Here is a 127,203-nt window from a genome sequence, read left to right as displayed (position 1 = left end):
AAATTGTGAACAATATTAGGGAGGTTTCTAAGATATGATTTAGTAGGGTTAAAACACATGGAATGTCTTCTCTAAGGTCTAATACTAATTTTAAATCAAGTAGGTAAGAAATATATATATATAATCTTTATAAAGTATTTTAATAAGGTGAATTTTATCCACTACACTTTGAGGAATTGGATGATTTCCATTTAGCATCCTCTTATACTGAGGGAGTTAGGTTGGAATACTGTCCCATAGGAAAAGTAAAGGGTTGTAAATTCTGTGTTAAAAATATATCTTGAAGGCTTTATAATACACAAAATTAAGATCTAGTCAATCTACACTGACTAAATACATTAGGTAGATTAATTATAGATAGTGTAAGGAGAAATGGAGTAAACTCCACCATGGATTGTTCCATTTGTTTCTGACCGTGGTAATTGTAGGTGTTACGGCCCGATCCTTTTCATTTACACCTATATACATGATAAAATCACTAAATCACTGATCACTAACATTTGCAACATTTGTCAGCCCCACTCTGATCCAGGAGTGTCCACAGAACTACCAGAAATGCCTTTTTCTCATGGATTTCATCCCCTGCAATGAGGAGACTTGGTTGACATCCAGTGACTCCATCCTCTTGTCCTGAGGGAGTTAATCTGAAATCATCTACTTGGAAAATTATGGATTTTAATTAAAAATCTGCACAAACTCTTCCAAGTATGTTGCCAAGTATGTACTGCCTTCTATTTCCATATATATATATTCAAATATATCCTCCCATTGTACCTTCACTTTCAACTGCAACTCCCTTTATAACGGCGAACGGTATAAATGATCACAAGACCATCCCTCCACATATTTAAGTTGCTGCAAAATGAGGAATTTTAGGGTTCTTGTTAGATCTCGGTGGGGCTTAAAGGGGTACTCCGCTGCTCAGCGTTTGGAAAAAAATGTTCCGAATGCTTACAGCCGGGAGCTTGTGACGTTATAGCCCCGCCCCCATGATGTCATAGCCCTGCCCGTCAATGCAAGTCTATGGGAGGGGGCGTGACGGCTGTCACGCCCCCTCCCATAGACTTGCATTGAGGGGCAGGGCTATGACGTCACAAGTTTCCGGCGCCGGCTCTAAGCGTTCGGAACATTTTGATCCAAATGTACCCCTTTAAAACGACCCCGATCTTGGTAAATATGCCCGTTATTCTCCCTCACATGAAATGAGGGGCTCAATATATGGAGGGAATCGAGTGACCAGGTGAAAGGAAGTCAAAGTGTAGACTGGACCCCACGGGGGAGAAAAAAAGCAAAAAACATTCTTTGGTGATGAGAAGTAGGGAGAAGGGACACGTGGTAGTATGTCATGTATTACAGTGGGATAAGGGGTGGGAATATTTTGTAGACATGGGGCTCAGAATGCATATCTCATTGCCCTTGGTCCCAGATGTTCTTCTTTCCATCCCTGTCAATCCCTAATTCCAGGGGCGTAGCTATAGAGGTAGCAGTCGTACTGGTGCCTAAGGGGGGCCCAAAGTACATCTGCCCCATAAGAGACCAGTATTATAATTGGCAGATTTTGCATCGGGGCCCAGAAGCTACAAGCTACGCCTCTGCCTAATGCCCCTTAATAAACAAATTTTTACTATTACACTCCTTATGAAAAATAAAAAAATCTTTCCAATGAACTTTGTTAAAAAAAAATATGAAGTTTTTAATGTTTTATTTGTATATAAAAAGCTGCCACTAGGTGTCTCCCTACTTGTCCACAGCACATTTCCCCCCATCTCTTGCACAGACTTTGGACTCCTGCCAGTCTGGCAGAAGCCCAAAATCATGAAATTTTGAGGAGGGTGTGTGCAGCCTTAGCCAATCATAGCTCATCTCACACTGAACTGCTCTGGGCTGTGTGTAGCAGAGTGAGGGAGGAAGTTCTCCCCTGTATGGCTTCAGATGATGTCACGCCTGCTCGGGAACGCCCCTTCCCAGTCTGTGAATCTGACTGAGACTGAGCAGAAAATACAGAACAATATCAAGGTAGAAAACTAAAAAATAATAAAAAAAAAATAAAGGCCGGGGGTGGTTTATCATGATGGGGGCAGTGATCTGGGAGAATTATAGAATTAAAAAAGATCAGGAGAGGGGGCGGTTGTTGATTTTTTAGTTGGAACAGTTGAGGGGTTATCCAGGAAAAATTTTTTTTTATATATGAACTGGCTCCAGAAAGTTAAACAGATTTGTAAATTACTTCTTAATCCTTTCAGTTCTTATGAGCTGCTGAAGTTGAGTTGTTCTTTTCTATCTAAGTGCTCTCTGATGACACCTGTCACGGGAACTGTTCAGAGTAGAAGCAAATCCCCACAGCAAACCTCTTCTACTCTGTGCAGTTCCCGAGACAGACAGAGGTGTCAGCAGAGAGCACTGTTGTTAGACAGAAAAGAACAACTCAACTTCAGCAGCTGATACGCACTGGAAGGATAAATTTTTTTTTTAAAAGAAGTAATTTACAAATCTGTTTAACTTTCTGGAGCCAATAGATGTATAATTTTTTTTTCATGGAATACCCCTTTAAGGAACAACTATAAACTATATATATAATTTTATCCAATTAAAACCAAAGTTTGCATCAAAAAGTTGCATAAAAAGCCATAAACAAAAATTCTAAACCCTCAGCAGGTGACACATTGACTCAGAGACCGTAGGGGAAACTTTTACTTATGTGTACAAATTGCTCGACCACACAGAAAACCTCACCGTATCCTGTTTACTTACAGGAATGATGACCGAAAAAACTGCGAGATTCCCCGCCATACTGAGAAATAGACGTGTGGGCCGCAACATAAAAAAGTCCCCCGACCTGACCAGTCGTGAACTTTTCTCCTGAACTTTCGGTCAAATAAAAAGGAAATAACAAATGTCACCTTTTGCCCCCTTTACAATCCTTTTTAGGGCGCATAGTAATAAGTAAATGACTAATACTGTAGGAGGAACATCCTTGCGTTATATACTAGCTGAGTACCTGGTGTTGCCTGATCCCTGTATATATTTAAAGGGGTACTCCACTAGAAAACATTTTTTTAATCAACTGGTGCCAGAAAGTCAAACAGATTTGTAAATGACTTCTATTAAAAAAATCTTAATCCTTCCAGTACTTATCAGCTGCTGTATGTTCCAGAGGAAGTTCTTTTCTTTTTGAATTTCCATTCTGTCTGACCACAGTGCTCTCTGCCGACACCTCTGTCCATTTTAGGAACTGTCCAGAGTAGGAGAAGATCCCCATAGCAAACCTATCCTGGTCTGGACAGTTCCTAAAATGGACAGAGGTGTCAGCAGAGAGCATTGTGGTCAGACAAATAAGGAAATTCAAATAGAAAAGAACTTCCTGTGGAGCATACAGCAGCTGATAAGTACTGGAAGGATTAAGATTTTTAAATAGAAGTCATTTACAAATCTCTTTAACTTTCTGGCACCAGTTGATTTAAAAAAAGAAAAATTGTTTTCCAGGGGAGTACCCCTTTAAAAGTGTACTCCGGCCATAGACATCTTATTCTTTATCTTATCCCTGTATATATTTAAAGGGATATTCCGGCCATAGACATCTTATTCCTTATCTTATTCCTGGAGACGTGTCGTCACGCCACACCCCCTCCATTAATGTCTAAGGGAGGGGGCGGGACGCCCCCTCCCATAGACATTAATAGAGTGGGCGTGTCATGAGGTCACGAGGGGGCATGGCGTGACATCACGTCAACAGTCACGACACACAGTCACGTCACCAGTCCCGGCAGAGAATGCCAGGTGCTGCACGGAGATCGCAGGGGGTCCCCAGTGGCAGGACCTGTGTTTCATGGCTGGTTTGACAATTTTTATGTGATATTTGCCCCAATGTTTATATTTTAGCAGCATGCAAAATGACTCTGGCTTTTCCCAGGTTGCACTGTGGCCCGAAACATTACATCACTAGTCAGGTGTTGAAAGGGAACATGTCTGTGCTCCGCTCGTGACATCACGGTCACGCCCCCCGAATGCAAGTCTATGGGAGGGGGCATTGAGGGGGCATGGCCGTGTCGTCACGAGCCTCCTGCGCGGCAACCGACGCTTTAAACGAACGCTGTGTGCAGCAGAGAGATCGCAGGGGTCCCCAGTGGCGATCAGACATCCTATCTCCTATTGCAGTGGTCTCCAACCTGCGGACCTCCAGATGTTGCAAAACTACAACTCCCAGCATGCCCGGACAGCCAACGGCTGTCCGGGCATGCTGGGATTTGTAGTTTTGCAACATCTGGAGGTCCGCAGGTTGGAGACCACTGCCCTATTGTTTGGATAGGGGATAAGATGTCTAGGGGCGGAGTACTCCTTTAAGTTATTTTGCCCTTTAACCAAAACAGTCCCAAGCCCAATGGGGGAGATTTATCAAAACCTGTGCAGCGGAAAACTTGCCCAGTTGCCCATAGCAACCAATCAGCTTGCTGCTTTCATTTTCATGAAGGCCTGTGAAAAATGAAAGAAGCGATCTGATTGGTTGCTATGGGCAACTGGGCAAGTTTTCCTCTGCACAGGTTTTGATAAATCTCCCCCATTAATGTTTTTTAAAACCATGAAATTCGGGAAAATAAAAAATATGATAAAGTCGGCATTTCTAAAGCAGATTTTTACAGATTTGCAGATCAGGGCCAGTAAATAAATATATATATATATATATATATATATACACACACACACACATTACCCCCCCCCCCCCCCCCGCTCATCAGGTATGGGACAACAGGCACCCCGCTGCTTTTTTACATTATAAAATGGAGACCACAACCTGCTGCAGGCCTTATGGGTAATGTAAACCAGATGTGCCGCACTCCTGCCCCACATACCACAGGGAGAAGACGTTCGGCCTGCTGATCTGCTGGAAGCATGGAAAAGATTTCGGGTGCTGGACTGGATGCCGATGACATGAAAACATAGAAGTACATGGATTCTGAAGTAAACCACATGTTTTATAACCGGTTGCGGCCGAGTGTTTTGTCTATGAGATACGTCCAATGTGAGCGCGGCGATGGTCTGACGACTGATAGGCCTGGAAGTTGTCTTGGGCCCGTAGTGTCCTTCAGAAACAGGCTTGGGGTTTAGTTTTTTTGGCCTGTCGTGATGCTAGCCCATGTGTATAGCCAAAATCAGGAGATGATGAGGGAAGGGTCTCATATTAGGTGGGCCCCTGGTCTAGGGCACCATTGAGGAAGGGCGGAAATCAATAATAGGTCACCTGACAAATGTCATGCTAAGCTTTAGGACCTGACAGGGGGTGAGTTTTATTCTGAAACCAGTGTTTTTGGCACCAACAGAGCTTGTCCCGCCCCTGCTTAAAGGAGTTATCCAACATAAGGTGGCTTTAGTACATACCTGTCAGACAGGGATGGACATGCTTACCAAGGATATAGGGAGGAACTGTGTGATGTCATCATGTCCATAAGGAGGAACTGTGTGATGTCATCATGTCCATATGGAGGAACTGTATGATGTCATCATGTCTATATGGAGGAACTGTGTGATGTCATCATGTCCATATGGAGGAACTGTGTGATGTCATCATGTCTATATGGAGGAACTGTGTGATGTCGTCATGTCCATATGGGGGAACTGTGTGATGTCATCATGTCCATATGGAGGAACTGTGTGATGTCATCATGTCCATATGGAGGAACTGTGTGATGTCATCATGTCTATATGGGGGAACTGTGTGATGACATCATGTCCATATGGGGGAACTGTGTGATGACATCATGTCTACATGGGGGAACTGTGTGATGACATCATGTCCATATGGGGGAACTGTGTGATGACATCATGTCCATATGGGGGAACTGTGTGATGTCATCATGTCCATATGGAGGAACTGTGTGATGTCATCATGTCTATATGGGGGAACTGTGTGATGTCATCATGTCCATATGGAGGAACTGTGTGATGTCATCATGTCCATATGGAGGAACTGTGTGATGTCCTCATGTCCATATGGAGGAACTGTGTGATGTCATCATGTCCATATGGAGGAACTGTGTGATGTCATCATGTCCATATGGATGAACTGTGTGATGTCATCATGTCCATATGGAGGAACTGTGTGATGTCATCATGTCCATATGGAGGAACTGTGTGATGTCATCATGTCCATATGGAGGAACTGTGTGATGTCATCATGTCCATATGGAGGAACTGTGTGATGTCATCATGTCCATATGGAGGAACTGTGTGATGTCATCATGTCCATACGGGGGAACTGTGTGATGTCATCATGTTCATATGGAGGAACTGTGTGATGTCATCGTGTCCATATGGAAGAACTGTATGATGTCACCATGTTTATATGGAGGAACTCTGTGATGTCATCATGTCCGTATGGAGGAACTGTGTGATGTCATCATGTCTATATGGAGGAACTGTGTGATGTCATCATGTCCATATGGAGGAACTGTGTGATGTCATCATGTCTATATGAGTGTTATCTGTACTAAGCAGAGAAGTCTGGATACTACATATAATTCTCTTATTTATTGTCTTCCTCATGACAGCGGTTTAGTCAGAAGATTTTAATATCGCTCCTCAAACAAGCCAACAAGAGCAGACAGATAATACACATCAAAGAAACCATTAAACTAATTAAATCTCAAGACCAAACGAGAAAATTGTATAAGGGACATGTGACCATGACCGTCTTCAGGATGACGTCTTCAGTTTATGGAGCTCAGATTTGGCCAAATGTCCATGTTTGATGGGGTTTGCAGGACCTCATTGATCTTTTTTTGATAGTAGTTTTCTTATGTGTGATACTATTTGAGTTTTTTTAGGCTTTTCTCATCCTACATTGAGGACGATAAGACTGCCATGTATCTAACCGTACACACTAGATAGCTGTCAGCGGGCAGCCATCTATCCCAGCTCCACATACACATGGATGCTTAGCTCGGCCAATCATGAAGAAGATAGGAGGGGTAAACTGCTGCCAGAAGCGTCAGACATTGACATATCTCCTCTGAGAACAAAAGGGCATGGTAAAACCCCACTACTGATCCTCCACTCCATCCAAGTCTTCATATGAAGGAAGAGATGGGCCATGTTAAATGGTGGACCTGTTGGGTTTGCCAACTGTACCATCGACTGATGTTCAAACTGTAGGTCAGTGGTCTCAATGTGTGACCCGCTAGATGTTGCAAAACTTCAATGCCCAGAATGCCCGGACGGCCGTTGGCTGTCCGGGCATGCGGGGAGTTGGAGTTTTGCAATGTCTAGAGGGCCACAGTTTGAGACCACTGGCGTAGGACCTCAATGGGGACCTCACTGGAGACCTCCTTGCAGACTTTTGGTTCAGGCACCACGAAAGGGCAGCCTGAATTTCCCCAGCCCACCTTCAGACAAATGTCTGGAGAGCCGCACTTTGAGACCACTGCTGTAGGTCACGTGACTCACGTTGATACTGGTGGTTGTGTCAGATGAGCTCAATATCCAGGGCTGGTTTGAGGACAATAGTCCGGGGCCCCCATTCTTAAAGGGGTACTCTGCCGGAAAAATCTTATCCCTTATCCAAAGGATAGGGGATAAGATGTCTGATCACAGGGGTCCTACCCGTGGGTCCCCCACGATCTCTGGGCCAGTAGCAGGGTCGGGAGCACACAAGCTTGGAGCTTCCGTGTACATGACGTAATGCCATGCCCGTCACATCTCCTCCTATAGACATTAATGAAAGGGGCGTGGCTGCTGTAGTCACCAGTCATCAAGCATGGAGCAGAGTTCGTGGGGGTCCCCAGTGGCAGGACCCCCGTGATTAGACATCTTATTGCCTATATTTTGGATAGGAGATAAGATGCTTTCTGGCACAGTAGCCATTTATGGGACCCACAGGCATAGGATGCCAAAGAGAAACTAAAATCGCCCAGTATTGTTTTGGAACAAATGAGGGGTGGACCTCCTGCGTGTTCACAAATAAATACCCTAAATGTTCAAAACAATCAAGGCGTAGTTAGTACAACCATGGACTGTATGCTACTAGTGATCTTACATCAGAGCTTTATATAACTTCTCATGGCCATTTTATATTAAGAGGGACCACCATTTTTGAGTCTCCCGGTGACTACTGGTTCCCCATTTATGACTTGACACCACCCCTATGATTAGTGTAAAAGTTGGTCGGCACTAACGTCGGGGGTGGTTTCTTAGAAATGTCCTAGATTATTTCTGGAAACCTATTGTCAACCTCGAACACATGGATGCTTGGCTCGGCCAACCATGAAGAAGGTAGGAGGTAAACTGCTGCCAGAAGCGTCTGACATTGGCATATCTCCTCTTAGAACAAAAGGGCATGGTAAAACCCCACTACCGAGCCTCCACTCCATCCAAGTCTTCATATAAAGGAAGAGATGGGCCATGTTACATGGTGGACCTGTTGGGTTTGCCAACTGTACCATTGACTAATGTTCAAACTGTGGGTCAGTGTCTCATTGTGTGACCCGCTAGATATTGCAAAACTTCGACTCCCAGCATGCCCCCGACAGCCGTTGGCTGTCTGGGCATGCTGGGAGTTGAAGTTTTGCAACATCTAGAGGGCCACAGTTTGAGACCACTGGGGTAGGGAGAAATCTATCAATCAAGGCCTACAATGTAGGCTGGGGACCTCAATGGGGACCTCACTGGAGACCTCCCTGCAGAATTTTGGTTCAGGCACCATGAAGGGGTACGGGGGTGGTGCACGTGATAGATCAAGTCCACAACCCCTATGATGACTGGATATTCATCTTATATTATTTATATGACTTCTCTCCGGCCTCCTCGCTCGTGTGGCTGAACCATTGCCCCATTGTAGTCAGAGCAGAGTATCCCATCAGAACGCAGAACGGGAAACTTCTGAATATTTTGTGAAAACTTTGGCCGCCAGGTCAAGAAATAGAAACCTGTAAGGTGTCATTATGGTTTCTTAGAAATGTCCTAGATTATTTCTGGAAACCTATGGTCAACCTCGAAAGGAAATGACTTCTTCTACTTAGACCTGTCTGTCTCTTTTTACTTTTATACCCAATAATCTCCATTTAATAGGGCAGTAGAAATGATTGCTGGATGATAAGGACCGTCCAATGTGAATGGCTGGACACAAAATCGGCTCCCACTAAAGACCCCACCAAATTTTAAGCTATTTTTATTTTGAGTCCTGCTGAATATTATTGAAGCCTTAATTGAAATTAATTACAAATCCAAGAATATTGCTTTGCATTACGATCCCTCAAGGTACATTTTGGTCATATCACACCAAGAGTCCTTCCTTTTCTTTCCTATATAACCTCTTAAATTCTTCTTATCCCTTTGTCTCAAATTAAATTTGTTAGACATATGGAGTTTGTCTCAGGTCAAGAGTGACAATAAATGACAATTCTACAAAATGGCCGACTAGTGTGACAACTTCCTGTTCCTCCCTGTGCACCCTTCCTATTTTCCTTCCACAGCACTCCTGCTGGTTTCCCACCCAGAGCTTCACAGAACATCTCATTTTACAGAAGACTATTGTACAATCAGTGAGATTGCAGCACCTGCTGCATATGATTCCTGTCTGCTCCTCTGCCTGTGGCATTGTTCAGCATAAGGCAGCACACATCATTCTCCCCAAATTCACAAATTTCCCAACAAAGATATATATATATATATATATATATATATATATATATATATATATATATCACACATATGTGTGTGTATATCACAGGGAGAAGGTGATGTAGCTGTAGGGGGCATGTCAGAGGAGATGACATTACTCAGGAAATGGTGCTAGAGCTCAAGGACAAGATCCAGCAATGCCTCCTGAGACAGTAGAGGATGATGCTCGTTTTGGAAGAGTGGGAGGAGACAGTAATCCGCCGAGACAACACCACATTGACAATGAAAGGACTACACAACTTCCTGTCAGGGATGAATAACACAAAAGCGTGCTAAAGCCATAAGTTTTATATCTTGAGGTGATATTTTTTATTTAAAAAAAAATTCTGATATTGGAATATCCATTAACAAATGCAGAATTTGAAAACAAAATCTGCAGTGGAAAACAATGCCACATGGGAAGTTACCATGAGGAAACATGGGTGTCCATGTATATAGTTTTGGGTGGAGTTTTCCATTACCAGAATCTGAAAATATTTCAGGTCATGGAAATGAGGTGAAAGGTCATTTACCAATATAGAAGGGTTTACAATTAATAATATCAGTCCTGGCCATATAGTCGTATATAGTTTCTCGTAGTCTGAATAGATATTACTTCTATATTACATGAAGATAAGATGCACACAGCCCCTTACAAGTTAGAGGTGACCCCATTTATAAAAGTGTCCAACTCATTTCTCTTCCCTTCACCCAGTCGTCAGGGAACAGCGGGTACAATCTATCCCTGAGGTTTCGTGCTTCTTACGCTTCGATCTTGCACTTTGTTCTTCTTTGTGATAGAAATTATGTATTTTAGTCACATTAAGCTTCTCTTATACTTTGAAGTCTCGGATACAAGGGGCATATTGTGCCTGATGAGTTTTTGGGTCCCTGACACAGAGATGGCGCCCACTGACCATGGTCATGAGGGTTTTCAGTTATATAAATTTACTTTGTGCATTGTCTAATATTACTATCATTATCCAACTCCTAGTATTACAATCATTACCCCCCCCTCCCCCCCCCCCCACAGGACCCACATTAAAAACCTGAGAGAACAGCTGATAAAACCAGGGAAAGTTGTGACTCGGCACAAACATGTAGTAATGGCCTGTCTGCTGGTCCCTGTGTCCCGAAAGATCTTTTTGGGACACAAGGATGTCACGGTTACCTTTAAAAACGCAGGGGCCGTCGGGAGGTAGCGCACACAGGGACATTATTGACGTGCACCCAGAGGAACAGCACATCAAGGAGGAGGACGCAGGCCGGCTGGCATGGTAAGTCACCAGCACCAGCTGGCAGCACATCATCTTCAGTGCGCCAACCATCGCTCCTCCAGTCCTGGGACCTACTGCTATGGCCTATAGGCCATAGCAGTAGATCATGACCCCTGACCGGAGGAGCGGTGGACGGAGCACTGAAGTGGGGCAGTACACAGGCATACAGCCTCCAGCCATACACTGTATATGGCTGAAGGCTGTATGTCTGTGGGTGAACTATACTGCACCTACTGTGGGGGAACTATACTACACCTAATGTGGAGGAACTATACTGCACCTAATGTGGGGAACTGTACTGCACCCAATGTGGGGAACTGTACTGCACCTAATGTGGGGGAATATACTGCACCAAATGTGGGGGACTATGTACTGCACCTAATGTGGGGGACTATACTGCACCTAATGTGGGGGACTATACTGCACCTAATGTTGGGGAACTATACTGCACCTAATGTGGGGGAACTATACTGCACCTAATGTGGGGGAACTGTATTGCACCTAATGTAGGGGAACTATACTGCACCTAATGTGGGGAACTATAATGCACCTAATGTGGGGGAACTATACTGCACCTAATGTGGGGGAACTGTACTACACCTAATGTGGGGGAACTGTACTGCACCTAATGTGGGGGAACTGTACTGCACCTAATGTGGGGGAACTGTACTGCACCTAATGTGGGGGAACTGTACTGCACCTGTGGGGAACTATACTGCACCTAATGTGGGGGAACTGTACTGCACCTAATGTGGGGGAACTGTACAGTTCAGATGTGCTTCAGATGTTGGTGGTTAGTAACTTTCTTGCAGCGGGCAGAGCGGCGCCCCCATCAAGAAGGCGCTCTAGGCGGCTGCCTATTTTGCCTATAGGCAGAACCGGCCCTGATCTAGGGGCTGGACCATTGGCTTGATCCTGGTCCTCAGACCCAAACAGAGGCTGAAACATTGACATTATTCCAAGGCCCTCAAGACTATGGATCTATGGCGTCATTCTTGGCTCATACAACAGCTAGAGGGACAGTGGTTGGGGAACGATGATTTCTCGTATCAAAAACCCAATTGTGGTGACTTGTCAGGAAGTTCCCCCCGCCTCTAGTGAATGCACTCCAACTCTCATCATCTATACCGACTTATTAGGAAATGCGAGCACCAAATACAATTCAAGTCTAAACTAAGTAACGTAAAAAAACATTGCTTTATTTTCAGCGCTTTCACCTGAAATTGCAGAAACTAAGCTACCCAGTGACATGACAGAAAATCCGCCATAACCAGTAGATTTACATATCGCACACACATAATACCCGTCATCTTCCCGGCCCTGTGGAGATGTGCAAATCGGAGGAATTCGTTTTTTCCCCGCTAATTATACCTTTGTGTTATAAGAGATAAATAGCTAAACATGCAGCATTAAAGGGGAACTCTACTGCCCCAGTGTTCAGAACATTTAGTTCTAAATGCTGGGTGCGGGGGTCGTGATGTCACTGCCACGCCCCCTCATCATGTTAAACCACACACCCTCAATACATGTCTATGGGAGGGGGCGTGACTTCCATCACGCCCCCTCCCATAGACTTGCATTGAGGGGGCGTGGTGTGACATCACCACCCCCGCAGCGAACACCCAGCGTTCGGAACTAATTGTTCCAAACGCTGGGGCAGTGGAGTACCCCTTTAACATTAATACCATACAGCAAATGTAGCTCCTATCCTGAATGGAAGGCGACACAGGTTATGTATACAGTCAGAGGAAAACTACAACTCCCAACATCACCCTGGTCGGATCTCACTGCCAGGAGAACCAAAGGTTACCATACATTGCCTTCCATTGTTGTAAGCATAGCCTTAAAAAACATGTGTTATAACGTTTAGTGTATTTGAATTATGTACAACATGTTAATAAATAAAAATAAATGGATTGTCCTTTTTTGGAAAAAAAGGGAATGCTATTCCACTCCCATCCTGTAGGCGGAGCATCAGATTTGGTAACATCCTCATTGCATCAATGACCATGAATGGGACCTTTACCCAGTACATGAAGATAGTATAGGTTGGTGATGAAGAGTGAAAAATTAATAAAAAAATGTTATCTATTTTTAGTTTTTTGTTTCCGAGAAGAAAGGAAGACTCTCACATCAAGATATCTCCATAGATTATGATTTATATGGATCATCATCATGAATCACGACCTACCATGGAGGAAAAGCATTGCAAGGTGGCTATAGGTCTTGGAAACCTTAAATAATTTAATGCCATTTCTGACCATTGTCCAATGACTTCAATGAATTCTCTTGAGCCCCCACGTTATTTTTTAGGAAGACCAAGTCCACCAGTGACAAACATCCTTGTACAATCTACTGTGTCCTTGAAGAACATTTCCATATCACCCTCCTTTAGGCCAGACCTAATCTCTTTCTTTGTACCTACAAATTGGCATTCATGTCCAAAAACAAGAAGCTAAAGATTGATTATTGACGTTGAAAACGTTTTTTCAGACTTGAAGATCTTCATAGGCCAATGTCGTAAAATGTATTTAACAAGATTTTGAGTATATATATATATATATATATATATACGCAACATAACCCAGTATTAGAAACTCAAGACAACACTGCCTTTGCAGTAGGACAGGATACTTCAAAGGATAGACCATTGGTGTTCTCCTCTGTCCACTCTGGAGTATGGACCATGGGCAAGATCCGTAGACCATTTCTGAGGAAGGACTCCAAAGAGTGGATTATTGGTGTGATATTCAGGCAACTCGAAAAGATAGAACACTGTCATTACCTTGAGACCCCACCCCAGAAAATATACCATTGGCAACATCTTCAGACCCATCTAGATGATGGACCATTGGTGGAATCCTTAGGGCCATACAGAGGAAGGACCATTGGCTTGATAATGGTCCTCAGAACCATATAGAAGATGGACCATTGGCATAATTCTTGGGCCATTTAAGAGTATGGATCTTTGGCATCATTCTTAGCTCATACAAAGGACATACCGTTGGTATAGTCCTCAGATTCATCCAGAGTATGGACCCTTTCAGAGAATGGACCATTATAACAATTCTCAGACCTATCCAGATGATGGACTATTGGCATCATTGTCAGAATCATCCAGAAGATGGACCATAGGTGTAATTCTCAAACCCATCTAGAGAATTGACTATTAATGTGATCCTCTGGCCCATCTAGAGAAATGCCCATTGGTGTGATCCTCAGGCCCATCTAGAGAATGGACCATTGGCGTGTTGATTAGACCCATCCATTCTTAGACCCCTCTAGCAGGTGGACCATTGGAATGATCCTTAGTGCTCCTTTACATTCAAGCCAACATTTTCCTTGGGGAAGATCTACTACATATACACATCTTTCTACTATAAATATGGCAAATTCTGTCCTATTTACATTGTAGCTTAGACCTAACTATATCATGGCAGTAGCCGTGATTTGTGGAAACCTATAGACTATCTAACCTAAATCCAGTGAACAATCCTTATCAGCTTCACTGTGTTTGCTATCTAAGCGTTTTAGTTTACATATTTTTGGGTCCCAATTTTTTAGCACATCTCAGGCCTTCATTTACCTGCCCGTCACCCCCCATTTCATCATCAAAATTTTAGAACCACATCAATACGAGCCATGGAGAATGAAAAGGGCTTGTCTTCATATAAACACTGGGAAGCCAACTATATATGGCTTGATTTGCAAATTGGCAAAGTAGCAACACAGGGCCCTATGAGTGGCTCTTAATATTTTATAAGTTCAGTCCCAGTTCATTTTATTTGTTGTTGCCCCTAAAAGTCGCCTAGACTCCAATTTTCATGTCCACGTCCCTCGCGTTCCTTATGTCCTCTTGCGTCAAGGAATCGCCGTCCACGAAGTCACCGGTCTGGTCTCGAGACACCAGCTGCACCATCTCCTGAGACTTTACCGTGTCTCCGTTCTGTTCCATGATAACGCCATCTTCTGGAGAAGCTTTGTTACCATTGATCACCAACTTCTTCTTTTGGCCACACCTGCGAAGAAGACGAATGCGGTCAAATGTTATGAACTGGACGGGACAAGAAATATTCATGATAAATATATAATGTATGAACAGGGATTATTACTATCACATGAAATAGGAAATAACTCTGCCCCTGGCATTCTGACCATCAAGGCAGTTGTCGGAGTTAAAGGGGCATTCTTGTAATGTGAACCTCCACAGGATAGGGGATAAGTGTCTGATTGTGGGGGTTTAATCATTTGAACCCAACATGATCACCTGTACAGGGCCCAGCAACTAAAACATCTTTGGAGCGCTCCGGACCCCACCTTCTGAGACCAGCGGGAGTGATGGTCCACTCAGCCAATCACTGTCTCAGCCGGAGATTGGCTGAGCAGGTCATCACTCCCGCTCATCTCCGAGGGTGGGGGCCAGAGCACTCCAAGGACATGAGAGTTGATGGGTCCTGTAGTGGAGATCGTGGGGGTCCCATTAGGCTCCCATAAACAAAAAAACATTGACTGCTGACAAAATGTGCAGGTTTGGCAAAGTGTACTCTACTGTATATAAAGACCTTATCATTACATCCTAGTCTGGTGGACACAGTTTGGATTTTTTCCTTACAAAGCCCAACTATTAAATTCCATGGGTTAGCTTAGGGCTCATGGCAATGGACCCTGTACAACAACACATAGACTGCTTTTGGGATCTGTATTATGGACCTGAAGGCAGCGTTGGAGAAGGGTTTCTCGCCATGGGAAATGATACTGGGCACCATCTTTATCATCTTGTAGTCTCCTTAGGAAGGCCTTATACTCCGATTCCTGCTTGTCAAGTAGAAGAGTCTTCCTCCAAAGCCGACTTACATCAGTGTTGATCTCAGGATATTTGACCAAACTATGGGTCTGCTTCTTTGCTCCTTCCTCAAAAAGCGGAGGACTCTCGTACTATGTGATTGGTTCATGGCTTTCTAAGCCTGGGGAGCTTCCAATCTCCCTGTAGACCAATGTTCTCCCCACATGAGTGGATCAGTATTGAGTTCTGAATATTGGGAGCGGGATCACAGAGAAATGATATGAAGCGGCGCTTCTTTTACTGTTATTGAAAAAACTAATTAGAACATTCCATGGATTTAATGTGGGAGCACGGGAATCTGTGTGGTTTTCCATTTCATTTCGGAAAAGCTTTTCTCAGGGTCTGGTCTCAGTGAAATGAGAGACATGTGTTCGGCCTAATAGAAAACACAGGTCCCGGCATACCAGGGATACCAGCACTTCTCGCTTTTTACGACATAGATCTACATGCCCAACCTAAGGACGGAGCCATGGAATGTTCTATCTAGATCTAGAACACTTTGATTCTTCACCATTTTTATGGTATCTCTTTGCTGGCGATGAAGAAGAACATTCTTATATACATTCAGAGGCGCAAAATCTGTAGAGCCCTAATATGTCTGACAGCAGATCCCCAGTCACATTACGCCTCCTCATTGATCGTGGACTCGTGTGACAGTGTGAAAGTTTACAATGTAGACACTAAATGTGTAGCCAGAGGTCGGGTTTAAATTGATATGCAAATTAGATTTTGGAAGCCACTGGGCGTTCCCCTCGGCTGCTGGAGCCCAGTACAGTCCCTCCCCTCTATGCACTGGTCACCTCCTCCTGATTGACACCCACTCGTCTGTACTGTAAGCTCCGCCTCTCCCTTGTAATATATGAGTTAAAGGAAACGCCCAGTCGGCTTCAATCCCTCATTTGCATATCTCTTTAAACTGTGATATGTCAGCACTGGAGGGGTCAATTAACTAATGAGAGGTCTGTATGGATTTAGGGTCAAAAGCCCCATACAGCCATGTCCTTACTTTATACCCTAAATATCTGCTGATACCCTTGGTATTATACAGGCATTCTATTTGTATAGATAGATAGATAGATGACATATATATATATATATATATATATATATGAGATAGATAGATATTTGCTAGATATGAGATGGATAGATAAGATATATATATGAGATGATTGATTTTGCATTATTTATTACTCCAGCTGTACACCCAGAAGCTTCTCTGTAGGTTGCTGTGCACACTGGTGATATAAAGCTGTGGATTCCTCAGACCCTCCATAATCTCAGACAGGAGCGACTCCGCGTCCTCCGCCATCTATAATAGGAAACATCTTTCCCGTCTCACCAGACTTGGAGCTCCTACAGTTCTGATGCAGAGAATGGTTCTAATCAAAAGCGTGATGAGCGCCTTGTACATATTCCAGATACCGCGCGCCAGGATGTTTAGTCACTGACTAGGGTCCAAAGGGACATTACATACAGGAGCCATAAGAAAAGCTGATTCATGCTTCATGTGGAATCGGACATATTCTGCAGATTGTAGATTATAGCAGAGTCATGACCTGAAGCTTGTGCGCGCCAATGCTAAATCTTAGGCTCCAAGGTCTGGATGCAAACTGCTCTCTCTGGGGCCAAGCTGTAATACTGAGCACAGCCTATAGGCAAGAACGGCGCTGTTTCTGGAAGAGAGCAGCTATGTTTAACTATAAGAGAGATAATACTTACAATCTACGGGCATTGAGGGCGATGCAGACCGAGAAGATCAGCCCCAGGCACACCAGGGAGACACAGACGATCAGCCATTCTGTAAAGTGTAAAAAAAAAAGAGTACGTTTTTAAAGTTTTTGATGAAATCTACATGTGATTTTTCCGTCATTCATTTTTCACATTCCTTATATCAGTAATTCCCACAGGAGTCCTAATGCCTCCTAGCTCTGAGATCAAGGCCACTAGAGGCCGGAAACATCACTCCTTCTGGGGAGAGGCATCCTGCGGCCTCTAGTGACTGCAGAGAGAAGCTGAAAAAGACACCAATAAGTGCAAGGGAGACAAATTGAGTACGGTAGGTGTTTTTTTTTTTTTCTCTTCAGGGTGGTGGGGATTCCTTCGTACAGGGGGCAAGCTAACTACAGGGGGTACATATTTGCTGGGGAAAAGCCACCTACAGGGGGGAAGCTAACTACAGGGGGGCCTAAATACTTTATTTTATTTTATTTAATTTATTTACATAGCGCCTACAGATTTCTCAGCACTATATACGGGGGAAAGCTACCAACAGGGGGCAAGCTAGCCACATGGGGGTCCTATTTAAAGGGGAAATTGCATATGTGGGGGGGGGGGAGGTGTCAGTATGCCCGTCAGTAAAAATGTTACCACAAGGTGTTGTCCAAGCGGAAAAGGGCCTTATATCCTAAGAAAATTTGCAGGACTGCCCACTGGGGGGTCTGGATAGATAGGGGGACCTCTGGCCAACAGGGGGCATGACCACATGGATCGCCACTGTTCCCCTATGGTTATTTAAGCAGAACCTGGCCAAGAAGATTATTAATTTTAACTTGTCCCATTTTTCAAACAGTAGGCAGAAGAATCCATCAACAGTGGATGGGGCACAGTGCTCTAAAACAGTATTTAACTTAGTGTTTAACAACCAGGGTGCCTCCAGCCTCCAGTTGTAAAACTACAACTCCCAGCATGCCCGGACAGCCAAAGACTGGACAATAAAAGGCGGACAATATACTCCTGGAAATCTTTTGGTCACTTTGGTTGACTTCAATCTCATTTGACCATGGACATCGCTATTTAATTCTATCAGCAGACATTTCCACATGTTTCTAATATCTATGCAAATCTACCCTTTAACTTGGGAATATATAAGAAGGGAATATATTATTATGTATGAGGGTTCCTATATCCTGATGGACCCACAGGCCATTCTAAAGGTCGTACAGCGAATCCACATGAGGCCACGTTTACTCAGAAATTTCTGTGTATTGTGATCTGACTTTATGCAGTGGCTTCCGGAAACCATGCCATAGTAGAGAGTTACATAACCAGTCATCTGAAGTGCGGGGGCCCGCTGCTCATGAGCAGAGGAGTAACTTTCCATTGCCCCCCCCCCCAACCTATCATGTTCCATTGTAATACTGGTTTATTTGGTGCTAGCTTTAGGCACTCCTTATAGCTAGGGTCTTTGTCATGGGGGTCTATATGCTTAAAAAATATAGTATATAAGTCTCCTCTATGGTTGTTCAGTACTTGAAGCCACAAAGAACATGGCCCTTCCCTTTAACAATGGTTTAGGTTCCGTAGAAGACTTTCCCCCATTCGTTTAGCCTATTTTATTGGTCCAAAAAAGGCACCATGAAGCCCCTTTTAACTGGGGTTTAAAAAAACAAAAACAAAGGGTCTTCTTTTTCTTTTCCAGAAACAGCGCCACTGTTGTCAATGGGCTGTGTCGGGTATTACAGTCCCACTGACCTGATACCATTTATGCTTACCATTGCCCATATGTTCTTTTAGAAACATTTTAATAACTAGAGTGGACAACTAATGCAAACTTGACCTAAGCATTACAGGGTGTTACAATGGTCACCATGTGACACCACATTTCACGATGTGCGTCTATCCTCTGCTTCCCTCCTCTACAAATTCTTCACATCAATGGGTTATGAGCAGGATATCTTCTCTAACATGGTAGCCATTTCAGCTTCCATAAACTTCCTACTTGCTTATCTAAGATGAACAATAATCCTCGTAGATTTGGCGCGTCTTACCTGGAACTGCTGCTCTTCTTTTAGTCTTGTTTTTTCCGGAGCCTGAAGATCCTTCTGTAGATCCTGACGGATCCTTCCCAATTTCATCATCACTAGCTTCAGGGTTGTTTCTGATCACCTCGTTGTCCCGATCCTGTAAGTGTATCCCTTCTGTGGAGGAAGGACACAGAACGTCATCATGGGTAAGAAGAACACGTGATCAGTACCCATTCATGTGCCCGAAACTGTAAGATTCTAACTTGTGCTACTCTGTGATGGAGCACCAATGTCCATAGATGATTAGAATGGACCTTTATTGGTATAAGTCCAATTGCATCATATTTCTAGGCCAGATTTAAATAGCAGGTCTTTCATCTGAGGTCTGTATTAGATGATGTGTATGGAATTAGATGTGATGGTATTGCGTAGATAGGAGACCAACAAATCAGAAAAGGGAGCATGGCTGCCAAATTGGATGGAAACCCCTATATCAACAGCATTGTAGTGTAACTTTACAATATATCTGTTTAAAAGTTTTTGGGTTTTTTTTGCGATAATTTTCTAGACAGATGCAAGAAATTGTACATTCTGGTGGCCTCAGTCCAGTAATGCTTTACTTTAGAAAGAAGATTGGTTACTTATGAAACAAGAGCAAAATATACATGTATAGTTGAAGAAAACAAGTTAAATCCGGTGATATGTATACAAAGCAAGGTCAAAACTGCTGACCAGTGCACAAAGCAGGGCCCAAACGGATGACTCTTATACAAAGCAGGGTCTAAACTCATGACCAGTACACAAAGCTGAGCCCAGACTTAAGGCTAGTATACAAAGCAAAGCCTAAACTGAAGACTAGTATACAAAGCAGAGCCTAAACTGATGACTAGTATACAAAGCAGAGCCTAAACTGATGACTAGTATACAAAGCAGGGTCCAAACCGCTGACTAGTATACAAAGAAGAGCCTAAACTGATGACCAGTATACAAAGCAGGGCCTAAACTGATGACTAGTATACAAAGCAGAGCCTAAACTAATGACTAGTATACAAAGCAGGGCCTAAACTGATGACTAGTATACAAAGCAGGGTCCAAACCGCTGACTAGTATACAAAGAAGAGCCTAAACTGATGACCAGTATACAAAGCAAAGCCTAAACTGATGACTAGTATACAAAGCAGGGCCTAAACTGATAACTAGTATACAAAGCAAAGCCTAAACTGATGACTAGTATACAAAGCAGGGCCTAAACTGATGACTAGTATACAAAGCAGAGCCTAAACTGATGACTAGTATACAAAGCAGAGCATAAACTGATGACTGATATACAAAGCAGGGCCTAAACTGATGACTAGTATACAAAGCAGGGCCTAAACTGATGACTGATATGCAAAGAAGGGCCTAAACTGATGACTGGTATACAAAGAAGGGCCCAAACTGATGACGGTTATACAAAGCAGGGCCTAAACTGATAACTAGTATACAAAGCAGGGCACAAAATAATGACTGGTATACAAAGCAGGGTTCAAACAGATGACTAGTTTACAAATCAGCGCTCAAACTGATGACCGGCACACAAAGCAGCGCGTAAACTGATGACTAGTATACAAAGTAGGGCGCAAACTGATGACTAGTATACAAAGCAGGGCCCAAATTGATGACTAGTAAACAAAGCAGGGCCCAAACTTATGACTAGTATACAAAGTAGGGCGCAAACTGATGACTAGTATACAAAGCAGGGCCCAAATTGATGACTAGTATACAAAGCAGGGTCCAAACGGCTGACTAGTATACAAAGCAGGGCCTAAACTGATGACTATTATATAAAGCAGGGCCTAAACTGATGACTATTATGCAAAGCAGGGCCTAAACTGATGACTGATATACAAAGCAGGGCCTAAACTGATGACTATTATATAAAGCAGGGCCCAAACTGATGACTGGTATACAAAGCAGGGCTCAAACAGATGACTAGTTTACAAAGCAGGGCCCAAACTGATGACTAGTATACAAAGCAGGGCCTAAACTAATGACTCATATGCAAAGCAGGGCCTAAACTGATGACTAGTATACATAGAAGAGCCCAAACTGATGACAAGTATATAAAGCAGGGCCTAAACTGTGTACAAAGCAGTGCTAAAACTAATGACTAATATACAAAGCGGGGCCCAAACTGATACCTAGTGTGCAAAGCAGAGCCCAAACTGATGACTAGTATACAAAGCAAGGCCCAAACTGATTACTAGTATACATAGAAGGTCCCAAACTGATGGCTAGTGTACAAAGCAAAGCCCAAACTAATAGCTAGTGGGCAAAGCAGGGCCCAAACTGATGACTTTTATACATAACAGGGCCCAAACTGATGACTAGTATACAAAGCAGAGCCCAAACCGACGGCTAACATAAATAGCAAGGTCCAAACTGATGACTAGTACACAAAGCAGAGCCCAAACCGACAGCTAACATAAATAGCAAGGTCCAAACTGATGACTAGTACACAAAGCAGAGCCCAAACCGACGACTAACATAAATAGCAAGGTCCAAACTGATGACTAGTATATAAAGCAGAGCCCAAAACTGTTGTGTGTCAGTATTGGAAGCCACAAGTGATGGTCAAGCTTACAAGGCAAACCTCTACGGTGGCAAGTGCAAAGCAGATCCAAGCCTGGTGCAAGTACTTACTAACCCTTTACTCAATGGATGTGTTCTTCATCTGATGATGCTAAACCAAGACAGAATTCAATTCTGCAGAGAACTGGCATTTTAATACCCTTCACGTTTCTTTGGTCTGTTCTTTACTAAAATTCCATAACCAACTTTGACTATGTAGATGACATTATATTTTCTGGAGTTTTTTTTTTTTTCCATCCAAACGTAACCAATATCAAGTGTATGAATACTCACCTTTTGTTAACTCATCCTGTATAAAGAACAAAGAGAGATTTTCCCACCACCAATTATGACAGAGGGTCACCACCAGATGATCACCACCACCATTGAAAGATCTACCATCTACAAACTACTGGTACTACAAATCATGTTAATAATGCAAAGTGTTTGACCTTTGCATTGTCGCTGATTCACACACTATGTTAAACTACGGAAGGGCAGCTTCCTACCATTGATAGATTCTGTCTCCTTCTGAATAGATGGATCTGTAACTGGTCCATGGTCTTCATGGTGGTCAGCTCCTTCATCTGAGGGCTTTACTTCGATGAAACCGTTATCAAAATCGTCTCCTGGTCCCTGGTTAGGACTCTTCGTATCTCCCTCCTCTGCGTTGATTTCAGGGTGGTCGCCTGAATGTTCTGGTGGCTCCGTAGTCATCAGGGGGTCGAATGTAATGTCCTCAGACACACCTACTTGCTCAGAGAATGATGAACTTAGGTCAAGTCCAGGGTGAGTTGGACTCACTTTACTGGACGAAGAATCACTGATGTCTCCTATCAGGCGGGAAGAGAGCAAGGAGATACTTACAAAGGAATAGTATTCCCTTTCGGCATTCAGGGATTACTTTACCTTAATGGGCAATTGTCATCTACACACATTGGGCAAAGCCATCTAATAGAATCACCTATTCATGACAATAGAGTCTTCCAGCCCACCAGTACTAATACAGGAGGAATCTACTGGTGCTACTGATAATAGTTACTAGCCACCTGCTCCAAAGTACATGCAAGACACAAATATTAAATGGCTTTATTATATCCCTATTGGTCTATGGTTAATATGTTGACTTCCTCCCGGCAATCAGAAAGTTGCCAACATACATGTAGACTGGAGTAAGAGTTTGACTACACCGACCATGTAGTACTTTTACCTGTTCTATAACATACTACTTGCTTTATGGCTATGAACCGATTGGTTGTACATGATCTTTTACAAAATATATGATCTGCATTGACAATAAAATTATAGATGCCTGAGGTCACCACTAGGGGGAGCTTGATATCTTACTGCAGACTGCTTTAGTATTGAGATCAATGTGTGACGTGTATGCAGTAAGCCAATGTTTTATTATTTATCTCAATGTCGAGGCATGTTATGTGGCCTCTGGACGGATCGATGGGGGCCTATGACTATGTTCTGTGCATGCGCAGAACGTGTTCAGGATGTTGGAATTTTTTGTTAAAATAAAGACTGACCTTCTTCAGTCGGGTCGTAGGAGACCACACTCTTATTCTGATAGTCATAATGCTCACAGTTCTTCTCGCTTGTTTCTACAGAAGGATTAAAAAAGAAGAGTTAAAAAGTTAACTTCATCAACATTTCAATATATACTGTATAGCTATATATATATTGTGAGCTTCTTCCTCTGCCCCAAAAGCCCAAAATATGCAAGAACTGGAAGACATCAACCAGTTAGGGAAACTAAATATTAGGTTCATCTGGTCTCCAAAAAGCATGGAAAGTCTCCAAGAAACCTCCTCTAGTTTATATATATATATATATATATATATATATATATATATATATATATCTGTAATCAGATTCATATAACAACCCCCCCCCCCCCTCCATAAATGTGATGAAAGGCGCCTGGTTGGTAAGAAGAAGTAGGGGGTAAGAAGTTGCAGATGTTCAGATATCGAAAGATTAGGCAAATGTGAAGACAGGGCAAGAAGAAATTAAATAAAGTTGTGCGTCCTCCTGCAACTTTATCACCATATAGTTTAGGTCTTAAAGGGGTACACCGGAGAATAAATATTGTTTTCAAATCAACTACTGGCAGAAAGTTAAACAGATTTGTAAATTACTTCTAATCCTTCCTGCACTTATCAGCTGCTGTATGCTCCAGAAGAAGTTGTGTAGTTCTTTCCAGTCTGACCACAGTGCTCTCTGCTGCCACCTCTGTCTGTGTCAGGAATTGTTCAGAGTAGAAGCACATCCCCGTAGCAAACCTCTCATGCTCAGGACAGTTCCTGACTAAGACAGAGGTGTCAGCAGAGAACACTGTGGTCAGACTGGAAAGAACTACACAACTTCTTCTGGAGGATACAGCAGCTGATAAGTGCAGGAAGGATTAGAAGTAATTTACAAATCTGTCTCACTTTCTGGCACCAGTTCATTAAAAAAATGTTTTCCACCGGAGTACCCCTTTAACCCTATACTTATGCACGGGATCAGAAAAATGGAACTCCGACCCCTATTACAATGTATTTAGAAAGTTATTGGCATGGGACATTGCATGTAAATAGTGGATATTCTCTTTAAAGGGGTTCTGCAGCGAAAAGTAACTTATCCCCTATTTACAGGATAGGGGATTAGTGTCAGATCCCGGGGGGTCCGACCGCTGGTCGGACCCCCGGGATCTGACACTTATCCCCTATCCTGTGAGTAGGGGATAAGTTACTTTTCGCTGCAGTACCCTTTAAATTGAACATTCAGTACAGAAACAAATGCAACTAAGAAGTAACCTGCAAGGTTGAATACGAGCATGTTACCGCTATATAGGTTTCATGGACGCACATATGTGACACGTGATGGGCGCTTTCATCCATTATCTGGAATAGAGCTGACAAGTTAGTTAAATATGTCAATGTCTTGGACGTTCAGCTCGAATATTTCGTGAAAAAAAAGTGCCCCCGTGATGGGGGGGAGGGGGGAGGGAGGAGTAAAGACTGATCCGGTCTACAATGGTGACATAATAGGCATCATGACTGACCTGTGACGTTGTAGCAGTAGACATCGTAAGGGGTTGTCATATTGGTATGAAGGACAAAGACACCGATGTGACCGGCGGCGCATATGGGATTACTAGTGGTACGAGGGATGACGACTGTGGCGTTATCTACCCAGCCATACCTGCAAAGAGAAGGAGGAGAACAATATAATAATTCATCAATCATCAGAAATAATTGTTACTTACTGATCCCGTACTGATCCTGAGTTATATCCTGTATTATACTCCAGAGCTGTACTCACTATTCTGCTGGTGAGGTCACTGTGTACATACATTACATTACTTATCCTGTACTGACCCTGAGTTATATCCTGTATTATACCCTAGAGCTGTACTCACTATTCTGCTGGTGAGGTCACTGTGTACATACATTACATTACTTATCCTGTACTGATCCTGAGTCATATCCTGTATTATACTCCAGAGCTGTACTCACAATTCTGCTGGTGAGGCCACTGTGTATATACATTACATTACTTATCCTGTACTGATCCTGCGTTATATCCTGTATTATACTCCAGAGCTGTACTCACTATTCTGCTGGTGGGGTCACTGTGTACATACATTACATTACTTATCCTGTACTGATCCTGAGTTATATCCTGTATTATACTCCAGAGCTGTACTCACTATTCTGCTGGTGAGGTCACTGTGTACATACATTACATTACTTATCCTGTACTGATCCTGAGTTATATCCTGTATTATACTCCAGAGCTGTACTCACTATTCTGCTGGTGAGGTCACTGTGTACATACATTACATTACTTATCCTGTACTGATCCTGAGTTATAACCTGTATTATACCCCAGAGCTGTACTCACTATTCTGCTGGTGAGGTCACTGTGTACATACATTACATTACTTATCCTGTACTGATCCTGAGTTGTATCCTGTATTATACTCCAGGGCTGTACTCACTATTCTGCTGGTGAGGTCACTGTGTACATACATTACATTACTTATCCTGTACTGATCCTGAGTTATATCCTGTATTATATTCCAGAGCTGTACTCGCTATTCTGCTGGTGAGGTCACTGTGTACATACATTACATTACTTATCCTGTACTGATCCTGAGTTGTATCCTGTATTATACTCCAGGGCTGTACTCACTATTCTGCTGGTGTGGTCACTGTGTACATACATTACATTACTTATCCTGTACTGATCCTGAGTTATATCCTGTATTATACTGCAGAGCTGTACTCACTATTCTGCTGGTGAGGTCACTGTGTACATACATTACATTACTTATCCTGTACTGATCCTGAGTTATATCCTGTATTATACTCCAGAGCTGTACTCACTATTCTGCTGGTGAGGTCACTGTGTACATACATTACATTACTTATCCTGTACTGATCCTGAGTTATATCCTGTATTATACTGCAGAGTATACTATGACTTTACCTGCAGGTCTCAAAGCCACCTGTATGTGCTATTTCCACTTGCTCCTTTGTTGCAACGATGGCATCAATTTCGGCGCAGGCCTTTCTGGCTTCCTCATAGTTTAGACTGTACCTGGCCACCTTCTCTACATGGAACACCCCCCGGAACCGACAGCTGATAACTGGAACCAGATGGAAAAAAAAGGTTTTTGTTAGTAAATGGAATCATTGGAATTTACCAGCCATTTCACCGTCATCACAAGGAACATTAAAACCTCTGTTATAAATATTACAGGATCCGCACTTTGGTTATAAAGAGAAGACGATTAGAAAACTGCTCCCCCCCCCCTCTTTACACACGTCACAGAGCATGCCCAGTACATTCTCCTACAAGAGGCTAGAGGTCCATTCCTTGTCATGTTTCTTCTGAAAATAAAACCTGGAAAATCTATGGCGGTATTTTGTTGGAAAGAGATAACAATATATATATATATAGTCTAAAATTTCTAGTTTGGAACAACGTGTGAGTTTGCCTAGTGTATTAGTGTGAGGAAGGCAGATATAGGTGAGGGTGTTGAGTATACAGTATGTGTGTCTAGTGTATTACTATGAGGAGGGGGAGGTATATAGGTGTCTAGTGTATTACTATGAGGAGGGGGAGGTGTATATGTATATAGTGTATTACTATGAGGAGGGGGAGGTGTATATGTATATAGGGTATTACTGTAAGGAGGGTGAGGTGAATGTGAGGGGGGTATATGTGTATAGTATATTACTGTGAGATATATAGGTGTCTAGTGTATTACTATGAGGAGGGGGAGGTATATATGTATATAGTGTATTACTATGAGGAGGGGGAGGTATATAGGTGTCTAGTGTATTACTATGAGGAGGGGGAGGTGTATATGTATATAGTGTATTACTATGAGGAGGGGGAGGTGTATATGTATATAGTGTATTACTGTAAGGAGGGGGAGGTGAATGTGAGGGGGGTATATGTGTATAGTATATTACTGTGAGATATATAAGTGTCTAGTGTATTACTATGAGGAGGGGGAGGTATATATGTATATAGTGTATTACTATGAGGAGGGGGAGGTATAGAGGTGTCTAGTGTATTACTACGAGGAAGGTGAGGTATATATGTATATAGTGTATTACTATGAGGAGGGGGAGGTATATAGGTGCCTAGTGTATTACTATGAGGAGGGTGAGGTATATATGTATCTAGTGTATTACTATGAGGAGGGGGAGGTATATAGGTGCCTAGTGTATTACTATGAGGAGGGGGAGGTGTATGTAGGGGGTATATGTGTATGGTTAGGTATATAGGTGCCTAGTGTATTACTATGAGGAGGGCGAGCTGTACGTAGGGGGGTATATGTGTATGGTTAGGTATATAGGTGCCTAGTGTATTACTATGAGGAGGGGGAGGTGTATGTAGGGGGGTATATGTGTATGGTTAGGTATATAGGTGCCTAGTGTATTACTATGAGGAGGGTGAGGTATATATGTATATAGTGTATTACTGTGAGTAGGGGGAGGTATATAGGTGCCTAGTGTATTACTGTGAGGAGGGGGAGGTGTATGTAGGGGGGTATATGTGTATGGATAGGTATATAGGTGCCTAGTGTATTACTATGAGGAGGGGGGTGTATGTAGGGGGGTATATGTGTATGGATAGGTATATAGGTGCCTAGTGTATTACTATGAGGAGGGTGAAGTATATATGTATATAGTGTATTACTATGAGGAGGGGGAGGTATATATGTATATAGTGTATTACTGTGAGGAGGGGGAGGTATATAGGTGCCTAGTGTATTACTATGAGGAGGGGGAGGTATATATGTATATAGTGTATTACTGTGAGGAGGGGGGAGGTATATAGGTGCCTAGTGTATTACTGTGAGGAGGGGGAGGTGTATGTAGGGGGTATATGTGTATGGATAGGTATATAGGTGCCTAGTGTATTACTATGAGGAGGGTGAGGTATATATGTATATAGTGTATTACTATGAGGAGGGGGAGGTGTATGTAGGGGGGTATATGTGTATGGATAGGTATATAGGTGCCTAGTGTATTACTATGAGGAGGGGGAGGTATATAGGTGTCTAGTGTATTACTATGAGGAGGGTGAAGCATATATGTATATAGTGTATTACTATGAGGAGGGTGAAGTATATATGTATATAGTGTATTACTATGAGGAGGGTGAAGTATATATGTATATAGTGTATTACTATGAGGAGGGTGAAGTATATAGGTGGCTATACATTGCTTTTGTATGCACACTGCAGGCTTCTCCACCATGAAATTCTCCTGTACAAGTCATCACAACAGCCGTATAAGATCGTGTTCCAGATGAGTCACCTTCGCCCGGCGTGGTAAGGAGGGGGTTACCCACGGATGGCAAACAATGCGTTCTGTGCCAATGAATTATTAGATCGGTCTCGGGTAACTGTGATAATCGGCTCCCAGGGACTGCAGTATGAAATCTGGACAGGACAAATGCAACAAGAAAAACCCCTTTGGGAACCACAGCTTTGGGTCTGTCGGGCTCCGGGACTTAATACTGATGGGATTTCCTTACTTCAGAGCAGAGTTTAGTAGGACTTAGGTGATGGTTCTAAAGAAGAGTCCATTGGTGCGTGAGGTCTGGGGCAAATTAGGTATTGAAAGTGGAAAGGGCACAAGGGTTTTCTCCTAATCATCTCCGAATAAAAGATTTTGAAATGAAACCAACATGTCAGGAATAGACAGAGGCCACAATTTACTATTGAATGGGAACTGGAAGAATTAAAAACCTTTTACATGTTGTTCATGAAATCTAATCTTCATTTTATAGAAATCACAGCTTATAAAAAAAGACCACTAGGGGTCCCCATACCATCCAGAACATAATCCTGTCCAGCCACATGTCCCATCTTTGTCCCAGCTGAAGGCATGTAAAAAGACCAGGAAGTGAGGGTGGGACTAACACTTCTCTGTGCTCACTCCTGTCCTATCAGACTGCAGCATGAAAACAGAGAGGAGGGGGTTACAGAGCAGCCTGCAGTGATTGGATAAAAAGACAGTACAGCAGACTCAGGGAGAAAGTAAATGTAAGGTGAGAGAGGGCGGGCTCAGGTCTTGCCTCAGACACGCCCCTTCCCGAGCAGTGGATGTCAGAATGAATGAGCAGCAGAACAGAGGGATTTGTGAGCCAAATACAGAAGCTTGACAATAAAAAAAGACATGTAAAGCATCTGCATGACCTAGTGAGGAACATATAGAATTATTTTTTTCCTATGAAAAGACATGTACGTTATAAAGCTTCAGCATAAACTTCCCTTTGTGTTTACATGAGGAGCAGCTCTATTTCTACCCATTATATAACTTGTATATGGTATATCTCAGAAGATTTCTGCTCTGCAGGCTTCATCTATAATTTTCAATTCTCCCAGAGCTGGTTGACAGAGCTTCATCCTCCCCTTTCTATACACTTGTATTGCCTGACTTGCAGACACAGGACAAATCTGAGATGAATTTCAGAGATGATTTTAGAAAAGGAAGCAGCTTGATAACACAAAAAGAAAGCATTTTTCTCTAATAAGATATATTGCACAGTTTCTTATATTCTCTTGTACTGTGTATCTGTGCAAAGTTTGTTCACATGACAAATGCCTGTTTAATTATAGTTGGATATCATTCATGTTTTATATATGTATATGTATATGGTATATCTCAGCAGATTTCTGCTCTGTAGGCTTCATCTATAATTTGCAGTTCTCCCAGAATTGGTTGACAGAGCTCCATCCTCCCCTTTCTATACACTTGTATTGCCTGACTTGCAGACACAGGACAAATCTGAGATGAATTTCAGAAATGATTTTAGAGAAGGAAGATGCTTGATAACAGAAGAAGAAAGCATTTTTCTCTGATAAGATATATTACAAAGTTTCTTACATTCACTTGTACTATGTATCTGTGCAAAGTTTGTTCATATGACAAGTGCCTGTTTAATTATAGTCGGATAGCATTCATGTTTTATGTATGTATGTATGTATGTATGTATATATATATATATATATATATATATATATATATACATATATATATATGGTATATCTCAGCAGATTTCTGCTCTGCAGGCTTCATCTATAATTTGCAGTTTTCCCAGAATTGGTTGACAGAGCTCCATCCTCCCCTTTCTATACACTTGTATTGCCTGTCTTGCAGACACAGGACAAATCTGAGGTGAATTTCAGAGATGATTTTAGAAAAGGAAGAAGCTTGATAACAGAAGAAGAAAGCATTTTTCTCTAATAAGATATATTACAAAGTGTCTTATATTCACTTGTTCTATGTATCTGTGCAAAGTTTGTTCACATGACAAGTGCCTGTGTATTTATAGTCGGATATCATTCATGTTTTATGTCTGTAAATTTTATGTGTGTATTCAGATTGTATCAGACAGGGTTGGGATTAGGTATTAAACTTTAATGATGCGGCTCAGCAATAACAATAGATGACTATTAGTATAGCGGACAGAGCAGCGTTTACCCAACCAGGGTGCCTCCAGCTGTTGCAAAACTACAACTCCCAACATGCTCGGACAGCCAAAAGCTTTGTACAGGAGACCCAGTGCTGTAGTTTTGCAACAGCTGGAGGCACCCTGGTTGGGAAACACTGCTTTAGATTCTGCAGTGTGACTTTATCCTAGGCCAAAAAGGTCCTAGGGTAACTAGGACCTTTTTTGCCTAGGATAAAGTCAAACTGCAGAATCTAAAGCAGTGTTTCCCAACCAGGGTGCCTCCAGCTGTTGCAAAACTATAACTCCCAGCATACCCGGACAGCCAAAGGCTTTGTAAAGGAGACCAATTGCTTTACCCAAGGACCTTATTGGGTTTCCGGCCAGGCCTAGGATACAGTCAAACTGCAGAATGTAAAGCAGTGTTTCCCAACCAGTGTGCCTCCAGCTGTTGCAAAACTACAACTCCCAGCATGCCTGGCTAGCTATGCTGACTGAATTGGCTTGGATCCTGTTCACATGTATCTACAAATTTTGCCAAAATCTAAGCAGGAAGTATGGTATCTACCAATGCAAATAGATCAGTCAGAGCGGATATAGACATCAATGGTTAGTGATAACACAAGTGACACAAGTTGTTGCACTTTTTACATTTGCAGGAGAGTACATATCTTTAAACCAGTGTTTCCCGACCAGGGTGCCTCCAGCTGTTGCAAAACTACAACTCCCAGCATGCCCGGACAGCCAACGGCTGTCCGGGCATGCTGGGAGTTGTAGTTTTGCAACAGCTGAAGGCACCCTGGTAGGCAGACAGTCTGTGGCTCACCAGCTGCAGGCTGTTGGGAGTTGCGGTTTTGCAACAGCTGAATAGATAGATGCGGCGTATAGACTGTCCTTCCTCTGTACATTTATCGCTTCCTATATACTTGATAGAGAAGTGATAATTAGAATGTATTTATGATTTGACACTTTTCCGGTAAGTCTAGCTTTAGGCCTGCCCACTGACACCAACAAGCATATTGCGTGGGAGGGTGGACAGGGCTTAGATCAGTGCTTTCTAAACAGTGTGCCTCCAGCTGTTGCAAAACTACTACTCCCAGCATACCCAAACAGGGCACACTCAGAGTTGCAGGTATTAGGTAGAAAGGACCTTTGAGTTAGTCACATGATGTTGCTGTCACATGGTTGTTACCCAGGGAGCACCAACTAACCAGGTGACCTGCAGTTGACCTATGGGCTCCTTGCTCAGCCCCCCTTTATAAGAGGGGGAGGTATTACAATCTCTCTCTCTCTTGTTATTCATTCTCCTGCTGAGGGACAGTAAAGTCCAGACGTCTCAGAGCCAGTGTCCAGCACATCTGGAGGCCTCAAGCCACCTACAGCCACATGTCAGTAAGTGAAGTCATCTATGTCTACTGTCACTACCTACAGTCAAGTCATCTATGTCTACTGTCACTACCTACAGTCAAGTCATCTATGTCTACTGTCACTACCTACAGTCAAGTCATCTATGTCTGCTGTCACTACCTACAGTCAAGTCATCTATGTCTACTGTCACTACCTACAGTCAAGTCATCTATGTCTACTGTCACTACCTACAGTCAAGTCATCTATGTCTACTGTCACTACCTACAGTCAAGTCATCTATGTCTACTGTCACTACCTACAGTCAAGTCATCTATGTCTACTGTCACTACCTACAGTCAAGTCATCTATGTCTACTGTCACTACCTACAGTCAAGTCATCTATGTCTGCTGTCACTACCTACAGTCAGGTCATCTATGTCTGCTGTCACTACCTACAGTCAGGTCATCTATGTCTACTGTCACTACCTACAGTCAAGTCATCTATGTCTGCTGTCACTACCTACAGTCAAGTCATCTATGTCTGCTGTCACTACCTACAGTCAGGTCATCTATGTCTGCTGTCACTACCTACAGTCAGGTCATCTATGTCTACTGTCACTACCTACAGTCAGGTCAAGTCTATAGTCAAGTCTATTATAGTCAGGATGGCTGAGTTGAAGTCTGTCCAAAAACTGGAAGTCCCAGCAAGCGGCGAGGTCCTTCTGGGTTACTGGTCACCTCTCTGGGATCCTGGCCTATCTGTAAAGACTATTTCCATCTGTCTACTTCAGTAAAGCTACCGTTAACCCTAACCTGGTCTTGGACTATTATTACCCTGCCTAACCTAGGGATAGTTGTGCTACTGTTCGCGTGGTTACAGGGAAAACCATGCCCTGGCGTCACGAACATTTGGGGGTTAATAACATCTGCCCCTGGGCTATAACATCTGTCCCATACACCTCACTTTCACATCCTGTGGCCCACCACATGTTGTCCAAAATGGACTCCCATAGTTCGATGTTAGTTCTGACATCTGTGGGCTGGGAAAATGCAGGCTGCCCTTTCATGGTGCCTAAAGCAAGAGTCATCAGGAAGGTCGCCATTGAGGTCCCCAGCCTACCCTTGATTGATAGATCTCTTCCTATACCAGTGGTCTTAAACTGTGGCCCTCCAGATGTTGCAAAACTTCAACTCTCCCAGCATGCCTGGGCAGACGCCTTGAAACATGACTGGGGTTGTAAACTAGAGTCGCGCATTTCTCATGACATAGGCCATTGGAAAAGTACGGATGAAACAAGGACACATCCTTGTCTCCTCCAACCCCATAAAACTCTGTGTTACAAAGAACCTCTGTTCTGTTTATTTAAACAGACTCGCCGTCCTTAAACAAAGGATAAAACCGGATCATATAAACCCGCCAGATACTCCAAAACAAGAACGTTTAACAAGTGTCGCATTGACGGTGTGTTTGTCACAGGAATAATACTTGGACTGATGTCTCCTAGAAACTATTCGTATTATTTAATATAAGGTTCAGAGTGACCCCTAATAAATGTACAAAGGGCTCTATTTAGCATATATCACATAAGGCAGGGGCCACTTGGTAACATTTGGTCCAACGGGACAGGATTATGCAACCCCTGTCGGAAATGCTTGCAGGCCCCTATACTATCCCCATTTATACTGCCCCCATTTATAGTTGTAGGCCCCTATACTGTGCCATATATGGTTGTAGGCCCCTATACTGTCTGATATATAGTTATAGGCCCCTATACTGTGCCATATATGGTTGTAGGCCCCTATACTGTGCCATATATGGTTGTAGGCCCATATACTGTCCGATATATAAAGTTATAGGCCCCTATACTGTGCCATATATGGTTGTAGGCCCATATACTGTCCGATATATAAAGTTATAGGCCCCTATACTGTGCCATATATGGCTGTTGCCCCATATAATGTGCCATATATAGTTTTAGGCCCCCATTTATAATTGTAGGCCCCTATACTTCCCCATATATAGATTTAGGCCCTTATACAGGCACCATAGATAGATGTAGGCCCCTATACTTCCCCATATATAGATGTAGGCCCCTATCCTGACCCCATATATAGTTTTAGGCCCCTATACTGTCCCATATATAGTTTTAGGCCCCTATACTGTCCCATATATAGTTGTAGGCCCCTATACAGCCCCCACATATAGCTGTAGGTCCTTAAACTGCCCCCCCACCCCATATATAGTTATATGCCCCCTTTGTGCCCCCATATAGCCATAAACCCCTTCTCCTCTTTGCCCCCCATATATAGTAGTCAGAAGATGGCCCCCCACAGACATACTGCCCCCATTGCTTCTCTGGTCTGGGGTTGGGCTGGACCATGGCATTAGGTCCCTAGACTGGAGGAGCAGTGGAGCACTGAGGGTGACATGGGCAGTTGTTTAGTTATGTCCCGGTGCCCGCTTCAGGGTCCATCCAAGGGTCTAGTCTCGCTTTCCCCTTACGTCTTCCTGCTCCACCCCTCAAGGTACAATGTCAGGGGTGTCACTTGTCACAGGTACCGGCAGCCACTGCTTACTGACCTAAAGTGGCCACAATGTTTCTATAGTCATGGAACTACTGACTAAGAGGCCATTTCTTCTTTATTGCCCACGTACACACCAGTCTTCTAGTTCTTTCATGAAAGCCTCAGACGTCTTTAATCTACAGTATAATCATTGTATTAAGTCACTTCTGAGCGACTATTCCCATAAACCAGGACAGGTTGGATTATAATGTATTCTGGTGCCGTCTGGAAACGTGTTTATCGGCCTTTATAGGGCAAGAAACATTTCATCGTAACTCTACGTGAATCATTTCTGGGATCAGTAAAACTTTCCATTAGAAGGTCGGACACCAATAATATGATCAAAGGGGGCGGATGAGATTAGATAATTGGGTTTACTTTTTTGATTTTTATAAACAGCACCACCCTTGACTGTGTCTGAAATTGCAGTTAAGACCCTTTAAAGTAAAAGGGGTACTCCGGAGAACTGAAGTTATCAAACAGTTATTCCCTATCTACAGGATCGGGGATAATTGTCTGATCGCTTTGACCGCTGGGGCCCCTTGTACGGGAACCGTCCTAGTTACCAATCCTTGGCGCCCTCCGGTGCCCACCTTCCTAGAGCCAATTCCCGGCTGAGCCAGGACATCACTGCCCACGTCCACAAAGGTGGGTGCCAGAACGCACCAAGGAAAGGTTAGTAGGGCAGTCCCCATACAGGGGATTGTGGGAGCCCCAGCGGTCGAACCCCCTGGAAATCGGAAACTTATCCCCTAACCGGTGAATAGAAGATATGTGTCTCATATGTTCAATTCCTCAGAGCACCTTTTTAAAGGGGTACTCCGCTGCTCAGCGTTTGGAACAAACTGTTCCGAATGCTGGAGTCGGCCTGGGAGCTTGTGATGTCATAACCCCTCCCCCTCATGACATTACGCCCCGCCCCCTCAATGCAAGTCTATGGGAGGGGGCGTGACTGCCGTCACGCCCCCTCCCATAGACTTGCATTGAGGGGGTGGGGAGTGACGTCACGAGGGGGCGGTGATGTCATGAGCTCCCAGTGCCGGCTTCAGCGTTCGGAACAGTTTGTTCCAAACGCTGAGCAGCGGAGTACCCCTTTAATGCCAGTAATGCAGTCCTTTTTTAGAGTGGTGGACTTGATAAGAGGGTCCATGTGACTATGTTAGCCCCACAGAACAGAGAAGAGGTTTATTTTCTAAACTCCTCCTGTTTATTGGGTGCGATTGTGCTCACTGCTTTAGAGGAAGATCATGCGGCTTCTATGGGGCCCTTAGAGAAAGGGAGAGTTGAGGAACCTGATGGCCAAGTAGACCTCCCTTAGACCTCCAGGAGGAACACCCAGAAGGGCACCACATCCTCAAAAATCATCGTGAACAAAACAACAAGCAAAAGTGGACAGAGTGACCAAAAGGAAATGAAATGAGTGGTGTGCAATGCAGCCCGGTCATCCAACCGGATCAATGGAAATTCCTCTGTGACCATCAGCCAGAAGGCCGAAACACTAGGGGTGTTATGCTGTGTGTTTTCACTCAGTGGGTTGACCATTCCATGAGTTACGGCACCCTTGGGTAACCATTTCCAGGGCACTTTTGCAGCTTGGCCCCTACCCTACTAAGACCCTAAAATCCAGATCCAGAGGTCCAAGTTACCAAGTTGCATCCCTCCGTGTGGTTCTTCATTTTGCCTTGGTGGTCTACCACACCACCAACTAATAGACTAGATGCTACATTTGATCTTTGCCAAAAGGCCGAGAAGCAACACCCGGTTTTCTATGGTCAACTTTAAAGGGGGTACTCCGCCCCTAGACATCTTATTCCCCTTTTAAAGGATAGGGGATAAGATGTCTTATTGTGGGGGTCCTGCCGCTGGGGACCCCCGTGATCTCAACTGCGGCACCCCAGACATCCGGTGCACGGAGCAAACTTCGCTCTGTGCCGGATGACTGGTGATGAGGGGGCTCGTGAGGTCCCCTCAATGCAAGTCTATGGGAGGGGGTGTGACGGCCATCCCACCCCCTCCCATAGACTTGCGTTGAGGGGGCATGGACGTGACGTCACGAGCGGGATGCGGACGTGATGTTACGAGCCTCGGGCTCTCCGGCGCTGCACCCGATGCTCTAAACGAACACCGGGTGCAGCAAGGGGAATCGCGGGTGTCCCCAGCGACGAGACCCACGCGATCAGACATTTTATCCTCTATCCAAAGGATAGGGGATAAGATGTATAGGGGCCACTTTGGACAAAATTAAGGGTCATCTGTTGTCTCTGAAAAAAACAAAACCTCTAAGCAACTCATGATTTAACCTACATTAATATATTAGAAAAATGAACCATTACAGACATTGAACTCAATAGGCAATTCACATCAATGTGGCGGGCCCCCCCATATAGTTATCATAGGGTGGTCTTCACCGAGCTCACCATCTACCACTTATACCTTTGTTAAGCCTCATATGGAATATACTGAAGCCATCTTTGTGGCTGGAATAAACAACCCATGAGTGCCGTGACAGGACAGGGTGTTTTGGCACCTCAGACAAAGATATGGAGCCGCTCCCATCACTTGGCAGATAAATACAGATTAATCACACCGCTCGCATTCAAGCCTCTTTGTGCGTTGATGGCTCTAAATCCTTTTAGCAAGTCCTTGAAAGTAAAAGAATACTCCTAATTGATGGTTAGTCGCTGACTAAATCCCATTAAGGATGAATTTGCACTAAAGATGTATTCAGCACCAGCTATACTCTCTTAGGCCAAGTTGTACCCTAGGCAGCAGCCTTGACTGCCAAATCCCCCGTCTGGCCCTCTATGATCAACCCTGTGGGTAGAAGGTTATTATAATGTAGGTCCAGGCCTTTTCATCAGTTAAAGCTCTTTTAGGTTAGGGCATCTTAAATATCACTGGACTTTAGGGTGTCATTGTGTCCTCACGGGGCGTATAAAAGGACATCACAACTTTTTGAGCCCACTAAGACCTAATGTCTTTGCTATAAGGTGTCTCACTTCCCTTTAAACTGCTGTCCATTGCCTGTTAGTTGGGGAATTCCATCTCCAAACAGTGTATCTTCAGCTGTTGCAAAACTACAACTCCCAGCATGCCCAAACAGGGCATGCTGGGAGATAAAGTTAGGATGCTCTAAGGCAGTGGTTCTCAACCTTTTTTGCCTGAGTACCCCTTGACAGCCAAATCATAATTCATATGCTTTACTTTCCTCTATAACAGGCCCCCTATCTCCCCAGTCCCCCGATTTACAGGTGACGTCTTCTCTAACCGGAGTTGTTTACTTTTCTTTTCTTCTCTATCTGGCCTAGACCGCCATTCAGATTTCTCCCATACAAGACGTCTCCAGAGAAGCAGCCAAACAAACATTTTAGGCTCCTTTCTGCAGTACAGTACCCACCTATTTACAAACTCCCCATGTTTATTGTCACATACAGTAATAGTACCCGCTTTGCGTCCCCATAAAGTTGTTAGGCCCCCTCTGTACCCCCAAATATAGCTGTAGGCCCCCAAACTGCCACCATATATAGTTGTAGGCCCCATACTGTCCCGCTTCGGTGCTCCACTGCTCCTCTGGTCTGGGGACCTATTGTTATGGCTCATAGCAGTAGGTCCCCGGTCTGCAGGGGCAGTGGAGCAACAAAGCTGATGGTAGTTACTGCCCACAGCCGCCCAGTGCCCGCGCTTCCCCTTTGCTGTCCTCCTGCTCCGCTCCTCGGTGCAGTCACATCAGCCGACCATTTATTTTAAAGTGGTCCAGACCAGTAACCAGTGGCTGTGGCTGTCATTACCGATTATTTTTCAAGTACCCCCTGGAGAACTGCTTGTACCCCTGGGGGTACTTGTACCCCAGGTTGAGAACCACTGCTCTAAGTTGTCTCACTTTTCTGCAAACTGCTGTTCATTGCCTGTTGTTAGGGGAATTCTGTCTCAAGCAGCAGAAAAGCCAAGTACACAGGGAGGGTGGACAGGGCTTATACCAGTGTTTTCCAAACAGTGTGCCTCCTGCTGTTGCAAAACTACAACTCCCAGCATACCCAAACAGGGCACACTCGGAGTTGCAGTTAGGTTGCTCTAAGGTGTCTCACTTTCCTGCAAACTGCCTGTTGCCCGTTGTTAGGGGAATTCCGTCTTTAGTTTGGACTATAATAAAGTGTGAACAGGGCCTAGAGCAGTGTTTTTCAAGCAAAATGCCTTGAGCTGTGGCAAAACTACAACTCCCAGCATGCCCGGATAACATAGTTTGGGAAAACATTGACTTTATGTTATGTGCATGCAAGCCGAGTCTATTTGCTCCCTCCAGAAAGGTAAATCAAGACTTTTCTTATATCTTCTACAACCCATAAAGCCTTGTGTAAATATGTGTTCTTATCGCCCCCTAGTGTAATTTTCCTGTGATCTAATCCTCATTATCAGCAGTTTACTGCTTAGACCGTGGCTGCTTTTGTGATCTAACCCCTTTCTTGTCATGATACTGTTGCTGTTTTCCTTTCTGCTCACAAAGCACCTTGAGAACCTAGTGCATCGATAGCCCCCTTCTCTGCCACCACCTGTATTATCCTCCCAGCACAGTGTAAACCTGTTCAGTCCAGGGCACTTTCTCCAGCACTATGTCTTTGTATAGCAAAGAGAAGTAGGTGCTGCCCTGTGATTGGCCAGGGGAGGAAAAGGAGGAAATCTAGGTGCGTGTAATGTTGGCAAAACTATTTCCAATATATATATATATATATATATATATATATATATATATTTGCAATTGTAATTGTATCACTGTTCCTTTAAACTGTAGCTGCCTGGGCATTGGCTTACACAGTACGTACAGTTATGGAAAGCAATAATTAACGCTGAGTTTCGATGGCCGGCGCTGTTGCGTTTCGGGAACTGAGAAGCTTCTGGGAAAATGTTGCACCTCAGAGTCTTATGAGACTCGGCTGGTTCTAAACAAGTGCTTGCCAACCAGGGTGCCTCCAGCTGTTGCAAAACTACAACTCCCAGCATGCCCGGACAGCCTTCGGCTGTCCGGGCATGCTGGGATTTGTAGTTTTGCAACAGCTGGAGGCAGCCTGGTTGGAAAACACTGTTTTAGACTATAACTTGGCTTTGTTATTTGCTGAGAACATTCATCTTCCTTGCTTATACATCTGCTCGGAGACTGTTGCTACGCTGCGTATCCCGAGATGGAACGCGCCGTCAGGTCATTAATTGTGGGTTACTTCAGCTTTTGTATATCACGGGTTATTTTTATCCTCGCAAGTCTCTAAAGAATACATTCTGGTCAGCGTACAGATGTCATAGTCATCCCTATGATGGTGGGGGCGAGGAGTACGGTCCGAAGACTTAACTCCATCCTGGCCATATACAGAAATATAGGCAAACTAGAGAGGTGGGGGGATTTGTATTTTATATCTACAACATTTTTATTATGATGGAAGGCTAATGCATGCTTGGCCGAGATGAGTGTGCATGTCTATGGAGGGATAAGGCATGCTTGGCCGAGATGAGTGTGCATGTCTATGGAGGGATAATGCATGCTTGGCCGAGATGAGTGTGCATGTCTATGGAGGGATAATGCATGCTTGGCCGAGATGAGTGTGCATGTCTATGGAGTATACTGCATGCTTGACCAAGCTGAGTGTGCACGTCTATGGATGACAATGCATGCTTGGCCGAGTTGAGTGTGCAAGTCTATAGAGGATAATGCATCCTTGGCCGAGATGAGTGTGCACATGTATGGAGGATAATGCATGCTTGGCAAAGGTGAACATGTATGTGTATGGAGGATAATTAATGCATGCTTGGCCAAGATGAGTGTGCATGTCTATGGAGGGATAATGTATGCTTGACCAAGCTGAGTGTGCACTATTTGGAGGACAATGCATGCTTGGCCGAGATGAGGATGCATGTGTATGGAGCGATTACAGGCATGCTGGGAGTTGTAGTTTCGCAACATCTGGAGATCCGCAGTTTGGGGGCCACTTATCTAATGGGAATCTCTTCTGTTGTCCATGAACATGTTTGTAGATAGATAGATAGATAGATAAATATGAGATAGATGGATAAGAGATAGATAGATATGAGATAGATAGATGGATATGAGATAGATAGATATGAGATAGATAGATAGATATGAGATAGATAGATAGATAGATAGATAGATATGAGATAGATAGATATGAGATAGATAGATAGATATGAGATAGATAGATATGAGATAGATATGAGATAGATAGGTATGAGATAGATAGATAGATATGAGATAGATAGATATGAGATAGATAGATATGAGATAGATAGATAGATATGAGATAAATAGATAGATATGAGATAGATAGATAGATAGATATGAGATAGATAGATATGAGATATATAGATATGCGATAGATAGATATGAGATAGATAGATATGAGATAGATAGATAGATATGAGATAGATAGATAGATAGATATGAGATAGATAGATAGATATGAGATAGATAGATATGAGATAGATAATAGATAGATATGAGATAGATATGAGATAGATAGATATGAGATATATAGATATGAGATAGATAGATAGATAATAGATAGATAGATATGAGATAGATAGGTATGAGATAGATAGATATGAGATAGATAGATAGATAGATAGATATGAGATAGATAGATAGGTATGAGATAAATAGATATGGGATATGAGATAGATAGATATGAGATAGATAGATATGAGATAGATAGATATGAGATAGATAGATAAATAGATATGTGTGTGTATATCTTTAAATAGTTCATATACATAAAAACCAGTATAACAATACCTTCTTTTCTTGCCAAAATAGAAGTAAAACACAGTGAAAGCCCATAATGAGGCCTCCTACTCTCCCTGCCAAGTCTTATATGGTAAAAATACAAATCTATCAGTGCGGTGGAATTCCACATCTATAGCTCGCTGGTGACCCCGTCCTAAGAAAAAATATATAAAGATCCGCCAATAATAATTTCATTACAATCAGAGGACACCCTGAAGAATAACAGGCCCCAGTCACGAGAGATATGCGTCGGACTCCTGTTATCCCCCCTGGAGCTGCCCGTCATCTCCGAGGAACGTCCTGTAAAATTCCACCGCCTGGTTAATTCGGATTCCACCGGATGCCCCAGAGGACAATTACATTGATGCAGAAAAACAGGTGTGCAGCGTTTCTCTGGCAGCCAGTCAGGGTTTCGCCATACCTGCCGAGAACTTGCCAAATACCGCAGCGTGACGCCCATGTGTGAGAATAAAGTTACGTTTGGCAGAATTAACGTTGTTTTTTTTCTCTTTTACCCATCACATTAATACGTTCAGTATCTGAAAGCCGCGGGGCGCCATTATCTATAGTTTTAGTGGTGAGACGGAATCTTATTAAAGGGGTACAAACTGTTCCGAACACTGGAGCCGGGAGCTTGTGATGTCATAGACCCGCCCCCTCATTACATCATGCCCCACCCCCTCAATGCAAGTCTATGGGAAGTGGCGTGACAGGAGGAGGTTTGTTGCAGTGTGTCACCCCAGTAGTAAGGAGATTACATGAGGAGGAGGTTTGTTACAGTGTGTCACCTCAGTAGTAAAGAGATTACATGAGGAGGAGGTTTGTTACAGTGTGTCACCCCAGTAGTAAGGAGATTACATGAGGAGGAGGTTTGTTACAGTGTGTCACCCCAGTAGTAAGGTGATTACATGAGGAGGAGGATTGTTACAGTGTGTCACCCCAGTAGTAAGGTGATTACATGAGGAGGAGGTTTGTTACAGTGTGTCACCCCAGTAGTAAGGAGATTACATGAGGAGGAGGTTTGTTACAGTGTGTCACCCCAGTAGTAAGGAGATTACATGAGGAGGAGGTTTGTTACAGTGTGTTACACCAGTAGTAAGGAGATTACATGAGGAGGTTTGTTACAGTGTGTCACCCCAGTAGTAAGGTGATTACACGAGGAGGGGGTTTGTTACAGTGTGTCACCCCAGTAGTAAGGTGATTACACGAGGAGGGGGTTTGTTACAGTGTGTCACCCCAGTAGTAAGGAGATTACATGAGGAGGAGGTTTGTTACAGTGTGTCACCCCAGTAGTGAGGAGATTACGTGAGGAGGTTTGTTACAGTGTGTCACCCCAGTAGTAAGGAGATTATATGAGGAGGAGGTTTGTTACAGTGTGTCACCCCAGTAGTAAGGAGATTACATGAGGAGGAGGTTTGTTACAGTGTGTTACACCAGTAGTAAGGAGATTACATGAGGAGGTTTGCTACAGTGTGTCACCCCAGTAGTAAGGTGATTACACGAGGAGGGGGTTTGTTACAGTGTGTCACCCCAGTAGTAAGGAGATTACATGAGGAGAAGGTTTGTTACAGTGTGTCACCCCAGTAGTAAGGAGATTACATGAGAAGGAGGTTTGTTACAGTGTGTCACCCCAGTAGTAAGGAGATTACATGAGGAGGAGGTTTGTTACAGTGTCTCACCCCAGTAGTAAGGTGATTACATGAGAAGGAGGTTTGTTACAGTGTGTCACCCCAGTAGTAAGGTGATTACATGAGGAGGAGGTTTGTTACAGTGTGTTACACCAGTAATAAGGAGATTACATGAGGAGGTTCGTTACAGTGTGTCACCCCAGTAGTAAGGTGATTACACGAGGAGGGGGTTTGTTACAGTGTGTCACCCCAGTATTAAGGAGATTACATAAGGAGGAGGTTTGTTACAGTGTGTCACCCCAGTAGTAAGGAGATTACATGAGGAGGAGGTTTGTTACAGTGTCTCACCCCAGTAGTGAGGAGATTACGTGAGGAGGAGGTTTGTTACAGTGTGTCACCCCAGTAGTAAGGTGATTACATGAGAAGGAGGTTTGTTACAGTGTGTCACCCCAGTAGTAAGGAGATTACGTGAGGAGGAGATTTGTTACAGTGTGTCACCCCTGTAGTAAGGTGATTACATGAGGAGGAGGTTTGTTACAGTGTGTTACACCAGTAATAAGGAGATTACATGAGGAGGTTTGTTACAGTGTGTCACCCCAGTAGTAAGGTGATTACACGAGGAGGGGGTTTGTTACAGTGTGTCACCCCAGTATTAAGGAGATTACATAAGGAGGAGGTTTGTTACAGTGTGTCACCCCAGTAGTAAGGAGATTACATGAGGAGGAGGTTTGTTACAGTGTCTCACCCCAGTAGTGAGGAGATTACGTGAGGAGGAGGTTTGTTACAGTGTGTCACCCCAGTAGTAAGGTGATTACATGAGAAGGAGGTTTGTTACAGTGTGTCACCCCAGTAGTAAGGAGATTACGTGAGGAGGAGATTTGTTACAGTGTGTCACCCCTGTAGTAAGGTGGGGCATGTCAAAGGGAGTCAAAATTATCTTTCGCCTATGGTGGCAAAAATCCTTGCACCAGGCATTATGGATAAGGAGAGGGGAGAAAGTTGTTACTAGAAACCTCAGGTGCAGCAACAAGGAGCCCATGGAAGGGGGTGATACATGACTGATATCTGACCTGCTGGTGCCTTTTCCTTCTCATTTATTTTATATATATATATTGCAGTTCGTTAAGAACTATGTTATACAAAAAAAATTAAATAAATAAATAAAAAACCTCTGGAGCATTGCAAACTAAATATTTAATTTGGGAATGATATAACCCATAGTGTGAAACAATGGTAATTATGGGATTAGAAAAGATAATGCCGGGGTTGTCATTATTACCCTAAAAACGAATGACCTAATTAAACCTAATCTGAGGATTCTCCGTCACTTCTGCAGGGGCGCTTCCAGGCTTTTTGTTGCCTGTGGTAAAAAGCACAATGGTGGCCCCATCCCCCAATCCATCCGAATTTGGGATGGGAAAGTGCACTCCATTGCCAAAATAAATAAACGAATAATGCACCCAGAAATGTCAGATTGCTGCAGTTATGTCAATGATTACAGGTGACGTCTGATCAGACACCGGGTCCTGCCAGAAGAGGGCTTTCCTATAACAACAACAAAAAAAGCTCTCAGAGCTTACTTATGGGTAGCGTACCTCCTGGTGAGAAATCAGTGACTGCTAGACATAAATCTACAATGCACCCAAAAACCTTTTGGGAAGCGAGATGGTGGTTTTGATGTATTGTCTGCAATCTAGACCAGTGTTTCCCAACCAGGGAGCCTCCAGCTGTTGCAAAACTACAACTCCCAGCATGCCCGGATAGCCAATGGCTGTCCAGGCTTGCTGGGAGTTGTAGTTATGCAACAGCTGTAGGCACACTGGTTGGAAAACACTGGGTTACCCAAAACATTGCTAATGGCAAGCAAATAGGAGGGGGAGCTTATATTAAGGAGGCAGCACTGTTTACATACAGTTGTAAAAACACAAGGGACAGCTGCTGGGAGTTGTTGTTCAGGAATGCTGGCTGTTGTTGTTTTGCAACAGCTGGGGGCACACTGATTTGAAAGCACTGGGTTACACTTAGTATTGGACTGCTGCAAATGGCAAGGTAATAGGAGCAGGAGCTTATATTCAGGAGGCAGCACTGTGCACATACAGTAGTAAAAACACAAGGAACAGCTGCTGGGAGTTGTTGTTTTGCAACAGCTGGAGGCTCCCTGGTTGGGAAACACTAATCTAGACTGTATCTCCAGCAAAACTGCTGCCACCTACAGTCAAGTATATCTGTCAAAAGTTTTTCACAGTTTTTCACCATCAGTAAAGGAGAATACCCTGGTGAAAAAGCAGAAGTGGCTTTTAATTTTTTTTTTATTTTTTAAGCGGTCAGCGACTAACAGCAAAGCAAAAGGGAAGCAAGAGATTTAGAAACATAAAGATATGTGTCACCCTGCGTACAATGGACTCTACATACAGCCAGAGCTCACATCTTCTGGCCTTAAAACTATATGTAAAAATCTGCTGTGTGGAACAGGATGCTTCTTTCCTGCGCCAAAATTATCAGTTCTAACCACACGACCGGGCTGGAAAGTTAACCCTGTCGGGGTCCGCACCCGTATCTACAGCCGCTGCTCCGGTACAGATTGGATGCCGTGTATACACACGAAACTGCCAGGATGTAGAAGCATAAAAAGCTAAAACTGCAAGCGACTAATAATACTGATAAGGCCTCAATAATGTGAGAAGGCGGTAAAAAAAAAAAAAGGAGGCAATATTGGCATTATTGAGGCCTAAAACTATATATGGTGGCAGAATAAGGGCCTTCAATTATATCTGGGGCAGTATAGGGGCCTACAACTATATATGGGGGCAGTATAGGGATCTACAACTCTATATGGGGGCTGTATAGGGGCCTACAACTATATATGGGGGCAGTTTAGGGATCTACAACTCTATATGAGGGCTGTATAGGGTCCTACAACTATATATGGGGGCAGTATAGGGGCCTACAACTATATATGGGGCAGTATAGGGGCCTACAACTATATATGGGGGCAGTATAGGGGCCTACAACTATATATGGGGCAGTATAGGGGCGTACAACTATATATGGGGCAGTATAGGGGCCTACAACTATATTTGGGGGCAGTATAGGGGCCTACAACTATATATGGGGGCAGTATAGGGGCCTATAACTATATATATGGGGGCAGTATAGGGGCCTACAACTATATATGGGGGCAGTATAGGGGCCTACAGCTATATATGGGGCAGTATAGGGGCCTATAACTATATACATATGGGGGCAGTATAGGGTCCTACAATTATATATATATGGGGCAGTATAGGGGCCTACAACTATATATGGGGGCAGTATAGGGGCCTACAACTATATATGGGGGCAGTATAGGGGCCTACAGCTATATATGGGGCAGTATAGGGGCCTATAACTATATACATATGGGGGCAGTATAGGGGCCTACAGCTATATATGGGGCAGTATAGGGGCCTACAACTATATATGGGGGCAGTATAGGGGCCTACAACTATATATGGGGCAGTATAGGGGCCTACAGCTATATATGGGGCAGTATAGGGGCCTATAACTATATACATATGGGGGCAGTATAGGGTCCTACAATTATATATACATGGGGCAGTATAGGGGCCTACAACTATATATGGGGGCAGTATATGGGCCTACAACTATATATGGGGGCAGTATAGGGGCCTACACCTATATATGGGGCAGTATAGGGGCCTATAACTATATACATATGGGGGCAGTATAGGGTCCTACAATTATATATATATGGGGCAGTATAGGGGCCTACAACTATATATGGGGGCAGTATGGGGGCCTACAACTATATATGGGGGCCTGTACTACATTGATCCGCTGATGTAATTCAGCGAAGAAATTCCTCTGCCAAATTTCCGTAGTGTGTAGGGGCCCTAATATTGAAGTATCTCAACCATAAAATGCCCCCGTGTACACGGACAATACAAATAGTGCCCCACTCCTCCATGTACAGTCTACCAAATAGGCCCATGCACAGCTCCTGCCAGATAACGCCCCCTATTCACAGACAATGCCAAATAGTTCTTCCGTACGGAGCCTCAGAGTTTGCCAAATAGTGCACCCACACACTGCAAGCGAGAGAGCGCCTCAGTGTACACAGAATCTACCGCCACACAGTGAAAAAAGTATTTGACCCCTTTGCAAAACAATGGGGGGGGAGATTTATCAAAACTCGTGCAGAGGAAAACCTGCCCAGTTGCCCATAGCAACCAATCAGATCGCTTCTTTCATTTCTCACAGGCCTTCTTAAGAAATGAAAGCAGCGATCTGATTGGTTGCTATGGGCAACTGGGCAAGTTTTCCTCTCCCCCCAATGACTTAGTATTTGGCAAAACCCTTGTTGGTGATCACAGAGGTTCTTGTAGGTGTCCACCACATGACGGCCATGCCCCTCAATGCAAGTCTATGGGAGGGGGCGTGGCGGCTGCCACGCCCCCTCCCATAGACTTGCATTGAGGGGGCGTGGTGTAACATCACGACCCCCTCACCCAGAATTCAGAACTAAATATTCCAAATGCTGGGGCAGTGGCGTACCCCTTTAAGGTCCGGAGACCTGATAGACCACTCCAGGACCTTTATGTTCTTCTTCATCAGCCACTCCTTGGCCTTGGCCGTGTGTTTTGGGCCATTATCATGCTGGAGTACCCATCTGTGACCCATGTTCAATGCCCTGACTGAGAGTAGGAGATTCTCACCCATGATTTGACAGTACATGGCCCCATCCATCGTCACCCACCCGAGGCAATGAAGTTGTCTTGTCCTCTTCGCAGAAAAACACCCCAAAGCATAATGTTTCCACCGCCATGATGGTGTTCTTGGGTTCACAGGCAGTATTCCTCCTCCTGCATCCACACGGAGTTGAGTTGATGCCATAGAGATCAATTTTGGACTCATCCTTGAGCAGGGGGACCTTGCGGACACTGCAAGATTTCAGTCCGTAGTTTGTTACCAATTGTTTTCTTGGGGACTATGGTCCCAGCTGCCTTGAGATCATTGATGAGATCCCCCCGTGTAGTTCTGAGCCCCCGACTGAGGGAGTTGGACAGATATTTTACGTTTCTTCCATTTGTGAATAATGGCGCCATCTATTGTAAACTTCTCCCCAAGCTCCTTGGCGATGGTCTTGTAGCCCATTCCCCCTTGTGTAGGTTTATAATCTTCTCCCTGACATCCTTGGGCAGCTCTTTAGTCTCGGTCGGAATCGGATTTATTATTTCTGTGGACAGGTGTCTTTTATACAGGTAACAAGCTGATATAAGAAGTATTCCCTTTAAAGGGGTACTCCGGTGGAAAACAATTTATTTTAAATCAACTGGCTCCGGAAAGTTAAACAGATTTGTAAATTACTTCAATAAAAAAAAAATCTTTACCCTTCCAGTACGTATTAGCAGCTGTATGCTATAGAGGAAATTCTTTTCTTTTTGAATTTCTTTTTTGTCTTGTCCACAGTGCTCTCTGCTGACACCTGATGCCCGTATCAGGAACTGTCCAGAGCAGGAGAAAATCCCCACAGCAAACCTATGCTGCTCTGGACAGTTCCTGACACGGACAGAGGTGTCAGCAGAGAGCACTGTGGACAAGACAAAAAAGAAGTTCAAAAGGAAAAGAATTTCCTCTGTAGCATACAGCTGATAATAAGTCCTGAAATGATTAAGATTTTTTAATAGAAGTAATTTACAAGTCTGTTTAACTTTCTGGCACCAGTTCATTTAAAAAAAAAAAAAAATAGTTTTCTACCAGAGTACCCCTTTAATCCTTCCAGTACTTATCAGCTGCGGTATGCTCCACAGGAAGTTGTGTAGTTCTTTCAAGTCTGACCACAGTGCTCTCTTTTGACACCTCTGTCCATGTCAGGAACTGTCCAGAGTACAAGCAAATCCCCATAGCAAACCTCTCATGCTCTGGACAGTTACTGACACGGACAGAGGTGTCAGCAGAGAGCACTGTGGTCAGGGAGAAAGGAGAAATTCAAAAAATAAATGAACTTCCTCTGTAGTATACAGCAGCTGATAAGTACTGGAAGGATTAAGATTTTTAATAGAAGTCATTTACAAATCTGTTTAACTTTTTGGCACCAGTTGATTTAAAATAAATTATTTCCCATCGGAGTATCCCTTTAAGAGAGTGCTCCTAATCTCAACCCTTTACTTGTATAAAAGAGCCAGAAATCCTCCTGATCGATGGGGGGGGGGGTCAAATTTATAACTTATTCGAAATGCGTTTTTCTGGATCTTTTTGTTGTTATTCTGTCTCTCACTGTTCAAATGAACCGATCATTATAATTATAGAGCGACCATAATGCCGCCATACACAGGCGTACAGTGCAGCGCCATTTAGCTAGGCACCCCTCCCTGATTCCTTCCTCTGCCAAAATGTCTTAGACCGGTATGGATGGCACTCTAAATATTTGGCGTCGATGTTAGCCTCCAAGGTGGATCCCGCCTGGTCGCACGAATCAGACATAGTCAGGTCAATGGCGAAGCCTCCGAACCCCCCCATCCCCCACCCCTTCACGCCCCATATATCACTCGGCAAGGCCATTAATGCAAGTGTTTCCCGTTGCGATCCTACCACTGCCTTTGTGTTGAGGGAAGTAATCCTGTTTTTTTTACATCACTGAGTGAACGTGTCATTGGAAAAGCCAATTGGAAAAAAAACAAAAAAAATATATAAAACACAAAAGGAAAAAAAAAAAAATCCACCTACTTAGGACGTGGGATGTACCGCGTTATGTTATTCTAAGTTAAAGAAATGTCACTTTCAAGTGCTGGGCGTAGGCCGCCGATGAGAGACACGACACGGCACGTGGAAATCTGTCAAGAGCTGATGTAAAGAAGAAGTGGTCTCCAGACTGTGGACCTCCAGCTGTTGCAAAACTACAAATCCCAGCATACCCGGACAGTCAAAGGCTTCTGACAGGAGCCCCATAGCTTCAACCTAAGACCTTATAGTCTTCCGGCCAGGCCTATGTCAAACTGCAGAATCTGAAGCAATGTTTCCAAACCTGTGTGCCTCCAGCTGTTGCAAAACTACAACCCCCAGCATGCCCAGACAGCCGAAGGCTGTCTGGGCATGCTGGGAGTTGTAGTTTTGCAACAGCTGGAGGCACCCTGGTTGGGAAACACTGCCCAATGAGATGGGCAAGAATGCAACTGATGTAGCATGCTGGGAGGTGTAGTTTTGCAACAGCTGGAGGCACACTGTTTGGGAAACGCTGCTTTTAGATTTCGCTGTTTGACTTTGTCCTAGGCCTGGCTGTAAACCCCAATAAAGTCCCAGGGTGACGCTATGGGGCTCCTGTATGAAGCCGTTGGCTGTCCGGGCATGCTGGGAATTGTAGTTTTGAAACAGCTGGAGGCACCCGGGTTGGGAAACACTGTTTTTAGATTCTGCAGTTTGATATCGTCCTAGGCCTGGTCGGAAGCCCAATAAGGTCCAAGGGTGAAGCTATGGGGCTCCTCTACAAAGCCTTCAGCAGGGGCATGCTGGGAGTTGTAGTTTTGCAACAGCTGGAGGCACCCTGGTTGGGAAACACTTCTTTAGATTCTTCAGTTTGACTTTGTCCTAGGCCTGGCCGGAAGCCCAATAAGGTCCTAGGAGGTGTAATAGGGTAATATACATCTTGGATCCCTTTTACCTTTATTCTTGTCTATGTTATTTACACCAAATTCTGACCCATCTGAATGTCGCAGCTGGAATGGAGACTCCTCAGACCAGACAACGCTCTTCCATCTTTCATTGTCCAGTTTTTGTGACCTGTGTGAATTGTAGCCTTGGTTTCCTGTCCTTAGCTGACAGGAGTGGCTTCCGGTGTGGTCTTCTGCTGCTGTAGCCCATCTGTTTCAAGGTTGGACCGGTTGCGCTGTCATAGATGGTATTGTGCACACCTTGGTTGTAACCAGTGGTTGTTTGAGTTACTGTTGCCTTTCTGTCATCTCTAACCAGCCTACCTATTCTCATCTGACCTCTGATTTTCATCCACACAGCGGCCGGCCGCTGAACATAAAGGGTTACTCTGCTGCTCAGCATTTGGAACAAACTGTTCCGAACGCTGGAGCCGGCGCCGGGAGCTTGTGATGTCATAGCCCCACCCCCTCATGACGTCACACCCCGCATCCCTCAATGCAAGTCTATGGGAAGGGGTTGAAAGCATTGATTTTAATGATAGACTTGCAATACTTCTTTTCCCCTGTGGGTGTGCTGTTGAGTTATGAGAACTGAGGGAATAGGGTAAATCTTAAAGGAATATCCCGATTACTGGGACATGCCACCTATCAGGAATGTAGATGTGGTCAAGACAACTTGCTTAAAGGGGTATTCCGCTGCTCAGCGTTTGGAACAAACTGTTCCGAACGCTGGAGGTGGCGCTGGGAGCTTGTGACGCTAGGGGGCGACGCTATGACGTCACGAGTTCCCGACACCAGCTCCAGCGTTCGGAACAGTTTGTTCAAGACGCTGAGCAAGTTGTCTTGACCACATCTACATTCCTGATAGGTGGCATGTCCCAGTAATCAGGATATTCCTTTAAGATTTACCCCATTCCCTCAGTTCTCGTAACTCAACAGCACACCCGCAGGGGAAAAGAAGTATTGCAAGTCTATCATAAAAATCATTGCTTGTCCGGGTAATTGGGTCCTCCAGAGGGAGCAATGCTCTTTGGAGAGGGTCCCAACTGGGACTAATAACGTGGTCTTCAATAGAGGATGTCCCTTTAGTACATCCATTATGCTCTCAATCAATCCCCTTTTATATAGTGTTTCATGGTATACAGGGCCTGGCTTGGGTTCGTACTGTTTGTCACCGAGGGCCTCCCAGAAACTAGTATTATGTAAGGGCTTAGATTTAATGTACGCCATCCTGTTATCTAATGCGGCATGTATATAGCCGTATTACTCATCTGTTGTGTAACATATAATTATTATGGAAGATTATACATGCAGCATTTCATTGACTTTTTGTTCTTATGTGACACTCTAGGCCAGTGTTTCCCAACAAAGGTGCAAAACTACAACTCCCAGCATGCCTCTGCTGAAGGCTTTATACAGGAGCCCCATAGCTTCACCCTAGGACCTTATTGGGCTTCCGGCCCGGCCTAGGACAAAGTCAAACTGCACAATCTAAAGCAGTATTTTCCAATCAGTGTGCCTCCAGCTGTTGCAAAACTACAACTCCCAGCATGACCGGACAGCCAAAGGCTTTGTACAGGAGCCCCATAGCTTCACCCTAGGACTTCATTGGGCTTCTGGCCAGGCCTAGCACAAACTGCAGAATCCAGAGCAATGTTTCCTAACCAGTGTGCCTCCAGCTGTTGCAAAACTACAACTCCCAGCATGCCCAGACAGCCTTCGGCTGTCTGGGTATGCTGGGAGTTGTAGTTTTGCAACAGCTGGAGGCACACTGGTTGGGAAACACTGCTTTAGATTCTGCAGAGTGACTTTGTCCTGGTCTGGCCGGAAGCCCAATAAGGTCCTAGGGTGAAGCTATGGGGCTCCTGTACAAAGCCTTCAGCAGAGGCATGCTGGGAGTTGTAGTTTTGCAACAGCTGAAGGCACACTGGTTGGGAAACACTGCTTTAGATTCAGCAGTTTGACTTTGTCCTAGGCCTGGCTGGAAGCCCAATAAGGTCCTAAGGTGAGGCTATGGGGCTCCTGTACAAAACCTTCAGCAGAGGAATGCTGGGAGTTGTCGTTTTGCAACAGCTGGAGGCACACTGATTGGAAAATACTGCTTTAGATTTTGCTGTTTGACTTTGTCCTAGGACTGTCTGGAAGCCCAATAAGTTTCTAAGGTGAAGCTATGGGGCTCCTGTACAAAGCCTTCGGCTGTCCGGGCATGCTGGGAGTTGTAGTTTTGCAACAGCTGGAGGCACCCTGGTTGGGAAACACTTCTGTATCTTCGGCAGTTTGACTTTGTCCTAGGTCTGGCCAGAAGCCCAATAAAGTCCAAGGGTGAAGCTAAGGGGCTCCTGTACAAAGCCTTTGGCTGTCCAGGCATGCTGGGAGTTGTAGTTTTGGAACAGCTGGAGGCACCCTGATTGGGAAACACTTCTTTATATTCTGCAGTCTGACTTTGTCCTAGGCCTGGCCAGAAGCCCAATAAGGTCCTAGGGTGAAGCTATGGGGCTCCTGTACAAAGCCTTTGGCTCTCCAGGCATGCTGGGAGTTGTAATTTTGGAACAGCTGGAGGCACCCTGGTTGGGAAATCCTGCTGTATGTTCTCCTACAACACATACTTGCTCTCCTCTGTACCCCTTTTTCGCGCCAATCTTCTCTATTCATGAATAGAATGACAAAAACGGCGTTGTGGACCGACCCACTTACGCCAGAAGAGCAGTAAGAAAGAGACTTAGTCCCAGTAATGGCTTCGGCGACTTCTCGTATTGGTAAACTGAAAAAGAATATTTGGGGTTCCCGAAAGTCGAGGTCCTTACTTTTCGACTTTCCATGTGACTATCCGGTCAGGATCACTCGCTATGTAGGTCAGATGTTATACGTGATAACTCACTCTCTCTATTATTTCAAGTTTCGGCAGCGTATTCGGGATAGTATGAATAATGCATCGAGTGGCGGTTTTATTTAGGTGTAATAGATATGGCGGTAGTCGTTGAACCTGCAGTCAGCTGAGCACATGTGGTAAACCCCAGGAACAGGCCACAGCGACCAAAATGTTACTCTAGAAGCCATAAAGAATGAGTGAGTAATGGGGCGAAATGGTATTAAAATAGGAGATGTAAATAATGCCGCCCTAGAGTGCACAATATTTATAAATTATACCTCCATTCATATTCCAATGAACAGACAGTCCAAATAAGGCTGTTCTGGAAATACTGTTATGCAATGGCGAAATAATGGCGCCATATAGTGCTGTATATCATGAACAGTTAAATAATTGCAATAATCACAGTGGCCATATAATACCGCCATTTAGGGCTCAAACTATAATGTTCCTAAATAATACCTTTATACAGTGCACACATTAAAGTGTAGTCCAGCAGTATATGCCATACGCCATACCAGCACAATAAAGTGCAATAAGAAGATACAGTGTCATGCATAATATGTGACATGTATTTAAAAAAAAAAATAAAAATACCGCCATATGGTGCCCACATAACGATTTGGTTAACAGGTTAAAAAAAGAAATTTAATAAAAAGATAAGGATAAAAGATAGGATCAGTTATAACAAATCACGGACAGTGATAGGAAATGCGGTTGTAAATAATACCGTACTATAGTGCACAATATTTAGAAATTATACAGATTCTATGGATGTCCCGGATCTGCCTCATCGATGTTTTTTCTTTGTCCTTTATTACTATATGTTAATGGCCAAAAAAAAAAATTTCATAAATAAAACTGTTTAAAAAATAAACAGTTATAAATATAAAAAAAAATAAAAAATTATACCGCCATTCATATTCCATTGAACACAAAGTTTAAATAATGCAATGGCAAAAAAATGGCTCATATAGTGGTTTGCGGCTGCCGGTGGCAGTCAGGGCATGCTGGGAGTTGTAGTTTTGTAAGCGTGCTGAATTATATAGCAGAGGGGGGGTTAGTAGTTGCCCAGCATGCTCTCCAGGTACATAAACCGAACGAACGTGTTTGAAGCGTGCATGACAAAGTCGAATGACAAATTCAGCTCTGCTACATCAGTTGCATTCTTGCCCATCTCTTGGGGCACTGTTTCCCAACCAGGGTGCCTCCAGCTGTTGCAAAACTACAACTCCCAGCATGCCCAGACAGCCTTCGGCTGTCTGGGCATGCTGGGAGTTGTAGTTTTGCAACAGCTGGAGGCACCCTGGTTGGGAAACAATGTCTTAGGGTCTGTCCCTTCTCCTTTTATGTCTTTATAGGACTCAGTAAACACTCTGCCAAGTTAAGGGGCGGCCCCGGCCATGTGCTTCATCTCTGGAGGAGCCAGCTGTGGGGGATAAGGGCCGAGTAATTGATTCCTGAAATACACCTCAATGCAGGACAATAGGCGTCTGTTCCAGCCAGGCAGCCCCCATACCCCGGCCCCCCATCAGCACCGCACTACACCGCACTACACGTGTGCAGAAACAGCCACTGCTATAACACTGCTACATCTGTACTAGAAAAACATGGCCGCTTATCCCCCCACAGCAGCGCCATTCCTGTGCATGGTCTGCATGTAGCCTTATAGCCCATCTCTTAGTAGAAGGAGTTTGAGCTGCAATACCAGACCTTGCCATGGACAAAAAGGGGGCGCTGTTTCAATAAAAAAGGGTGCGTTCACACGGCCGTCTGTCCCCGTTTTTTTTTTTTAATCCCCGTTTCGGTTTCGTTCTTGCAGGCTGTAAACGGAATAAACATTTTTTTTTTTTAAATCCCATTCATGTCAACGAGATTTTATTTTTTTTTTACAATCCGTTTACATCCGTTTGTATCCGTCTGCGCTCATTTCCGTTTTTTTATGGCAGAAAAAAACGGCACATGCAGTATTTTTTCTTCCGTCAAAAAATGAAACGGAAGAAAAAACGGATACCGTAAATTTAAGGGTGCGTTCACACGGCCGTCTGTCCCTGTTTTTTTTTTTTATCCCCCGTTTCGGGTCCGTTCTTGCAGGCTGTAAACGGATGAAAAACGGTTAAAAAAAATCCAATTCATGTCAACGGGATTTTTTTTTTACAATCCGTTTACATCCGTTTGTATCCGTCTGCGCTCATTTACGGTTTTTTTTTACCCCAGAAAAAACGGCACATGCAGTATTTTTTTCTTCCGTCAAAAGAACCGAAGAAAAAATGGATACAGTATATAAGGGTGCGTCCACACGACCGTCTGTCCCCGTTTTTTTATTTTTATTTTTTCATCCCTGTTTCGCTTCCGTTCTCGCAGGCTGTAAACGGATAAAAAAAAATGTTTTTAACAAAAATCCCATTCATGACAATGGGATTTTTTTTGCAATCCGTTTACATCCATTTGTACCCGTCTGCGCTTATTTCCGTTTTTTAGATGGCAGAAAAAACGGCACATGCAGTATTTTTTTCTCTCGTCAAAAAAACGGAAGAAAAGACGAATACTGTAAATTTAACATTGAAGTCTATGGAAAACAGAGGAACCTTTAATGTCATCTGTTTGGATCCGTTTTTTGATCCGTTTTTACTTCTGAGCATGCTCAGAACAAAAAAAAATGTTTTTTGTTTTTTTTTGGTTATTAACTGAACAATAACGGATCCAAATGGATACAAACGCACAACATCCGTTTGCATCTCTTATTGTCCTTTTTTTTTAAAAGTCCGTTTTTATTTTTGACAGGAGAAGAAGGGGAGGGGTCTAGACGGCCGTGTGAACGCAGCCTAATCCAGTGTTTCTCAACCAGTGTGCCTCCAGCTGTTGTAATGTGGAGGACGGCTTCGGCAGGAGTGCTGGCTTTCAAATGGCGCAGGACACAGGGAAACGAATGGTGAGTAAAAGAAATTGTGGTTTATACTCCCAACATGCAACGCGTTTCACTGCCACAGCAGCTTCATCAGGCATGATCAGCCAGCTGTTGTAAAACTACAACCCCCAGCATGCCCGGACAGCCGGAGGCACCCTGGTCTATCTCATGCAACCTCTCAATGATACAATGTAACAAAACCTTACAGACCAGTCATTAGTTGTGTTTTTAATGAAGGTCTAAAACCTCTGATCTCTGAAGGGTTAAAGGGGTACTCCGGTGGAAAACATTATTATTATTTTTTTTTTTAAATCAACTGGTGCCAGAAAGTTAAATAGATTTGTAAATTACTTCTATTAAAAAATATTAATCCTTCCAGTACTTATTAGCTGCTGAATACTACAGAGGAAATTCTTTTCTTTTTGGAACACAGAGCTCTATGCTGACATCATAACCACTGTGCTCTCTGCTGACACCTCTGTCCATTTTAGGAACTGTCCAGAGCAGCATATGTTTGCTATGGGGATTTTCTCCTTCTCTGGACAGTTCTTAAAATGGACAGAGATGTCAGCAGAGAGCACTGTGGTCATGATGAGAGTTCTGTGTTCCAAAAAGAAAATAATTTCCTCTGTAGTATTCAGCAGCTAATAAGTACTGGAAGGATTAAGCTTTTTTTAATAGAAGTCATTTACAAATCTGTTTAACTTTCTGCCACCAGTTGATTTAAAAGAAAATGTTTTCCCGTGGAGTACCCCTTTAACACAGGGGCTTTCTTACCTACCTACTGGGGGCTTCTTCCTAATGGGGGGGGGGCTCCCTACTACTGGGGAATATCTTAAATCTAAGTGTCAGAGAGGTAATTGGTATCGGTGAGTATAAAGTATCGGTACTCGTTCTTGGTCACAAATATCATGGTATGGGGCATCCCTGTGTGGGGGGGGGGGGGGGGCATCCCTGTGTGTGGGGGGGGGGGCATCATGTGATCTGTTTCTGTGCTGTAGAAGACGTGGGCCCCTCCTTAGTGATTCACAGATGGTTAATATGTCATTAATGGCCACAGGAAGCCGAGATGTGGAGGAGATGACAGATAGGACCCACATGGTCGGCCCCTCATGTTGCCCTCCATGCCCCCCCCCCCCCCCTTTGTTACTTGATCTGTCCCCTCACAAGTCCCTGAACAGGACCCTTCATTCATTCTTCACATTCCCATACAATACATTCCTCCAGGACAGTTTTAGAATAGCAGGAATGGGCATTTTCTGGGGTCTCCATGGGGCACCCTGGGCCGGTGATGGTTCAGCACGTGGGTATTTACTATTTGGAGTTCCCTCTGGGGTCTTCTCAGACCTCCAGCCCTCAGTAAATGGACGTACAGGACAGTGCCCTATTGGCTGCACCAGTGAAGATCGGGAAGGAGATAAAGTGATGGGTGGGGGCACGGAGGGGTTAAATAGGGCTACGGACCCCAAGGAGAGATTTGTAATGGGGCCCCGCCATGCCCCATAGATAATACTGGTGTCTTCTTATGTGGCAGAGGGAACTTTAGGGCACAAATACAACTGCTACCTCTACACCCCCTATAGCAAGGGTGTCCAACCTGTGGCCCTCCAGCTGTTGCAAAACTACAACGCCCAGCATGCCCGGACAACCTCTGGCCTCCTGTGAACATGTTGCACCCTATTATTAGTAATGTCTCAATATCAATACCGGACATTTGCACTTATTGGTGAAAACGCCTTAAAGATGGCATCTAGGTAGGTAGTCAGATACCTACCTAACAGACTGCCTATCTACTTGGGTCTTCTACCTTAAAGGGGGATTTCCTACTTACTGGGGGCTATCTTATAGGTAAGATTATGTACCTATCTTCTGTGGACTTCTACCTATTAGAGGGCTTCCCTATCTACCAACTGTGGGATCTACCTAATAGGGGGGGAATCCCTACCTAAATACTGAGGGCTTCTACCTAAAAGGGGGAATTCTCTACCTAAACACTTGGGGGCTTCTACCTAATAGGGAGGATTCTACCTGTTGGGGGCTTCTGCCTAATAGGGGAGATTACCTGCCTGCTGGGGGCTTCTACCTAATGTGAGGGGGGAGGCATACCCTACTTACTGGGGGCTTCTACCAAGTAGGGAGGTTCCCTACCTACTGGAGGGTTATACGTAATGCGAGGGGGGGGGGGGGGGATGCACTGTATAACAGTGTTCCCCAACCAGGGTGCCTCCAGCTGTTGTAACAGCTGAAAGCATACTGGTTTAGAAACACTGGGTTATACTTAGTATTGAACTGATGCTAATGGCAAGCTAATATGAGAGTGAGCTTATATTCAGGAGGCAGCACTGTGTACACACAGAAGTAAGAGCAAAAGGAACAGCTGCTGGGAGTTGTCTGGGCATGCTGAGAGTTGTCGTTTTGCAGCAGCTGGAGGCACACTGGTTGGGAAACACTGCTTTAGAATGTCCCCTTTAATATCCCCGATTTCTTTCCAGATGTAGCAGAGCCGAGTTTGTCAGATGTAGTAGAGCTGCTGCAAGGAATGTATAGGTTTACTGCACTGTTTTAGCAATGCACTAACAAAGCCGTTCATATCTGCTACATCTGTACTTTAACTACAGCTGAAGATATCATCTCCCGGATATATATATATATATATATATATATATATATAGTATATACACAAATGTGCTCGGCACTGCTGTACATTGTTGGTGCAGCGCTCAGAGGGTAGGAGCACGTGTCTGCGGCTGCGATGCTCTGCAGGCTGCGGATACACCCACTTCTTAGAGCGAGAAGTTTTCCCTCTAAGTCACTGGACACAAGATATTCAGATTCATTCGCCATTAGATCGTCAGCTCTTGGGACACAGTTCTGATGCTCTAAGCAATATTTGTGGTTGTATATCATATAGTATACATACTAGGTTACAAGTCAAAGCAGATCTTAAGAGTAGTTGGTGCCCAACCTTTTCAAACTACAACACCCAGCATGCCCGGACAGCTGTAGACTCTCCAACTCAGTGTTTCCCAGCCAGCTGTCTCCAGCTGTTACAAAACTACAACTTCCAGCATGCCTGGACAGCGTGTTTCTCACCAGCTGCTTGCACAACTACAGCTCCCAGCATCCCGAAACAACTTGTTGCTCTTCAGCAGTTGCACAACTACTAGTCCCAGCATGCCCTGATATATTGTTACTTTCCATCTATTGCACAACTATAACTCACAGCATGCTCTGATAGGTTGTTACTTTCCATCTATTGCACAACTATAACTCCCAGCATGCTCTGATGGCTAATTGCACTCCATCTAGTGCACAACTACAACTCCCAGCATGCCCTGACAGAGTGTTTCTTTGCAGCTATTGCACAACTACAACTCCCAGCATCCCCTAAAAAGATTGTTATTTTCCATCTAGTGCACAACTGTGACCACCAGCATTCCCTGACAGCTAACTGCCCTCTGTCTACTGCACAACTACAACTCCCAGCATGCCCTGACAGCTTGGTTATCTGCAGCTATTGCATAACTGTAATAGCTTGCTCTGATAGATTGTTATGCCCCATCTATTGCACAACTACAACTCCCAGCATGCCCTGACAGCATGTTTCTCTTCATCTATTGCATTGGTCTTCAACCTGCGGACCTCCAGATGCCAACGGCTGTCCGGGCATGCTGGGAGTTGTAGTTTTGCAACATCTGGAGGCCCGCAGGTTGAAGACCACTGATCTATTGTGTAACTATAACTCCCAGCATGCCCTGACGTGTTTCTTATTAGCTATTGTGCAACTACAATTCCCAGCATGCACTGATAGTGTCTTTCTCTGCAGCTTTTGCATAACTTCAACTCCCAGCATGCCCTGACAGCCGCAGGCTGTCAGGGCATGCTGGGAGTTGTAGTTATGCACATGCTGGGAGTTGTAGTTGTACAAAAGCTGTTGTTACGCACATGCTGGGAGTTGTAGTTGTACAAAAGCTGTACAACCATCTATGAGGATGTCTTGGCATGCTGGGACTTGTGGTTCTACCCCAGAAACACCCCTGCAACAAACTGAGAATCCACAACAGACGTGCCAGTATGCAGCCCCAAAAAAAATCCCAAAAATGGAATGGTATTAGGCAGCGCTCTGCGTTCTCCTCTCTAACTTCGCCTGCCATCTGACTTTTGCGCCCATCACTAAGGCCACAGATAAGGACATAAAGCCGCCATTGTCCCGGCCGGCGACATATTTATTCTGTCAGGGAAATCCTAAACCAAGACGCACTTTACATACACTTTACACAAAAGAGCCATTCTCCTCGGGGGACGCTCAAGGCTCCATGTAAAACCATAGGTAACCACACATGTAGCAGAGCTGGATTTGTAATAAAACTTTCTATCATTTGTGCCAAATGCCCGCTCAGCACTGCTACTTCTACCTCTATGCTATACTAATAAACTAAGTTGTATCCCATTTAACAAAGACAGGTTTGCCAGATTTAACCAATCCAGCTCTGCTACATCTGAGAGAACCAGGTAAAATAAGTCTAACATACTCAGCTCTGCTTTATCTAGGGGTTAAAGGGGTATTCCAGGCCAAAACTTTTTTTTAATATATCAACCGGCTCCGGAAATGTAAACAGATTTGTAAATTACTTCTATTAAAAAATTTGTAATCCTTCCAATAGTTATTAGCTTCTGAAGTTGAGTTGTTGTTTTCTGTCTAACTGCTCTCTGATGACTCACGTCCCGGGAGCTGTGCAGTTCCTATGGGGATATTCTCCCATCATGCACAGCTCCCGGGACGTGACATCATCATTGAGCAGTTAGACAGAAAACTTCAGAAGCTAATAACTATTGGAAGGATTAAGATTTTTTAATAGAAGTAATTTACAAATCTGTTTATCTTTCTGGAGCCAGTTGATATATATTAAAAAAGGTTTTTCCTGGAATACCCCTTTAAATAGGTCTAGAAATGCCAGTTCTCCTTAGGCTGACAAAGCCAGGTCTATTATGTCAAGCAAACTCAGCTCTGCTATGTTCACTAAAGCCAGGTTTCCCATGTTTAACAAATTCAACTTTACTTTATCGAAGCACCCACCTCCAAGGATCCAACAAACTCAGCTCTACTGTATTTAAGTGGCCCACCTCCATGTATAGTATCTAATAAACTCAGCTCTACTACATCTAACCAGCCCACCTTTACGGATCTAACAATCTTAACACTACTACATTTAATCAGCCCACCCCCAAGGATCTAACAAACTCAACTCTATTACATGTAACCAACCCACCCCCAAGGATCTAACAAACTCAACTCTATTACATGTAACAAACCCACCCCCAAGGATCTAACAAACTCAACTCTATTACATGTAACAAACCCACCCCCAAGGATCTAACAAACTCAACTCTATTACATGTAACCAACCCACCCCCAAGGATCTAACAAACTCAACTCTATTACATGTAACCAACCCACCCCCAAGGATCTAACAAACTCAACTCTATTACATGTAACCAACCCACCCCCCAAGGATCTAACAAAATTAGCTCTACTACATCTGACAATCCCACTTCCAAGGATCTAACAAGTTTGGTCTGAGCCAATAAATACAGCTCTGCTACACCTGCAGTAACAATACCAGGTCTAATACACCAAACAAACTCAGCTCTGCTACAACTAACCAGCCCATCTCCAAGGATCTAACAAACTCAGATCCAATAAATCCAGCCATTAGCAAAGCCAAATCTGTCAGACATGTTTATCAAACTCAACTCTACTACATCTAACAAAACCAAGTCTCCTATGGCAAAACAACTCAAAGTCAAATCTAATATGATAAACAAACTCGGCCCTACTACATAAGACCAATTCAGATCCAATTCCAACACACTCATCTCTACTACACATAACAAACAGAACCAGGCCTAGTATGACTTATTGAGCTCAACTACATCTAACAAACTCAGCTTTACCAGATCCATCTAACAAACTCAGCTTTACCAGATCCAGTAGACTCAGCTCTAGCAAATCCAGGTCTCAACTGTACCTTGTAAAATAGCACAAAGCTCTGCTACATCTTACAAGGTATAACATGTGGATACTATGTTCAACAAGCTCAGCGTCACTACATGAAAGAAGAGAGAGAGAGAGAGAGAGAGAGAGAGAGAGAGAGAGAGAGAGAGAGAGAGCGAAAGGGAGAGAAAGAGAGAGAGAGAGAGAGAGAGAGAGAGAGAGCGAAAGGGAGAGAAAGAGAGAGAGAGAGAGAGAGAGAGAGAGAGAGAGAGAGAGAGAGAGAGAGAGAGAAAGGGAGAGAAAGGGAGAGAAAGGGAGAGAAAGAGAGAGAGAGAGAGAGAGAGAAAGACAGAAGAGAAAGAGAAAGAAAGAGAGAATAAGAGAGAGAGAGAGAAAATAAGAGAGCAAAAGAGAGAGAAAAAAAATAAGAGAGACAGAGAGAGAAAGAAAGAGGGAGAGAGAGAATAAGAGAGAAAGAGAGAGAAGAAATGAGAGATAAAGAGAGAGATATAAAGAGAGAGAGATAAAGAGAGACAGAGAATATGAGAGAGAGAATAAGAGGGAAAGAGATGAAGAGAGAGAGAGAGAGAGAGAGAGAGAGAGAGAGGGAGATAGAGAGAGAGAGAGAGAGAGAGAGAGAGAGAGGGGAGAGAGAAGAGAGACAGAGGGAGGGGGAGAGACGATACTTAAACAAAATTAATTTAAAAAAAATAAAACAATACATGAATAAGTAACTGAACAAAGAAAGAAAGGAATAAACAAATATATACCTAAATAAATAAATAAATAGATAAATAAATAAACATTGATACATAGATAAATAAACATTATATAGATAACTAAATGAATGAACAGATAAATAAATAAATAAATAAAAACTCTTTCAAATTTCTTAAATTCAACTCTACCAATAAACCAAATTCAGCTCTGCTACATCTCTCCAGCTTCCCCGCCGTGCAGCACACCTTGCACTGGAAAGTCGGCAAAATTCTCGGTAGCCTCTTACCTATCTGCGCCTGGGACATGCCGATCCAGAAGAATAATCCGAAACAGAAGATCCACAGCAGTTTGGCCATTTTTTCTTTTCTTTTTTTTTTTGGATTCCGAAAAAAATTAAATAAACCTAAGCGATCCCACAAGAAACACAAAATTCAGCCACTGTGCAGTAAAAGGAGCTTGTAACTTTTGAAGGGCTTTATTATTTCTGATTCAAAGGAACTCAAAGTTGTGTCATAACTGGGAGGGAATGAAAGTCACACCCAGAAAGGAGAAGAAGAAGAAGTCATAGATCCAGGCGTCTTATGGCACAGCAGGGATGTGCTAGTGTCCCAACTGGAGCAGCACGAGGCTGGTCTGCTAGGGGGAAAAGGGGTGTCCCCCGCCCCACACACTTGTAGGAGTTTCCATAAGTAATCTGATACAGGAAGCAAGTGTCCGCAGGCCCCCTAAACCTTTAACCCCTTGAAGGGTTAATGGCATGCATTCTTCGTTTAGTGCCCAGAAGAAAGCAGAACCAGATGGGCACCGGATCGGTACAGTCCGGCATATGGATCTCTCATCATCCCAAGACTTTTGTAAGGATGTAGGTCAGTGTTTTCCAAACAGTGTATCTCCAACTGTTGCAAAACTACAACTCCCAGCATGCCCAAACAAGGCTCACTTAGGTTGCTCTAAGGTGTCTTACTGCAAACTGCTATCATTTGCCTGTTGTTAGGGGAATTCCGTCTTTAGTTCGGACTATAATAAAGTGTGAACAGGGCTTAGAGCAGTATTTTTCAAGCAAAATGCCTCCAGCTGGGGCAAAACTACAACTCCCAGGATGCCCGGATAGCACAGTTTGTGAAAACATTGACTTTGTGTTATGTGTATGCAAGCCGAGTCTATTTGCTCCCTCCAGAAAGGTAAATCAAGACTTTTCTTATATGGCATGCTGGGAGTTGTAGTTTTGCAACAGCTGTTCGGAAAACTTTCCATTTAGGCAGCACCTTTTCCTGCCTGTAGGGGGCAGAATTATGGAAATACAAACCCATCCCTGCCTTTTACCATGCCACCAGGCCTGGCATCATCTTTTCAACTATATAGTATATATAGGAACTAAATACCACAGGATGGGACCCTGTCATTTCAACAAACTTTGCATAGATCAATAATACAAGCAAAAAAATAAAAATAAAGTGTATACATACATATCTTAGTAAGCAAAAATTCAGCTGAGTGTGTACAATGTATAGAGATATAGAAGTGCAGGATCTCCTCCTCTGTGTACAGTGTATAGAGACATAGAAGTGCAGGATCTCCTCTTTGTACAGTGTATAGAGATATAGAAGTGCAGGATCTCCTCCTCTGTGTACAGTGTATAGAGATATAGAAGTGCAGGATCTCCTCCTCTGTGTACAGTGTATAGAGATATAGAAGTACAGGATCTCCTCCTCTGTGTACAGTGTATAGAGACATAAAAGTACAGGATCTCCTCCTCTGTGTACAGTGTATAGAGATATAGAAGTGCAGGATCTCCTCCTCTGTGTGTACAGTGTATAGAGATATAGAAGTGCAGGATCTCCTCCTCTGTGTACAGTGTATAGAGATATAGAAGTACAGGATCTCATCCTCTGTGTACAGTGTATAGAGACATAGAAGTGCAGGATATCCTCCTCTGTGTACAGTGTATAGAGACATAGAAGCGCAGGATCTCCTCCTCTGTGTACAGTGTATAGAGATATAGAAGTGAAGGATCTCCTCCTCTGTGTACAGTATATAGAGACATAGAAGTGCAGGATCTCCTCCTCTGTGTACAGTGTATAGAGACATAGAAGTGCAGGATCTCCTCTGTGTACAGTGTATAGAGATATAGAAGTGCAGGATCTCCTCCTCTGTGTACAGTGTATAGAGATATAGAAGTGCAGGATCTCCTCCTCTGTGTACAGTGCATAGAGATATAGAAGTACAGGATCTCCTCCTCTGTGTACAGTGTATAGAGACATAAAAGTACAGGATCTCCTCCTCTGTGTATAGTGTATAGAGATATAGAAGTACAGGATCTCCTCCTCTGTGTACAGTGTATAGAGATATAGAAGTACAGGATCTCCTCCTCTGTGTAAAGTGTATAGAGATATAGAAGTGCAGGATCTCCTCCTCTGTGTACAGTGTATAGAGATATAGAAGTACAGGATCTCCTCCTCTGTGTGTACAGTGTATAGTGATATAGAAGTACAGGATCTCCTCCTCTGTGTACAGTGTATAGAGACATAAAAGTACAGGATCTCCTCCTCTGTGTACAGTGTATAGAGATATAGAAGTGCAGGATCTCCTCCTCTGTGTGTACAGTGTATAGAGATATAGAAGTGCAGGATCTCCTTCTCTGTGTGTACAGTGTATAGAGATATAGAAGTACAGGATCTCCTCCTCTGTGTGTACAGTGTATAGAGATATAGAAGTACAGGATCTCCTCCTCTGTGTGCAGTGTATAGAGATATAGAAGTGCAGGATCTCCTCCTATGTGCACAGTGTATAGAGACATAAAAGTACAGGATCTCCTCCTCTGTGTACAGTGTATAGAGACATAGAAGTACAGGATCTCCTCCTCTGTGTACAGAGACATAGAAGTACAGGATCTCCTCCTGTGTGTGTACAGTGTATAGAGACATAGAAGTACGGGATCTCCTCCTCTCTGTGTACAGTGTATAGAGATATAGAAGTACAGGATCTCCTCCTCTGTGTGTACAGTGTATAGAGACATAGAAGTGAAGGATATCCTTCTCTGTGTACAGTGTATAGAGATATAGAAGTACAGGATCTCCTCCTCTGTGTACAGTGTATAGAGACATAGAAGTACATGATCTCCTCCTCTGTGTACAGTGTATAGAGATATAGAAGTGCAGGATCTCCTCCTCTGTGTACAGTGTATAGAGACATAGGAGTACAGGATATCCTCCTCTGTGTACAGTGTATAGAGATATAGAAGTACAGGTTCTCCTCCTCTGTGTACAGTGCATAGAGATATAGAAGTGCAGGATCTGCTCCTTTGTGTACAGTGTATAGAGACATAGAAGTGCAGGATCTCCTCCTCTGTTTACAGTGTATAGAGACATAGAAGGGCAGCATCTCCTCCTCTGTGTACAGTGTATAGAGATATAGAAGTGCAGGATCTCCTCCTCTGTGTACAGTGTATAGACAAAAAAGTACAGGATCTCCTCCTCTGTGTACAGAGACATAGAAGTACAGGATCTCCTCCTCTGTGTGTACAGTGTATAGAGACATAGAAGTACGGGATCTCCTCCTCTCTGTGTACAGTGTATATGTTACGCCGAGCGCTCCGGGTCCCCGCTCCTCCCCGGAGCGCTCGCTACACTCTCTCCGCTGCAGCGCTCCGGTCAGATCCACTGACCCGGGGCGCTGCGATTCTGCTGCCAGCCGGGATGCGATTCGCGATGCGGGTAGCGCCCGCTCGCGATGCGCACCCCGGCTCCCGTACCTGACTCGCTCTCCCTCGGTCCTGTCCCGGCGCGCGCGGCCCCGCTCCCTAGGGCGCGCGCGCGCCGGGTCTTTGCGATTTAAAGGGCCACTGCGCCGCTGATTGGCGCAGTGATTCCAATTAGTGTCTTCACCTGTGCACTTCCCTATATCACCTCACTTCCCCTGCACTTCCCTGCCGGATCTTGTTGCCATTGTGCCAGTGAAAGCGTTCCTTGTATGTTCCTAGCCTGTGTTCCAGACCTCCTGCCGTTGCCCCTGACTACGATCCTTGCTGCCTGCCCCGACCTTCTGCTACGTCCGACCTTGCTTCTGTCTACTCCCTTGTACCGCGCCTATCTTCAGCAGCCAGAGAGGTTGAGCCGTTGCTAGTGGATACGACCTGGTCACTACCGCCGCAGCAAGACCATCCCGCTTTGCGGCGGGCTCTGGTGAAAACCAGTAGTGACTTAGAACCGATCCACTAGCACGGTCCACGCCAATCCCTCTCTGGCACAGAGGATCCACTACCTGCCAGCCGGCATCGTGACAGTATAGAGATATAGAAGTACAGGATCTCCTCCTCTGTGTGTACAGTGTATAGAGACATAGAAGTACAGGATATCCTCCTCTGTGTACAGTGTATAGAGACATAGAAGTACGGGATCTCCTCCTCTCTGTGTACAGTGTATAGAGATATAGAAGTACATGATCTCCTCCTCTGTGTGTACAGTGTATAGAGATATAGAAGTACATGATCTCCTCCTCTGTGTGTACAGTGTATAGAGACATAGAAGTACAGGATATCCTCCTCTGTGTACAGTGTATAGAGATATAGAAGTACAGGATCTCCTCCTCTGTGTACAGTGTATAGAGACATAGAAGTACATGATCTCCTCCTCTGTGTACAGTGTATAGAGACATAGAAGTGCAGGATCTCCTCTTCTGTGTGTACAGTGTATAGAGATATAGAAGTGCAGGATCTCCTCCTCTGTGTACAGTGTATAGAGATATAGAAGTGCAGGATCTCCTCCTCTGTGTACAGTGTATAGAGACATAGAAGTACAGGATATCCTCCTCTGTGTACAGTGTATAGAGATATAGAAGTACAGGTTCTCCTCCTCTGTGTACAGTGTATAGAGATATAGAAGTACAGGATCTCCTCCTTTGTGTGTACAGTTTATATAGACATAGAAGTGCAGGATCTCCTCCTCTGTTTACAGTGTATAGAGACATAGAAGGGCAGCATCTCCTCCTCTGTGTACAGTGTATAGACATATAGAAGTGCAGGATCTCCTCCTCTGTGTACAGTGTATAGAGATATAGAAGTGCAGGATCTCCTCCTCTGTGTGTACAGTGTATAGAGACATAGAAGTGCAGGATCACCTCCTCTGTGTACAGTGTATAGAGACATAGAAGTGCAGGATCTCCTCCTCTTTGTGTGTACAGTGTATAGAGATATAGAAGTGCAGGATCTCCTCCTCTGTGTGTACAGTGTATAGAGATATAGAAGTTCAGGATCTCCTCCTCTGTATACAGTGTATAGAGACATAGAAGTACAGGATCTCCTCCTCTGTGTACAGTGTATAGAGATATAGAAGTAAAGGATCTCCTCCTCTGTGTACAGTGTATAGAGACATAGAAGTGCAGGATCTCCTCCTCTGTATATACAGTGCATAGAGATATAGAAGTACAGGATTCCCTCCTCTGTGTACAGTGTATAGAGATATAGAAGAGCAGGATCTCCTCCTCTGTGTGTACAATGTATAGATATAGAAGTGCAGGATCTCATCCTCTGTGTACAGTGTATAGAGATATAGAAGTACAGGATCTCCTCCTCTGTATATACAGTGCATAGAGATATAGAAGTACAGGATTCCCTCCTCTGTGTACAGTGTATAGAGATATAGAAGAGCAGGATCTCCTCCTCTGTGTGTACAATGTATAGATATAGAAGTGCAGGATCTCCTCCTCTGTGTGTACACTGTATAGAGACATAGAAGTACAGGATATCCTCCTCTGTGTACAGCGTATAGAGATATAGAAGTGCAGGATCTCCTCCTCTGTGTGTACAGTGTATAGAGACATAGAAGTACAGGATCTCCTCCTCTGTGTACAGTGTATAGAGATATAGAAGTATAGGATTCCCTCCTCTGTGTACAGTGTATAGAGATATAGAAGTGCAGGATCTCCTCCTCTGTGTGTACAGTGTATAGAGACATAGAAGTGCAGGATCTCCTCCTCTGTGTACAGTGTATAGAGATATAGAAGTGCAGGATCTCCTCCTCTTTGTGTGTACAGTGTATAGAGACATAGAAGTACAGGATCTCCTCCTCTGTGTGTACAGTGTATAGAGACATAGAAGTACATGATCTCCTCCTCTGTGTACAGTGTATAGAGATATAGAAGTGCAGGATCTTCTCCTCTGTGTACAGTGTATAGAGATATAGAAGTGCAGGATCTCCTCTTCTGTGTACAATGTATAGAGCTATAGAAGTGCAGGATCTCCTCCTCTGTGTGTACAGTGTATAGAGATATAGAAGTACAGGACCCCTCTTTCCCATTTTTTAAATAAAATTATGTTAATAAAAATGTAAAAAAGAAAATTTGTGGTATCGCTGAGTGCAGAAATATCCGAACTATTAAAATATAACATTCATGAAACAATGCGCTGAATGAAGTAAATGTTAAAAAAAAACTTATTCTAGAATTGCTAATTTTTAGTCACTTCAAATGCCTGAAAAAAACTGAATAAAAAGCGATTGAAAGTCCCATTAATATAAAAATGATACCGATAAAAACAACAGATCACGGCGCAAAAAAAATTATCCTCATACCCCGTATACAGAAAAAAATAATTTTAGGCATTTTTATTTTGTCAACATAAGTACAATAATAGAAAAACTATGTAAGTCTTGATATTGTTTTAGTCGTACGGACCCACAAAATACATTTTACATGTTCGTTTTACCGTAAAAAAAAAAATTCTACTTTCCCAGAATTTGCTAAATTGAATTTCTTTCTTCAATCTCCCTCACCCTCACCCAAAAATAAATATAAATTTTGCCTTGTCATACATTTAATAGTAAAATGAAAGATGTGATTGTGAGGAACAATTGGTCCTGCAAAAAACAAGCCTTCATATGGGTCTGTAGATAGAAAAATAAGAGTTTGTGGCTTATCATGGCGGGCCCGGCGTCATAGTGAAGCCGGGACCCGCCTCTAATAGCGCGCAGCACCGATCGCGCGGCTAAAAGTGAAAGTGAAAGTTCCCGACTAGCTCAGTCGGGCTGTTCGGGATAGCCGCGGCTAATCGCGGCATCCCGAACAGCTGACAGGACAGCGGGAGGGCCCCTTCCTGCCTCCTCGCTGTCCGATCGCCGAATGACTGCTCAGTGCCTGAGATCCAGGCATGAGCAGTCATGCGGCAGAATCGTTGATCACTGGTTTCTTATGAGAAACCAGTGATCAACATAGAAGATCAGTGTGTGCAGTGTTATAGGTCCCTATGGGATAACAATGATCAGTGTGTGCAGTGTTATGGGTCCCTATGGGATAACAATGATCAGTGTGTGCAGTGTTATAGGTCCCTATGGGACCTATAACACTGCAAAAAAAAAGTGAAAAAAAAAAGTGAATAAATATCATTTAACCCCTCCCCTATTAAAAGTTTGAATCACCCCCCTTTTCCAATAAAAAAAAAAACACAGTGTAAATAAAAATAAACATATGTGGTATCAACGCGTGCGGAAATGTCCGAATTATAAAAATATATCATTAATTAAACCGCTCGGTCAATGGCGTGCGCGCAAAAAAATTCCAAAGTCCAAAATAGTGCATTTTTGGTCACTTTTTATATCATTTAAAAATGAATAAAAAGTGATCAATAAGTCCTATCAATACAAAAATGGTACCGTTAAAAACTTCAGATCACGCCGCAAAAAATGAGCCCTCATACCGCCCCATACACGGAAAAATAAAAAAGTTATAGGGGTCAGAAGATGACAATTTTAAACGTATTAATTTTCCTGCATGTAGTTATGATTTTTTCCAAGTCCGACAAAATCAAACCTATATAAGTAGGGGATCATTTTAATCGTATGGACCTACAAAATACATATCAGGTGTCATTTTTACCGAAAAATGTACTACGTAGAAACGGAAGCCCCCAAAAGTTACAAAACAGCGTTTTTTTTTTCAATTTTGTCGCACAATTATTTTTTTTCCCGCTTCACCATAGATTTTTGGGCAAAATGACTGACGTCATTACAAAGTAGAATTGGTGGCGCAAAAAATAAGCCATCATATGGATTTTTAGGTGTAAATTTGAAAGAGTTATGATTTTTTAAAGGCAAGGAGCAAAAAACGAAAATGCAAAAACGGAAAAACCTCCGGTCCTTAAGGGGTTAAAGGGGTACTCCACTGGCCAGAGTTTGGAACTAAATGTTCCGAATGGTGTCTTTGCGCTGCGGGGGTCGGCCACGCCCCTCATTATGTTATGGCCACACATCCTCAATGAAAGTCACGCCCCCTCCCTTAGGCATCTCAGTTGAGGATATAGATGGGCACACATACTGTTCTTTCAGCGTCCCCCTCTGTGTCTGCCCCCCTATCGGAATCATCATAAACAACACCGTCCTTTGGTTTCTTTTCGGAGATTTCGCCACATTTGATACCATTACAATCAGTTATGGCCGACTATGAATAAGACCTTGTTGACCAGGGACTCATGGCGCCTTCTAAAGTGACCTACTTAGACCAGTTACACGATGTTCTGTCCTACTTATTACCTTGTTACAGTGATTCACGCTGAAGCCATTACTTTTTTTAAGAACATATTTGAGATACTGAATTCGAGTAGAATACAGACATAGCGCACATCTACAATCTTGCATAATGATCTGATTGCTTCTCAGCATAATATCAAAAACTAACAGGTTGTTAGTATACATTTTTGATCAAAAAGTACAAGCCCACTCGCCACGTCAAGGCCACCTATTCAGAGTGGGTCCCTAACGTCCCTAGCATAAAATGGCGCAGCACCAGGCGGCGACCACCACCGCCGCGACACAGGTGCCCACGGGGGGGGGAGCGACCCACTGGCAGAGCGGCCCCAATGCCTCTCAAACCAGTCTATAGGCCGCACCCGCCCGCAGACACAGCACCACGGCAGCAACGGACGCCGCCCCGCACCACACCAGTGTGAACAAGGTGTAATGGCTCACTTACCCTGCTCTCCCAGTCAGACTGGGAGGCTGCTAGGAGTGAAATGGCCCTATTGTGGTTAATTACCACCTATATAGGTTTTGGCTGTGGGGGGTGGGGAAGAGTGCAGCACATGTTCAAAAAAACAAAAAAAAGGGGGAAGAAAGAAATCACAATATGAATTCGAGTAGAATACAGACATAGCGCACATCTACAATCTTGCATAATGATCTGATTGCTTCTCAGCATAATATCAAAAACTAACAGGTTGTTAGTATACATTTTTGATCAAAAAGTACAAGCCCACTCGCCACGTCAAGGCCACCTATTCAGAGTGGGTCCCTAACGTCCCTAGCATAAAATGGCGCAGCACCAGGCGGCGACCACCACCGCCGCGACACAGGTGCCCACGGGGGGGGGAGCGACCCACTGGCAGAGCGGCCCCGAATTCACACTGTGATTTCTATCCCCTCTTTTTTTTTGTTTGAACATGTTGTCTGCACTCTTCCCCACCCCCTCAGCCCAACCCTATATAAGTAGTAGTTAGCTACACATGGGTCATTTCTTTCCTAGCAGCCTCCCAGTCTGACTGGGAGAGCATGGTAAGTGAGCCATTACACCTTGTTCACACTGGTGTGGTGCTGTGCGGTGTCCGTTACTGCCGTGGCGCCGTGTCTGCGGGGGGGTGCGGCCCATAGACTGGTTTGAGTGGCATTGGGGCCGCTCTGCCGGTGGGTCGTTCCCCCCTGTGGGCATTGGTGTCGCGGCGGTGGTGGTCGCCGCTCGGTGCTGCGCCATTTTATGCTAGGGACGTTAGGGACCCACTCTCAATAGGTGGCCTTGACGTGGCGAGTGGGCTTGTACTTTTTGATCAAAAATGTATACTAACAACCTGTTAGTTTTTGATATTATGCTGAGAAGCAATCAGATCATTATACAAGATTGTAGATGTGCACCATGTCTGTTTTTCTACCCGAATTCACACTGTGATTTCTATCCCCTCTTTTTTTTTTGTTTGAACATGTTGTCTGCACTCTTCCCCACCCCCTCAGCCCAACCCTATATAAGTAGTAGTTAGCTACACATGGGTCATTTCTTTCCTAGCAGCCTCCCAGTCTGACTGGGAGAGCATGGTAAGTGAGCCATTACACCTTGTTCACACTGGTGTGGTGCTGTGCGGTGTCCGTTACTGCCGTGGCGCCGTGTCTGCGGGGGGGTGCGGCCCATAGACTGGTTTGAGTGGCATTGGGGCCGCTCTGCCGGTGGGTCGTTCCCCCCTGTGGGCATTGGTGTCGCGGCGGTGGTGGTCGCCGCTCGGTGCTGCGCCATTTTATGCTAGGGACGTTAGGGACCCACTCTCAATAGGTGGCCTTGACGTGGCGAGTGGGCTTGTACTTTTTGATCAAAAATGTATACTAACAACCTGTTAGTTTTTGATATTATGCTGAGAAGCAATCAGATCATTATACAAGATTGTAGATGTGCACCATGTCTGTTTTTCTACCCGAATTCACACTGTGATTTCTATCCCCTCTTTTTTTTTGTTTGAACATGTTGTCTGCACTCTTCCCCACCCCCTCAGCCCAACCCTATATAAGTAGTAGTTAGCTACACATGGGTCATTTCTTTCCTAGCAGCCTCCCAGTCTGACTGGGAGAGCATGGTAAGTGAGCCATTACACCTTGTTCACACTGGTGTGGTGCTGTGCGGTGTCCGTTACTGCCGTGGCGCCGTGTCTGCGGGGGGGTGCGGCCCATAGACTGGTTTGAGTGGCATTGGGGCCGCTCTGCCGGTGGGTCGTTCCCCCCTGTGGGCATTGGTGTCGCGGCGGTGGTGGTCGCCGCTCGGTGCTGCGCCATTTTATGCTAGGGACGTTAGGGACCCACTCTCAATAGGTGGCCTTGACGTGGCGAGTGGGCTTGTACTTTTTGATCAAAAATGTATACTAACAACCTGTTAGTTTTTGATATTATGCTGAGAAGCAATCAGATCATTATACAAGATTGTAGATGTGCACCATGTCTGTTTTTCTACCCGAATTCACACTGTGATTTCTATCCCCTCTTTTTTTTTGTTTGAACATGTTGTCTGCACTCTTCCCCACCCCCTCAGCCCAACCCTATATAAGTAGTAGTTAGCTACACATGGGTCATTTCTTTCCTAGCAGCCTCCCAGTCTGACTGGGAGAGCATGGTAAGTGAGCCATTACACCTTGTTCACACTGGTGTGGCGCCGTGTCTGCGGGGGGGTGCGGCCCATAGACTGGTTTGAGTGGCATTGGGGCCGCTCTGCCGGTGGGTCGTTCCCCCCTGTGGGCATTGGTGTCGCGGCGGTGGTGGTCGCCGCTCGGTGCTGCGCCATTTTATGCTAGGGACGTTAGGGACCCACTCTCAATAGGTGGCCTTGACGTGGCGAGTGGGCTTGTACTTTTTGATCAAAAATGTATACTAACAACCTGTTAGTTTTTGATATTATGCTGAGAAGCAATCAGATCATTATACAAGATTGTAGATGTGCACCATGTCTGTTTTTCTACCCGAATTCACACTGTGATTTCTATCCCCTCTTTTTTTTTGTTTGAACATGTTGTCTGCACTCTTCCCCACCCCCTCAGCCCAACCCTATATAAGTAGTAGTTAGCTACACATGGGTCATTTCTTTCCTAGCAGCCTCCCAGTCTGACTGGGAGAGCATGGTAAGTGAGCCATTACACCTTGTTCACACTGGTGTGGTGCTGTGCGGTGTCCGTTACTGCCGTGGCGCCGTGTCTGCGGGGGGGTGCGGCCCATAGACTGGTTTGAGTGGCATTGGGGCCGCTCTGCCGGTGGGTCGTTCCCCCCTGTGGGCATTGGTGTCGCGGCGGTGGTGGTCGCCGCTCGGTGCTGCGCCATTTTATGCTAGGGACGTTAGGGACCCACTCTCAATAGGTGGCCTTGACGTGGCGAGTGGGCTTGTACTTTTTGATCAAAAATGTATACTAACAACCTGTTAGTTTTTGATATTATGCTGAGAAGCAATCAGATCATTATACAAGATTGTAGATGTGCACCATGTCTGTTTTTCTACCCGAATTCACACTGTGATTTCTATCCCCTCTTTTTTTTTGTTTGAACATGTTGTCTGCACTCTTCCCCACCCCCTCAGCCCAACCCTATATAAGTAGTAGTTAGCTACACATGGGTCATTTCTTTCCTAGCAGCCTCCCAGTCTGACTGGGAGAGCATGGTAAGTGAGCCATTACACCTTGTTCACACTGGTGTGGTGCTGTGCGGTGTCCGTTACTGCCGTGGCGCCGTGTCTGCGGGGGGGTGCGGCCCATAGACTGGTTTGAGTGGCATTGGGGCCGCTCTGCCGGTGGGTCGTTCCCCCCTGTGGGCATTGGTGTCGCGGCGGTGGTGGTCGCCGCTCGGTGCTGCGCCATTTTATGCTAGGGACGTTAGGGACCCACTCTCAATAGGTGGCCTTGACGTGGCGAGTGGGCTTGTACTTTTTGATCAAAAATGTATACTAACAACCTGTTAGTTTTTGATATTATGCTGAGAAGCAATCAGATCATTATACAAGATTGTAGATGTGCACCATGTCTGTTTTTCTACCCGAATTCACACTGTGATTTCTATCCCCTCTTTTTTTTTGTTTGAACATGTTGTCTGCACTCTTCCCCACCCCCTCAGCCCAACCCTATATAAGTAGTAGTTAGCTACACATGGGTCATTTCTTTCCTAGCAGCCTCCCAGTCTGACTGGGAGAGCATGGTAAGTGAGCCATTACACCTTGTTCACACTGGTGTGGTGCTGTGCGGTGTCCGTTACTGCCGTGGCGCCGTGTCTGCGGGGGGGTGCGGCCCATAGACTGGTTTGAGTGGCATTGGGGCCGCTCTGCCGGTGGGTCGTTCCCCCCTGTGGGCATTGGTGTCGCGGCGGTGGTGGTCGCCGCTCGGTGCTGCGCCATTTTATGCTAGGGACGTTAGGGACCCACTCTCAATAGGTGGCCTTGACGTGGCGAGTGGGCTTGTACTTTTTGATCAAAAATGTATACTAACAACCTGTTAGTTTTTGATATTATGCTGAGAAGCAATCAGATCATTATACAAGATTGTAGATGTGCACCATGTCTGTTTTTCTACCCGAATTCACACTGTGATTTCTATCCCCTCTTTTTTTTTGTTTGAACATGTTGTCTGCACTCTTCCCCACCCCCTCAGCCCAACCCTATATAAGTAGTAGTTAGCTACACATGGGTCATTTCTTTCCTAGCAGCCTCCCAGTCTGACTGGGAGAGCATGGTAAGTGAGCCATTACACCTTGTTCACACTGGTGTGGTGCTGTGCGGTGTCCGTTACTGCCGTGGCGCCGTGTCTGCGGGGGGGTGCGGCCCATAGACTGGTTTGAGTGGCATTGGGGCCGCTCTGCCGGTGGGTCGTTCCCCCCTGTGGGCATTGGTGTCGCGGCGGTGGTGGTCGCCGCTCGGTGCTGCGCCATTTTATGCTAGGGACGTTAGGGACCCACTCTCAATAGGTGGCCTTGACGTGGCGAGTGGGCTTGTACTTTTTGATCAAAAATGTATACTAACAACCTGTTAGTTTTTGATATTATGCTGAGAAGCAATCAGATCATTATACAAGATTGTAGATGTGCACCATGTCTGTTTTTCTACCCGAATTCACACTGTGATTTCTATCCCCTCTTTTTTTTTGTTTGAACATGTTGTCTGCACTCTTCCCCACCCCCTCAGCCCAACCCTATATAAGTAGTAGTTAGCTACACATGGGTCATTTCTTTCCTAGCAGCCTCCCAGTCTGACTGGGAGAGCATGGTAAGTGAGCCATTACACCTTGTTCACACTGGTGTGGTGCTGTGCGGTGTCCGTTACTGCCGTGGCGCCGTGTCTGCGGGGGGGTGCGGCCCATAGACTGGTTTGAGTGGCATTGGGGCCGCTCTGCCGGTGGGTCGTTCCCCCCTGTGGGCATTGGTGTCGCGGCGGTGGTGGTCGCCGCTCGGTGCTGCGCCATTTTATGCTAGGGACGTTAGGGACCCACTCTCAATAGGTGGCCTTGACGTGGCGAGTGGGCTTGTACTTTTTGATCAAAAATGTATACTAACAACCTGTTAGTTTTTGATATTATGCTGAGAAGCAATCAGATCATTATACAAGATTGTAGATGTGCACCATGTCTGTTTTTCTACCCGAATTCACACTGTGATTTCTATCCCCTCTTTTTTTTTGTTTGAACATGTTGTCTGCACTCTTCCCCACCCCCTCAGCCCAACCCTATATAAGTAGTAGTTAGCTACACATGGGTCATTTCTTTCCTAGCAGCCTCCCAGTCTGACTGGGAGAGCATGGTAAGTGAGCCATTACACCTTGTTCACACTGGTGTGGTGCTGTGCGGTGTCCGTTACTGCCGTGGCGCCGTGTCTGCGGGGGGGTGCGGCCCATAGACTGGTTTGAGTGGCATTGGGGCCGCTCTGCCGGTGGGTCGTTCCCCCCTGTGGGCATTGGTGTCGCGGCGGTGGTGGTCGCCGCTCGGTGCTGCGCCATTTTATGCTAGGGACGTTAGGGACCCACTCTCAATAGGTGGCCTTGACGTGGCGAGTGGGCTTGTACTTTTTGATCAAAAATGTATACTAACAACCTGTTAGTTTTTGATATTATGCTGAGAAGCAATCAGATCATTATACAAGATTGTAGATGTGCACCATGTCTGTTTTTCTACCCGAATTCACACTGTGATTTCTATCCCCTCTTTTTTTTTGTTTGAACATGTTGTCTGCACTCTTCCCCACCCCCTCAGCCCAACCCTATATAAGTAGTAGTTAGCTACACATGGGTCATTTCTTTCCTAGCAGCCTCCCAGTCTGACTGGGAGAGCATGGTAAGTGAGCCATTACACCTTGTTCACACTGGTGTGGTGCTGTGCGGTGTCCGTTACTGCCGTGGCGCCGTGTCTGCGGGGGGGTGCGGCCCATAGACTGGTTTGAGTGGCATTGGGGCCGCTCTGCCGGTGGGTCGTTCCCCCCTGTGGGCATTGGTGTCGCGGCGGTGGTGGTCGCCGCTCGGTGCTGCGCCATTTTATGCTAGGGACGTTAGGGACCCACTCTCAATAGGTGGCCTTGACGTGGCGAGTGGGCTTGTACTTTTTGATCAAAAATGTATACTAACAACCTGTTAGTTTTTGATATTATGCTGAGAAGCAATCAGATCATTATACAAGATTGTAGATGTGCACCATGTCTGTTTTTCTACCCGAATTCATATTTGAGATACTTTTAGACTTATTCTAGGGGACTTGCGAAGCAGAAAATCTTCTTCAAAAATATAGGACTGGAGGAACCTATCGTTTATGAGGCCTGACACATCTGGTGCCATTGGAGAGCAGGAATCTTATCTTCTCCGATCCGGTTGTTTTCCCTGCTATACGTACTTGATGCCAAAAGTGTCCAGAACTTACGTATCCCCTCTATGAAAATACCATCTTAAAGGGGTACTCCGGTGGAAATCAATTTTTTAGTGCCAGAAAGTTAAAGGGGCACTCCGCTGCTCAGCGTTTGGGACAAACTGTTCCGAACGCTGAAGCTCGTGACGTCATAGCTTCGACCCCCTCATGACATCATGCCCCGCCCCCTCAATGCAAGTCTATGGGAGGGGGCGTGACGGCTGTCACGCACCCTCCCATAGATTTGCATTGAGGGGGCGGCGCGTGACATCATGAGAGGGCGGGGCTATGAAGTCACGAGCTGCCGGCTCCAGCGTTCTGAAAAGTTTGTTCCAAACACTGAGCAGCGGAGTGCCCCTTTAAACAGATTTGTAAATTACTTCTATTTAAAAATCTTATTTTTTTTCAGTACTTATCAGCTGTCTTTTTTAATTTATTTTCTGTCTGACCACAGTGCTCTCTGCTGACACCTCTGTCCATGTCAGGAACTGTCCAGAGGAGGAGCAAATCCCCATAGCAAACCTCTCCTGCTCTGGACAGTTCCTGACATGGATAGAGGTGTCAGCAGAGAGCACTGTGGTCAGACAGAAAAGAACTACACAACTTCCTCTGGAGCATACAGCAGCTGATAAGTACTGGAAGGATTGAGATTTTTAAATAGAAGTAATTTACAAATCTGTTTAACTTTCCGTAGTACCCCTTTAAGACAAATAGGTTCCTGAGGGAATCAGGAGTTGTATCGGTAAGTCAATCCATCATCGGCCATGCCATTCCAACACAGGCACACGTCATTGTCCTCAATGAGATACTGATGGAGTGATAACCTAAACCTTAACTAAAGTATGAAAACCTCTTCTGTGGCCATCACTATCCTCCAACAACTGGGAACGTCAGGTGACTTCTACCCAGAAAATGTTAAAGATGGCGGTTCATAAGAACAAGGTCAAGGATCAGACATTGGGGACAACTAAGCTACAGACTAGCAAAAGGCAAAAACGACTGTCCACTGACTCAGATGACCTACCACACATTCGAATGTCACTCAACAACCTTAGGAGGACATCAAGGGACCTGCAAAAAGAATGGCAAACAGCAGGTGGGGTGAAGTGCCTGACAAGGACACAGGGCTGGTACAATGACTTTTACTACCGTAGGCAATAGCTAATTTTGCTCCCCCTTGAACCGGCCCATTGTCACACCCCACCTTACTACTGGGGTGACACACTGTAACAAACCCCTCCTCATGTAATCTCCTTACTACTGGGGTGACACACTGTAACAAACCTCCTACTCATGTAAACTCCTTACTACTGGGGCAACACACTGTAACAAACCTCCTCCTCATGTAATCTCCTTGCTACTGGGGTGACACACTGTAACAAACCCCTCCTCATGTAATCTCCTTACTACTGGGGAACACACTGTAACAAACCCCTCCTCATGTAATCCCCTTACCACTGGGGTGACACACTGTAACAAACCACCTCCTTATGTAATTACCTTACTACTGGGGTGACACACTGTAACAAACATCCACCTCATGTAATTACCTTACTACTGGGGTGACACACTGTAACAAACCACCTCCTTATGTAATTATCTTACTACTGGGGTGACACACTGTAACAAACCACCTCCTTATGTAATTACCCTACTACTGGGGTGACACACTGTAACAAACCACCTCCTTATGTAATTATCTTACTACTGGGGTGACACACTGTAACAAACCACCTCCTTATGTAATTACCTTACTACTGGGGTGACACACTGTAACAAACCACCGCCTTATGTAATTACCTTACTACTGGGGTGACACACTGTAACAAACCACCTCCTTATGTAATTATCTCACTACTGGGGTGACACACTGTAACAAATCTCCTTTTTAAGTAATTATCTTACTACTGAGGTGACACACATCAGAAGGGGTGGGGGGCAAGGGTATGGTGGTGGTGCTTCTGGCTGAGCTGGTTGAACAAGTGGTTTGAATGCTGGTTGTCTAACTTTCTTGTGGTTGGCATAGTGGCGCCCCCTTCAAGAGGGCGCTCTAGGCGGCTGCCCATTTTGCCTATAGGCAGAGCCGGTCCTGGTGTCGAGCAAAGCTCCTTCATCAACGAGAAGTGAAGAAGAACCAGGATGAAGTTCTCAAAAGACCATTAGGATAGGACTATGGAGGAATAGAATAAAGTCATCTTAGAGTCAAATTTTTAGCTTTGCCCAACGCCTGGTTATCTGATGGTCAGAGGAAGACGGGGAGAGGACTTCAACCCACAGTCCCGCACCTACGGATCAGTGATGATCTGGGGATGCTCCAGCAAGCCTGGGATGGGGCAGATTTATTTGTGTTAAAGGGTTACTCCGCTGCCCCAGCTTTCGGAACATTTTGTTCTGAACGCTTGGAGTGGGCAGTGGGCGTCGTGATGTCACGCCATGCCCCCGCCCGTAGACTTGCATTGAGCGGGCCCATCTTCCCCCAGGGTAATTCCATCTGCCCTCATCACACCCTCACCACATCACGTAAACTCACAGTACCCCATAAACATTTACATAGTTTGCAGAAACCATGGCAGATGGAACATCCGCCTGTACATATGGAACAACCCATTTTTTTTTTGGGTGGGGGGGGGCATGACAACTTTGTTTGTTTGTGTTGCGTGACTTGACAAAACTAACATTGTGAAGGGATTCAAAGCTCCCTGTGTGTGTGTATGGACGCTGATGCTTTGACGTCTTCACAACAATGGCCGCCTTGTGAGGGTTTTTACGGAGGACACCAGGCATACACCGCTCTTTGTACTCTGGACCCAATAATACCAAGTTTTACCACGATGAAATTTACAAACAAATTGATTCATCCCTTCAGCCATTCACAGCTAAAGGAATAATTCTATTTACCATGAGGATATATGTATAGATATGGGTCAAACTTCTACTGGGGACTAGTGACCCCATCTGACCTGGTCGCAGCGGCCCATGGTGGTTGTGCCGGATGTTTTACGGGGTTCCTGTAACTCACCATACACCATTTCCGTAAATTGGAACATACAGGCAGGATTCTTCATAGGTGCTGTGTACACAAAACGGGAGTAGATTTATTTATTTGATTTTTTAAATAAAAACTACCGTATATACTCGAGTATAAGCCGACCCAAATATAAGCCGAGGCCACCAATTTCACCCCAAAAACCCAGGAAAAGTTATTGACTCAACTATAAGCCTAGGGTGGGAAATACATCATCCCCCATGTCATCATCCAGACCCCCGTCATCATCACCCCCGTCATCATCACCTCCTGTCAATCCCTTCAGCCATCGGCTGTCCGGGCATGCTGGGAGTTGTAGTTTTGAAACCTCTGGAGGTCCGCAAGTTGAAGACCACTGCGGCCTTCGTCATCATCCAGACCTCCCCTTTAGTTTTCTACTCACCTCCCCTCGGTGGGAAGGAAGGGTGAGCTGGTCCGGGCTGCAGGGACCGTCCGGTGGGGAGGGTTAGTCGTTCCGGGCTGTCCATTTTCCCCTGGTGGGCCCACTTCTCCACGCTCCGGGCCTTCCCCGGACTAGTGACGTTGCCTTGACGAAGACGCACAGGGACATTCATGCGCAGCCTCCCTGTAAAAGAGGGCCCCCCCCCCCCCCTGGTGAAAATGGACAGCCCGGAACGACTAACCCTCCTCACCGGACGGTCCCTGCAGCATAGATGGCCTGGACCAGCTCACCCTAACTTCCCACCGAGGGGAGGTGAGTAGAAAACTAAAGGGGAGGTCTGGATGATGACGAAGGCCTCAATGGTCTTCAACCTGCGGACCTCCAGAGGTTTCAAAACTACAACTCCCAGCATGCCCGGACAGCCGATGGCTGTCCGGGCATGCTGGGAGTTGTAGTTTTGCAACATCTGGAGGTCCGCAGGTTGAAGACCACTGAGAAGGGATTTACAGGCGGAAAGTATAAGCCGAGGGGGGCATTTTCAGCACGAAAAATCATGCTGAAAAAATCGGCTTATACTCGAGTATATACAAAGTGGCTCCTTTTTTAATTTTAGATGCATCGAAACAATAAAAATTGAAGGGGGGTCATTTATGAACATTTTTTTATGTTCAAACCCCACAGAGGCGCAGAACACCTTGTGCGCCGCATGTACAATGCCAGTAGGTGAGGAGTGGGATTTTACTTATGCCAGGACGACGATATACACCGCTATTTACTGTACAGCTGACGGAATAAATATATGCCGGCATTTGGATAGGGGTTAATACCTGACCCCCTGAGGGTACCCATCCTGTATACAGTCACCGCCATGTTAGCGCTGCTCATTCATTCCATATGGACCCGCTATACGGCAGCTCAGAGGATTATTTATACGATTATCTATATACTAGAGGATCCCAGTCTCATATAAGGGGCGGATGTTGGTTCGGAATATCTGGTGCCAGGAATATCACCGGCCTTTTGTTCCCACCGGGAGATGAGGTCTGCTCATGGCGGCCATGTCACAGGACGGGTTATTTTATGAGAACTTCAGCTATAACAATAATCCATGTTTATAGGAGAAGGGAAGCAGGGGAGGGGGCAGCGGGAAAAGGGGAATAATTCCAGCTGTTGTGGAGGTGATTCCAGGGCACATGTTTCCCCGACGTTCTGTCCGAGCAGAGGAGCCGAACAATAACCACCTGGAGATGATTTAGTTATAATCCGCACCAGATATGGACAGATCCTCCATCAAAGGGGCAAGATAATGACTCTTCTTCACAGGCACCAAAGATAAAAACAAAAAACACCCAGCTTTCCCAGATCCTGAATGGTAAATATGATTAACTGATATCTATTTTTCTGTTTATGTTATATCTACAATATCTATCTATCTCATATCTATCTCCTATCTATCTATCTCATATCTATCTATCTATCTATCTCATATCTATCTATCTCATATATATATATATATCTGTCTATCTCATATCTATCTATCTATCTCATATCTATCTATCTAATATCTATCTATCTATCTATCTATCTATCTATCTCATATCTATCTATCTATCTATCTCATATCTATCTATCTATCTATCTCATATCTATCTATCTATCTATCTATCTATCTCATATCTATCTATCTATCTATCTATCTCATATCTATCTATCTATCTCATATATATCTATCTGTCTATCTCATATCTATCTATCTATCTATCTATCTCATATCTATCTATCTATCTATCTATCTCATATCTATCTATCTCATATCTATCTATCTATCTATCTATCTATCTCATATCTATCTATCTCATATCTATCTATCTATCTCATATATATCTATCTGTCTATCTCATATCTATCTATCTATCTATCTATCTATCTCATATCTATCTATCTCATATCTATCTATCTATCTATCTAATATCTATCTATCTATCTCATATCTATCTATCTATCTATCTATCTCATATCTATCTATCTATCTATCTCATATCTATCTATCTATCTCATATCTATCTCATATCTATCTATCTATCTCATATCTATCTCATATCTATCTATCTCATATATATCTATCTCATATCTATCTATCTGTCTATCTCATATCTATCTCATATCTATCTATCTATCTATCTATCTATCTATCTATCTCATATCTACCTATCTATCTATCTATCTCTCTCATATCTATCTATCTATCTCATATCTCTAGGATGACACGTGTCTCAGGAACCGCCCAGTTTAGCAGAGGTTTGCTATGGGGATTTGCTTCTAAACTGGGCGGTTCCCGAGACACGTGTCATCAGAGAGCACTGAGACAGAAAAGAGCAACCTTAACTTCAGAAGCTCATAAGTACTGAAAGGATTAAGATTTTTTTAATAGAAGCAATTTACAAATCTGTTTAACTTTCTGGAGCCAGTTGATATATATATCTATAAAAAAAAAGTTTTTTCCTGGATAACCCCTTTAAGAATTTTTCTTCCTTCGGGCCCCCTGAGCTGTCATTGCCCTGGTGGGCTCCCCTTATAGCTACTGGATGCGCCCACCATGAAGGTCGTCCACTTCATATCATTCCCATTATTTCCTCAGCCGCATATAATCTTTGCCTTTCCCGTAATGGGGCGGATCTACTCATCATAATTCTGGGTCCCGTTCCCTATACATTAAATTCTACATACATACGAAGCGGTGGTGGGGGGGGGGGGGGGGCGTATATATTTGTCAGAATTATTCCGGGGGGGAATTCTTGTCGCGTGGCTCCTAATGATCTCCACTGGAGCGTCCATTACAATTGTTTTTCTTGGAGTTAAATAGCGATGACTAGAACATACACGAAAAGCCGCAGACAAGGCCCAGGGCCGAGGCTTCACTCCCCATGTATACATTAATATAATTAATTATTGCCAGATCATGGCAGATCCCTGGGCTTTAGCTACAAATAATTTAAAAAAAATTCTCTACAATTCTTCAAAAAATTTATGGTCACCAACATTTCCATTGTAACAATGGTGGAGCTGGAAATGGTGCGTCTTTCTGGTACCTTCTCTCAGTCTAGGTCAGTGTTTCCCAACCAGGGTGCCTCCAGCTGTTGCAAAACTACAACTCCCAGCATGCCCGGACAGCCAACGGCTGTCCGGGCATGCTGGGAGTTGTAGTTTTGCAACAGCTGGAGGCGCCCTGGTTGGGAAACACTGGTCTAGGTCCTCTCTATCTGAGCAGCCATGATGAGAGGAGGGCCGGTTGCTAAGGATCACATCTGCCTGCACTTCCCTAGCAACCACTCATTTCCTTCATTTTCCATACAGTTTATAACTTCTCTGTGGTCTATAAATTAACCTCTAAAGGGAGACATTGGGCTCCCGCTCTTCTGCCGAAATACATCAGGGACCCTTTTATATATATATATATATTTTAAAATATTGTATTTTAAACTTTATGGGGGAGATTTGCAGTTGCCCATAGTAACCAATCAGATTGCTACTTTCATTTTTAAAGAGGCCTGTAAAAAAAAGAAAGAAACAATCTGATTGGTTGTTATGGGCAACTGCCCCACTCTTCCTCTACACATATAAGTGTCATTATAGGAGGTTAGAGATGAGCGAGCTTACAGTAAATTCGATTCGTCACGAACTTCTCGGCTCGGCAGTTGATGACTTTTCCTGCGTAAATTAGTTCAGCCTTCAGGTGCTCCGGTGGGCTGGAAAAGGTGGATACATTCCTAGGAAAGAGTCTCCTAGGACTGTATCCACCTTTTCCAGCCCACCGGAGCACAGGAAAGCTGAACTAATTTACGCAGGAAAAGTCATCAACTGCCGAGCCGAGAAGTTTGTGACGAATCGAATTTACTGTAAGTTCGCTCATCTCTAATAGGAGACTTATGCCCTATCACTGTCTGTAATGCTTTATTGTTTGACTTTGCTTAATAATGTGTGCTGGAATGTTAGTGTAGCATGTGGTATGATGTATACTGACACCTGTGCTGTATGTCGTACTATCATGCTTTTTATGGGAATTGTATTCATTTATTGTAAGTTACTTTCTAGCCTGTGCATTGCATGTATGTTTATGATGACTGATTGCTAATAAAGTTATTTTCAATAAAAAAAATAAAAAATAAAGCCATCTCATAATGAGGTCCAAGTTGCTATTGTCAATGGAGAGCATGTCTTATGAGAAATGTGAAACATACTATTCCCCATTAACATAAAATCTGTTTCTCAGAATCACAAAATTTAAGGAATTACCCCGAAGTGTTATTAGGGGGCCATAGAGATGCAGCTAGAACTTCCATTTAGTCCTGTCTGCGAATAAGAGGCCCACATACTGTCTTTTGACATAAGCCCAGTTGAGGTACAACATTGTATATATGTGTGTGTAAGTTCTAGAAGATACAACAGCCATGTAGGGTTATAGATTATACAACATACATGTAAGATTCTAGATGATACTACAGACATGTAAGGTTCTAGATAATGCTGCAGACATGTAAGGTTCTAGATTATACTGCCGACATGTAAGGTTCTAGATGATACAACAGACATGTAAGTTTCTAGATGATACAACATACATGTAAGTTTCTAGATGATACTACGGACATTTAAGGTTCTAGATGATACTGCAGGCATGTAAAGTTCTAGATGATACTACAGACATGTAAGGTTATAGATGATACTACAGACATGTAAGGTTATAGATGATACTACAGACATGTAAGGTTCTATATGATACTGCAGACATGTAAGGTTCTAGATGATACTGCAGGCATGTAAGGTTCTAGATGATACTGCAGACATGTAAGGTTCTAGATGATACTACAGACATGTAAGGTTCTAGATGATACTGCAGACATGTAAGGTTCTAGACAATACTACAGACATGTAGGGTTCTAGATGATACTACAGACATGTAAGGTTCTAGATGATACTGCAGACATTTCTAGATGATACTACAGACATGTAAGGTTCTAGATGATACTGCAGACATTTCTAGATGATACTACAGACATGTAAGGTTCTAGATGATACTGCAGACATTTCTAGATGATACAAGCTTATAAGGGAGAGAAAAGGCATGCACGGAACATTAGGGTGACAGGTGACATATCACAAGTCACTACACTTAAGTTCAGAGTTATATTTGGGTTTCCCAGTCATTGGACATTCGATGTTATACGGAGTAAGAGGTCAAGACTACATAGATGTTTATAGGTCTCCGGGGGATGGGATTGATGGATGATTATCCCGATTAGAGGTCTGGTTCATGGTTTGATTGCCCCGTAATCCTCCTTGTGACATCCCAGAGATGTTAGGATGCGTCTGCTATGTGTAATACGTCGGATCACCCAGCTGTCTGAGGAAGGATCAGCTGCGCACACACCCAGGAACCCAATGAGCTCAGCCAATTCTACACGATTTCAGCTGCACTTCAGCCATCATTCGTCGTGACGTGAGGTTTCCAGGGGGAAGTATAGGATCATTCTTATCTCCTTCCTCTTCACTGATGACCTGGGTTAATTCAGCTATGAGATGTTCCCCCTAAAATAGAAACATGGAGGCAGACCATGTGACTAGTATGTGGCCCTTGGAGAGAAGGAGCCTACACCTGGTTGTTTCCACTTCCTTAGTTACTGGGTTGCGAAAAACCGTAGGACGACCCCCTCCAGGGCAACCTCAAGGAAATTGGCCTGGTGCAGTGGTGTACCAAGGGGGGGGGGGCGGGGGGTTAGGCGGCCGGGGTGGCCCGCTCCGGGTGCCACTCACAAGGGGGGTGCCATGACTAAGTCACCCCCTGACCAACGGCTGCACTGAGACCGCAAGGCTTTTCAGCCCGGCACCTGCATCTGTGGAGTCAGAGCAGCAGGGGGAGGAATGTTGCGGCGGTGGGCAACATGATGTCACGATGCTGACTCCGCCTTCACGGATCTTTTAAAGGAGCGGAAGGATCCATCACCAGACGGAGGAATCAGCAAAATGTAAGTAAAGAATTCTATGTGAACGGAGGAGGTGTAATTAAGGGGGGTGGGGGGAGGGAGGTGGTGTAATTAAGGGGGGAAGGGTGGGGGTGTAATTAAGGAGGGGGGGAGGTGGTGTAATTAAGGGGGGGAGGGAGGGGTGTAATTAAGGAGGGGTGTAATTAAGGGGGGAAGGAGTATAATTAAGGGGGGAAGGGTGTAATTAAGGGGGGGAGGTGGTGTAATTAAGGGGGAAGGGAGGGGTGTAATTAAGGGGGGAAGGAGGGGGTTTAATTAAGGGGGAGGGAGGGGGTGTAATTAATGGGGAAAGGGAGGGGGTTTAATTAAGGGGGGAAGGAGGGGGTTTAATTAAGGGGGGAAGGAGGGGGTGTAATTAAGGGGGGATGGGGTGTAATTAATGACGAGGGGTGTAATTAATGGGGGTGGGAGTATAATTAAGGGGGGGAGAGGTGTAATTGGGGGGAGGGGGTATAATTGGGGGAGGGGGTGTAATTAAGGGGGGAAGGGTGGGGGGGGGGTTGCCAAACAAAGGGTCCGCCCCGGGTGCCAAGTGCTCTAGGTACGCCCCTGGCCTGGTGGTCAAAGAATACTCAATTAGAAAACCCAACCCCATAATAGGGGCCAGTTAGATTTTTGTTATGGGGCCCTCTTTTCTGGTTAAAAATAATATTAGTCCAGAATTCCTACTACTATAGACCATTATTGGACCTCTTCCCTGAGCCCTTTCTCCAACGTTCTTGTCTGGGTTCTTGGAGTTATGTAGCTCTTGCATTATATCCGTACATCAGAAAGCTCAGGATGAACAATGTTCTGGTCTTCTCCCATCTAGAATTGTGGGGGCACTATTATTATTATTATTTTTTTTTTTTCAGAACAGATGGGGTTAATGTGGAAGTGAAGAACTTTTATCCTACAAGTAAAGTAACACAAAAGGTCTTAGCAAAAAGTTCTGGAGCAGTGGTCTCAAAGTGTGGCCCTCCAGATGTTTCAAAACTTCAACTCCCAGCATGCCCGGACAGCCAACGGCTGTCCGGGCATGCTGGGAGTTGAAGTTTTGCAACATCTGGAGGGCCACACTTTGAGACCACTGCTCTAGAACTTTTTGCTAAGACCTTTTGATCTTTTGTTTTGCTTTACTTGTAGGATATTGTATATATATATTTAATACTGTTATAGGACATTATACATTGACTCATTGATATTATTGGACTGAATTGTCTAAATGTCTTCATTGTCGTCCATGTTTTTCGGTATTTCACGTCTTTGCTACGTTTGGCGTCACAGACCTCAATATTTACTGGTTGAGCAACGTTGGTTTGTCCTCCACCCCGGCCGCATTGCTTTACTTCCCAAAATGCTGCACAGTAGATCACTGCCCATTCCCTCTGAACATTCGTGATGACACCATCTCCTCCCATTGGTAATGAATGGCTGTTTCGTGGTCATGTGTCCACCACAAACCCCTGACCAGGGATTCACCCGAGTCATCTGACTATTCATGACAGCAGCCGAGCTGTGGAGAAGTGTATGATGGAGGTAACCAGGGTATAAATAATGGAGTCACAATCCATCACCAGGGTATAAATAATGGAGTCACAATCCACCACCAGGGTATAAATAATGGAGTCACAATCCACCACCAGGGTATAAATAATGGAGTCACAATCCACCACCAGGGTATAAATAATGGAGTCACAATCCACCACCAGGGTATAAATAATGGAGTCACAATCCATCACCAGGGTATAAATAATAAAGTCACAATCGCCACCAGGGTATAAATAATGGAGTCACAATCCACCACCAGGGTATAAATAATGGAGTCACAATCCACCACCAGGGTATAAATAATGGAGTCACAATCCACCACCAGGGTATAAATAATGGAGTCACAATCCACCACCAGGGTATAAATAATGGAGTCACAATCCATCACCAGGGTATAAATAATGGAGTCACAATCCATCACCAGGGTATAAATAATGGAGTCACAATCCATCACCAGGGTATAAATAATGGAGTCACAATCCACCACCAGGGTATAAATAATGGAGTCACAATCCATCACCAGGGTATAAATAATGGAGTCACAATCCATCACCAGGGTATAAATAATGGAGTCACATTCCATCACCAGGGTATAAATAATGGAGTCACAATCCATCACCAGGGTATAAATAATGGAGTCACAATCCATCACCAGGGTATAAATAATGGAGTCACAATCCATCACCAGGGTATAAATAATGGAGTCACAATCCATCACCAGGGTATAAATAATGGAGTCACAATCCATCACCAGGGTATAAATAATGGAGTCACAATCCACCACCAGGGTATATATAATGGAGTCACAATCCATCACCAGGGTATAAATAATGGAGTCACAATCCACCACCAGGGTATAAATAATGGAGTCACAATCCATCACCAGGGTATAAATAATGGAGTCACAATCCATCACCAGGGTATAAATAATGGAGTCACAATCCACCACCAGGGTATAAATAATGGAGTCACAATCCATCACCAGGGTATAAATAATGGAGTCACAATCCATCGGGGGTCACCAGTCTGAAGTACATTCTACCTTCTGTAAAAAAATAATAATCAAAATAACACAAATAAACAAATGAGAGACAGATGGATGGATAGATAGATAGATATGAGATAGATAGATAGATAGATAGATATGAGATAGATAGATAGATATGAGATAGATAGATATGAGATAGATAGATAGATAGATAATGGATAGATAGATAGATGGATATGAGATAGATAGATAGATATGAGATAGATAGGAGATAGATATGAGATAGATAGATAGATATGAGATATATAGGAGATAAATATGAGATAGATAGATAGATAGATAGGTATGAGATAGATAGGAGATAGATATGAGATAGATAGATAGATAGATAGGTATGAGATAGATAGATAGATATGAGATAGATAGATACGAGATAGATAGATAGATGGATATGAGATAGATAGATATGAGATAGATAGATAGATAGATAGATATGAGATATACAGATAGATAGATAGAATTAAGATAGATATGAGATAGATAGATAGATAGATAGATATGAGATAGATAGATAGATAGATAGATAGATAGATAGATATGAGATAGATAGATATGAGATAGATAGATAGATAGATATGAGATAGATAGATATGAGATAGATAGATATGAGATAGATAGATATGGAAGGAAAACAGCAGCACTCGCAGGTTGCAGGTGAATCGTGTGCGGCTTTATTCACAAAGCATCAGAAGTAGCGACGTTTCAGCCTTCTCTCAAAGCTTCTCTCAGAGAAGGCTGAAACGTCGCTACTTCTGATGCTTTGTGAATAAAGCCGCACACTATTCACCTGCAACCTGCGAGTGCTGCTGTTTTCCTTCCATATTTACCTGGGACTTGGGACCGAGTCAACCAGCTAGCACCATCTCTCACTTCGCAGTGCTGCCTGTTTCTTTCTACTATAGATAGATAGATAGATAGATAGATATGAGATAGATAGATAGATATGAGATAGATAGATAGATATGAGATAGATAGATAGATAGATAGATATGAGATAGATAGATAGATAGATATAAGATAGATAGATATGAGATAGATAGATATGAGAGATAGATATGAGATAGATAGATATGAGATAGATATGAGATAGATAGATATGAGATAGATAGATATGAGATAGATAGATATGAGATAGATAGATAGATATGAGATAGATAGATAGATATGAGATAGAAAGATATGAGATAGATAGATAGATATGAGATAGATAGATAGATAGATAGATGTGAGATAGATAGATATGAGATAGATAAATATGAGATAGATAGATAGATATGAGATAGATAGATAGATAGATAGATAGATATGAGATAGATAGATATGAGATAGATAGATATGAGATAGATAGATAGATATGAGATAGATAGATAGATATGAGATAGATAGATAGATAGATAGATATGAGATAGATAGATATGAGATAGATAGATAGATAGATATGAGATAGATAGATATGAGATAGATAGATAGATATGAGATAGATAGATATGAGATAGATAGATAGATATGAGATAGATAGATAGATATGAGATAGATAGATATGAGATAGATAGATAGATATGAGATAGATAGATATGAGATAGATAGATAGATATGAGATAGATAGATATGAGATAGATAGATAGATATGAGATAGATAGATAGATATGAGATAGATAGATAGATAGATAGATAGATATGAGATAGATAGATAGATATGAGATAGATAGATAGATATGAGATAGATAGATAGATATGAGATAGATTACCTTGTATGCCATGTTTTTGCCAACATTGTTGTGTACTGTCACTTATGTTTATGTAGAAATATATTACTATATATTATATATTATATTTTACAAACATTAATATATTTTTTATGTTCTCCATGTAGTCATGTCTTGGGATGTAGTTTCACCACATTTTTATTAGCTTTTTTGTCTTAGGCACGCACTGTTGTACCGATCCCCAAAGTACGTTTCGTCATACCTCTAGCTTCATCAGGGTCCTACACCATAAAAACAGCAGTTTCAGTTTCTTGCTTTACAGCTGTATGTGAATATGGATTAATAAAGATGAAACATTTAAACGTATTTGTATTTTGTATCTCTTGTAATACACAATACCACATACCTTAGTGTAGCGTTATACGTTTTGCACATATGTTTCACAGCTGAAGAATTCTTTTCAATAAAACCCTTATTCATAAAATATAAGACCATCCAGATCTTTTTTTGGACGAACTCTCTGAGCAAAAGACCATAAGGAACCGTTCTCAATAAACCCGTAACCTTATCCAAATGAGTTTCAGAGGAAAAATAAACCCGCTACTATAATTTCTGTGAAACATGGGATTGTCCTGGCAAAATGTGGAGTCATTCTAGATCACGGATTTCAGTAAAACAGAAACTTTTTTATTTTTTTTATTTTTTTTATTTTTTGCAGCCAAAATGATAAAAACAAAGAAATAACATAAAAAGTGCCGCCTGAATGTGCCAAGAAAACCCCCCATGGCCAGTAATGTTGTAGTTGGGATTGGTTAGGATGTTGAATGTTTTCATATGTTATTCTATTATACTGTACTGTGCATTTAAAATGCTTAAAGGGGTACTCCACTGGCCAGCGTTCGGAACATTTAGTTCCGAACGCTGTGCTCGCCGTTGTGAGGGTCGGCCATGCCCCCTCAATGCAAGTCTATGGGAGGGGGCGTAATGCCCCCTCCCATAGACTTGCATTGAGGGGCGTGGCCGAGCCCGCAACACGCGTACAGCGTTCGGAACTAAATGTTACGAACGTTGGTCAGTGGAGTACCCCTTTAAGCAGGAATTGCTGTATCTGGAGCAGATTCCTTATTACCAAAAAACTGAGCACTTTCTGGAAGGAAGGCCGAGCCTAACCTCTGAGCATACCTTTCTCTACAGTTCATTGTAGTCAGATGAGCAGTGAAACCTAGCAGACAGACAGGGACTGACCTGTGAGAAGAAAGAGTGCAGGCTAAGGACCTCACAGCCTTTGACTTAGCCCCTCTGGAGAGGCCTGACAATCAAAATGGCTGATACTGCTTCATCTATGGAAGATCTGTACCCGGCAGTTGGGAATTGCAGTAACAGGAGTCTGCACCCCGCAGTTGGGAATTGCAGTAACAGGAGTCTGCACCCCCCAGTTGTGAATTGCAGTAACAGGAGTCTGCACCCCGCAGTTGGGAATTGCAGTAACAGGAGTCTGCACCCCGCAGTTGGGAATTGCAGTAACAGGAGTCTGCACCCCGCAGTTGGGAATTGCAGTAACAGGAGTCTGCACCCCATAGTTGGGAATTGTGCATAAGAAATTGCCATGATTGGAATTACCATTTGCATGCTTTGTACCTGTGGTGGCCCAGTATGGGAGGTGTTACCCCGTGCTCCTGCTGTCATGTCAACTTGTTATCCCTTATCCTGTGGATCTGTGAATAAGGGATAAATTCTAGGGATGGCAATAGGGGTTCCCGAATTTAGAACACCCTTACTAGTTATCACAGTTTTCCCTTGTTGTGACCAGCGATCAGCTGTGATCTGTTGAGGACCTTCTGGTAAATTTCACTGCAGCGCCACCAATGGGAATATGAAGCATTACACAGCGTCCATTCACATCGATGTGTTGTCTGCATAGCACAGAACAGGTCAGGTTCTCACAAGAGAGATGATGATCCTGATTAAGAGATCCCGCACACCCGCTAAATAATATTATCATAATTGGATGTATTATAACAGGTTTTATGACGTAGACAATCACATAAAGACCCCCATACACATTAGGGAAAAGGCTACTGCAACCACTGATACCAACAAGACCAGTTTACTGTCCAATGTATGGGGGACCCCCGACTGCCCCGATGGCCTCTGAGGAGCTGTGACTAATTGGTGATTGGTTGTTATGATTCATTATAAATTTGGCCTTCATGCCGGGTTCTAGAAAATAAACTCTATACTAGTTATGTCACATTTGTGTTTCGTTCAAGGATAGGAGACAATTTCTCAACACATAATTAGCGGCCGTGTACAGAGGGAAGGGGGCGGCACCTCCGCCAGTAATTACAGGCTGCCGCCTCTGTCACATGCGGGGGTCAGATGAGAAGAATCCTCCGAAAAAACAGAGAAGCAGCGATGATAAATAGGAGGAATTAGCAATGCTGGGTAATAGGATTGAGCTCCAGTCATTTGTCTACATAAACCACAGCCGGAACGACAGAAACGCAATTCTGGGTAAATGAGATATTTCGCTGAATGTGACCGCTACCTCGGTGACCCTGGATGGGAGGCCCCCGCAAGAATCATTGTCATAAATACAAGTTATCTTATACTAGTCTAACTAGAGATTCAGAAGGAAGAGTTACCTGTCTGTAGAAAGCTGGGTGTTTTTTGGGGTGTTTTTGGGTGTTTTTTACTTAGCTATAGGGGGTGCAGAGGTAGCAGTCGCATTGGGGCCTTGGAGCCTAAGGGGGCCCCAAAGCACGTCTGCCCTATAAGAGACCAGTATTATACTTGGCACATTGGGCCCTGTTGCAGATTTTGTATCGGGCCCAGAAGACACACGTTACGCCTCTGCTTGCACCGAAGTGCAAGGAAAAAGTGCAAAACGTGTTCACACAAAAAAAAAATGTGCATGAGATTGCGTTCCATCGCAAGCCCTTCTCTGAAAGGCGGCCATTAATCTCCGCTCTACTGAGTCATTCATAGGAATACCCAACGCAGTAGACGTCTTGGGGGAGAGTCATCACAACCTGTCCAGAGGAAAAGTTGCCCAATTGCCCAGTTGCCCATAGCAACCAATCAGATGGCTTCTTTCATTTTTGAAAAGGCCTCATGCAAAATGAAAGAAACAATATGATTGGTTGCTATGGGCAACCCGGTAACTTTTCCTCTGGACGGGTTTTGATAAATCTCCCCCCTTGTGTCTGTATGGAATTCTGGTCGGGGCGCAGCCTAGAAATGTGACATCGCAAATGATCCAGTTTTACGCAGCTCTGGCGCCGCAACAAGCGGGAAGTCTATAAAATGTCCCAAATTATATAGAGTTATTCTTGGAACGTGAACTTTGAATTTGGTACAAGGGTGACGCAAGATAATTTCATGTTATATAATCTCCTGTCTGACAAAATACGGAATATCTCTGCTATGTATTAGGCCTGATGTTCTGAATGCAGCGGAGCCCAGATCTTGACCCCTTCCCAGACTCCTTGAGGGACAGATGGCTGTACATTGGCACTGGTTACTATGAAGAGCAGTGATCTTAAACTCCCAGCATGCCCGGGGAAGTTAGGCTGCCCTGAACCAAGAGTCATCAGGGAGGTCCCCAGTGAGGTCCCCAGCCAACCCTGTAGGCCTTAAAGGGCTCCTCCGGTGAAAAACATATATTTTTTTAATTTACTGGTGCGAGAAAGTTAAACAGATTTGTAAATGACTTCTATTAAAAAATATTAATCCTTTCAGTACTTATCAGCTACTGTATGCTCCACAGGAAGTTCTTTTCTTTTTCAAGTTTTTTTTTGTCTGACGACAGTGCTCTCTGCTGCCACCTCTGTCTGTCTCAGGAACTGTCAAGAGCAGTAACAAATCCCCATAGCAAACCTCTCCTGCTCTGGACAGTTCCTGAGACAGACAGAGGTGTGAGCAGAGAGCACTGTGGACAGACAGAAAAGAAATTCAAAAAAGAAAAGAACGGTCTCTTTAGCATACAGCAGCTGATAAGTACTGGAAAGATTAAGATTTTTAAATAGAAGTCATTTACAAATCTGTTTAATGTTCTGGCAACAGTTGATTTAAAAAAAAAAAAAATTTCACCAGAGTATCCCTTTAATTGATAGATTTCTTCCGACACCAGTGGTCTCAAATTGTGGCCCTCCAGATGTTGCAAAACTTCTACTCCCAGCATGCCCGGATAACCAATAGCTGTACTGGCATGCTGGGAGTTGAAGTTTTGCCACATCCAGAGGGCCACAGTTTGAGACCCCTGATGCAGAACAATGATCTCCAAGCTATTGGGATCCTGCAGCTGTCAGGGCATGCTGGAAGTTGTAGTTTTCCAACAGCTGGAGCGTCCCAGGTTCTCACTTACCACCGGTGGGAAGAACCCAACTTCATCATCGATCCCATAGCCACAGCTTCAGTGACCAAACCCAACATGACTTCTAATAAGTCATATATTTACTAAACCTGGCACCCTGTTGGAGTCCTGCGCTGGACTGTTTTCTTAATCCCACTTCCACCCGCCTCCGCTGGATTTCTGACCAATACCACCCGCTTCCGCAAGGTTTGTGTTCCCCTCCCACCCACTCCCGCAACATATGTGTCCATTCCCATTCGCTACCGCAAACATTTTGTCACAGCTTTTAGAGATAGTAATCCCCCGTGCCATTTAAAGGGAACCAATCATCAGATTTTACCCTATATAACACTTGGCAAAGCGTTATATATGGTAAAAACTTTATTTTCACCATTCCCGGGGGACGCTCCTGCCTCCAGGGATGGTGAAGATATGAAGTTATAAACTAGTCACCGCCGCCGCCGTAAGTAGTCACCTACTCCCGTTCTTCGGCCGGGAGCGACACCCCCTCCGCTTGATTGATGGTCAGCGTCATAACTCTGCTCCATCTGTTCAGTGAGCGGAACAATGATGCGGCCCATCAATCAAGCGGAGGGGGCGTCGCTCCCGGCCGAAGAACGGGAGTAGATGAGAAGAGCTCCCCGCCCAGGTGACTACTTACGGCGGCGGCGGTGACTAGTTTATAACTTCATATCTTCACCATCCCTGGGGCAGGAGCGTCCCCCGGGAATGGTGAAAATAAAGATTTTACCCTATATAACGCTTTGCCAAGGCTTTTCCATCAGCCCCCTGTGGCATTTCAGAGGTTTGTGAGACTGTGCAGGATTTTGCAGGACCTGCTGTATATTCTGTGACCGCCAGCTCCCACCTGCAACAACCTCATTACCACCCGCAAGTTTTTTTATTGGGTCTTGCTGGATCCATGGATCACAGGATGCACGGCTCTACGCTCTATACCAACTTCCACCTATAGAGATTTCAACACTAGACTACCCACCATGCTTAATTTACACCATGAAAGAACTTTCCAGTCATTCAGGATGGGCGAATGGAAGATGTGCATTAACCAGCTGGATTTATGGGGTCAATGTGCTTGCTTATTGTTGGGTAATGGGGATGCACTTGTGGGTCCACTTTGGGCACTTCTCGGAGCGTGTTGGCACCTTTGAGGCCCATGGATGAAGTATAGATGGTAATCGATAAGGACACTAGATCATGGACACTGAAAAGTTGTTTAAAATTGCCCATATTTTCTACAGGAGTATGTATTATATACAGGAGTATGTGATTTCCCTAATAGGCCCTGGCATCTTCCTAGGTTTGTCTGATGCTGAAGTCACCACCCCAACCACTTGTATAGAGCAAGGCATTCGATAAGGACACTAGATCAGGCATAGTTATGGGGCAACAATATGGACACTGAAAAGTTGTTAAAAATTGCCCATATTTTCATTACACTCATAATGTTGGGTTGAAGCCCCTGACATTAACATATAATATATATATATATATATATATATACACAGGCAGTTAGGGTACAGGAGTATGTATTATATACAGGAGTATGTGGTTTCCCTAATGGGCCCTGGCATCTTCCTAGGTTTGTCTGATGCTGAAGTCACCGCCACTTTTATAGAGCAAGGAGAATACTCCAATGCCAAAGCTCATCTTGCCCAAGCTCCACTCTAGTAGAAATTTGGCACCAAGTAACTCACGGATGTGACCTACCTCGATGGCTAGTGGTGAGCTGGTTATACCATGAAAAGCTGTAAATTGAGCCTTATAAGGAAAGGTCTGAAAATATCAAAGATTTATAATGTTGTTAGTCATTTGGAGCAGACAAGGTGTTATTACTTATAATAGATGGGAACACACTGCAGCCCTGGTATTAGAGTCCACTGATGATGTCATTGTAGAGAACACACCGTTCTGATGACCTTCAGATCACATACAGCATATAATAGGCTTTGTTCTCCTTTATAGAAAGCCCCAACTCACTCAAAACCTTAAAAGTATCTGCAGTAAAGTGGGCTGTACATGATTAGAAAAACATGTCTGTTTTTTTTTTTTTTGACCGCTTTAAGAGCCGAAGTACGTGCTCTCAAGTCACGCAAGTTCAAGTAAAAAATGCAAGTGTTCACACAAAAAAACGTGCACGAGGATGCAATCCATCGCAAGCTCTTCTCCGGCAGGAGAAAGGCCCCCCAATAAACCAAACCGTTCACCTCTGGGCCAAAAGACACCTGCAAGGCTCCAGGTACAATGTCCCCTTTCGCCAAAGCTCCTCAGGGACCGAATGTGCTCCTGGCAAATAACCGGGCAGAACCAAGTTGTCGCCGAGGAGCCAGTTAAACCTGCTTGGCAACATGGCTGAAGCAAGAATGCCCGGGGCATGGCAGGGAGGTGGGGAACCTAATGGCCACACACACCTACCCTATGCCGGCAGGAGGGATACTCAGAAGGGCTACCGCACCCTGACCATTCTTAGTGGACAAACGGAGCACAAAACGTAGACACAGTAATAAAATAAATAAATAAGTGTATTTGCGCAGTGTAATACTGCCCAGACATCCGATCGGATCCATAAAAATTCCCCGATCCTAGCCAGAAAACTGGGATACTAAGGGTGAGTGTCCAGAAGAGTGAGAGAAAAAGTGCTAGGTGCCATCTTTCAAGTGGAGCGACAAACTCCCAAGTCAGTTCCGACACTTTGGGGTTACCACTCTCAGCGCACTTTTGCATTTCGGCTCTTACTCTACCCGGACCTTAGGGCCAGATCCAGCAGGAACAGGTCTCATAAGGGATGACTGCTGATATACAGCCATCCCTGGTTCCCCATCCTGCCCCACTGTGTGGTCCTCCACACTGCCAACTAACAGGAAAGGTACTACACTTGATCTTAGCCAAAAGGCCGAGAAGCATATGACCCCTTTAACACCAAAATAATACATAACCACATGTCACACTCACATGGGAATAAGAAGAACCTGTAGAGTTTGGTCTGAACTCAGATTGGTGCGAAACCTTTGGTAAATCGTTTCAGCTGAACCGACTAAAATAACGTGAGCCACATTGCAGAAAGGAGAAGGATCACCTCACCTCAGGAATCCCATAATGTCTTTCAAACAGCTCTCACAGCCAATAAGGAGGCAGTATAGAGGTGATGTCAGAGTCACTATAAAAGCCAATGCATGTAGCTTTAGCTGCCATTGTAGAGAGAGCAGGTTTTAGATGAAGATGTCTGTAAGGGACAGTGAGCAGTGAACAACACAGATAGGAGTAGGAACCACATATATTATAATTGTAGCAAAGCATCAGAGAGCGTCAGTGCAAAATCTGTTTCATTGGATGTATGGTGCCGTTTTTTTTGTGGTACACTAATTGTTGGGGAAAAGCTGTACATAGAGGGGTTTGCATCACTTTTGTGCACTTTCTAGGATGCCAACCTTGCTGCTACTGCCCAAATTTGGGTATTGCTCAACAGAAACTATTGACTTTAATGAGGGCTGTAATGGATTTTTCCCAGTGGAAATTCTGCTGCCCCATTCAAACTCGCAGCGTGGAAAACACGCTGCGAGTTTACAAGCAAATCCTCTTGTGTGAACATACCAGTTTACAGTATATTATTTGTCTACTATATGGTGGTGGCAGTGCAGTACATCAAAGATATTTAGGAGCTCTTTGACCAAGATATGGTGCTGTTATTTGGGCATCATTCTGTCTGGGTCACATAATGAGGCAATTTATGAAGAGAGGAGTTCTGCACAGTTTCTTACCAACAGAGAGAGGAATGGGACCAACCAGGGTGGGGCCCCCTCTCTTCAGGGGCCCCATAGTAGCCACATAGTCTAAGGCGAATGGAAGGTACTGCATAACATAGAGCATCATCTAATGGATGGCCCAGTATGCTATCAATGTATCATGAACCATCATGCAATTAGTTTTCTCCAAATATGGTGCAAATAAACCCAAAAAATAAGACAAAATATGTAATAATAGTAATACTAATTATAAAAAATACTACTAATAATACAAAGAATACTACTAATAAAATAATAATAATACTTCTAATAATAATAATACTGAGAATACTACTAATAATAATACTAATAAAACATATAATAAAAATAATAATAATTACTATTATTATTAATAATAACAATAATGCTAAACAACAACGTACATTGATGTCAACATTGCTATTTTGTCTTTTTATTAATATTATCACCATTTTTTTATATTATTATTATTGATGTTGTGGTTTAGCATTATTATTATTATTATTAATAATAGTAGTAATTATTATTATTACATGTTTTATTGGTATTATTATTTGTAGTATTCTACAATTAATACATCAAAAATAATACGTCAATAATAATAATATAAAAAAATCGTGATAATATTAATAAAAAGGCAAAATAGCAAAGTTGACATCAATGTTATTTTGTCTTTTTATTAATATTATCACCATTTTTTATATTAATATTATTATTGATGTTGTCGTTTAGCATTATTGTTATTAATAATAATAATAATAGTAATTATTATCATATATTTTATTAGTATTATTATTTGTAGTATTCTCAGTATTATTATTATTATTATTATTATATATTTTATTAGTATTATTATTTGTAGTATTCTCAGTATTATTATTATATATTTTATTAGTATTATTATTTGTAGTATTCTCAGTATTATTATTATTATTATATATTTTATTAGTATTATTATTTGTAGTATTCTCAGTATTATTATTATATATTTTATTAGTATGATTATTTGTAGTATTCTCAGTATTATTATTATTATTATTATCATATATTTTATTAGTATTATTATTTGTAGTATTCTCAGTATTATTATTATATATTTTATTAGTATTATTATTTGTAGTATTCTCAGTATTAAAAAAAAAAAAAAGCTAATATTTTGGACTACACTGATGAGAAGCGTAAAGCATTGACATGGAGGAATAAGCACACAATAATTTGGGGTGTTCTTTAGGTTGGAGCACGGCAGCTTCTCTCAGATCTGGAGATCCATGGGACTGATTTTGCTCCTTTCTTTCCCAGGGAAAAGCTGGCGGATCTCAGACATCTCCAGAACCTTGGCAGATTTTCAAGATCTATTATTACAGCTCACACATTTCTCTTTCTTTGGCCATTGCTGCAGAAGAATCTGGCAAGAAATGCGCGGGAATGTGTTCAGCCCTCCCTGCGGAGCAGCCTTCCTACTAAATCCCGGGCCTGGGATCTATGGGATACGTGTACAACATAAACAAGTGTAATGGGGAAACAAACAGCCAGCGGCGACTGATAACAAAACAGTAGGAACTGGATCCAGCTTATGGTGCATTCACACTACGGAATTTCCAAGTGCAGGAATTCTGCTTGGAAATTCCAATGCAGCAGCCTCCCTTTGCTTTCAATGGGATTTTTTTTTATTTTTTATAACAAATAGGGATTTTGTTGCATCGGTGCTCATTGTAGAATATCTGTGGTGGAAAATCTCTGATAACCATTTATGGTAATGATGGTCCTAGCGCCGACTGAATCTGCTGCTACCTGTCTCTACTTTGGGTTCCCGAATGAGAGGACTGTGGTATTTACCACACATATTTTGCATGGTGTTTCTTTTCCTTTATGCTATCCTACCATGATATCTTATAACGCATTGTCTTTTTGCTATTTTCTCTAATGTCCCCAGATGAACCCCTTGATATCCTTGTGGGGGGAAACACGTCGGGACTTATATGTGGATACGAGGGGGACTTATTGCCCTGGGCTGTGTGCAGAAGTCTTAGTGAGAGTTACAGAAATCGCTAAATCGCAGTGACTGCAACCAAATATTAAGTTCAGGGGATCCACCATTTTTGTCCGGGACGGTTCCATAATTTTGTTTGAAAAAAACTAAAACTGTTGAACCACAATTCAGAAGAAATGTCGGATTTTCATCATTTTTATAGCAAATTTTTATTCATTATCACTTTTGTCCGTTTTGAGTTATTTCAGGAGCAGTATGTTTTTTTTTCCTGTCTTTAACGGAGGGTACCCAAAATTTTGTCCATGTCTCTATATCACTGCCACTAACATCTACCATGGGGGGGGGGGGGCGGTCAAGAGGACCCCAAATACATTAGGGCTCATTCACATTACAGCCAGGCTCCATTATACAGAGCTCCGTTGGAAAGATGGGAGATTCGGTGGAGAAAAAAATAATGCATGCACAATTTTTTTTTCACACTGAAGTAAATTACTGGAACCCCTACAGACCCTATTTAAGAAAATGGGATCCGTTGGGACCCGATGGAGTCTGTTGCTCTCTGACCCATTTTTGGGCCCATTCGGTGAAAAAAAAGGAGCCAAATGGGCCCTTGATGGGATGAAGCATAATGATAATGTGAACTTAGCCGTAGATGGTAGAACTGTTCCAACCAAAATTGGAAAGTTTGCCGAAACACTTACTTGTGTTACTGTGAACAGGAAGTGATGTAAGTGATATTATCATTACCGTATATCAGAAGTATACAGATAAAATATATATATATATCTATATATATATATATATATATATATATATATATATGGTGTATAATGAGATGACATTTTCACAACATTTCTGCACATTCTGAGAATTTGATGACGATAAAGGAGATATATATATATATATTCACCCTCTTGACAAATATTTTCACGTAAATGACAAAGTGGTTTTCAGAAACCACAAATCAGAGGAAGTGGGGAGCGCTGAGCCCCATAGAAGACTTCCTCTGCTGTAAACGTACCACTCCCGTTGCGATGACAAACATTCGGCACAAATTTACTCACCAAACAAGTTCATGTCTGCCATGGTACGACTTCCCTAGTTACCTCCAGTTTCATGTATGTCGGTGTTTTGAATGAAACTTGTAAAATGTGAAGGCAAACCCTCTCCGGTTCTGTTAATTTGTAACAATGTATCAGTGTTAATTCAATGTATTTACCTAGGGCGGTGTTTCCCAACCAGGGTGCCTCCAGCTGATGCACAACTTCAACTCCCAGCATGCCAAGACCACCAAAGGGGAGTTGAGGTGTATAACTACTATATATCCTGACCCAATAGAGATAGCAGCAGCAGTATACAGATAGAGCTGGAGGTGTATAACTACTATATATACACTGATCCATAGAGATAGCAGCAGCAGTAGTATAAAGATAGAGCTGGAGGTTTTTAACTAATATATATCCTAATCTCATAGAGATAGCAGCGGCAGTATACAGATATAGCTGGGGGTGTATAACAACTATATATATACTGATCCCATAGAGATAGCAGCAGCAGTATACAGATAGAGCTGGAGGTGTATAACTACTATATATCCTGATCCCATAGAGATAGCAGCAACAGTATACAGATAGAGCTGGGGGTGTATAACTGCTATTTATCCTGAGCCTAACGGATGTTTTCTGATGGGGCACAATGGCAGTGTGAAAGTAGCCTTAGTTACAATAGTGAAACACAAGGATGCAGCTGTGCTGGGATAAAACATATGACACTGTAGGACTAGTGATGGTAAATATATATATATGCAGCCGCCATGTGACCTGGCATTGCTCACCTTAATAAAACAAGTGTTTTCCTATTTCAGGAGCAACAAATGCAGTAAAGCAACTAACATCCTGTTATTAACCCTGTCAGGGATTCTGGATGACACCGAGTCTGGAGTCAGGGACAATAGAGAAAAACATGGCGGCAATGAGGAACACAGGGGCACAAGTCATGTAGTATAGAATCAGTGCCAGATTATCAGATATTATGGGGAATAATAATAATAAAGTCTATAAACAACTTTGATAGATTATATAGAGGACCCAACGTATCTGCTGCTCTCTGGATTATATGGATTTATTATATGGATCTAGGTGATTTTGTGAAGAAAACTCATCCTCACTGAGTGCTCACTCACACAATCCTATAGGGATGTAATATACAGTGTATACAGCGATACAAGAGAGGAAAGGACACGTCATCATCCATGACCATGAAAACAGGGAAAATAGTCTCTAATAGAAGGAGAAAAAAAAATAAAAAAAATAAAACAAAAAAATATATATATAGTATATTATAATTATTATAATGAATAATAATAATAATATTATTATGATTATTATTATGAATAATAATAATAGTAATAATAATAATGGGCAATATTAGCTGCCTTATATAAAACTAATGTTACAGACTGGTTCTGTTATAGATACAATGTTACAGGCTGGTTCTGTTATAGATACAATGTTACAGGCTGGTTCTGTTATAGATACAATGTTACAGGCTGGTTCTGTTATAGATACAATGTTGCAGGCTGGCTCTGTTATAGATACAATGTTACAGGCTGGTTCTGTTATAGATACAATGTTACAGGTGGTTCTGATATAGATACAATGTTGCAGGCTGTTTCTGTTATAGATACAATGTTGCAGGCTGGTTCTGTTATAGATACAATGCTGAAGGCTGTTTCTGTTGTAGATACAATGTTACAGGCTGGTTCTGTTATAGATACAATGTTACAGGCTGGTTCTGTTATAGATACAATGTTACAGGCTGGTTCTGTTATAGATACAATGTTGCAGGTGGTTCTGTTATAGATACAATGTTACAGGCTGGTTCTGTTATAGATACAATGTTACAGGCTGGTTCTGTTATAGATACAATGTTACAGGCTGGTTCTGTTACAGATACAATGTTGCAGGTGGTTCTGATATAGATACAATGTTACAGGCTGGTTCTGATATAGATACAATGTTGCAGGCTGTTTCTGTTATAGATACAATGTTGCAGGCTGGTTCTGTTATAGATACAATGCTGAAGGCGGGTTCTGTTATAGATACAATGTTACAGGCTGGTTCTGTTATAGATACAATGTTGCAGGTGGTTCTGTTATAGATACAATGTTACAGGCTGGTTCTGTTACAGATACAATGTTACAGGCTGGTTCTGTTATAGAAACAATGTTACAGGCTGGTTCTGTTATATATACAATGTTACAGGCTGGTTCTGTTATAGATACAATGTTACAGGCTGGTTCTGTTATAGATACAATGTTGCAGGCTGGTTCTGTTATATATACAATGTTACAGGCTGGTTCTGTTATAGATACAATGTTGCAGGCTGGTTCTGTTATATATACAATGTTACAGGCTGGTTCTGTTATAGATACAATGTTACAGGCTGGTTCTGTTATAGATACAATGTTACAGGCTGGTTCTGTTATAGATACAATGTTACAGGCGGGTTCTGTTATAGATACAATGTTACAGGCTGGTTCTGTTATAGATGCAATGTTACAGGCTGGTTCTGTTATAGAAACAATGTTACAGGCTGGTTCTGATATAGATACAATGTTACAGGCTGGTTCTGTTATAGATACAATGTTACAGGCTGGTTCTGTTATAGATACAATGTTACAGGCTGGTTCTGTTATAGATACAATGTTACAGGCTGGTTCTGATATAGATACAATGTTGCAGGCTGTTTCTGTTGTAGATACAATGTTGCAGGCTGGTTCTGTTATAGATACAATGTTACAGGCTGGTTCTGTTATAGATACAATGTTACAGGCTGGTTCTGTTACAGATACAATGTTGCAGGTGGTTCTGTTATAGATACAATGTTACAGGCGGGTTCTGTTATAGATACAATGTTACAGGCTGGTTCTGTTATAGATGCAATGTTACAGGCTGGTTCTGTTATAGAAACAATGTTACAGGCTGGTTCTGATATAGATACAATGTTGCAGGCTGGTTCTGTTATAGATACAATGTTACAGGCTGGTTCTGTTATAGATACAATGTTACAGGCTGGTTCTGTTATAGATACAATGTTACAGGCTGGTTCTGTTATAGATACAATGTTACAGGCTGGTTCTGATATAGATACAATGTTGCAGGCTGTTTCTGTTGTAGATACAATGTTGCAGGCTGGTTCTGTTATAGATACAATGTTGCAGGCTGGTTCTGTTATAGATACAATGTTACAGGCTGGTTCTGTTATAGATACAATGTTACAGGCTGGTTCTGTTATAGATACAATGTTACAGGCTGGTTCTGTTATAGATACAATGTTACAGGCTGGTTCTGTTATAGATACAATGTTACAGGCTGGTTCTGTTATAGATACAATGTTACAGGCTGGTTCTGTTATAGATACAATGTTGCAGGTGGTTCTGTTATAGATACAATGTTACAGGCTGGTTCTGTTATAGATACAATGTTGCAGGCTGGTTCTGTTATAGATACAATGTTGCAGGTGGTTCTGTTATAGATACAATGTAACAGGCTGGTTCTGTTATAGATACAATGTTACAGGCTGGTTCTGTTATAGATACAATGTTACAGGCTGGTTCTGTTATAGATACAATATTGCAGGTGGTTCTGTTATAGATACAATGTTGCAGGGTGGTTCTGTTATAGATACAATGTTGCAGGCTGGTTCTGTTATAGATACAATGTTGCAGGCTGGTTCTGTTATAGATACAATGTTGCAGGCTGGTTCTGTTATAGATACAATGTTACAGGCTGGTTCTGTTATAGATACAATGTTACAGGCTGGTTCTGTTATAGATACAATGTTGCAGGCTGGTTCCATTATAGATGCAATGTTGCAGGCTGGTTCTGTTATAGATACAATGTTACAGGCGGGTTCTGTTATAGATACAATGCTGAAGGCGGGTTCTGTTATAGATACAATGTTACAGGCTGGTTCTGTTATAGATACAATGTTACAGGCTGGTTCTGTTATAGATACAATGTTACAGGCTGGTTCTGTTATAGATACAATGTTACAGGCTGGTTCTGTTATAGATACAATGTTACAGGCTGGTTCTGTTATAGATACAATGTTGCAGGTGGTTCTGTTATAGATACAATGTTACAGGCTGGTTCTGTTACAGATACAATGTTGCAGGTGGTTCTGTTATAGATACAATGTTACAGGCGGGTTCTGTTATAGATACAATGTTACAGGCTGGTTCTGTTATAGATGCAATGTTACAGGCGGGTTCTGTTATAGATACAATGTTGCAGGCTGGTTCTGTTATAGATACAATGTTGCAGGCTGGTTCTGTTATAGATACAATGTTGCAGGCTGATTCTGTTATAGATACAATGTTACAGGCGGGTTCTGTTATAGATACAATGTTGCAGGCTGGTTCTGTTATAGATACAATGTTACAGGCTGGTTCTGATATAGATACAATGTTGCAGGCTGGTTCTGTTATAGATACAGTGTTGCAGGCTGGTTCTGTTATAGATACAATGTTGCAGGCGGGTTCTGTTATAGATACAATGTTGCAGGCTGGTTCTGTTATAGATACAATGTTACAGGCTGGGTCTGTTATAGAGACAATGTTGCAGGCTGGTTCTGTTATAGATACAATGTTGCAGGCTGGTTCTGTTATAGATAAAATGTTACAGGCTGGGTTTGTTATAGATACAATGTTACAGGCTGGTTCTGTTATAGAAACAATGTTGCAGGCTGGTTCTGTTATAGATACAATGTTACAGGCTGGTTCTGTTATTGATACAATGTTACAGGCTGGTTCTGTTATAGATACAATGTTACAGGCTGGTTCTGTTGTAGATACAATGTTGCAGGTGGTTCTGTTATAGATACAATGTTACAGGCTGGTTCTGTTATAGATGCAATGTTACAGGCTGGTTCTGTTATAGAAACAATGTTACAGGCGGGTTCTGTTATAGATACAATGTTACAGGCTGGTTCTGTTGTAGATACAATGTTGCAGGTGGTTCTGTTATAGATACAATGTTACAGGCTGGTTCTGTTATAGATGCAATGTTACAGGCTGGTTCTGATATAGATACAATGTTGCAGGCTGTTTCTGTTATAGATACAATGTTACAGGCTGGTTCTGTTATAGATACAATGTTACAGGCGGGTTCTGTTATAGATACAATGTTGCAGGTGGTTCTGTTATAGATACAATGTTACAGGCTGGTTCTGTTATAGATACAATGTTACAGGCTGGTTCTGTTATAGATACAATGTTACAGGCTGGTTCTGTTATAGATACAATGTTACAGGCTGGTTCTGTTATAGATACAATGTTACAGGCTGGTTCTGTTATAGATACAATGTTGCAGGCGGGTTCTGTTATAGATACAATGTTACAGGCTGGTTCTGTTATAGATACAATGTTACAGGCTGGTTCTGTTATAGATACAATGTTACAGGCTGGTTCTGTTATAGATACAATGTTACAGGCTGGTTCTGTTATAGATACAATGTTACAGGCTGGTCCTGTTATAGATACAATGTTGCAGGCGGGTTCTGTTATAGATACAATGTTGCAGGCTGGTTCTGTTATAGATACAATGTTGCAGGTGGTTCTGTTATAGATACAATGTTACAGGCTGGTTCTGTTATAGATACAATGTTACAGGCTGGTTCTGTTATAGATACAATGTTGCAGGCTGGTTCTGTTATAGATACAATGTTGCAGGCTGGTTCTGTTATAGATACAATGTTACAGGCTGGTTCTGTTATAGATACAATGTTACAGGCTGGTTCTGTTATAGATACAATGTTGCAGGCTGGTTCTGTTATAGATACAATGTTGCAGGCTGGTTCTGTTATAGATACAATGTTGCAGGCTGGTTCTGTTATAGATACAATGTTGCAGGTGGTTCTGTTATTTATGCCATGTCCAGGGTGGTTCTGATATAGATACAATGTTGCAGGTGGTTCTGTTATAGATACAATGTTGCAGGTGGTTCTGTTATAGATACAATGTTGCAGGTGGTTCTGTTATATATGCCATGTCCAGGGTGGTTCTGATATAGATACAATGTTGCAGGTGGTTCTGTTATAGATACAATGTTACAGGCGGGTTCTGTTATATATACAATGTTACAGGCTGGTTCTGTTATAGATACAATGTTACAGGCGGGTTCTGTTATAGATAGAATGTTGCAGGCTGGTTCTGTTATAGATACAATGTTGCAGGTGGTTCTGTTATAGATACAATGTTGCAGATGGTTCTGTTATATATGCCATGCTCAGGGTGGTTCTGTTATATATGCCATGTCCAGGATGGTTCTGTTATATATGCCATGTCCAGGGTGGTTCTGTTATATATGCCATGTCCAGGGTGGTTCTGTTATATATGCCATGTCCAGGGTGGTTCTGTTATATATGCCATGTCCAGGGTGGTTCTGCTATATATGCCATGTCCAGGTTGGTTCTGTTATATATGCCATGCCCAGGGTGGTTCTGTTATATATGCCATGTCCAGGGTGGTTCTGTTATATATGCCATGTCCAGGGTGGATCTGTTATATATGCCATGCCCAGGGTGGTTCTGTTATATATGCCATGTCCAGGGTGGTTCTGTTATATATGCCATGCCCAGGGTGGTTCTGTTATATATGCCATGCCCAGGGTGGTTCTGTTATATATGCCATGCCCAGGGTGGTTCTGTTATATATGCCATGCCCAGGGTGGTTCCGTTATATATGCCATGTCCAGGGTGGTTCTGTTATATATGCCATGCCCAGGGTGGTTCCGTTATATATGCCATGCCCAGGGTGGTTCCGTTATATATGCCATGTCCAGGGTGGTTCTGTTATATATGCCATGTCCAGGCTGGTTCTGTTATATATGCCATGTCCAGGGTGGTTCTGTTATATATGCCATGTCCAGGGTGGTTCTGTTATATATGCCATGTCCAGGGTGGTTCTGTTATATATGCCATGTCCAGGGTGGTATAGATGCGGTCTAGCTCCCCTTTTGCAGTAATTAAAGCTACAACATCAGACTGAAGGTTTTCTCTTCCCCATATAATGACCCCATTATCACAGATCTATTATATGCGCAGGGGCCGCTCTGTCCCATAGGTGCGCACAGTACTGTATAAGGGAAGACACGTGAAATATAGGAATGTATTTTTAATGCTCAAGCTGGGGCCTAGGGTTATCACGTTTCACCATTTAGTGGTTGCCATGGCGTTTATTGATTCATATATTTACAATCCCTTCAAAAATTATGCAAAATACCAACCAGATGAGAGTTAAAATTCCTGCAGTAAATACAATGGAGACATTGCGTTCTCAATGCCGGTTATTTGTTGGCTTTCTGTGATGCCGGGTTGTATTTCATAGCTCAGTGACATATAATTATGTAGATTGCAATAGTATCAGTGGAAATGTGACAGCTATGTGGACGGCACTGCGCGGGGGGAGTGTCGGCTCCATCACGGGGCGGCTGCGTAATTACATGTGGGAGAAAAAAGCTGCCGGTTCAGAGGAAAGTACTGACAAACTCCATGGACGAGTGAAAGGGAGAAACCAAAGGAAACTCAGGCTGGGGTCACATTATAAAATCCCCGGATGGAGTATTAATGAGGGCGTCCGGCGCCAGCGGTAGGACCACCCAGACATTGCCAATCTCCATAGACGGCAATGTATTCCCTGCCGTATTCTGATCACTTCATTCTTTTGGTGGATACATTTCAGCGGCTGAAGTTGCATCGTGCAGCGACAATTCACATTTTCTGGGCTCTTTGGGCCCCTTAGTACCAATTGATCCTGGTATAAACCCCACAACTTACCTGAGTATTGTTACTGACCATGTCCGTCCCTTTATGACCACAGTGGACCCATCTTCTGATGATACTTCCAGCAGGATAATGCCCCATGTCACATGACATCATCTCATACAGGACAATGAGGTCACATGACATAATCTCATACAGGACAGTGAGGTCACATGACATCATCTCATACAGGACAATGAGGTCACATGACATCATCTCATACAGGACAATTAGGTCACTGGACTCCAATGGCCTCCACAGTCACCGGATCTCATCAATAGACCATCGCTGGGATGTGGGGGAACCGGAGATTTTCATCATGGATCCGACAAATCTACAGCAACTGTGTGATGTCATCATGTCCATATGGAGGAACTGTGTGATGTCATCATGTCCATATGGAGGAACTGTGTGATGTCATCATGTCCATATGAAGGAACTGTGTGATGTCATCATGTCCATATGAAGGAACTGTGTGATGTCACCATGTCCATATGAAGGAACTGTGTGATGTCATCATGTCCATATGGAGGAACTGTGTGATGTCATCATGTCCATATGGAGGAACTGTGTGATGTCATCATGTCCATATGGAGGAACTGTGTGATGTCTTCATGTCCATATGGAGGAACTGTGTGATGTCTTCATGTCCATATGGAGGAACTGTGTGATGTCATCATGTCCATATGGAGGAACTGTGTGATGTTATCATGTCCATATGGAGGAACTGTGTGATGTCATCATGTCCATATGGAGGAACTGTGTGATGTCTTCATGTCCATATGGAGGAACTGTGTGATGTCATCATGTCTATATGGATGAACTGTGTGATGTCATCATGTCCATATGGAGGAACTGTGTGATGTCATCATGTCTATTTGGAGGAAGACCTCTGAGGAACGTTTCTGGTTTGATTAGGTGTTGAAGCCATCACAAAACATTTTTAGAATGTCCTTTGTGTCCGGTGGTTTCCATGGTGTGTTGACATGTTTGTATTCAGATAACTGAGGATGTCCATAGCCACAAAGAAAAAGCAAAGTTGCACAATCTACTCTGAGGTGTAGAAGACTTCCCTAATAGTTCTCAATTACATTGCCGATAATATCTGCCTCCTTGCAGCAGACCGCGCTTTTGAGTCCTGCAACGTGAACGTGTATGTTCGGGAAATGGACTTTGGGGCCATTTTGGGGCATAGCAACACGATTGGCATTCTAAATAGTGAACATAACCCATATTATGCACTGCTTTTCACAAAAATTAGTGTACCACAAAAAAATCTGTCACACTTAACTTGCAATGAAAAAAGATTTTGCACTGACAGAACAGATGCAGAATACTATTTGTTGCTTTACAACAATTATTATATATGTGGCTCCTACTCCTATCTGTTTTTGTCATTGCTCACTGTCCCTTACAGAGATCTTCACCTAACATCTGCTATCTCTAAAATGACAGCTGAAGCTATGTGCATAGCCTTCTATAGTGGTTTTATAGAGCTGTTAGAAAGGCATTATGGGATTCCCTGAGGTCATGTGGTCCTTTGTCCTTCTCCTTTCTGCAAGGTGATGATGGGATTTTAGCAGGTTCTGCCAAACCGAACTGCTCAAAGTTTGAGTTCTAGCCAAACTTGTCTCTACCTACTGCCATTATCTGATCAGTGTTGTAGGGACGCTCTTTATTGATCAGGGTGGCAGCAAATATTAATTTTATTAATCCTTTTTAAGCAGAGAAATGGCGCAGTACAGAGTTCTAAGGCCTTGTTCACATATGCATTAGGGATTTCTGTTGCTCCATTCCGGTATAAGAGCAGAGCAACAAAAATAATGGCAGTGGCAGTGCCTTACATGCCGAACACCAAGACAAGAATGAAGCAGTATTCAGTGGGGTTTTTCTATATCGTAAGTTCCCATCCCCCTCCTGCAATAACAGGTCAAGCGTATGGCAATGTGTTATATTTCTATGGTTTTCTATGGTATATTGATGATGTATTCTGAAGTTGAGGGAGGGTGTTACTATATAATGCCTGTATGGATAAATCTTTCATGTGTGACCTGAATCTGGAGTACATGGCTGCTAATAGGTAAAATCATTAGAGGAAAGACTTCAGGATAGTGTAAAAAATACATTACTCACTAAGAGTCAGGACTGCAGTGAACCTGAATCTGGTTATAGGAGTAATAAGTATAAAAAGGCAAAGAGGAAGGGGCCCCCTTTTACATAGAAATAGTGTTCCTGTGCCTTAAAGGTTTTTTCCAGTGAATTTTTTTTTTTTTTACATCAACTGGTCCCAGAAAGTTAAACAGATTTGTAAATTACTTCTATTTAAAACCTTAACCCTTCCAGTACTTATCAGCTGCTGTGTGCTCCACAGGAAGTTTTTTTCTTTTTGAATTTCTTTCTGTCTACAGTGCTCTCTGCTGACACCTCTGTCCATGTCAGGTACTGTCCAGAGTAGGAGCAAATCCCCATAGAAAACCTCTCCTGCTCTGGACAGTTCCTGACATGGACAGAGGTGTCAGCAGAGAGCACTGTGGTCAGACAGAAAAGAAATTCAAAAACAAAAGAAGAGCATACAGCAGCTGATGAGTACTGGAAGGGTTAAGATTTTTAAATAGAAATAATTTACAAATCTGTTTAACTTTCTGGAACCAGTTGATTTAAAAAAAAATGTTTTTCACTGGAGTACCCCTTTAAGAACTGTGAGAATAAGAGAGTTGGCCATTATAGTCATTTATACTGCAACTATAAAAAAATACCTAATAGGTGCAAACACCTTGACTACCCTCTATAGTGTGCTGGTTCCAATTTAAAAAATAATTACACAGGGTCCCTATTCTCATAATGAGTGAGGGTGCCGGTGGTTGGCTCTCTATTCTGGTTAATTTTTTTTAGGACCCAGTGGTTGGACCTTTATTTTTGAGAATCCCAGTGGTTTTACCCCGATGCCCATGATCACTAGTACTGCAGTAATTGCCCCCACTATGGTCATGATTTATGAGGATCCCAGTGGCTGGATCCACCTTGTCATGACTGAAGGGACTTTAGATTGTGTTCCTGTTCCCTGACTACCCAAACCCATAAATGACACATGCCTGGAGAAAATTGGGCCCCAGGGCCCATTTATTAAAAAAAAATATATATATATTTAACACTTAAACAATATTCACAATATACCTAATTAGAAGGATCCCTGGAGGGCAACTAAAAGCACTATGTAACTCACACCCCATTTCCCCACCACGTGCATTACCAAACACATTACCCATGGCCGCAGTCACCTGACCCACAGGCACTCACATGACCTAGTGCATGTACTCAATTACTCCAGGGGCCCCGGCCACCACCCGGAGGCCCATTCCAACCGTAAATAACCAAACTTATCCTGAGATACCACCTCCAAGGACCCTTTTCCTGCCACAGATGAAAGTGTGTGAAACCTCACCCACTTTCATCCCGCCAAACCTGCAGAGCCATCTCTATCCCCTCCTGCAAGGCCAAAGCCCACAAATCAATGCCTATCACATTCAAGTGGATACCATCCCTCCTCACACCCCAGTGATCAGCCTCCATGGCGGCAGCAATGTGGACCAGTCCCCTAGCCAGCAAACAACTACGAAACACAGACATAAATTGATACTGAGACAACGCGGAGCCATCCACGTGAACCAACAATGGCACCGAACCTCCTGGGCGAACCACCAAAAACTCCTCCATGCAACGCACTGGACAGACCAAGGTCCCAGGCAAAGTGCCCAAAAACCACCCAATAGCCCGGACCGGCCTGATCTATCTTAGACCGGCGAAGACAGCAACGGACCAATCCCAGCAACAAGTCCATAACCGTAAAAGACAAGCCCCCAGAAGCCCCATGGCTCCTAGACACCAATTCAGATACCCGGAACACCCCAAAAAAAGCCAACGAAAATGCCAGACGAAACAACAAGACCTCATAAGGATCAAAACATTGCACCTCTACCTGTTCCGCCCAAAACCTCAACAACTTAAAAGACACAGGGCGCCGACGATCAGCTCTTTGGCCCCCTCACTGATAGCCCCGCAATGCCCAGCAAACCAAAACATTTTTTGTAACCTCCTCCAAACCACGCATAGCAAACCAAAGGCCAACACAGACATATGACTGCCAGCCCCAGAAACAGGCACCCCCGACTCATACCACACTCCCAGAAAATACAAACCCACCGTTACCAAGTCGTCCGCCATTTCACACGCATTCACACTGCGCAACAACTCCTTCCAATCACTGCCAGAGAGTGAGTGGTTAGACCTCCATTTTTGTAATTAGTGAGGGCAGAAGTGGTTGAACTCCAATTCTTAATCTTGGTAGACGTACCAGTTATAAGACATTTTTATGATCAGTAAGGATCTCATTGGTTGGATCCATATTGACATGGACCCCAGTAATTAAACCCTAATTCTTGTGATCACTAGGGCCCTCATTGGTTGAACCCTCACTGATCAAACATTAAAGGGGTAATCCGCCCCTAGACATCTCATCCTGGGGGTCCCGCTGCTGGAGACCCCCACGATCTCCCTGCTGCACCGGCGTTCGTTTAGAGTGTTGGGTGCAGTGCCGGAGCACCGGAGGCTCGTGACATCACGGCCATGCCCCCTCAATGCAAGCCTAAGGCAGGGGGCGGGACGGCCGTTATGCCTCCTCCCATAGACTTGCGTTGAGGGGGCATGGCCGTGACGTCACGAGCCTCCGCCCCGCATCGGCAAAGTATAAACCTCATCCATGCATTATATGGAGAGCCTGTTGATTTCAATAGATGCCGCTTCATGCAGCTTCAGAATGTTTATGACTCTATCACAGAGGCCGGGGGTGAAGTCAATAGTCTCGGCGGAGATGGTATAAAATGCGACTAATTAATAATGAGACGCGGTCGACACATTTCCTAATAACGGATCCTTCTCATATCTGTGCTGATTAGTTTTGGCCTCGACGACATCACCAGGGTGATCAATGATTCCGGTCAATAACGAGAAATGTCAGACGGGTAATTACGTCTCCAACAAGTAGAGATACGCTCCGTAACTCCAAATGAGGATCTTGTAAGACACACAATGGACAATGTGATACTTCTTAGTATCTAAAAGTCACTTAAAGGGGTACTCCGGTGAAATACATCTTATCCCCTAATAAAAGGATAGGGGATAAGATGTCTGATCACGAGGGTCCCTCCGCTGGGGACCCTCGCGATCACTGGCGCAGCACCCCGGTCATCCGTGCACAGAGCAAAATCTCCTCTGTGCCGGATGACTGGTGACTACAGCCGCCGCACCCCCTCCATTCAGGTCTATGGGAGGAGGCGTGATGGCTACATACTAGCTGTTATGCCCCCTCCCATAGACATGGATGTAGGGGGCGTGGTGTGACGTTACGAACACGGAATCTCCATGCTTCCGTGTTCTGGACACCGCGGTGACCGGCCCGAAGATCGCGGGGTCCCAATCAGCGGGACCCCCACGATCTTACATCTTATGCCCTATCCTTTTGATAGGGGATAAGATGTTTATCGCCGGAGTTCCCCTTTAAAGGGGAAAGTTAAACAGATTGTAAATTTAAAAATCTTAATCCTTCCAGTACCTATGGGCTGCTGTATGCTCCAGAGGAAGTTGTGTAGTTCTTTCCAGTCTGACCACAGTGCTCTCTGCTGATACCTCTGTCCATGTCAGGAACTGTCCAGAGCAGGATAGGTTTACTATGGGAATTTGCTCCTACTCTGGACAGTTCCTGACATGGACAGAGGTGTCAGCAGAGAGCACTGTGGTCAGACTGGAAAGAACTACACAACTTCCTCTGGAGCATACAGCAGCTGATAAGTACTGGAAGGTTTAAGATTTTTAAACAGAATGAATTTACAGATCTGTATAACTTTCTGGCACCCATTGAATTAATTTTTTTTCCCTTTAGAATACCCCTTTAAACAGGACCGAAAATTATTTCATGCTAAATAAAAGTATTCGCTAAAGACGCGTGAAGCGGCGACATGTCCCCTTTGGACAATCCCTTTTTCTAAGAAGGGTCCACCATAAAAAGGATGATTACGGGTTGTGGTGCTTCTCAATTGTCCTACATGAACTGTATTCTGGTGAGCAAGTGCAACATTCCTCCACAGCTCCCCCGCAGGAGAAATTAAGCATTGCATGGTAGATTTCAATGGATTTGTGGCAGGATTGGGTATTTGGTTGTGAGTTTTATAAACCAGAGGACCGCCTTAAAGGCGTACTCCACTGCCCCAGCGTCCGGAACGTTTAGTTCAGAACGCTGGGTGCGGAAGGTCATGATGTCCCAGCCACACCCCTCGTGACGTCACACCCCCTCAATGGAAGTCTATGGTAGGGGGCGTGACATACGCCACGCCCCCTCCCATACACTTCCATTGAGGGGGCGTGGTGTGACGTCACGACCCCCGAAGCCCGTACCCAGCATTCGGAACTAAATGTTCCGGACCCTGGGGCAGTGGAGTACCCCTTTAACTTGTGTTTTAGGGGATTGTTCTAATATAATGGAAGCCATACCAATCAAATATATCTGTGGGCAATTCTGTATACCCAAAGGGAAATATAATCCCTCTCCCCCATCCGGCAGCTGTGAGTTATTAGGGGTGTGGCTGTCAACAAGTTTGTCGACTGTTCCTGATAGCAACCAGCAGAATTATGAATGCAGCTCTGGAGAATAATACAACATACCTTAACGACACAAGTTATTCACGTGTATCCTGATCCTTCTAACCTCCGTCTATGAGGCTTTAGCAGGCATCTGTTGTAATTTTAGGATGGGTGGAATCAGCTTCTTATCCGGGGAGACGTGCACGCTTATTACAGTCATTTTTATGAATTATGTGCAGAACTAATTGATGTAATTAGGAAATATTAGGATCCCTGGACGTGGTCCGCCTAAGATAAACTGTAATGCAAATTATATGTTGTGTGTGTTTCTTAATGTCCTCAGCCTCTTCTCCACATTAGGCAAGTCTTTATTTAGACCCAAAGTCTTGAAAAAGTTTATTGATTGGGTAACCATTCAGTCGTCATTACAAATCGTACAATAAATTAGTCACACAAAGCATGACAATACAATATACAGCACAGGTTCCTTACATTATACACTATACCACATGCTACACTAACATTCCGCTCCATCACTCCTTATCAGAGAAAAAGAAGTAAAAAAACAATGCATTACAATCTGGGATCGGGGATGGGTGTGGGGTCTATGGGGGTAGGGAGGGGCGGATCACAGGGCCAAACTACTCAGCAAACGTATGGCGGGGAGGGGAAGTAGAGGGGCTCTAGTCCTCTTCTTCATCGACGTCCGGACTGTCCAAGATGGAATAGTCTCTAAGTAGGCTATGGATGAGCCTGCGGCAGTCCTGGATGGACATATCCTCCCTGTTGAAGATGACGCGGTTCCTGGCAAACCATATAGCATCCTTTAAACAGTTCACAAGGCGCCAGGGCCTCCTGGATGGATTCCACGTCGTGAACCCCAGGAAAAAGTCCATAAAGCACCGAATGGTGCGATAAGTCTTGAAGGTACATGGTGTGGCTGGCACTGTTATAGGGAGGCATTGTAAGGCTGAGAGCATATGAGGGGGGGGAGGGGCACTGTGTGTCTAGCGCTATAATGGAGATATGGTTTTACTGGCACTGCTATAGGGAGGCATTGCGTGGCGAGCCTTGTTATAAGGGCATTGAGTAGCTGACACTGTTGTGGAGGACACTGTGTGGCTGAAAACATATGGGGGCACAGTGTAACTAGCTCTATAATGAAGACATGTTGTGGCTGGCACTGTTATGGGGAGGCACCGTATGGCTGACAGTATATGGGGGGAGCTGTGTGGTTGGTATTGTTATAAAGGCATCATGTAGCTGGCTCTGTTGTGGAGGACACTGTGTGGTGGGAAATTATAGCGAAGGTGTTGAGACTATAATGGAGACTCAGTGTGGCTGGCATTGTTATGGAGGCAATGTGCAGCTGGCACTGTTGCGGGTGACACTGTTTTATTCACTATGCCTGAAGCCATTATGGAGGGCACTGTGTGGCAAGCACTGTAATAAGGAGGTACTGTTCCGCTGACACCATTATGGGGAGACTGTTTTGGGAGCACAGTGTGGTTGATACTAATATGGGGTTTACTGCATGACTGACCATGGGGCGCACTATCTGGATTGCACTGTTATTAGGAGGCATTGCATGGCTGACACCATTATGTTGTGCACTGGCTGGCACTGTTATGGAGGCACTGGGATTATTTTTGGTCCTTTTTGAGGGAAACCTCATTCTCTACCTGCTTGGAAGACACAGGGCTGAAATATATTTTACTTATGATATGCCATCAGTGTCTCGGGTAAGAGTACCCCTTTAAGTTTTATGGCTGCTCCATGTACTAGTGCAGTCGAACCATGTGGCTCCTGAACCAGAGGTGGTTGTAGACTATGGACACCCTCATAGATACGGCCCCAGAAAAATCTGAAGAAACTTAAAGGGGTACTCTGGTGGAAAATAATTTTTTAATCAACTGGTGCCAGAAAGTTATATAGATTTGTAAATTACTTTTATTTAAAAATCTTAGTCCTTCCAGTACTTATTAGCTGCTGTATGCTCCAGAGGAAGTTGTGTAGTTCTTTTCTGTCTGACCACAGTGCTCTCTGATGACACCTCTGTCCATGTCAGGAACTGTCCAGAGGAGGAGCCAATCCCCATAGCAAACCTATCCTGCTCTGGACAGTTCCTGACATGGACAGAGGTGTCAGCAGAGAGCACTGTGGCCAGACTGGAAAGAACTACACAACTTCCTGTGGAGCATACAGCAGCTGATAAGTACTGGAAGGATTAAGATTTTTAAATAGAAGTTAGTTACAAATCTGTATAACTTTCTGGCACCAGTTGATTTAAAAAAAAAAAAAATAATAATACAGTTTTCCACTGGAGTACCCCTTTAATGGACCAAAGACACAAACAAAACTGGTCCCAGAAGCTAACGATCCAGTTCTGTGTATAGTAAATGATCTGAAGGCAATTTATGGACTCAACGCAGGTAAAAGCCGGGAACTGTGACTGTGTCCGGCAGACTTTATTACAGTTGTAAGACAAATACACAGAAAGTGGGATTCATAGGACAGTGTTCCTCAACCTGTGGCTCTCTAACCGTTGCGAAACTACGACTCCCAGCAACGCTAGTAAAAGCCGGGAACTGTGACTGCGTCCGGCAGACTTTATTACAGTTGTAAGACAAATACACAGAAAGTGGGATTCATAGGACAGTGTTCCTCAACCTGTGGCTCTCTTGCCGTTGCGAAACCACGACTCCCAGCAACGCTAGTAAAAGCCATGAACTGTGACTGTGTCCGGCAGACTTTATTACAGTTGTAAGACAAATACACAGAAAGTGGGATTCATAGGATTCATAGGACAGTGTTCCTCAACCTGTGGCTCTCTAACCGTTGCGAAACTACGACTCCCAGCAACGCTAGTAAAAGCCGGGAACTGTGACTGCGTCCGGCAGACTTTATTACAGCTGTAAGACAAATACACAGAAAGTGGGATTCATAGGACAGTGTTCCTCAACCTGTGGCTCTCTTGCCGTTGCGAAACCACGACTCCCAGCAACGCTAGTAAAAGCCGTGAACTGTGACTGCGTCCGGCAGACTTTATTACAGCTGTAAGACAAATACACAGAAAGTGAGATTCATGGGATTCATAGGACAGTGTTCCTCAACCTGCGGTTCTCTTGCCGTTGCGAAACCACGTCGGGTTTGATAAGGGTGTTAAATAGGGGATCGACCCTGGTTAGAGTCTTCTTGTATTGTAGACCCATGACTCTGTATCCATTTTATAGTAACTATAGGTTTTAACCGTATTCAATAAAAGTTGTTAAATTTTAACTTTTTTGGTTGGTCTTGAGACAGTGTTCCTCAACCTGCGGTTCTCTTGCCGTTGCGAAACCACGACTCCCAGCAACGCTAGTAAAAGCCGGGAACTGTGACTGCGTCCGGCAGACTTTATTACAGCTGTAAGACAAATACACAGAAAGTGGGATTCATAGGATTCATGGGACAGTGTTCCTCAACCTGTGGCTCTCTAGCCGTTGCGAAACCACGACTCCCAGCAACGCTAGTAAAAGCCGGGAACTGTGACTGCGTCCGGCAGACTTTATTACAGCTGTAAGACAAATACACAGAAAGTGGGATTCATAGGATTCATAGGACAGTGTTCCTCAACCTGTGGCTCTCTAGCCGTTGCGAAACCACTACTCCCAGCAACGCTAGTAAAAGCTGGGAACTGTGACTGCGTCCGGCAGACTTTATTACAGCTGTAAGACAAATACACAGAAAGTGGGATTCATAGGATTCATAGGACAGTGTTCCTCAACCTGTGGCTCTCTAGCCGTTGCGAAACTACGACTCCCAGCAACGCTGGGAGTCGTAGTTTCGCAACAGCTAGAGAGCGTCAGGTTAGGGAACCCCGCTATATTGGGTATGTATTTTTTTTTAGATGGACTCGTTGAATATAAAAGTGGAGGGATGTGTGTCAGGGCTGTGGATGCCTGCAGACCATCACCACCCGGGACGCCTGCCATATGACAAAGCTGATGGAATGCAGAGATTACTTAGTAATAGGCCTGAAGAAGGATGACACATCCGTATCGTCCCTAAGAGAGTCTTACTGTATACAGTGGATCCCCGAGCGCTATGATGTAAAACCACATAACAAAGCAATGTTTCCAAACTGAGAGAGCGTATCCAAGGAATCGAAACTCCGGAGCCATAAGATGAGTCGTCTCTGAGCTGGAACATGTGTGAGCCGGGACTCTCGGGGGGTTTCCTCCTCCGACCACAGCTGTCCGCCTACCTATTGCCAGATATGGGTTTAATATAGAATGAAGGGGAAAGTGGGGGCTCGGGGAGCTGCTGGTTATGATATATGCCACACGGTGGGGCTTTACAGTCATGGCCAAAAGTTTTGAGACCGAAACAGATTTCGGTTCGTGTTTTTAGATCTTTTAGACTTGGTCAGTTTGCAGACCATAGTTTTAAAGGGGTACTCCGGTGGAAAACATTTTGTTTTTAATCAACTGGTGCCAGAAAGTTAAACATATTTGTAAATTACTTCTATTAAAAAATCTTAATCCTTCCAGTACTTATTAGCTGCTGAATGCTACAGAGGAAATTCCTTTCTTTTTGGAACACTGATGACATCACGAGCACAGTGCTCTCTGCTGACATCTCTGTCCATTTTAGCAACCGTGCATAGCAGATGTATGCAAAGGGCAGCATGGTGGCTCAGTGGTTAGTACTGGGGCCTTGGGTTCAAATCCCACCAAGGACAACAATAAATAAAGAGTTGTTATTATTATTATAATGACATCCGCAAAGAGCACTGTGCTCGTGATGTCATCAGAGAGAATTCCAAAAAGAAAAGAATTTCCTCTGTAGTATTCAGCAGCTAATAAGTACAGGAAGGATTAAGATTTTTTAATAGAAGTAATTTACAAATATGTTTAACTTTCTGGCACCAGTTGATTTAAAACAAAAAAAGTTTTCACCGGAGTACCCCTTTAATAGCTGCTATATACTACAGAGAAAGTTCTTCTTTTTGGATTTCTTTTTTTCTTTTCTGTCCACAGTGCTCTCTGCTCTGTGACAGCATGGGTCTCAGATACGAATGGCCGACGGGCCGTTTCACACGGTTCTTCTGTTTGTTTGTTTTTTCTGTCCACACTGCTCTCTGCTGACTCCTCTGTCTGTATCAAGAACTGTCCAGAACAGGAGCAAATCCCCATAGCAAACCTATACTTCTCTGGACAGTTCCTGATACAGACAGAGGTGTCAGCAGAGAGCACTGTGGACCGAAAAAAAAAAAAAGAAGAACCGTGTGAAACGGCCCGTCGGCCAATTGTATCTGAGACCCATGCTGTCACAGAGCAGAGAGCACTGTGGACAGAAAAAAAAAGAAATCCAAAAGCAAAAGAACTTTCTCTGTAATATACAGCCGCTAATAAGTACTGGAAGGATAAAGATTTTATAATAGAAGTAATGTTCAAATCTGTTTAACTTTCTGGCACCAGTTGTTAAAAAAAAAAAAAAAAAAAAATATATATATATATATATATATATATATATAGTGACCCCCCCGACCTACGATGGCCCCGACATATGATGAAATCGACATACGATGCTTTTTTATGTCGGGGCCATCGCATTAAGTGCTATCCGGCAGCGCCAAATGCTTAAGCTGCTGCCGGATAGCAGCTTAATGTTCCCCGTGTGGTGAGGTAAGTATTACTTACCCCTCCACGATGCTCCGGGGTGCCCTCCGGGTCCAGCACTGGTCTTCCGGTGTCTTCTCGGCCCTCTCCGGTGACGTCAATACGCTGCTGCGCACGCCATCCAATAGGAATGGAGTACGCAGCGGCGTAATGACGTCGCTACGCAGGCCCAGTAAGGCCTTGCGGAAGACAGAAGAGGACCGGAGAAGACAGAAGAGGACCGGAGAAGACAGAAGAGGACCGGGGAAGACAGAAGAGGACCGGAGAAGACAGAAGAGTACCGGAGAAGGCAGCGGAGGACCGGAGAAGACAGAAGAGGACCGGGGAAGACAGAAGAGGACCGGGGAAGACAGAAGAGGACTGGGGAAGACAGAAGAGGACCGGAGAAGACAGAAGAGGACCGGGGAAGACAGAAGAGGACCGGGGAAGACAGAAGAGGACCGGAGAAGACAGAAGAGTACCGGAGAAGACAGCGGAGGACCGGAGAAGACAGCGGAGGACCGGAGAAGACAGCAGAGGACCGGAGAAGACAGAAGAGTACCGGAGAAGACAGCGGAGGACCGGAGAAGACAGCGGAGAGAGCCCAGTGGAGGCCGGGGTCACCATCGAGAGCGGCGGGGACAGGTGAGTACAGCTTCCTATACTTTACATTGCACAAATCCCTCAACATACGATGGATTTGACAAACGATGGCTCGTTTGGAACGAATTACCATCGTATGTTGAGGGACCACTGTATATGTTTTCCACCAAAGTACCCCTTTAAGTGCACCTGGACATGAAGAAGGAGGGGGATCCCTCAGAAACACGTTGTCCACCTTAAAGGGGTACTCTGGTGGAAAACAATTTATTTTAAATGAATTGGCACCAGAAAGTTAAACCGATTTGTAAATTACTTATATATAAAAATCTTAATCCTTCCAGTACTTATCAGCTGCTGAGGAAGTTCTTTTCTTTTTGAACTTCTTTTCAGTCTGTCCACACTACTCTCTGCTGACACCTCTGTCCATTTTAGGAACTGTCCAGAGTAGAAGATTAGGGGATAAGTGATAGATCACGGGGGGGGGGGGGGGTCCGACTGCTGGGACCCCCTGCGATCTTCTGTACAGGGCTGCAGCAATCCGCAGGAAGGGGGCGTTCCGTCCCCGCATGACGCGGCGGCCGACATGTCCCCTCCACTTATCCCATAGAGATACATGGAGGGGGCGTGTCTGCGGCAGCTGCCTGCTGGGGATGCACGGTTCTTCCTGCGGACTGCCGCGGACCTGTACAGGAGATCGCAGGGGGTCCCAGCAATCGGACCCCCCAAGATCTATAACTTATCCCTTATCCTTTGCATAGGAGATAAGTTATATTCCACTACAGTACTCCACGAATGTCATACCAACGTCCTGAGTATCTTATATGGGTCATACAGATGTTCATAGGTGAGTCCATAGGAATAATTGCTCAGTTACATAAACCAAGGGTAAGAATTCTAGATGTCATGAGAATGTTCCGGCACATACGAGCATTCTCTGAATTATTCATGTCAGATAAGGATGATGGAGCAAATAGATAAAAGTTCTGAAAATGTTCTTGGGATTATAGATTGATCCTATCAGTGTCTCATTTGAAAGCATTAATCTTTTTTGCATTTTAAGAGGTCATAAAATTATTCTCTATATTAGACATTGAAGATAAGGATGATATCTGTGGACTGTAGGGTCAAGGTATTCGAATAGTCCCCGAAAGTATCCGAAGAATGTTCTTTGCCCTTTATATAGGTCATACAGGTTTCCCATAGGTCAGTAGAAGGCCAATTCTATGATATATGTATTTCAGTATTATACATGGCTGACTACATTGTTTGTAGGCGGGTTACTAAGATGGTATCTTTACTATGTATCGGTCAGGACTTTCCTGTATTCTCGGAATACTATCTGTGACCTATATCAGTCTCGATAAGGTTTTCTCTATTGGGTATTGTGTTGCGGTGTCCACAGTGTTGGGGGTCGATTGATAATGTTCGGTATTACTGAGGCTTCGTGTAGATAGGTAGCCTCTAGAAACCAGGACCTTGCCCTATTACAATGTCCTTCACCCTCAGCCCAGTTGAAGGTCCTAGTCTATGGCTAGCTCCAGTGGAAATTTATATATATTTTTTAAATCAACTGGTGCCAGAAAGTTAAACAGATTTGTAAATTACTTCTATTTAAAATCTTAATCCTTCCAGTACTTATCAGCTGCTGTATGGGGATTTGCTCCTGCTATGGACAGTTCCTGACACAGACAGAGGTGTAAGCAGAGAGCACGGTGGTCAGATAGAAAGGAAATTCAAAAAGAAAAGAACTTCCTGTGGATCACACAGCAGCTGATATGTACTGGAAGGATTTAGATTTTATAACAGAAGTAATTTATAGCAGCTGATAAGTGATTTTCCACCAGAAAACCCCTTTAAGTCGGCCATTTTTTGATATTTGCAATCCTCAAGTCCCAACTTATCTAAGAGAACATCCATCAGATGGCAGTGGACTATTCCTTTTTTTTTTTTTTTTACATCATCAATATACCGTCCATTACTATGGCCTCCTGACTAACTTTATGGAAGTTTAATGAGTCAGTGTTTTTTTTTGTTTTTTTTTTAACATTAAACCTTTAGCCCCATGTTTTCTTAGCAACAGCGCCATAAGATTGTATGACAGACTTGCCGCATCACCCTTATTGGGGGGGGGGGGGGGGGATTAGACTCCCGACATAACTAATAGGGGGCTTCCCTACCTACTACTGGGGGCAACGTCAGTCAGTGCCTACAGTCTACAGCCACTACTGCTGTCACTTGACATTAAAAAGTGTAACCAGTATCGGTGACTACTCAAACTTGGTCTTAAAAAATGGTATTGGGACATCCCTGGTGGTGGTGACCATCGTGAACTGTTTCTGTGCAGCTGATTGGTCGAGGGGGCTTTGGCTCATTCATTGCCATATAGCACGCCCATAGTTTTGTCCCCTCTTTTCAGGGAAGTGGAGGAGTCATGTAGTGGTTCCATAAACTCTGGAGTGTTAGGCCAAATTATGCGGCTCCTGTCCAGTCTTAGTTGGCCAGCAATTGTAGGGTATAACCTGACAGTCATGGCTGCACTGAAGTGAAATGACCCAGTTCTCATCAAGCGCAATAAAGCTGGCACCATGTTACCCAGCGCCAGCCTCACCCTAAGTCATGGGGTTACTCCAGTTTATCTCATTTAAAATCAATTTTTTTTATATAAAGTCTGACTCGTAACCACCGATACATAGAGATGTTATC

General features: G+C 43.7%; 1 protein-coding gene across 3 annotated transcripts; it reads right to left on the bottom strand.

Moving 5' to 3' along the window:
• Positions 1–12,525: 12,525 nt before the first annotated feature.
• On the bottom strand, positions 12,526–64,197 carry CD44 (CD44 molecule (Indian blood group)). Of its 3 annotated transcripts, none has more exons than XM_056527866.1 (8): positions 63,843–64,197; positions 26,607–26,766; positions 25,177–25,316; positions 23,657–23,731; positions 22,631–22,954; positions 19,536–19,685; positions 17,488–17,566; positions 12,526–14,944 (listed from the first exon to the last, which is right to left on the bottom strand). In XM_056527866.1, the coding sequence occupies exons 1-8, from the start codon at positions 63,910–63,912 to the stop codon at positions 14,734–14,736; spliced, it is 1,209 nt and encodes a 402-aa protein (XP_056383841.1). In that variant the 5' UTR covers positions 63,913–64,197; the 3' UTR covers positions 12,526–14,733. The 3 variants fall into 3 exon arrangements, with proteins under 3 accessions (XP_056383841.1, XP_056383839.1, XP_056383842.1); XM_056527864.1 differs by lacking the exon at positions 63,843–64,197 and adding an exon at positions 48,134–48,251; XM_056527867.1 differs by lacking the exons at positions 22,631–22,954; positions 63,843–64,197 and adding an exon at positions 48,134–48,255.
• Positions 64,198–127,203: the final 63,006 nt, after the last annotated feature.

This window comes from Hyla sarda, chromosome 6, assembly GCF_029499605.1.
Source record: "Hyla sarda isolate aHylSar1 chromosome 6, aHylSar1.hap1, whole genome shotgun sequence".
Classification (NCBI taxonomy): Eukaryota; Metazoa; Chordata; class Amphibia; order Anura; family Hylidae; genus Hyla; species Hyla sarda.
Note: the sequence above shows the minus strand (reverse complement) of the source record. Positions and strands in the feature narration are given on the sequence as shown.

What these genes read in the sequence shown, in the direction of transcription:
- CD44 (XM_056527866.1), bottom strand. Translation starts at nt 63,912, where the DNA reads ATGGCCAAACTGCTGTGGATCTTCTGTTTCGGATTATTCTTCTGGATC. An exon ending in GGTGGCTTTGAGACCTGCAG is followed by an intron (nt 25,317 to 26,606) that starts GTAAAGTCATAG and finishes TTCTCTTTGCAG; the next exon opens with GTATGGCTGGGTAGATAACG. An exon ending in AAGAAGAGCAGCAGTTCCAG is followed by an intron (nt 17,567 to 19,535) that starts GTAAGACGCGCC and finishes TACACTTTACAG; the next exon opens with AATGGCTGATCGTCTGTGTC.